The sequence below is a fragment of the Procambarus clarkii genome, chromosome 14 (assembly GCF_040958095.1).
Source record: "Procambarus clarkii isolate CNS0578487 chromosome 14, FALCON_Pclarkii_2.0, whole genome shotgun sequence".
Taxonomy (NCBI): domain Eukaryota; kingdom Metazoa; phylum Arthropoda; class Malacostraca; order Decapoda; family Cambaridae; genus Procambarus; species Procambarus clarkii.
The window spans coordinates 46,593,814-46,718,626 of record NC_091163.1 but is presented as its reverse complement, the minus strand read 5'-3'; the positions used below and the strand labels follow the sequence as shown (position 1 = coordinate 46,718,626).

The following is a 124,813-nucleotide window of genomic DNA, read 5'->3' as shown; positions in this document are numbered from 1 at the left end:
TGTTGTAGCAGGTGTCCTTGACCCACCACCTGACAGGTGTGTAGTGACACAAGGCCTCGACCCACTGTTGTAGCAGGTGTCCTTGACCCACCACCTGACAGGTGTGTAGTGACACAAGGCCTCGACCCACTGTTGTAGCAGGTGTCCTTGACCCACCACCTGACAGGTGTGTAGTGACACAAGGCCTCGACCCACTGTTGCAGCAGGTGTCCTTGACCCACCACCTGACAGGTGTGTAGTGACACTAGGCCTCGACCCACTGTTGTAGCAGGTGTCCTTGACCCACCACCTGACAGGTGTGTAGTGACACAAGGCCTCGACCCACTGTTGTAGCAGGTGTCCTTGACCCACCACCTGACAGGTGTGTAGTGACACAAGGCCTCGACCCACTGTTGTAGCAGGTGTCCTTGACCCACCACCTGACAGGTGTGTAGTGACACAAGGCCTCGACCCACTGTTGTAGCAGGTGTACCTTGACCCACCACCTGACAGGTGTGTAGTGACACAAGGCCTCGACCCACTGTTGTAGCAGGTGTCCTTGACCCACCACCTGACAGGTGTGTAGTGACACAAGGCCTCGACCCACTGTTTGTAGCAGGTGTCCTTGACCCACCACCTGACAGGTGTGTAGTGACACAAGGCTCCGACCCACTGTTGTAGCAGGTGTCCTTGACCCACCACCTGACAGGTGTGTAGTGACACAAGGCCTCGACCCACTGTTGTAGCAGGTGACCTTGACCCACCACCTGACAGGTGTGTAGTGACACAAGGCCTCGACCCACTGTTGTAGCAGGTGTCCTTGACCCACCACCTGACAGGTGTGTAGTGACACAAGGCCTCGACCCACTGTTGTAGCAGGTGTCCTTGACCCACCACCTGACAGGTGTGTAGTGACACAAGGCCTCGACCCACTGTTGTAGCAGGTGTCCTTGACCCACCACCTGACAGGTGTGTAGTGACACAAGGCCTCGACCCACTGTTGTAGCAGGTGACCTTGACCCACCACCTGACAGGTGTGTAGTGACACAAGGCCTCGACCCACTGTTGTAGCAGGTGACCTTGACCCACCACCTGACAGGTGTGTAGTGACACAAGGCCTCGACCCCACTGTTGTAGCAGGTGTCCTTGACCCACCACCTGACAGGTGTGTAGTGACACAAGGCCTCGAACCCATGTTTGTAGCAGGTGACCTTGACCCACCACCTGACAGGTGTGTAGTGACACAAGGCCTCGACCCACTGTTGTAGCAGGTGTCCTTGACCCACCACCTGACAGGTGTGTAGTGACACAAGGCCTCGACCCACTGTTGTAGCAGGTGTCCCTTGACCCACCACCTGACAGGTGTGTAGTGACACAAGGCCTCGTCCCACTGTTGTAGCAGGTGTCCTTGACCCACCACCTGACAGGTGTGTAGTGACACAAGGCCTCGACCCACTGTTGTAGCAGGTGACCTTGAACCCACCACCTGACAGGTGTGTAGTGACACAAGGCCTCGACCCACTGTTGTAGCAGGTGTCCTTGACCCACCACCTGACAGGTGTGTAGTGACACAAGGCCTCGACCCACTGTTGCAGCAGGTGTCCTTGACCCACCACCTGACAGGTGTGTAGTGACACTAGGCCTCGACCCACTGTTGTAGCAGGTGTCCTTGAGCACCACCTGACAGGTGTATACAGACACAAGGCCTCGACCCACTGTTGCAGCAGGTGTCCTTGACCCACCACCTGACAGGTGTGTAGTGACACAAGGCCTCGACCCACTGTTGCAGCAGGTGTCCTTGACCCACCACCTGACAGGTGTGTAGTGACACTAGGCCTCGACCCACTGTTGTAGCAGGTGTCCTTGACCCACCACCTGACAGGTGTATACAGACACAAGGCCTCGACCCACTGTTGTAGCAGGTGACCTTGACCCACCACCTGACAGGTGTGTAGTAGACACAAGGCCTCGACCCACTGTTGTAGCAGGTGTCCTTGACCCACCACCTGACAGGTGTATACAGACACAAGGCCTCGACCCACTGTTTGTAGCAGGTGTCCTTGACCCACCACCTGACAGGTGTGTAGTGACACAAGGCCTCGACCCACTGTTGTAGCAGGTGCCCTTGACCCACCACCTGACAGGTGTGTAGTGACACAAGGCCTCGACCCACTGTTGTAGCAGGTGTCCTTGACCCACCACCTGACAGGTGTGTAGTGACACAAGGCCTCGACCCACTGTTGTAGCAGGAGTCCTTGACCCACCACCTGACAGGTGTGTAGTGACACAAGGCCTCGACCCCACTGTTGTAGCAGGTGACCTTAACCCACCACCTGACAGGTGTGTAGTGACACAAGGCCTCGACCCACTGTTGTAGCAGGTGTCCTTGACCCACCACCTGACAGGTGTGTAGTGACACAAGGCCTCGACCCACTGTTGCAGCAGGTGTCCTTGACCCACCACCTGACAGGTGTGTAGTGACACTAGGCCTCGACCCACTGTTGTAGCAGGTTGTCCTTGAGCCACCACCTGACAGGTGTATACAGACACAAGGCCTCTACCCACTGTTGCAGCAGGTGTCCTTGACCCACCACCTGACAGGTGTGTAGTGACACAAGGCCTCGACCCACTGTTGCAGCAGGTGTCCTTGACCCACCACCTGACAGGTGTGTAGTGACACTAGGCCTCGACCCACTGTTGTAGCAGGTGTCCTTGACCCACCACCTGACAGGTGTATACAGACACAAGGCCTCGACCCACTGTTGTAGCAGGTGACCTTGACCCACCACCTGACAGGTGTGTAGTGACACAAGGCCTCGACCCACTGTTGTAGCAGGTGACCTTGACCCACCACCTGACAGATGTATACAGACACAAGGCCTCGACCCACTGTTGTAGCAGGTGTCCTTGACCCACCACCTGACAGGTGTATACAGACACAAGGCCTCGACCCACTGTTGTAGCAGGTGACCTTGACCCACCACCTGACAGGTGTGTAGTGACACAAGGCCTCGACCCACTGTTGTAGCAGGTGTCCTTGACCCACACCTGACAGATGTGTAGTGACACAAGGCCTCGACCCACTGTTGTAGCAGGTGTCCTTGACCCACCACCTGACAGATGTGTAGTGACACAAGGCCTCGACCCACTGTTGTAGCAGGTGATCTTGACCCACCACCTGACAGATATATACAGACACAAGGCCTCGACCCACTGTTGTAGCAGGTGACCTTGACCCACCACCTGACAGATGTATACAGACACAAGGCCTCGACCCACTGTTGTAGCAGGTGTCCTTGACCCACCACCTGACAGATGTATACAGACACAAGGCCTCGACCCACTGTTGTAGCAGGTGACCTTGACCCACCACCTGACAGGTGTGTAGTGACACAAGGCCTCGACCCACTGTTGTAGCAGGTGACCTTGACCCACCAACTGACAGATGTATACAGACACAAGGCCTCGACCCACTATTGTAGCAGGTGACCTTGACCCACCACCTGACAGATGTATACAGACACAAGGCCTCGACCCACTGTTGTAGCAGGTGTCCTTGACCCACCACCTGACAGGTGTGTAGTGACACAAGGCCTCGACCCACTGTTGTAGAAGGTGTCCTTGACTCACCACCTGACAGGTGTGTAGTGACACAAGGCCTCGACCCACTGTTGTAGCAGGTGTCCTTGACCCACCACCTGACAGGTGTGTAGTGACACAAGGCCTCGACCCACTGTTGTAGCAGGTGACCTTGACCCACCACCTGACAGGTGTGTAGTGACACAAGGCCTCGACCCACTGTTGTAGCAGGTGTCCTTGACCCACCACCTGACAGGTGTGTAGTGACACAAGGCCTCGACCCACTGTTGCAGCAGGTGTCCTTGACCCACCACCTGACAGGTGTGTAGTGACACTAGGCCTCGACCCACTGTTGTAGCAGGTGTCCTTGACCCACCACCTGACAGGTGTATACAGACACAAGGCCTCGACCCACTGTTGCAGCAGGTGTCCTTGACCCACCACCTGACAGGTGTGTAGTGACACAAGGCCTCGACCCACTGTTGCAGCAGGTGTCCTTGACCCACCACCTGACAGGTGTGTAGTGACACTAGGCCTCGACCCACTGTTGTAGCAGGTGTCCTTGACCCACCACCTGACAGGTGTATACAGACACAAGGCCTCGACCCACTGTTGTAGCAGGTGACCTTGACCCACCACCTGACAGGTGTGTAGTGACACAAGGCCTCGACCCACTGTTGTAGCAGGTGTCCTTGACCCACCACCTGACAGGTGTATACAGACACAAGGCCTCGACCCACTGTTGTAGCAGGTGTCCTTGACCCACCACCTGACAGGTGTGTAGTGACACAAGGCCTCGACCCACTGTTGTAGCAGGTGACCTTGACCCACCACCTGACAGGTGTGTAGTGACACAAGGCCTCGACCCACTGTTGTAGCAGGTGTCCTTGACCCACCACCTGACAGGTGTGTAGTGACACAAGGCCTCGACCCACTGTTGTAGCAGGAGTCCTTGACCCACCACCTGACAGGTGTGTAGTGACACAAGGCCTCGACCCACTGTTGTAGCAGGTGACCTTGACCCACCACCTGACAGGTGTGTAGTGACACAAGGCCTCGACCCACTGTTGTAGCAGGTGTCCTTGACCCACCACCTGACAGGTGTGTAGTGACACAAGGCCTCGACCCACTGTTGCAGCAGGTGTCCTTGACCCACCACCTGACAGGTGTGTAGTGACACTAGGCCTCGACCCACTGTTGTAGCAGGTGTCCTTGAGCCACCACCTGACAGGTGTATACAGACACAAGGCCTCGACCCACTGTTGCAGCAGGTGTCCTTGACCCACCAACTGACAGGTGTGTAGTGACACAAGGCCTCGACCCACTGTTGCAGCAGGTGTCCTTGACCCACCACCTGACAGGTGTGTAGTGACACTAGGCCTCGACCCACTGTTGTAGCAGGTGTCCTTGACCCACCACCTGACAGGTGTATACAGACACAAGGCCTCGACCCACTGTTGTAGCAGGTGACCTTGACCCACCACCTGACAGGTGTGTAGTGACACAAGGCCTCGACCCACTGTTGTAGCAGGTGACCTTGACCCACCACCTGACAGATGTATACAGACACAAGGCCTCGACCCACTGTTGTAGCAGGTGTCCTTGACCCACCACCTGACAGGTGTATACAGACACAAGGCCTCGACCCACTGTTGTAGCAGGTGACCTTGACCCACCACCTGACAGGTGTGTAGTGACACAAGGCCTCGACCCACTGTTGTAGCAGGTGTCCTTGACCCACCACCTGACAGATGTGTAGTGACACAAGGCCTCGACCCACTGTTGTAGCAGGTGTCCTTGACCCACCACCTGACAGATGTGTAGTGACACAAGGCCTCGACCCACTGTTGTAGCAGGTGATCTTGACCCACCACCTGACAGATATATACAGACACAAGGCCTCGACCCACTGTTGTAGCAGGTGACCTTGACCCACCACCTGACAGATGTATACAGACACAAGGCCTCGACCCACTGTTGTAGCAGGTGTCCTTGACCCACCACCTGACAGATGTATACAGACACAAGGCCTCGACCCACTGTTGTAGCAGGTGACCTTGACCCACCACCTGACAGGTGTGTAGTGACACAAGGCCTCGACCCACTGTTGTAGCAGGTGACCTTGACCCACCAACTGACAGATGTATACAGACACAAGGCCTCGACCCACTATTGTAGCAGGTGACCTTGACCCACCACCTGACAGATGTATACAGACACAAGGCCTCGACCCACTGTTGTAGCAGGTGTCCTTGACCCACCACCTGACAGGTGTATACAGACACAAGGCCTCGACCCACTGTTGTAGCAGGTGACCTTGACCCACCACCTGACAGGTGTGTAGTGACACAAGCCTCGACCCACTGTTGTAGCAGGTGACCTTGACCCACCACCTGACAGATGTATACAGACACAAGGCCTCGACCCACTGTTGTAGCAGGTGTCCTTGACCCACCACCTGACAGGTGTATACAGACACAAGGCCTCGACCCACTGTTGTAGCAGGTGACCTTGACCCACCACCTGACAGATGTATACAGACACAAGGCCTCGACCCACTGTTGTAGCAGGTGACCTTGACCCACCACCTGACAGATGTATACAGACACAAGGCCTCGACCCACTGTTGTAGCAGGTGACCTTGACCCACCACCTGACAGATGTATACAGACACAAGGCCTCGACCCACTGTTGTAGCAGGTGACCTTGACCCACCACCTGACAGATGTATACAGACACAAGGCCTCGACCCACTGGACAGGTCATCAACAACAATGAACTAACCTGAGACACTTGGTGTACACTCTGGTCAGGTCAAACACCAACACATGACAGGAACACGTGAAATAAAACAACATTAAGTGCTTAATTGCACACTAGTTTCTCTATCAGCTATCTCACCCTGTCAGAGTAAAAGAGACAAATGTATGTGCATGCATGTGTGTGTGTGTGTATATGTATGTATATATGTATATGTACATATACGTGTGTGTGTGTGTGTGTATGTATATGTATGTATATGAAGTATATATGGAAGCTGATCAGAATTACATTTCACCTTTGTAAATGCACATTAATGACACTATGTAAAAGACACATCGAACACTTTATGTAGGGCATACGTAAATCTGTATATCTATGTATTTACGTATGTAGGTTAGCTTAGCATTTTAAAGCACCAAATCACCTTCTGTGGTTGATTGTTCAATAAACCCTTGAACTATATGTTTAACACATCTCTAACCCTGTCCATAGAGGACAGTAGAAAATGTATATATGTTGGTTAGCATTGTAAATGTGTGGCCACGTCTGTGGTAGAAAATAATAATAATAATAAAAAAACACCAGTCCTGACCCCCTTGCTCTAAATGTCACAGTGAATACTGAGCTAAATAAAGTCCATCTTTGGCTAACTGCCAACAAACTCACCCTCAATATTGACAAAACTTTCTATATTTTGTTTGGCAATAAATTCTCAAATCAAATATATCTCAGGATTAACAATACCCAAATTTGTAACAAATTAGATGGCAAATTCCTTGGCGTTCTCATTGACCAGAACGCTGAATTTCCAGGGACATATTCTAAATATATCAAAAAAAGTTTCAAAAACTGTTGGCATTCTTTCTAAGACCAGATATTATGTACCCCGCCCTGCCCTGGTGACTCTCTATTACTCTCTCATCTATCCTTATCTCAACTATGGTATTTGTGCTTGGGGCTCTACTACCCAAAATCATTTACGTCCTCTAATTACTCAACACAAAGCTGCTATTAGAACAATATCTAACTCTGGCCCCAGACATCACTCGGTACCCTTACTCAAATCTCTGAATATGTTAGATATTAAGTCACTGCACATCCTCTCATGTGTATTTTATATATATAAAACGTTGAACTGTAATGTCAGTCCTGACCTTAAAAGCTTCCTAGAAGGTTGTAACAGATCCCATGAGCACCACACCAGAAACAAATACCTATTTGATATTCCAAGAGTACGACTTAGTCAAACTAGAAATGCTTTACAAATCAAGGGACCCAGAATGTGGAATGACCTTCCCAATTATGTTAAAGACTGTACCTCTCTCAACCAGTTTAAGATAAAAACTAAGTACTACCTAATTAACTCAGTGTAACTTACCTCACCCCCAAAATGTCAACCCATGTCTTCTATTTAAACAATGCTGTTTGTTGACCAAATTGTATTTTTGCTTTTTTTCTGCCATGTTTTCCCCCCTTTTTTCATTTTTTTCTTATTTTTTCTCAATACAATTTATACTTTAATCTCAATTAGTATGAAGTTTTAGTCTTAGTGTTTTTCTTGCCCGAAACTCGGGCAGGAAAGGAAATTAATACACTTTCAGCCTCCCGGCGAACAAGGAAAAATGTTAGCGCAAAGTTCTCTCAGCGTTTCGGGCCATCGAGCGGAAACACTGAAAAGTGTTAACTCTTTTCACTGTCCTGATCTTAATTTTCGATGTACACATTTCATTTTGTACCAATGTGTTCGCAATAGAATATTCTAGAAGAACATATGTATAAAATGTCCCCAAACTGTGATTTAAACCACTACCAATAAAGAAACTACCTGGATCACTAGCCGTGAGCTCCAAACACCGACGAGATGTTTCCATTCTTTTCAGGGTTGTCAACTCCACACTTGTCCTACAGCGTTAAATTTGGTATCTTTGAGATTGCAATAAAATTCCCTACACGAACATATGCATATAAATGAAGAATGATGATCACGGCCCACCCGCGAGAGTGTGGGAAGTGGGTGAAGTGTTATCTGTTACTGCACATCGGCGATCTACAATAGTCTTCCCACGAAGATACAAGACAATGCCGTTCTCCCAATTAGGCTATGTGGCTACTAAAGAAAACGTAAATTTTATGGCAAACATGTTCATACTATCCCCAAGTCGATCGGATAAGAATTGAATTTTATAGAAATATTTGTTCATCGGACATAAAAATATGTCCAACAGTAAAATATGGGCAACTTCAAGTGACCCCCGGCGGACACGCTCTTGTGTCCACGGGGGAGGAAAGTGGCAAACAACAGCCGTGTCCGGGATCCAGTATAACAACAACTCCATAGTGAACGTCCTTCACGCAGCAGCTGGGGACGAAGGATTGCACAGTTCTCTCCGTCGACAGGTGTCTGTTCAACCTGCGCCTGCCCGTCAGGTGCCAGGAACCTGCTGCCTCCCGGAGGTGTTGACACAACACTCGCCATACCCTTCACACCACCATGAAGAGCAGTTGCCAAATGCTGCCATCAGTCCCCACTCGCTGTTCAGAGCCATCTGGAGGTGATGTTCGCTCCAGCTGGCTGCCAAACTCACCACCTTTAAATTACGAAGTGCACAAGGGGACCGGTGCCAGACCGAAGACTCGTGCCATCATCCCAGCTCCCCCACAAGAACCAGGTGTTGCATCTTCTGCCAGTGGTGGGCCTTCCCCTGATGTAGAGTGGCCACTTCCTGGTTCTGGGATAATGTCACCTACTGTGAGACCACCATCCACAGCTGGACCCCACAGTCAACTGGAAGTGGGGGATAAGGAACTGGATCAAAATGAGACAGATCGCAACCTCAGCCTCCCTACCACCTCGCCCTTGGGTCGCTCCACTGTTCAAGCAGTGGTTGCCCTTCGTGACCGGTTGCAGGAACACCAGCAGCAGTCACAGCAGCAGACGGAGCGGCTGCAAGAGCAACTCCAACATGAGAAAAAATCCACCAGCGATATTTCGTTGATGCTCACGTGTATGAGGGAACTTGTAAGCAATGACTGCCAAACTCCCCCTTCCACCCCTGAACCCTCCAAACATGTGTTCGCTTGCCTATCAGGGGAAACTTCTAGTGATCTTGAAACCTTGTGTAGTGGAGCCCTTCCACGCAGGTTAACTGCCAAAGTTGTGCTAAAGTATGTTCAAAACGACTCTATAGCTGGAAATGACAGACAAATTGTACTAGACCATTGGAGGCAAATGTGTGACATTGGTAATAAACTAAGAAATGTTCCTGGACTTATACCGTAGTGCAATAGATAATATGTATATAGATAATAAATATTAAGTGAACTAATAATATCAATATATGATGCTGACTTTAAATGCACAATTAACTAAGTTATCCGTCCTAAGCTGGAACATTGCGTCCCTCAAAAAAAGGTTCTCAGATTTACATCACAAAGTAACAACTGAACACATCGATATTGTATGTCTCCAGGAGTGCAGAGTTCCCGCAAGATCCTCACCCCAGAAATTGCCCTCATTTGTTTCTTACAACCTCAGATCCAGTAACTCTTGCATTCTATACATCAAACAATCCCTACCCCATCAACTTCTGCCAGAAAAACAAACTGCCGGTCAACAGTATCATGGAGTGAGGATCTATGTGGACAACTCTGTTCTCAATGTATTTAATCTATATGCTCCAGCAGGAAAGTTAAATTATATTGATCTTCCGGACTGCGCTCAAGCAGAGCCAACCATCATTCTTGGTGACTACAATGCTAGACACAAGGACATTGGTGACTCTCGCTTCAGTAACGGTAACGGGAATCAACTGCTGTCGCTACTAAATAGTCACCAAGATGTGCAGATTGTGGGTGACCTTGAACCCACGCATATTTGTGGAGGCATTCTAGACCTCTGTGTTGGTTTCAACGTCTCTCACGTCTGGTGCACATCATCTATTGTAACAGATTTGTTGTCAGATCATCACCCTAGATTGACTACTCTATGTATAGGAAATACCATCCTGCCCGGTGGGACTTTCAAACGCAAACGGCTCAGTGTTCCTCCTGCTCGACGTGAAGACTTTGTTGCTCATGTGTCAGAGTGGTACAGCACTTATGATCCCTCCACAGTCCAGACATTTAACGACGGTCTAGTACAGAGCATTCAGATGTTTGCTGACCCTTTAGGTCGGCCCCCTGCACCATCCAATAGTCGCAACGATATGAAAGGTAATAAACGCCATGCCTACTACAATGACCCCCAAACTACGTACTTTGAAACGCACTGCCAGACGAGTTGGACTTGCATATAGGGAAACACGTACGCCAGCAATGCTCAAGCTCTTTCAGAAAGCCCTAGCCAAGGCGAGGGAGCGCATGACAGAGCTCAGGCAAGATAACTGGGAAACTTTTGTTAACAGTCTCAACTCTCACACCCCCCTCAGCCAGGCATGGAAGGATATTAAAAGAATTAAAGGCGATAAGATCGGCCAAGTAGCACACCCTCACCCTCTACACAGAGCAAACGAGTTAGTCGATGCTTGGGCAACCACCTCTAGCTTCAATAATCTTCCCCCAGACATACAGTTAGATTAAATGCTGGTTACGGAGATCGAGAAAGGCTCATTGACTTCATGCTCCACAAGGAAGATGAATGCAACGTGCCATATACTGAGTTTGAATTACTCGCGGCCCTAAACAAAGGCAAAGCCACACCCCCCGGTGAAGATGGTATCACTTATGACATATTGCGTCTGCTCCCTTTAGTACCAGGGAATCCCCTGCTTGAGCTGTATAATATGAGCTATGTTACTGGGGAGCTTCCTATCTCTTGGACCAACAGTATAATCATTCCAATTCCCAAGCCAAATCAAGAGAATGCTTTCCGCCCAATTTCCCTTACTAGCTGCATTTGCAAAACATTCGAGAGAATGGTCCTAAACCGTCTCCTCCATAGAATAAGAACCATGCTATCCCCCCAGATATATGGCTTCATGCATGGAAGGAGTGTGCATCATTGCATCACCACCTTTCTTACCCTGCACACTGAAAAGTCATATACCACCTTCCTAGATCTTAAGTCTGCTTTTGATATTGCAAATAGACATGTTATCTTGAGTAAGCTTGCAAGAATGAATATTGGTGGTCGGCTTCTTTGTTGGATCAGGGGTTACTTATCCAACAGGAAGTCATCTGTATTTTTCCAGGGGCACAGGAGTGTAACAAGAGACTTTGAACTAGGCACCCCGCAGGGTGGTGTCCTCAGTCCTACCTTATTTAATATCTTAATAAACACGCTGTTAAACTCTATACCGAGCAAACCCAACGTCCACACCATTAGCTATGCTGATGATATAATGATACACACCACTGGGTATGCTAACACGCAGAACACTCTTAACTCTGTATTAGACTCATGTCAGGACCTAGGTTTAATTATCTCAGCAGAGAAAACAAAGATACTAAATTCCATGGCCATGCACTGGACTATATCCAATCCTATCTTAGTGATAGACACCAATGTGTAGCCATCAATAATATAATCTCTCCCATTCTACCAATAACTGTTGGAGTGCCACAGGGCAGCATCTTGGGACCTCTTCTTTTTCTTATATACATTAATGGTCTGCCTAATGTCTCTAACATTCTGAAACCTATTTTGTTTGCTGATGATACTACCCTCATCTACTCCAACCCCAACCCACATACACTAAATGGTGTTGTTAATAATGAACTAAAAAAAGTCCACTTATGGATGTCAACCAACAAACTAACACTTAACATAGAAAAGACCTACTACATCCTATTCGGAAGCAAATCTACAAATGCAATTCAGCTTCAGATTGCCAACGTAAACATTAGCAATAAAAATGATGGAAAGTTTCTTGGCATATTCCTAGACAAGAGACTCAACTTCAGTACCCGCATACAACACATAACTAAGAAAGTCTCTAAAACAGTTGGTATACTCTCCAAAATCAGATATTATGTTCCTAACTCTGCTCTCATCTCTCTATATTATGCACTAATCTATCCCTATCTCAACTATGGTATCTGTGCATGGGGTTCAACCACTGCAAACCGCCTCAAGTCCATCATCACCCAGCAAAAATCTGCTATCAGAATAATATCAAATTCTGCTTTCAGACAACACACAGCCCCCATGTTTAACTCCCTAAACATGCTAAACATAATCTCACTCCACAAATTCTCTTGTGTCAACTACATTTACAAAACCCTGTTCTTAAATGCAAATCCTTGTCTAAAACTCTTCCTGGACAGATGTAATAGGACCCATTATCACCACACCAGAAATAAATATCTCTTTGATATCCCGAGAGTTAAACTTAATCTGTGTAAACACTCTATGCAAATAAAGGGACCCAGTTTATGGAACTCACTCCCTACTGAATTGAAAAGCTGTCCAACTTTTACATCATTCAAAATCAATACTAAAAAATACCTAATTTCATCTTCATAGTTTTTCACTTTTTGCCTTAAAATTGCACTGTATCATTTGCTACCCAATCTCCCAACCTTTATGTTCCCAATTTGAACATCTTTACCATTGTGATCATTGCTGTTTTCTTATATGTGCTGCCAATCTGTTGTATGGTGTTTATAAATCTTGTTTATCTGTATCTTTTGCTACCCAGTCTCCCAATCTTTATGTACCCAATCTGAACATCTTTACCATTGTGTTCATTGCTGTCTTATATGTGCTGTCAATCTGCTGTATGGTGTTTATTAACCTTGTTTAAATTACTAATCAAGCTGTCAATGTAATCAATCAGAGCTTTAATATAACAATGTGCTTTAATATACTTACTTATCTCTCTCATCTCATTTTTCTCTTGTAATGTATCTTTATCATTTATCAATTCTGATTGAAATTACCTACTTAAAATTATCTGTTAGATTAAGGACCTGCCCGAAACGCTGTGCGTACTAGTGGCTTTACAAGAATGTAAATACTGTACTATACAATGTATTCTCACAAACCCAATGTACCTTCTTGTATATATATAAATAAATAAATAAATAAAATAAATAAATCAGCGCCCACCCAGGCAGGGAGGAGGTGTTCGCAAGATGCAACTGTCTGATGGCTCCCAGCTTGACTATGTAAACAGATTCAAATACCTTGGCCTTGAGGTGCCACTGTATGGTCCTGTTGTATTCAGACTCTGTCGTCAGTATAAAGAGAGGCTCCGAGCCCTCAAGGCTGTTGCAGGTTATCACTCAGGCTATGGTGCCAATGTCAGCATTGTCAAAATGATGTACCTTGCATACATCAGATCTTTAGTGGATTATGCTGCACCTCTGCTTGTTTTGATGCCTGAAAGAAAACTTGGAGGGCTTGAAAAATTGCAGAACGAAGCCTTGAGGATAATCCTTGGGTGCCCTCGTACCACAAAGATACTTAATATGAGAAAGGAACTTAATATTCTGAGCGTTGTTGATCGTGTTACTGAAATTAACTGTCAAATTGGTATAAAAATGCTTAGGCTAACTCATCCTAATCCTTGCACAGAAGCCCTCCAGAATTTCTTTATTGAAGATCAGCATTGTTCCAAATGGATAACAAAAACTGGAACTCAACTCAGAATGTATGGGGTTCATGATTTGTACCAAGAGAAACAACAACGGCACTTTCCTGCACCGTGGGAGGTTACACCCTTTCCAGTTTTAATCCCTCCCTTTCCACCCAAGAAGCAAATTAGAGATCAGTCCAAGCTTCGTCTTGAGGCAAAGCTCAACGCCTTAAGCCATATTGATGCTCTGTCCACAGAGCATTCTCTCTCTCAAATCATATACACTGATGGTTCCCTACACCGCACCACGGGTGCAGCTGGAAGTGCAGTTGTCCTGACAATGGGCGATGGCCTATACTTTGAGTGGGGAGTCCGTATAAACAACTGGGCCTCTACCCTTCAGACTGAACTATTTGTCTTGCTGCTTGCACTGAAATGTGTACAAGTCTCCAAACTTGATACATTAATTGTAAGTGACTCCTTATCATCCTTAAATGCTCTCAACTCTTTAAGACATAACTGTAACATGCTCGTGTCCGAAGCTAGACACAAATACAACAAAATTATTAAGGATGGTAACAGAGTCCATTTCATGTGGTCTCCATCTCATGTTGGCCTCCGAATGCATGATAGAGCTGATAAGTTAGCCAAAGAATCTGCCTTTAAAGGAGCCGTTGAGTGTAACCTTGGATTGTCAATGAGCAATCTGAGAGCAGCAGTGCACCGAGAACTTCAACAAGATCTTGTAGATCTGAGGCAAAGTGAAATTGACACCAGTAATTCCATCTATCATCATACTATCATGCAAGAGGAGCCACACATCTATGGATCATCCAATAATATCAGCAGACTTCTAGATGTTACTACTGCTCGGCTTAGACTCGGTTGCAAGTATCTCTGGGAATTCTCATTATCTGCTGACGTAGACCTGACCAAATGTAAACTGTGTCAACAAAATTATTCGCACACCCTCCGTCACTATGTGATGGAGTGCGAAAATATACGTGAATTTAGAGACAATTCTATAACTAATGTTCCAGCGATGTGTCAATATTTCATTCAAAATGATCTGCTACCAGAAATTTTAGCCAAATATCCCCAGTTTGCTAATTGTAGGTAGTAATTAAGTGATTGTAACCTATCCACCGCTGCCCACTGGATGGGGGGGGGGGCGGTGTGCAGGACAAACATATAAATTTTGACACTAGCTCTCCACATATGTCAGTTGCTTAATTTAGAACCTGTACTTGAGGTCGATCTCGAACCCATTGTTGAAGTGACGACTTATATTGAATTTTATAACTAGCTCATCAAGATTGTAACTTGCTTAGCTAAATGAATTGTGGGGTTCAGTCCCTGAGCCCATTATGTGCCTCTGTAACCCTTTCCACTACCGCCCACAAGATGGGTATGGGGTGCATAATAAATGAACTAAACTAACTAACTCAGCCCTCCCTGTTCAAATCCCTAAACATGCTAAACAGAAACTCACTCCATACATTCTCGTGTGCCAATTACATTTACAAAACCCCTGTTCTTAAGTGCAAACCATGCTCTGAAACTCTTCCTGGACAGATGTAATAGAACACATAATCACCACACCAGAAATAAATATGTCTTTGATATCCCTAGAGACAAACTGAATCTGTGTAAACATTCTATGCAAATAAAGGAACCTGGTCTATGGAACTCACTCCCTAACGAATTGAAAAGCTGTCAAACTTTTGTCTTTTTCAAAAATAAAACCAAAAAGTACCTAATTTCCTCTTCATAGTTTCCTACCTAGTGCTTGAAACTCGCTCTGTATCTAGTGCAACCCAATCCCCCAATATATGTACCTATGCCATACAATCTTTACCTTTGTCATCATTGTTATCACCTTATATCATGTTTGTTATATTAAAAGTTTAGGAAACAAAGTCATTTAGGGAGTGTTAAGTCAGGGAGTAATTTTTATTAGTTGCTTTTTATAGATTTACATAAATAAACTAATCAGATTGTTCCTCTGCAACCCGTTCTCACACAAGACAGTACATATATGACTAGTGCTTAAAGTCAATATGTGGAATGTGATTTAGTACATATGTGATATATTCCCAGTTAACTTTTTTACCAAGGCTCAAACTCTTCCTCACGTACCAATTTACGTCTCACAGTACTCGTCCATCAACGTAGATAGCTGAATAGTCGTGATTGGTTCAATTATAACGAAAATTGTAGTTTTCAGGTCCCACATGGGTTGTGAAATTCACCTACTATTGTCCATGCTCTTATAATATTACAGATCAGCTACATCCTATTGAAGGCTCGTAGTTTTGTTTTGAGAAATATTAGTTGTTCTTAGTAAATTATAATAAGCACAATAAATTATTACATAGAATAAGTGCTTCACCAATCAATATTATATACTATAGTTTGTGCTTTAGAAATCTTTAAAGAATGTTTTGTAGGAACGCTAACAGAAAACGATGTTATGTTGGAATGTATATAGGGTAAACTACTGCAAACAGGATGGTATGGTGTGGATTATTGGAAACTATAGGATTAGGGTCCACTACCACCTGTTAGGTGGGTAAGGGGTCCAATAACACCCGCAGGATGAGTATGGGGGTCACATCCACCCACAGGAATGGTATGGGGATCACTTCCACCCACAGGAAGGGTATGGGATCCAATACCATCCACTGGATGTGTATTGCGTCCACTACCACCGACAGGATGGGTATGGGCTCACAACCACCCACAGGATAGGTATGGGGTCCAATACCACCCACAGGATGAGTATGGGGTCCACTATAACCCACAGGATGGGTATGGGGCTCCAACCACCCACAGAATAAGTATGGGGTACAATAACACCCACTGGATATGTATGGCATCCATTGCCCCCACAGGATGACTATAGGGTACAGTATCGCCCACAGGATTAGTATATAGGGTTCACTGCCGCCCACAGAGTCGGTATGGAGTCCACCGCCACCCACAGGGTCGGTATGGGGTTCACTACCGCCCACTGGGTCGCTATGAAGTCAACTACCGTCCACAGGGTCGGTAGGGGTCCACTACCGCCCACAGGGTCGGCAGGGGGTCCACTGCCACCCACTGGGTCGGTAGGGGGTCCACTGCCGCCCACAGGATCGATAGGGGGTCCACTGCCGCCCACAGGGTCGATATGGGGGGGGTCCACTACCGCCCACAGGATCGATAGGGGGTCCACTGCCGCCCACAGGGTCGGTAGGGGGTCCACTGCCGCCCACACGTTCGGTAGGGGTCCACTGCCGCCCACAGGGTCGGTAGGGGGTCCACTGCCGCCCACAGGACCGATAGGGGGTCCACTGCCGCCCACAGGGTCGATAGGGGGTCCCTTACCGCCCACAGGGTCTCTATGAAGTCAACTACCGCCCATAGTGTTTGTATAGTGTCCACTATCGCCCATAGTGTTATTATGGGGTCCACTACCCCTCATAGGGTCGGTATGGGGGTCCATTACTACCCACAGGGTGTGTCTGGGGTCTATTTTGGCAATACTGCTTTTCCAATCTTATTTGTTGTTCAATGTAAAATATTTGTTGCTCGACTTGCAACAATTTATATATATATATATATAGTATAGTGCCTTTGCAATAATGTACCAATGTGTGTATTTTCATAACTCGTTTTAAATTGTTGAAAAATAAATAACTACATTGTGAATGCAAGTCAAAAGTCAATGTTTACATGCTAAATCAGAGTTGCCAGATTCCGCTTAAAATAGCAAATTGTGCTTATTTTCAAAGCTTGAGAATTTAGCTTTAAAGTAGTTAAAAAACTACGAATTTCGCAATTTGCTATGTACTTTAGTGTACTATTTTAAAATAAGATTGGTTTTTAAGCTGCAAGTCATATGAATCTCAAAAAAAGTATATTATTAACAATCTTATCTCCATAGTTCACTAGTTTCTGTAAATCAGATCTGGTAACTGTAGGCCAAGTACTGGAAGACTCAAGACACAATGTGTTGAAGCTATTCTCTTTGAAGAAGTCATCTCGACAGGATCTTCCAGCTCCAGCTATAAAACTTCACCAAACATGGATCTACCTAGTACATCAAATGGTAAGGAATTACTAAACTGTACAAAGTTTTATGCTAGAACATTTGTTACAGAATTGTCCCTGTCAGGGACAATTCAGTCCCTATTCTATGTGTACTCCATCACATAGTGACGGAGTATGTGGGAATAATTTTGTTGACACTGTCCATTTTGTCAATTCTACAACAGCAGATAATATGAATTCCCAGAGATATTTGTAACTTGAGATACTTGGTTTGGTTTGGTTAAGTTAGGTTAGGTTAGCCTAACCCAGTAAATCCTCCCCGGCTAGAATATAAACCCCGGACAAAGTGCTCGTGAAATGCCAGGCATTTGCAAATATGAGGATGTGGTTGATTAGATTATATTCTTTTCTATATCATAGATGTTCAATATATGAAAAATATTTTAGACTTAAAAATGGACCCCTGAGGTACTCAACTTAACACATTTCTTCATATTCATTCCCATTTAGTATGACCTTTTGCTCTCTTTGTTTTAACTATTGTTTTGTGCACTTTACAATTTTTTTCATGAACCTGTAATTTCCTTGCTAGTCTTCCATGTGGTACCTTATTAAAGTCTTTAGCATAATCCATGTATACTACATCCACCGGAAACCCTTTATCTGAGTACCATGTTACCATGTCCCAAAAGTGAGGAGGTTTATAAGGTAGCATCTGTTTTTAAGAAGACCATGGTGTGTCGATTGAATAAGATTTTTCACTGAAAGATGGTAAATGATTCCCTCCCTTAGGATTTTCGCCATGAGCTTGCAGATGTGTTATACCTAGCTGATCGGACATTAGTTTTGTGCTTAACTCTTTCTGCTTTTTTTTTAAATACTGTAAGGGTGAAATTTTCATATTTCAAATCTCGGGGTACTATCCCTTGGTTCAGATATTTTGTGGAAAGTATTTTCAGCAGTATTCATAGTTCTTCTGTCAGTTTATTTTCCTTTATAATTAAGGTTTGTTTTCTTTTGTACCATAGAAAGTACCACAGAAAGGTGTTATAATGTTGTGTTAGCTTTTCTGTACAATTTTTCTTTTTTGTTTGTATAAAAGGCTATGCAATGAATTCAAATATTTACGCTACCAATCAATTTTTCAGATAGATCATCGGATTTTGACAGTATGCTGTACATACCAGATGTTCCAAAAATAACTACAGACAACAATAATGGTACTGTGTTTACTATTTTTATACTTTATATATAGGAAGACAAGTTCAATCAATGAGCATTTTAATATATCATCAAAATTTTCATACATTTCTTTCACTTTGTTACACTTGTAAAAACTTATTCTTAGCTATATTTATATAAATGTTAATACCACTGTTAAATGAACATATTGATTTGTGTCCTTATTAGTTATAGCTTATTTATGTTGACCCAGCACCTTACTAAAGGGATTACCTTAACTTGTGTCACTATCTCTCTAGGGGGCTCCAGGTAGGCAGTATAGGTAATGCCACTAACATGCATATCATTATGGGAAAGTCCATAATTTAACACATAATTATAAGTAGGTAATTTGTAGCAAATTTTAAGATTATTAATAGGTACATTGTAGCATAATTTTGCATAAGCATAATTTTCTTGTTTTGTTCTTGTACTTTTCCTTCGAACACTATTATTTTCTCTTCAGAATTTCACCGGAGAATAGCAGTGATGACTAGAGAACATCTTGAACGTGAGTACCAGAAAGCACGTGCTGCAATGATACAAAGAAATGAGTACTTGAAGAGACTCTTAAACGTGGAGGAACCAAACTCAATAAAGGTGACAAACAAGAAACAGAAAAAAGATAACATACAGGATGTATCACACATTAATTCAAAACAAAGACCAGCTGCACCCCAATCTGATGGTAATCTTCTATTATTTTTTTAACAATATTTCTACAGCTGTTATTTGTGTACTTTCCAATAATATTTGTTGCCTATTTTTAAGTGTATGCTAGACAATTATGGAGATTAAATTACTATAACACTGAACAACTTGGTAGCATAAAGTTAGTTATAGTAATATCTTGAGATTTGTCTGAAAATATTAATACTTGTATACAATTTGCAATTATGTACCATGCTTAAATCTTCAAATGTGCCACCCAGACATTCTGCCTGCTATACTTTCACCACCACACATTCAAAATGCGGGCTATTCTACTAGTGGCAGAACGTACACTCAAAGTTATTTGGCAGCTGGTGAAGAAACTTTGGAATCATTTGATGTTGGTATGTCCCAACATCATTTGTTGGTATTTAAATGAGGGTTTATTTAATGGACACACGTCATAAATATTATGTACCAAAATTGTGCTTAATGCCTATGAAATTTTGTTTAACATATTATACTAATCATTCCTTTCACTTACAAATTTTTCTTACTAATTTTTAATCCCATATTTCAAAGTACTTGCTGCAGAACTTGAACAAATTAAAGATTCTCAGCCAAGTGTTTCTGACTGGCAAAAAAGAAGAAAAAATGCAGAGATTAATTGGGGAGAAAGCAGGGCAATGCTGTTCGATTGGACATTGTCTGAGTTGGGTGTTCCAGATAAAGGTAAATTAAATATTGCTGTGTTCATTAAGGTTATACTGTATAATAAGCATCATATGCAAATTAATGACACTCTATTAATACATTTAGACTTCAGATTGTTTAAAATGTTAGGTATACAGTATTTAAAATTAGTATAAATAATTACCCCTTTTTTCATCAGGTAAAGTTTGTGTACAATGTACAAATTGTGAGGCAAGCATCAAATGTGAAGACTGTTTTGCATTTTTGTGTCACATTTGTGACCAAATGCAACATTTTCTCATGCCTTTCCACCACAGATTATATTGGAAAAATGGCTTTTATGAGCCATTAGACCCGACACAAACTGTGTGCCCTGAAGGAAATATCTTTCACTGGAGTAAGTATACGATACCTGTATAAAATCCGTACTTTGTTCCGAGATTACTTCTACTTCCCAATCCCAGTCTAGAGCTACGATTATCTTGGTATAACAAAATAAAATGAATAAATGTTTCATTTCAGTCATTACAACATTTGGAGAAGTCTTAAAGTTTAAACCTGACACTTGGTTTTATAGATTGATTTAATCGTCTGATTGTTTCTTTTCTGTGAATTTCTCGGTCATTATCTGGAGAATAATGTCAATATTTTGTACAATCAAGAAACAATGAAATATTCAGTCTGAAATTCTTTTCCATAAAACTCATTTTGTCAAACTGTCTTCCTTTTCTTTGTTACCAGAACCTGTTGTACCAGCCCAACCACCAAATTCTTGCCCCAACTGCACAGATTGCAAGTTTAAAATTTGAAGCTCCAGCAATCTCTGCATCTTCATCACTATAATGGGTAAATAAACTTTAAAATTTACCCTTTTATTTCCATTACCGGATATTCCTGAATCACAATACATTTTGAAATTTTTGTTGCTATAAATGTTAATTTTTACATCACTATTTTAGCAAGTCGCCACACCACTCAATGCACTGTATTTTAAACTACAGGAAGGTATGACCTCTATACTCCAATCTATACATGCCACTGTGGATATGAGCATCAACAACTAGGCAAGACCATGCACAAGTCTGGTTTCTATTCATCATTAGGAAAGAGCAGCACATTCTACAGCACCAGTCTGCTTGAATCATGGCACCATATCAAAAGAAATTGTCCCGGAACATCATTTCGGGCATTAGTCACTGCACTGGAATCCTTTGGTGCTTCTCGTGGGCGTGTATGTTTTGATACCGTTATTCTTAATATTTTCAGTTTTATATTTCAATACAAAAATTATCAAAATTTTGTAGTAATGTATATTCATTTATTAATAATTAGTTTTTAATTTTGTTCAAACACAAAATGGAATGTTTTTTTTGTTTATTTATCTTATGTCATAATATGCATTTTAAATGTCACCATCTAAAAAATTCTATTCCTAGATTGGACCCATTAATTATATAACTTCGAAGAGAGTGTTCTTCGAATGGCGATTCCAGCAATATGAGCTGAGAAAAATTAGAGGAGAAGCTGACAATGAGTGTCCTGCTTGTGATAAAACCCCTTTAGCAGTACATATTGATGGCAACAAGAAGCTGTATCGTTACAACAAAGTTGGGAGGTAATAAAATGTGCTTTACAGATACTTAATGTATAGTATTCTTTTGTTCTCTACACACACTATATTATAATGAATTATATTGTCTTCAAATTAATGTTCTTATAAATAAAGTATGCACATATAAATATACATTGTCATATGACATATTTTTTAACTGAGTATGTCTTTATAGTTTGCCTTTCAATTGCATCCATATCATCATTTTATTTATCTAACACCATGTAAATTTTTGTTTTATGTAAAATTTAGCAGTGCATCAGAATTCTTCATATAAAACATTTTTTGATACCCCATTACCCATTGTTTAATATTATAGTGGTTACAGACAATAAATAATTATTTCTGAATTATCATTGCAGAGGTATCAGAAACCCCTATTATTCTGATAGTATCTTCAGCAAAGATGAAGATGTTCAAGCTCATGTTGGCACTATTCAGAGCTTGAAAACTAAGGTGAGTTTTATTATATATTGAGAAACCTTCAATTTTACCTAATAACTGTTTGGCGACTATAACATATGGTGGCCATTTTTGTATTTTTTCATTATAGTTTATATATATTGAATAAGGAAATATAACCCATAGAAATTCTTATGTGCAACAACAATGCCTATCGCGCAAAATAATCTCTACCTTCTACCCGTCCTACATAATTATAATCATGCTCACCAACTGGGTATTTAGTTACTATAAATATTTTTGTTTAATAGAGTAAGCACACGTGTGGAGTGTCTACATGGAAAGCTGCTCAAAATAAGCCTCTTTCATTCCAAAGTTTGGATGAAACAGGAATCAGCATGGCCTCCTGTCGACATGGTATTATCCTCCACACCTTGAATATGTATCAAGGAGAGCTGTACAGTTATGCCCACTATTTGCAAATTATGTATTTCAAATACGTAAAGTTTATTTGTCAAGACATAATTTGCAAATATTGGCCATGGGCCTTAACTGTGGCTCAGAAACAATCACATTTTCACATTGGTCAAGCAAAGCCATTTTTAGGAGTCCTACATGCAAAAGGACATGCTTGGTATTGTCAGGTAAATAAAAATATAACATTACATTTATGTATACTAATTAAATTTAATGTAATGTATACATTACATTAAATATAATAAGTACAGTTTGTGTAAAAAAATTTAAGATTTCTGATTGTTTAAGATTAATGATATACGTATCATTTAATATAGTAGGAGGCTTTTAATTTTTGTACAATAATTTGAATTTTTTTTTACTGTATACTTTTATGTTAAAGGTATTGTATGGAGGGCGGTGGGAAGAAGGAAGTGGCATGACTTTAGGGGAAGAGGCAGAGCAAGTGTTTGCATACCTCTCACGATACAACTCTACAACTAAAAACATGCTGAAAGCTGGTATTTGTTTATATGGTTCATCTGATCAAGTTTTTTATTATTTTACCTGCCCTGTAATCAGTATAATGCGATTTGTATTCAGTATTCAATAAGTATCAACTCCCTCAAATAATCAATAAAAGAATGAAAACATATTGGTCAAACTTGAGTTGGTCGTGGTGAGTAAAGGTATGTTATGAAACTGTTATTAATCTATGCTCTTCAAGATGTTCATTGCTATAAATATTTTTCTCAGAAAGAACAGAAGAACTCACAGAGGGTGCAGTCTTTTGGAACCATCGAAAAATTGATGGACTGGCTCGTGCATTAGTTACTCGACTCAGAAAGGTACTAAAAATAATATATATTTATTTTATTTATTTGTATTTATTTTGAAACTTATTATAATGCATTTATATGTGAAAGGTATTATAATGCATTTATAGGTTAGTTATGTGTTCAGATCATGTACTACATATATTTTCCATTATAAATTAGCGACCATTTCCTTGAATTAACTGCTTGAACTTTTTCAATATATCAATAAGGTTAATTTGTATAAAGTATATAGTATTTAATTAACCTAAATGTATGATTCCGAGATATATCAAATGTGTTCACAGAGAAATCACAGTATCGTGATATATCACGGGAACTGTGATGAGGGTTTGAACCCCATGCACTGAGTGCTCTCAGATGCATGCTCTAGTTCACTACGCCACGACATGGTCAGATGAATTGCAACTTGGAGTACTACTGCACCCACAAGGATCCCAAGGCTTCCACTGAAGCCAAACCAGGTTTCACACAATTCCCCCATGAACTCGGTCTCTGTCATTCAGTAGTTCTGCCTTTGATGCCCCCATTTCAATGTCTTTCTCCATGTATTGATATATCACAATAATATGAATTCTATGTGTATTGAAAGGGCCATCAGAGGTAAAACTACTGGAGGACACAGACCAAGTACATGGGAAACTGCATGCACAACCGCCCATGGAATGGGTATGGGGGTGCATAATTAACAAAAATTGAATTGTGGGTTCATTAGTACCCTAGGTTGCAATTCTTTTGACCATGTTGTGGCGCATTCAACTACAGCAAGCATCTGGGAATGCCAAGCCCATAGGTTCGAACCACTCATCATGGTTAATGTGATTTGTTCATTAAATTTATTATATTTTCAAATAGGCCAGAGAGACGGAAATAACAGTTTCAAATGAGATCGACAAACTTGATGTTCAAAAGTCATTGATTCAAGAATGGCGATCTTTAAAACTTTAACTTTACTTTAAAACTTTCAGCCAAAAAACTTTATTTGCAGCATCCAGTAAAATGCGCTCTTCACTCCGGCACAGAAATGAGTGTGATAGGAAAAAGCTTCAAGGCTTCATAAAAATCTACAATAGTGAAAACTCTGAAATTCTCAGTGAAAAGGATGCAATAGAAGGTATCCTGCCATGGCACAATTTATTGCCTCATCATAGCCAAAATGGTATGTAACTACATCTCATTTTATCAGGGGTTACAATTCGGCCTTATCAAGATAACTAACATTTAGCATGCATAATGGATAAGCTTTACTTATTTTTGAAGTAAAATATCATCACTACTGTTTGTAAAATAGGTGCAGTATCATAATCCGTAGGTTTTTATCAGGTTGATACTGCACAATAAACTATGTATAGTATGTATAATGCAAGTACCTAAACTGTAATTACATTAAATTGAGTTGTAGTTTACTTGCAGTAAATATAATTTTCCTCTTTTATTAGTGTCCCTTGCTCAAAAAAAGAAGGCAGTAGAAGATGTGGAGCTTCAGAAGAGATCCAGAGAAGAGCAACAACACACTGTTCAAGAAATGCTGCATTATCTCGCATATTACAAGAATAAGAGAGAGATTTTAACCGAACATACTGAAGAGTTGTTATGTGGAATTTTTCCTTCATATCTAAGCAAGGTAAGCTAACAGCCTAAATGTGTGTTGCAATTCAGTTCTTCATAAACATTTATCCAGCAGAATTTTATACTTGAGTAAAGTCTTGCTATTTACAACTTTGACAGGTAGACAATTCCATGGTTTTCATATACTGTACTGGTGTGTTTTACATATATTTGAACTTTTACCGAAAACTTTATTTATTTATTCTAATTTCTTTAGTATTTTCAGGGAAATTTGTAAATGTCTTAAACCCCATTAAATAGTCTATATATTACAGGATCCTAACAAGTACACTATTGAAGAGAAGCACCTATCAACCAAAAATAAGAGTGGAATCTTGGCTCTTTTGAAGCAAGGGCAAAAGTTGTGTTCTGACAAGCTGAGTGATGCAAAGCGTTTATTTGGATACCAGGAAGAGGATGTTGATGTTTCCGAGCCCTACCTGGAGCTTTGTGACAGTGAAGATGATGATGATGAAGATGAAGAATTACTACTAAACTGATGATACAAAAGTTAAGTATAATAAATTTTACCTGATTTCTCTTGCTAATTTCTCTTACTTAATTTCTCTAATTTCTAATTATCCTAGCCCTAAGATTACTACTGGCCTCCATTGCCTTGCCTGCACTTTGTTTCCCCCTTAACTATATCACTCATTCTTACAGGTGTGAGACAGAGAGGTACAAGATCATCCAAGAGGAACAACACCTGAAGCACCCAACATTTGGGTGTTTTAATTAATAAAAACGCCCTTCATGGCTTCACTCATCCTGGCTGGTTTAATTAAAAAAACCTAACCTAAACCTAATATATATACCTCTAGAGTCAAGGGAGTTAAGTTTTAGGCTGCACAATGAAACTGCTATTGACAATTTTATAACTGCTGCTGATAATGTCTGTCCTGTGACTTTTTTGTAAGCATAACCAAAAGGCTTAACAATCCCTTGCTTACAAAGGGAATACTTAAACCCATTAATAAAAAACATGACCTTGAGAAGAAGTATAGGTTAGGAATTGTCTCCAAAGAATTCTCATGCTCTTCAACAGGTCACTTGAACTCCAAACCTTTCCAGTTATCCTAAAAAAAGCGAGTTACCCCTGTACACAAATGTGGTGATCTCACAGATGTTAACAATTACAGACCTATATCAATCCTGCCTAACTTGTCAACATTTTTTGAAAAGCTACTTGAACTTGAACTCCAAACCTTTCCAGTTATCCTAAAAAAGCGAGTTACCCCTGTACACAAATGTGGTGATCTCACAGATGTTAACAACTACAGACCTATATCAATCCTGCCTAACTTGTCAACATTTTTTGAAAAACTAATCTACAAGCAGTTTTACTCTTATCTAGCCAAACACCATATACTTAGTACTAGGCTGTACAAGAATATAACAACTCTTGTATATATCTCAAAAAAAAAAAAAAAAAAAAAAAAGCACAAGACGAAGCTTGAAAAAGTTTAGTGGTATGCCAATAGGCTAGTCCCAGGACTAAGAGGCATGAGTTACGAGGACAGGCTGCGAGAAATGCAATTGATAGGGTACATAAAGATAAACTGTTTAACACGGGTGGTAGGCGAACAAGGGGACACAGGTGGAAACTTAGTACCCAAATGAACCACTAGGATGTTAGAAAGAACTTTTTCAGTGTCAGAGTAGTTAATAGATGGAATGCATTAGGCAGTGATGTGGTGGAGGCTGACTCCATACACAGTTTCAAATGCAGATATGATAGAGCCCAGTAGGCTCAGGAATCTGTACATCAGTTGATTGCCAGTTGAGAGGTGGGACCAAAGAGCCAGAGCTCAACCCCCCGCAACCACAACTAGGCGAGTATACACACACACACACACACGTACACACACACACACACACACAGACACAAACATACACACACTAATGCCTCTATTCACCTTGCAGTAAATAGGAACCTGAAAGTCAGGAAGCTGCTAAAGGCTGCATCTTGGGGATGTGTGAGTGTGTTAGATAAAAATATATGTTGTTTAGATATGATGGAGGAAAAGAGGCCGAGAGTCGGTACATTAGACAACCGACGCTTAGAAAGGCGGGGTCCAAGAGCTAACAGCTAAATCTTGGAAATAATAAATTAAAATATTTAATACACCCACATACATGTTTCACATTATTTTGGCTGAGGGCACACTGAGGGCTGATGGCCCCGTCGACGGGGCAGGAAGTCGGTGGTTGATCAAAGGCCTCCCACATCCTCCACATACCTGAGGATTATTCCGGCTTAATTTTAAACGGAAGTAATGTCTTGGCATTTACGGCTTCAGCGGGTGGGTGGGTCCGTGGGTTTATTACACTGTGAGTGAAAACAATCGCCTATTCTCTATTTTATATTGCGGCTTGTAGAGCTAGAAGCTGTTGCCTCTTGTGTGCGTTGCACAAGGGGATTAATATCTGGATTAATAGCTTTCAATATTTCCAGTATTTTTAAGGTAACGCTTAAATACCGAAGATACTGCTATTGGACACCGCTTAATTGACAATGTCTCAACAACGCAGGCTAAAGATGTGCGTGGCTCCTGCTATTGCAATGATGCTCATTTGTTTTTCAATGATGGGCCTTAGTTGCCCCCTCTCTAACTTACCGTTCTAAATACCCCTTCTCCATCTTCCGCAAACATTTCCCCTCATACATCTCCCCCCTTTCCTCCTGTCCCCCTTGTCCATCTTTGTCCCCCTGTCCATCTTTGTCCCCTGTCCCTCACTTTGTCCCCTTGCCCACATTTTCTGTCCTCTGTCCCAGATCCCTTTCCCCCTCTCTGTCCCCCTGTCCCCCCTTTCCATCTCTCTGTCCCCCTGTCCCTCTCTATCCCATTGTCCCTGTCTCTGTCCCCCCTGTCTCTCTCTGTCCCCCTGTTCTTCTCTGTCCTCCTGTTCCTCTCTCTGTCCCCCTGTCACTCTCTGTCCCCCTGTTCCTCTATGTCCCCCTGTCCATCTCTCTGTCCCCTGTACCTCTCTGTCCCCCTGCCCACTCTTTCTGTCCGCTGTCCATCATCTGTCCCCCTCCCTTTCCTCCAGTCCCCCTATCCATCTCTGTCCCCTTGTCCCTGTCTCTCCTCTGTCCCCTCTCTCTTGGTCTCCTGCCCCCCTCTCCTCCCTCTGTCCCCCGGTCCCCCTCTCTGACCCTGTCCCTCTGTCTCTGTCTCTGTCCATGTCCCCCTCTCTGTCCCTGTCTGTTATCTGTTAGATTAAGGACCTGCCTGAAACGCTGCGCATACTAGTGGCTTTACAAGATTGTAAATACTGTACTATTCAATGTATTCTCACAACCCCAATGTACCTACTTGTATATATATAAATAAAATAAAATAAAATATTGTGATGGGTCAGTAGCTAGGGATGGGAAGGCAGGATGCAGTATGCCAAACTGAATTCGTGCGCCCCTTGAGGGACTTGAAGTAGAGGGATAGGGATCACAGGATAAGTATGGGTTGCACAAACTACTGGTAACAGGATGAGTATGGGTTGCACAATTAATTACTACAAAGTGGTTGAGTATGGGGTGCACGTAAATGAAGACTCCCAAGAAGCAAATCAGAGATCAGCCCAAGCTTCATCTTGAGGCAAAGCTCAATGCCTTAAGCCATATTGATGCTCTGTCCACAGAGCATTCTCTCTCTCAAATCATAATAGTACACTAATGGTTCCCTACACCACCCCTCAGGTGCAGCTGCAGCAGGCTTGGGTGACATGATGACTATGGGGTGCACAATAAACTAACACTCACAGAATGAGTATGGGCTGCACAATAAGCTACCTCTCACAAGATTAGTAATAAAGAAACATTAATTTTTTGGGTAGGGTGACTGAAACTCATCCTGGGGTAAAAATGTTTATTTAAATTTATTATAGTTAAATGAATTTAGTAAATTATTCCATATATTGTATTATAAGTGAATTGACACTAAACTATAAATGATACTAATAAGGTTTTAAAAATGAAAAACAGTAAAAATCCTTCATGTAAGATATGGAAGTTGAAAAGTAAATTAACTGTAAACTAAATTATAAACTGTAGACATAATATAAAGTATTATAAGTAAAATACCTATAAACTACCAAATAATGTGTAAGGAACCATTTCTATTGTTTGTCCTTTTTTACCTGTTTCCTCAGGTATTTTAAAATTCCCATTCCGTTGTTACTACACTGTTTTCCTGGTGTAGTTCCCTGTGGTTCAAATTTTACTACTTGTACTTCTTGCTGTTTCTGAAGGATTGCTAATGGTAGCCCTTGTTGCACCGGCGGAACTTTTTGTAAATGTTCCACCTGCGGAACTTTTTGTAATTGTTGAATTTCTTGCACCTGCGGTACTTTTTGGACTTTATGCACCTGCTGCACTTGTAGCTCGTCAGGATTTTTTTCCAGGGCATTATCGCTATCACCTTCTGATCCTAATGTAAGTTTATCTGCATCAAGCTTCCTTGTGCGTGCTGGAAAAAAATAAAAATAAAAAATAAAAAATTTTGAAATGGAAGATCCTGTGTAACAAATTTAATCAGTTACTATGATCGAGCCGCAGAAATTTTACAGGAAAGATATGGTTGGGTTGACTGCATCTATCTGGACCTAAAAGAGGCATTCAATAGAATTCCACATAAGAGTTTGTTCTGGAAACTGGAACATATTGGAGGGGTGACAGGTAAGCTTCTAACATGGATTAAAAAATTTCAAACTGATAGAAAAATGAGGGCAGTAATCAGAGGCAATGTATTGGACTGGAGAAATGTCACGAGTGGAGTACCACAGGGTTTAGTTCTGGCATTCATGGATAAATAATAAATAAATTGTTCATGATTTTTTTAGACAAAAGCTAGAATATGCAGCAGTTGTATGGTGCCCATATCTTAAGAAGTACATGTACAAACTTGAAATGATACAAAGACGTCATGGGTGTCATAGGGGCACCAGCACACTGGTTTGCTAAAGGGCCCTTAATGCTGTCGAGACCTTATGGGCCCTTGGACCCATTACGTTAAGACATAGTGCTGTATTGGGCCACACACTTTTTGCCATATACATCAACGACAGAGATGATTGAATTGAAATTATATATATATATATATATATATATATATATATATATATATATATATATATATATATATATATATATATATATATATACATATATATATATATACACATATATATATATATATATATATATATATATATATATATATATATATATATATATATATATATATATATATATATATATATACATATGTATATATATATATATACATATGTATATATATATATATATATGAGAGAAAATAATAGGTGGTGATATATTTATATATTATGTGAACTACTTACACAAAAAGAAGTTAGTGGTGAAGATCTTCTTGTCCTCTTCTTGTATTACGTTGTTTGGTAAAATACCATGTGTCACCCGTGCTGGTCCTTTCTTGTAATAGATAACGATTGATTCATACCCACAGCCACGCAGATATGTTAGCTGAAAAGCAAATAATATTTAAACAATAACACTATCTGGGAAAATGCAACAAAATAAATGTTTGAAGCATAGCTGGGCATGTGCAATAGAACCCATAATAGAATCACAATACCAGAAATAAATATCTTTGATATCCCCAGAGTCAAAGTTATTCTGTGTAAATACTCTATGCAAATAAAGGGACCTTGTCTATGGAACTAACTTGCTAACAAATTTAAAAACTGTCCAACTTCTGCCATTTTAAAAAATAAAACCAAAAAGTACCTAAATTTTTTCTTGATAGTTTCCTAACTAGTGTATTAAACTCGCACTGTATCTTATGAAATCCAATGCCAGAATATATGTGCCTAAACCATACAACTTTTCCATTGTAATCATTGCTATCACCTTATATCATGATTGTTATATTGAATGCATATCTTACTATATTATACCTTGAAATATTCCTCAAATTATGCTACAATTTATATGTTGATAACCCTCAAATTTTACTTTAATGTACATAGTAATCTTTGTGATACTTTCTTACAATGTACCAGCCAATAAACCTCCTCACTTTTGGGACATGGTAACATGGTACTCAGATAAAGGGTTTCCGGTGGATGTAGTATACATGGATTATGCTAAAGACTTTAATAAGGTACCACATGGAAGACTAGCAAGGAAATTACAGGTTCATGAAAAAAATTGTAAAGTGCACAAAACAATAGTTAAAACAAAGAGAGCAAAAGGTCATACTAAATGGGAATGAATATGAAGAAATGTGTTAAGTTGAGTACCTCAGGGGTCCATTTTTAAGTCTAAAATATTTTTCATATATTGAACATCTATGATATAGAAAAGAATATAATCTAATCAACCACATCCTCATATTTGCAAATGCCTGGCATTTCACGAGCACTTTGTCCGGGGTTTATATTCTAGCCGGGGAGGATTTACTGGGTTAGGCTAACCTAACCTAACTTAACCAAACCAAACCAAGTATCTCAAGTTACAAATATCTCTGGGAATTCATATTATCTGCTGTTGTAGAATTGACAAAATGGACAGTGTCAACAAAATTATTCCCACATACTCCGTCACTATGTGATGGAGTACACATAGAATAGGGACTGAATTGTCCCTGACAGGGACAATTCTGTAACAAATGTTCTAGCATAAAACTTTGTACAGTTTAGTAATTCCTTACCATTTGATGTACTAGGTAGATCCATGTTTGGTGAAGTTTTATAGCTGGAGCTGGAAGATCCTGTCGAGATGACTTCTTCAAAGAGAATAGCTTCAACACATTGTGTCTTGAGTCTTCCAGTACTTGGCCTACAGTTACCAGATCTGATTTACAGAAACTAGTGAACTATGGAGATAAGATTGTTAATAATATACTTTTTTTGAGATTCATATGACTTGCAGCTTAAAAACCAATCTTATTTTAAAATAGTACACTAAAGTACATAGCAAATTGCGAAATTCGTAGTTTTTTAACTACTTTAAAGCTAAATTCTCAAGCTTTGAAAATAAGCACAATTTGCTATTTTAAGCGGAATCTGGCAACTCTGATTTAGCATGTAAACATTGACTTTTGACTTGCATTCACAATGTAGTTATTTATTTTTCAACAATTTAAAACGAGTTATGAAAATACACACATTGGTACATTATTGCAAAGGCACTATACTATATATATATATATATAAATTGTTGCAAGTCGAGCAACAAATATTTTACATTGAACAACAAATAAGATTGGAAAAGCAGTATTGCCAAAATAGACCCCAGACACACCCTGTGGGTAGTAATGGACCCCCATACCGACCCTATGAGGGGTAGTGGACCCCATAATAACACTATGGGCGATAGTGGACACTATACAAACACTATGGGCGGTAGTTGACTTCATAGAGACCCTGTGGGCGGTAAGGGACCCCCTATCGACCCTGTGGGCGGCAGTGGACCCCCTATCGGTCCTGTGGGCGGCAGTGGACCCCCTACCGACCCTGTGGGCGGCAGTGGACCCCTACCGAACGTGTGGGCGGCAGTGGACCCCCTACCGACCCTGTGGGCGGCAGTGGACCCCCTATCGATCCTGTGGGCGGTAGTGGACCCCCCCCATATCGACCCTGTGGGCGGCAGTGGACCCCCTATCGATCCTGTGGGCGGCAGTGGACCCCCTACCGACCCAGTGGGTGGCAGTGGACCCCCTGCCGACCCTGTGGGCGGTAGTGGACCCCTACCGACCCTGTGGACGGTAGTTGACTTCATAGCGACCCAGTGGGCGGTAGTGAACCCCATACCGACCCTGTGGGTGGCGGTGGACTCCATACCGACTCTGTGGGCGGCAGTGAACCCTATATACTAATCCTGTGGGCGATACTGTACCCTATAGTCATCCTGTGGGGGCAATGGATGCCATACATATCCAGTGGGTGTTATTGTACCCCATACTTATTCTGTGGGTGGTTGGAGCCCCATACCCATCCTGTGGGTTATAGTGGACCCCATACTCATCCTGTGGGTGGTATTGGACCCCATACCTATCCTGTGGGTGGTTGTGAGCCCATACCCATCCTGTCGGTGGTAGTGGACGCAATACACATCCAGTGGATGGTATTGGATCCCATACCCTTCCTGTGGGTGGAAGTGATCCCCATACCATTCCTGTGGGTGGATGTGACCCCCATACTCATCCTGCGGGTGTTATTGGACCCCTTACCCACCTAACAGGTGGTAGTGGACCCTAATCCTATAGTTTCCAATAATCCACACCATACCATCCTGTTTGCAGTAGTTTACCCTATATACATTCCAACATAACATCGTTTTCTGTTAGCGTTCCTACAAAACATTCTTTAAAGATTTCTAAAGCACAAACTATAGTATATAATATTGATTGGTGAAGCACTTATTCTATGTAATAATTTATTGTGCTTATTATAATTTACTAAGAACAACTAATATTTCTCAAAACAAAACTACGAGCCTTCAATAGGATGTAGCTGATCTGTAATATTATAAGAGCATGGACAATAGTAGGTGAATTTCACAACCCATGTGGGACCTGAAAACTACAATTTTCGTTATAATTGAACCAATCACGACTATTCAGCTATCTACGTTGATGGACGAGTACTGTGAGACGTAAATTGGTACGTGAGGAAGAGTTTGAGCCTTGGTAAAAAAGTTAACTGGGAATATATCACATATGTACTAAATCACATTCCACATATTGACTTTAAGCACTAGTCATATATGTACTGTCTTGTGTGAGAACGGGTTGACCAGCTCAGTGGTTCTCTATGGTGAACACAAATGTATATACTTATACATTTATAAGAGAGTGTATATAGTGTAACAAAACTGCAAACAGTACTGTTGGGGGAGAAATTTTAGTGCACCTGACCTTGAATGAGTGAGGGAGGTAGCCGCCAGCTGACTTTGTGTAGCGACATCTCTTGGTGCCTGAACTAACTATATCAGCTTAGTTGCACAGTTGTGTTGAACAAAACATGTAGATCCTTACATATAACATCTGTATATAGTAAATTAAATAAATAACAGGACGGTGGGAGGAGAAAGTAGACGAGTGAGGCGTTGTTGAGGGAGTGGCTGGCTGGTGTGTGGCGGTCACTCCTCGTTGCTTTTCGACTCATAATACCAACTTAGTGGTTCATTATGGTGAATAAAACATGCAGATACTTATATATAACCTACGTATAGAGTGTAATAACAGTAAAACTATTTGTTTATTGTTTTATGAACATAATAATTGAATCACTAATATGCACACCATACTTTTGAGTATAGCGATGATTCACCCCATTTATTATATAAATCTATCACACACTATTGAATAATATTACTGCAAAAAAACTAAAAAAATCAATCAGGGACATTGAAATAATTAGGTAATAATATCTTTGTGGCAACTCCCACCTGTCAGCTCAGGTGACGCTGACGGTCTCTGACGACCGCTCTGTCAACGCCCACATTTTACCAGACTTCCTCGGCCTATTGCGGCCAAAATATGTGACCTACGATTTTTTTCCCCATGCTCAGGGAACACAAATTAACATTTTTAGAAGACAAAATAATTTTTCAGAATTTTTTTTTCTTGTGCACAGGGGTGTAAATCTCCTCAGGACCCCTTAGCAGCTTAAGGGTTAAGGGGGCCTTCCCTGCTGCCACTTTTGTAGATTGGAACTATGTTAGCCTTATTTCCACACATCAGCTACAACTCCTGTAAACAGGGATGCCTGAAAAATCAGTTGAAGTGGAATGCTGAGCTCAGGTGCACATTCTCTCAGAACCCATGGTGAAACTCCATCTGGACCAACTGCTTTGTTCTTACTTAGCTCCTTGAACATTTTTCCCACTTCGTCTCTAGACACCTCTATGTGCTCTATGTTGTTCTCTGGAATTCATATTGTGTCTGGTTCCCTGAAGATTTCATTTTGTACAAACACACTTTGGAAATTTTTGTTTAATGTTTCACACATTTCCTTTTCATTTTCCGTGAATTTTTTTCCCATTTTCAACCTCTGAATATTATCCTTTACCTGCAATTTGTTGTTTATGAATTTATAGAATAGACCTGGTTTTGTGTTTTACATTTGTCTGCAATCCCTTTTTCAAAAATTTCTTTCTGCCTCTCTCCTCACTGCCGTGTAGTTGTTTCTTGCATCTTTGTATCGCTGGTATGTTTGGGGGTTTGGCCTCTTCCTATATTGATTCCATTTTTGTGTCTTTTGGTCTCTGGCCCTCTCGCAATATCTGTTGAACCAGTCCTGTTTCCTAGGTCTGCATCTCTTTTTTGGTATAAATTTTTTTGTGCCTTTGTCATATATTTCACAAAACTTGACATACATCTCATTTACTTCCTTGCCTAGCAACAACAATCTAGTTCAATTATACTCACTAAAAAAAATTCTATGGTCGCCATAATGTCCTCTCCTGAAGTCAGGTTTTTCAACTGCTTCAACCTCCTTATTTTCTTCCAGATTATAACGCATTGCGTACTTTATTCCCAAGTTTACTTTATTTTATTTTATTATTTTATTTTACATACTTTATTTATTGTGTGGAGCATTCTATGTCTGCCATCAACCGGGCCGGGCACCCAGAAAGGTAGGCACCCCAACACAAACCCCTAATCTGGTTAAAACAACTACAGAAAACTAACAAGTAAACAGAACTCCCCAATTGAAAAACAAGCATGACGTCACACTTGCTGCGCCACTTTTCTGCGCAGCTTCCCCCCCCCCCTCCCAGAAGGAGGGGGAAGGGGGAGCCCCAGACCCATCGCGCCGGCTATCCACCTGTCAGTTCTCGGCTGATGTGATTGTGGCTCGGTCGTGTGGCTCCAGCTCCAGATTCTCTCATGTGTTGTGCTGTGCCTTGTGTCCAGTACTTCTCTTATGGTGGCATGCGAGCTGGGAGTAATATTCACAGGTACTCAAGCTGCATGTGCTTAGGGTTCCCTTCCCTGAGTGTCCTGTAAGTACTGCCCTTGGGGCTTGGGGTTATCTTCCACAAGTCACCTTGGGGTCTACCTCTATTAGTCTTTTGCTGTTCAGTGATTGACCGCCCTGAGTGTGTTGGGGGGTTTCTCCCCTGTTTACCCTGGGGGTAAGTGGTAGTTTTTGCACTGGTAGGGGCGCAGTTTTCACCTATTACAGTGGCCAGCTTTTTTTCTTCTGGGTACATTGTCCTCTTGAAGAGGTTTTCTTTTCATTTTTGTTTGTGCCTGGTGGGGGGGGTGTCTGCTTTTGTTCCCCTACCCCCAGTTATCTTAGTGTCTTAACCTCCTATGTTCAGTGGTACCCCCTTGCTTGGCCCCCGTGAGTGGACACGTCTTGGGGGTGGTTCAGTTTTAGAAGTTTGTTTGATAGATATGGACGCCGGTTAGCAGTACCCTGCCTGGGCTTACCCTTCGCGATAACAGTCTAAGGGCCCTGGGAAATCCCACGGAGGCACAAAGGGTTCAATGGATGTGACCCTTGGGTCCCCCTCTCTCCTTGTGCGAGTTTGAGGGTTAATCTGTTCCCTTGTCTCAGGGCGACACTCATTGTTTCTTCCTCCGTTATGCTACCTGTTGGGTTGGTGACACCTTCAACCCGGAGTCTTGCGAGCATTTTTGCTTGTTTGTGATTCACTTTACCCAATCCACTGATGACACTATCCGGGTGCAGGCGGCTCAGGCGTTACATGCTTTCTTGAGGTTATCTCGAGAGGATTTTGGGACTTAGTGTCCCCGTGGCCCGGTCCTCGACCAGGCCTCCACCCCCAGGAAGCAGCCCATAGCAGCTGTCTAACTCCCAGGTTACCTATTTACTGCTAGGTAACAGAGGCATCAGGGTGAAAGAAACATTTTGCCCATTTGTCTCCGCCTCTACTGGGAATTGAACCCGAAATCTCAGGACTACGAATCTGAAGTGCTGTCCACCCAGCTGTCAGGCGTCAGGTGCTAGGTTTAGGTTGCTGCAACATGCTAGGTTGATTGCTACCCTGGATGCCCTGAGCCTACCCTGCTTTGCTTGTAGAGACCCGGACTTGGGGGTGTTGGTCATTTCGACCTTGGTTCAGTCCGCACCCCCTCGTTCTTGCCCTGCTGTGGTTCATTCTGGTCCCCCCTCCCCCCCCCCCCCTCCTTGCTTCCGGCACCGGAGTGTCTGTGGGCTTCGTGGTCTGGAAGGTTGGGGGGAAGTTTAGAGGATTCTGAGACTCAGGAAGTTTCGGGGGTTGCCCCTTCCGGGGTGGCGACGGAGGCATTTGATTCAATTCCTCCAGTTGTTGCATATCAGTCTGACCAGTGCCCCCCCCCCCCCTCCTTAGTGTTTTCCGGCTACCCCGTCTTCTGATTTTGAGGCCGGGGCTTTGGAGGACAATTTTGCCCCGGGACCTGGTATAGAGGTTCCCGGGGTTTGGGGGGGAGGGCTGGCTTGGGGACCTGAGCCCCATTGGACTCCACCTGGGGTTTTCTTACCCTTTGAGTGGGGCTTACTTTTACAGGGAGTGGGGGTTTTCCTTCCCTTTCCTTCCCTCTCTACATACGAGTTGGTTTTGGTGATGGTCCTTCCCCGGTTCAGTTCCGTGTCCCTTCGGGTCCTTCGGTTCCGTTCTTCCTGTGGATAATTTTAACAACATTCTTATCTGGGACATGTATTCTTCTGCGTCATGTCACATTCATGTAAGAATCGTATCGGGATCCTGCATGACTCTTGGTCAAGTATACCAATGGGCCCATATGTGCCTCTGTGATTTAGTGCTTGATTATCTAGGGTCTCGAAGGTTTTAGAAGAACTTCGATAATTCACATATTATTGGTACGTCTGTCAGTTTCTTGTGAGGATTACCTCCAGTCCTTTCTTGGACTCGTTGGTTCACTTCCATACTACGTATCATCTTTCAATACTATATCTAATTATTTTCTAATCACATCTCATCTCTGTAATCTGTCTCGGCAATAAAAATAATTGTTAAATAAACATTGTCGGCTACCCTCTCCGAAAGAAGGGTGGAGCCAGCTTGGACCTCATGCATTCTGAGCGTGGCCCGAGGGAGATAGTTTTGTTTCTGGACAGTATAACATGTGTTGGTGTTCTGCGACCTTTCTCAAGGGTAATACACCACACTAGCTACTCTCTCTCTCCAGTCATAGCCCCCTTAATACTGGGGGAGTTCTGGATTTTCTATATAGGGAAACTTCCTAGTTTTTTCTCTGAATGCAGGAGAAGGGTGGCTCGGTGTGATGCCCTCTTCGCCTCTACTCTACGCCTAGTCTTATCCTAATGCATACGCAACGTAGGACATAATCCACAACCAATGCTCCCAGAATATTACATGACTGAGCTGTGTCATGCCACTATAGTGCCTACACTCTACATGCGAGATTATACGGTCTGGCTACACTGTCAGCCAGGCACTGGCTGTCGATTTTTGGATAAGTGTTGGGTATTGTTTGTGGTATGTTGATTGGGCACTTTGCGTGCATCTTAACACTATCACTCACCGGGCAGGCGCGCAGTCAACTTAGGGGTCATGCACCGAGCGTGCGGATAAGCGCGTGGTGACACCTAAATGTGTATACTCATTTCAGCTTTCTCACCTTAATTCTTGTGCTACGTCGCTCGTTTTGGTATCATTGTGTTTGCAATTAAATTCCCTACAGGTGTGTATAAATATAATGTCCAAAAGACTGGCGTGACCCCCAACAGCAAAGCCTAAAGTCGGCAAAAGTTACCCCGTGAGCGCACAAAATCAGTAACATGTGCATACTCGTTCCACTTTTCTCACCTTAATTCTCGTGCTACGTCGCTCGTTTTGGTATCATTGTGTTCGCAATTAAATTCCCTACAGATGTGTATGAATATAATGTACAAAAGCCTGGAGTGCTTCCCCGCAGAAAAGCCTAAAGTTACCCGTGAACGAGCACCATTTTGTACACTGCAACCTAATGTGTATACTCGTTCAATTTGATAACATCAAATTTCGTGTTACGTCTTTCATTTTGGTATCAAATTGTTCGCAATAAAAAGGCGAGTATTTTAAAACTAGTCCCATAATAATAGAGCAATAAATGGAATTTTAACAAATATTTTAATTCTGGAAGCTCATCATTACAAAATTATTTATATCTTTCCAGTGTTCTGACATAAATTTTTGTGTTACATCTTTCATTTTGGTATCAAATTGTTCGGGACGTAAAGGCACACATTTTAAATCTAGTCCCAACATAATAGCACAATAAATAGAATTTTAACAAATATTTTAATATTTTGACCAAAAGCCTATTTATAATCGTTCAAGTGTTTGGACATCAAGTTTCATGTTATATCTTTCATTTTGGTATCAAATTGTGCGCAATCTAAAGGCGCTTATTTTGATACTATCCCGAGGTCAGTTGGATAAAAAATGAATTTTATACAAATATTTTTTGTAGTGGACGCGAGTCCTGTCCAAAGTTACCGATAGTATTAATGTTGCCTTAATTAATATGTCCATATATATTGTTGTTCATTACACTGTGGGGCATAGCCCAAAATTTTAGTAACTTTTAATTTACTTTTTCAGCGACTGAATCTTTTTTTGACTCTGGGCACTCATTCATTGACTGTCATTCAATGCCTGGCTACATCCTTATATATATATTGGAATCTCTCTGTATATATAGTTGATCTTGTACATTACATTAGCAATTGCTAATTAAGTTGTGTTAGTTCATCATATTGATTATACTCTTTTGTCCCTAGCTACCGGTGTGTTGACCATATTTACGGTCATTTCATTGCATATTTATGTATTTCTTACCTTTATGCTACACATTCTTGTGTATATTAGTATGTGCATATTGGCTATACTAATGATAATGCTAGGCTGGACTATGTACATGTTCAGTTCCCTGATTTTGAACTGACCAGTGTTTAGTTATAGCGCAGAGTTCTTTCCTCTTCTTGTATCACACTACCGACTGCCGGGTAGGCAATGTCTGCAGATGGATGTCGATTTCCATTCAACCACTCCTGCCCCCTGCAGTTAATTTTCATTGGGACGGGGGGGAGCTTGGAATTACAGCCCTGGCTACGAACTTTTCTTTGAGTTAGTTTTCCATACGGGAATTTTTATTTTAGTGCAGTACATATCCTAAGTAGTTTTCCTCATACATTACTCAGCGTCATGTGCGTCGTTCTGCCCTGCTGGAGCTGGTTGCACCATTCCTGCAGGATGCGGTGTCACTGTTTTCGCTTCACGTCTCGCGTGTTGCCTCATGGTGCTCGCTTCCTTATTGGCCTCTGCCTGGGCCTCTGGCTCTTCGGTTTTCATCACCATTTTGTCCTTGCTGTTTGCGGGGTCTGCTGTTGGGCTGTTTCTGCAAGCGGTTTCTTCTCGTTGTCATCCGTTGTCGGTCTTGTTGGTCCTTCAAGGGTCCCAGGGGGTGGGGATCCTCAAGGACGGGGCGTGTCTGCTCGCCTGGGTTGGTTCTTTCCCGGCTCGCTGGGTTTGGTGCCTGGTGCCCTGATGGACATTCCATCTGGTTCCCTGACAACCTTGGTTTCAGGCACTGCTTGCTCAGTGTCGTTGCTTGCCCAGGGATTGTTATGGGGCTGGTTTGGTCTTCTCGAGTCTTTGCGTCTGGTACTTTACTTTTGACTCAAGTCTATAACCATCTGTTCATTTTCGTTGGGACGGGGGAAGCTCGGTGGAGATCAGATGGCTTCGTTGATGGTGTCCCACCTGCGTGCTTCGTCATGGTGGCTGTATGGGGCTTCCTGGCGATCCTTCCTTTTTCTTTTTTTGTCTCTTCGTAGGTATACTTCGCTTTTTGTTGAGGTGGTCTTGTCCTTTCTCTAGTGGCTGTTTCAGGACTGTTTTCGTATGCCGCATTTTGTCATCTCGTATCATGTGGTGCTGGCGGAGCTGCTACGGCTTGCTTTCAGTTTTGATGTTCCTTCTGCACCATTCCATAAGTTGTCTAGGGCATTGTTTCACCTCCGGCCTGCTCTTGCGCCGCCTGAGCTGTCCTGGTCTTTGGACATGATGCTCTCTTACCTCTTCCCCCTGGTTGGTTGTGGCCCCTTCGGTTCCCGATTGTTTCTCAGAGGTTTCTACTCCTTTGGGTTCTGGTGTTAGGTTTGTTTGTTGCAGCCGTTCTTCTTTTTCTGGTGAGGTTGGGTTGGCTGTTTTTCTGGAGGAGGTCCATGGGGTTGTTGTTGCTTGGTATTTTTGGCTGGGGGGTGCATCTTCTTGTGTCTGGTTGTGGCTCTCAGCAATTGCCTGCATGTCGTGGCCTCTGTGGCCCCTGGACATGCTTTAAGTTGCCCGGGGTTCCCTTGTCCCCTGTTCAGGGGTTTTGGTCTCCCGGGTTGTCTGCGGGGTCCTTTCGGTGTTGCCTGTTGTCTTGCTTTCGGGTTTTAGGCACATGGTTTCTGCCTCCCAGGTTTGTCTCTCTTTTGTCCTTGGCTTTGGGTAGATAGCTCTTGGGAGCCGAAGGGGCTCCCCCCAGAACTCCTCGCCATTTTCTGGGTGAGACCTGGAAGCTTCTTGGTAGCCCTCCCTTTCCCCAGTTGGCTATTTTTTTCGGGTGTTTTGACATCCACTCTTGAACTGACAAGTGGATAGCTGGTGCGATGGGTCGAGGGGCTCCCCCTTCCCCCTCTAAGGGAGGGGGAAGCTGCGCAGACAAGCAGCGCGGAAAGTGTGATGTCATGCTCGTTTTTCAATTGGGGAGTTCTGTTTACTTGTTAGTTTTCTGTACTACAGTAATTTTAACCAGATTATGGGTGTTTAGGCCACGAAATTGTTTTTGATTTCTGTGCGCTTCCCCGGCTGGCCAGCAAGGCGGCGCTGTGTCTAGTTTACATGTGACTGTGTGTGGCTCAAGTTTTGGAGGAGTTTTTGCCTCCATCTGGAGGTACTGTGGTACCTGAGCCTACGTATTTAATCCGTTCCCAAAGATGGTTCATAACCCCAAAATTTTTAAACCGAAGCGAATTTTCCCATAAGAAATAATGTAAATTGAATTACAGTATCCACTCAATTTAACGGCCTCTTTTATACCGATCTGCCGGTATTAACGACCGGTTTGGGAGCCCAGTATCTAGAGCCTGCTATACCGGTCTGCGGTCGATATTACCGACAGTCGGTATTGGGTTTGTTGTGGCATCAGCGTCCCCTCACATGGCGACCAGGCCGCCACCGACCTGGATCGTCCAGAGTCATATATTACATCTTAATTTTCTTTTAAAATGATTCACTTTAATGAAGAAAATTGTAAATTATTATTAATAAAATATTTTGAAACAGTTTTTATTAAGCAAAAGTCTTTGTTTTCTTATTAAATACCTTTTATAGTATGTATAGGCACTAGGTATTTTTTTTCCCACGGACCTAGTATGTACTCCGCCGGGCCATGTGTTCCCATTGTTTACTGTGAACTCGCGCGGCTAGCTTCAATTGTGAAGGATATTTCTGTACTATAATTGTGATCTTTTTAATTTACAAAATGCCAAAAGTTACCCAAAGGAAGCGCCTGACGGTTGCACAGAAGCTGGAGTTAATTAAGAAACTTGATAAAGGATATTCTCATGCACGAGCAGCAGCAGAGTTTAACATTCAACATAATTGTCAATAGTGAAGTAGAATTAGAACTCATGTGAATTAGTAGTAAGGCTAGCTGTTGTGTGAAGTGAGTGCCTGAAAATAAGTGTACTGTACATACAGTATGTACCCTGTATACAATATAAACAATATAAAACAAGCGCTGCAGAGGATGACGTAATCTTCACAGCTTCGTAATCTTCAGCTTCATTAAAAGTAAGTCAATTTACCAATTTTATTATAGTATTACAAGATATTAATTGTTTTTTTTCAACAAAAGCTACATATTAGTCTCTGCAAATGTATATTCTATCGTCAGCAGAGAAAAGGTGAGCTCAAAATATTTCGTCTTGGCTAGCTCTCAGTGACAAGGCCCGATCGCCATTGTTATGGCATGGCCGCCACAGTCTGTGTCGTACCATTAAAAATACATTACCTGCACTGTTCAGGGTAAATCAAAACACATCTCTAAAATTTTATTAAGACAATATTAACTCACTGATTGATACATGAAATATTTTTTCAATACAAAGGAATGAATCAATTTTTTCCCACCCATCTGGACTTGATCAGAGCGTGTTCACTCATCATCCATGCAGCAGCCAGCAACTGGCTTAATCGTCGGCCGTGCACTAAATTGGAATGCAATTACACAATGAACTTTATTTAATTTTAGTTATACAGTATAAAATATATCCTACCTGAATGTTACTTGAAAAATTACCCGACCCGACTTAACGTCGGAAATAACGGAGCTCCGTAAATAACGACTTGGGCTCAGCCCCATATAGGCTGTTAATTTGAGTGGATACTGTAATCCATTCCACACTCCCATAAATATTAACTTCAAAGTAAATTTTATACCTAATTCACCCTAATCTTTAGTACTAAAGTATGTACAGGTTATTGCTTAAATTTATTGATGACTCTTGTTGGTGTATGGAAGACGGTGAGGAGGGGAGAGAGGAGGAGAGGTGTTAGTGGTTGGAAGGGGAGTCCCCTTCCATTATAACATCAGGCGGTGATGACTTCTATGGGGTAATCCCTCTCCTATGTTTTGCAGGAGCACTACTAGGACCTGGTTGTGGCTCACTGCTTGCTTGTCTTACTGAGAATCTGTCTAAACACACTTGTTTTTCCCTATATTTTAACACTTGTCTGTAGTGAGATATCATATAACCATTTAAAAGGTCAATGCAATGGCCTGCTACAGCTTTATCTGGGGTGAGTTTTTTAAAGAAAACTTTGGAGTTCTTCCCATAATTCACACATTTTCTTAACCCCTAAGCTGCTCGGGACTATTAGGCCTTCAACACCCACAGGCGCAACAAAATAAAAAAATAAAAAAATAAAAAATATTTCGTCTTATAAGTGTTCATTTGTGTTCCCTGATCACAGGAAAAATAAAAAAATAAATCCTAACTGGCATATTTTGGCTGTAATATGGTGGGGGAAGTCTGGCAAAAAAGAAGCGTTGACAGAACAGGCGCCAAAGAAGGTCTGCTCCGCCCCAGCTGTCAGGCGTGAGTTGCCACAAAGATATTATTACCTAATTATTTCAATGTCTGATTGATTTCTTCTAATTTTTTTGCAGTAATATTATTCAATAGTGTGTAATATGATATATTTATATAATAAAATGTGTGAATCATTGCTGTACTCAAAATTATGTTGTGCATATTAGTGATTCAATTATTATGTTCATAAAACAATTAACAAATAGTTTTGCTGTTATTACACTATATACACAGTTTATATATAAGTATCTGCATGTTTTGTTCATCATAACGAACCACTAAGTTGGTATTGTGAGTCAAAAAGCAACAAGGAGTGACCGGCACACACCAGCCAGCCACTCACTACCACTCCCTCCTTCGCCAACATCCTCCTCCCACTATATTGTTTTTGTTTGTATTCACTATATACAGACGTTATATATATAAGTATCTACACATTTTGTTCACCATAGCAAACCACTAAGCTGGTATAGTAAGTGCAGACAGCAACAGGTGGCCGCACATTCGGCAGAAGACTCTACAGCCCTCCCACCCTCAACATTACTCCTCCCACAGCACAGTGCAAATTATCACAACAATCCTGCTATTATCAGAATCCTGGTCATTTATATCACAGTCAACGGTCTTCTGTAATACTATCATCGCTAAATAATAGCATGTACATATATATTTTGACATTTTTAGGCGATGCTGTGGTCACAAGCTGAACAGCAGTGCTGTGAGCTCATGTTGCGTGCACCAGCCTTGGTGGTTCACTCAGTACTGAGGCCCCTCACTCCTGGTAATGTTGCCCACGATTTTTATTTAAAATGGCATCTGTTTACAAGAGCCCTGAGGAAGGTGATGTGAACCCTGTGTATCCGCGAGCCGTTTAAATCTTGCATAGTACTCCAAAACTACATATGCAGTGATGCACACTTTTGCGTCAGTTACTCAAAAGTTCATAAGCAGTATTGGGCAGTTTAAGGGTTAATGAGGAAGGGACATCCTCTACTGCCTCTACTCATAACTATTTTCTTAGATTGAACCTTACCACTGACTTTCTTGGGACCATGGCAAGATATATAATAATTACCTTTATGTTCAAATACCCAAAAATCCCAAAACACTGAAATTCTTTACAAAGAATTCAGGCGCGATTGTCACTAGGCGGGAGGCACTGTTAAACTGAGGCGTGGTCGCCGTGCCACCACACGCTAGGTCAGTCATACGTGTATTAACAAACTACTTTACCCTAGGCAAAGTTCGTAACGCAATTTGGATTTTACGAAGAAATTGGGCTCGTAACCTGAAAATTCGTAAAGAGGGGCATTTGTGAGCCGAGGTATCACTTTACTTCTCCCGGAGCCGTGTGTATATGTAAATGTGTGTTTGATTATTTGTATATGAGTAATAGTATGTTTTATGGCCGCCTGTTGTTTCTTTTCCAGAAAACGTTTTCCGCCAAAAGTTGTGGTGCTTCGGGCTCCATTTTGGGTTCAGGTTCATTTCCAGTTTCCTTTGGGTTCTTCGGTTTTGTCTCCCGGAGATTTTCCTCTCAAATTTCTCTTGTACAGGTTTGGGTGGCCCTTGGTGGTTTCCTCCGGTGTGGCCCAGTCTTGGCCTCTAATCTGGCCCCGACCTCTATTGAGGGGCAGTCCCTGGGTCTTCCTGGCTTGCAGACGGCTGTCTTGCTTTGGCCTGGGCCCCAGCTCTGGGGTTTTCTCCACTCTTTTTGTCTGTTTTGTTTGCAGTCTAGGTTGTTCCTCAGTTCCTGGCAGCTTCTGCTGCTGCCATCCTCTTTCTGCTTTGTTGGTGATCCGGGTCGACGTTCTCGTGCTCCCGGCTGGATCGTGCCAGGGTTCGGGTCTCTGCAGGTCGAGGTAGGCCTTGTTGTTAGTTTTTGAACTGGCACCACCTTCTCGTACGGGATGTTGGCTCTTTCGTGGGTTGCCCCCACGGGAGCCGGGGACACTAAAGCCTCGAAATAATCTCAAGATAACCTCAAGATATTGCCCCGTTACCAGGATGCTGGTGGGGGGAGGGGGGGCAGAGACATGTGCTGTTTGCTCATGCCTGATCACATGATTTGTGGTTTTTTTGGGTTGTCATCCGGCCTGTGGTGGCATTGAGTGGCTCCTCTTTCTACCGGGGGATTCGGGGCTGACTTCCCATTCACTCTGTCAGGTCATCTTGGAGTGGGTGAGCTTGGGAGTGGTCGAAAAGACCTTGTCCCTCAGGTGGGTTTCCCGCCTGTTTCCAGTACCGAAGTGGGACTGTGCGGATATGTGGTTCATTCTGGACTTGTCCTGCTGAACCTCTGGATTCCTTGCCCCTCGTTTCGGATAACTACTCTGTCCCTGGTTTGGCTTCTGTTAGAGCCGGGTTGTTGGTTGGTGATTCTGGATCTCCGGGATGTATATTGGCACCTCCCTATTCATCTGGAGTTCAGGGACTGGTTAGGTTTTGTGGTGGAGGGGCAGGCTTACCGCTTTCGTTGCCTTCCTTTTGGGTTGAATCTGGTGCCTCGCATATTCACGTGTCTTCCCGGTTCGTGGTGGCCCTTCTGCATCTGCTAGTGGTTCAGGTGTAGGCCTATCTCGACAACTGGTTGGTGTGGGCTCCCAGCTGGTCTGCTTGTCTGCTGACCAGGGGGATAATTCTTTCCCAGTTCATCGGATTCTGGTTCCTGGTGAGCTGGAGGAAGTCTCATCTGGTTCTATCCAAAGGTTCGGACCCAGCTGGGCCTCGTGAGGGACTCTCGGAACACTTCCTTGTGTCTCCCTCCAGAGGCATTGGTGCTGCTGCAGTCCTGCCTTCTGCTGTTTGGGGGGGGGGGGGGGGTTCCCGGGTCATGTGGTGGTTGCTCGAGCAGTTGTGCAGGAGTCTGACCTTCCCCGTGTCGATTTATTCACTGGGTCGGGTCTGGCTTCAGCGTTTGGTAGCTCCAGGGAGCCAGAGGAACTCTACACAGAAAACCAGCGTTGAATGTAATGAAACGCCATTTTCTGGGTGAGTCCCAGAGGCTCCCCGGCACCCTCACTCCCTCCTGTCGGCGGTTTCCATTTTGTTTTTGATTCTCGGCCTCTGAATTGGGGTGTGAGTAACCGGCACAGGAGGTCCAGGGCTCCCCCTTCACCCTCCCAGGGAGGGAAGGGCTGCATGGACAAGTGGTGTGGCAGTGTGTATGATGTTTGTTTGTTTCTTTAGATGGGGGGGGGGTGGAATCTGCCTCTCTATTCGGTCTTTGGTTGCAATTTTTCTTACCATGTGGGGTCTGTTTTGTTATGTCTACCTTTCTGGGTGCTAACCCCAGTTGATGGCAGATATGGAATGTCCCCAAATACATGGGGTTTCCATAGGCCATTGCTCCCTTTGCCTTTTTGAGGCGGCCAGGTTCTGGCTTGTGGTCCTCGGTAGGCTGAACTCCAGATGACTGATGACCCCGGACTAATATGCGCATATCAATCCGATAGCTCCAGAGAACCGGAGGGACTCACACAGAAAATAATTTTTTTTCGTTGTAAATACATTAACTTAATCAAATGTTCTTTATCCACAGGATAACAACCCAGAGGAATGTTCAGTGTGTTTTAACAATTATGATGACACACTGCTACGGCCTCGCACTCTGCCTTGTGGCCACACATTCTGCTCCAAGTGTATTGACAATGCTATCAAGAATGGTCAGCTGAACTGCCCCAGCTGCCGTGCCCAGCACACTGCCACAGCTGCTACTCAGTTCCCAATCAGTTATGGTATGGAGGCCTTTATCAGAAAACTAAAAGGTATGGAGGTTGTCCCAGTGAAAACGGTACCCACAAAACCCAATAAAGCTCCGACCAGAGGCATCAGTAAGAAGTTACGTTCCATGGTGGAGGAGCAGAAGAACAGCATCAGCAGCCTCATTACCAGCTGTGAAGAGGTACTGTCCCAGCTGGGGGAGTACCAGGGGCAGCTGGGGGACTGGAAGACTCAACACCTCCAGCTCCAGGACAGACTCTATGCTCTGGTAGAGCAGAACAAGTCAGCAATGAAGCTCTTGGAACTGGAGGATACCAGTGTGGTGGATATGACAACACAAGGAGAGGAAGGGAAGACTCAGCTGCAGGCCATGTTGGGGAGCCTCGACACAGTCAACACAGCACAGGAAGTTGGCACAACCATAGACACAGCTGATGAGTGCAGCATGAAGGTAGAAGATTGGCTCCAGAAGTGCCAGGAACTCTTCCCAGATGTCAACACTGTCCACACCTCAGTGAAGGTATGCTGCTGAAGGTCACATTGTTCTCACCCAACTGAGTGTAGTATTGCCTCTATATAAACACTTTTGATATGGAGACACATCAAGATGAGAGTAAACTTTATATATATAGGATGATATGGAGACACATCAAGATGAGAGTAAACTTTATATATATAGGATGATATGGAGACACATGAAGATGAGAGTAAACTTTATATATATAGGATGATATGGAGACACATCAAGATGAGAGTAAACTTTATATAGGATGATATGGAGACACATCAAGATGAGAGTAAACTTTATATATATAGGATGATATGGAGACACATCAAGATGAGAGTAAACTTTATATATATAGGATGATATGGAGACACATCAAGATGAGAGTAAACTTTATATATATAGGATGATATGGAGACACATCAAGATGAGAGTAAACTTTATATATATAGGATGATATGGAGACACATCAAGATGAGAGTAAACTTTATATAGGATGATATGGAGACACATCAAGATGAGAGTAAACTTTATATATATAGGATGATATGGAGACACATCAAGATGAGAGTAAACTTTATATATATAAGAAACTTTTTGTTTTAAAGCCTGAAACATTTTTATTAATAAAGTCAACTGTCATCTTGGTGTTTCTCTACACTGTGGTCAGCACTCAGTGTACACTACACTGTGGTCAGCACTCAGTGTACACTACACTGTGGTCAGCACTCAGTGTTCACTACACTGTGGTCAGCACTCAGTGTACACTACGCTGTGGTCAGCACTCAGTGTACACTACGCTGTGGTCAGCACTCAGTGTACACTACGCTGTGGTCAGCACTCGGTGTACACTACGCTGTGGTCAGCACTCAGTGTACACTACACTGTGGTCAGCACTCAGTGTACACTACACTGTGGTCAGCACTCTGTGTACACTACACTGTGGTCAGCACTCAGTGTTCACTACACTGTGGTCAGCACTCAGTGTACACTACACTGTGGTCAGCACTCAGTGTACACTACACTGTGGTCAGCACTCAGTGTACACTACACTGTGGTCAGCACTCAGTGTACACTACACTGTGGTCAGCACTCAGTGTACACTACACTGTGGTCAGCACTCAGTGTACACTACACTGTGGTCAGCACTCAGTGTACACTACACTGTGGTCAGCACTCAGTGTACACTACACTGTGGTCAGCACTCAGTGTACACTACACTGTGGTCAGCACTCAGTGTACACTACACTGTGGTCAGCACTCAGTGTACACTACACTGTGGTCAGCACTCAGTGTACACTACACTGTGGTCAGCACTCAGTGTACACTACACTGTGGTCAGCACTCAGTGTACACTACACTGGTCAGCACTCAGTGTACACTACACTGTGGTCAGCACTCAGTGTACACTACACTGTGGTCAGCACTCAGTGTACACTACACTGTGGTCAGCACTCAGTGTACACTACACTGTGGTCAGCACTCAGTGTACACTACACTGTGGTCAGCACTCAGTGTACACTACGCTGTATTCACCTAGTTTTGCTTGCGGGGGTTGAGCTCTGCTCTTTCGGTCCGCCTCTCAACTGTCAATCACTCAACTGTTACTAACTACTAATTTTTTTCTTGGGGAGCCCCTATGGCCCCGGAGCTATCCAGGCTGACATGAATATCCTTAACTTTGGCATCAGTTGATGTGGGTGGAGTTCTAGGCCTACCGGTGACCACGAGCCAGAACCTGGCCCCCTCAGAGAGGCACGAAGAGCAATGGTCTATAGAAATGCACATGTGGTTTTGGAGCATTCTATATCTGCCATCAACCGGGACAGGCACCCAGAAAGGTAAGCACCCCAAAACAAACCCGTGTTCTGGTTAAAACGGCAAAAATAGACAAACGAGGGGACAGAACTCCCCAAATGAAAACTAGCAAATGAGCATGACGGCACACAAGCTGCTCCTCATGTCTGCGCAGCTCCCCCCCTCCCCGGGAGGGGGAAGGGGAAGCCCCAGACCCTCGTGCCAGCGATCCACACCACAGTTCTTCGGCTGGTGTGATGCATCGCAGTCGTGTGGCTCCAGGTCCTGACTCTTGTGTTGTGTTGTGCTATGCTTTGGTTCAGTGCTGCTCTTACGGTGGCGTGGGAGCTGGAAGTATTATTCCAAGGTACTCGTGCTGCATGCGCTTAGGGTTCCCTTCCCTAAGTGCCCTGTAAGTACCGCCCTTGGAGCTTGGGGTTATCATCCACAAGTCACCTTCGGACTACCTCTGTTGGTCTTTTGCTGCTCAGCGATTGACCGCCCCGAGTGTTTGGGGGGTAGGTTTCCCTCCCTTGTTTACCTTGGGGTAAGTGGTAGCATTTGCAGTTGTTGGGGTGCGGGGTACTGCTCAGCTAGTTTTTGCCTATAACAACAGCCGGCTCTGTTCCTTTTGGGTACGTTGCCATCTTGCGAGGATTTTTTTTTTTTTTTGATTGGTGGGGGGAGGGGGTCTGCCTCAGTGTTACTTTCCCTTGTTTTACTATGGGTTGCTTTTGTTTGGTGGTACCCCCTGCTTTGCCCTCGTGAGTGGACATGTCCCGAGGGCTCAGCTTTAGCAGTGTTGTTTGGTAGCTTTGGCGCCGGTTAGCAGTACACTGCCCGGGATTACCCTTAGCAGACCCAGTCTAGTGGCCCTGGGAAACTCCGCGGGGGCACTCGGGTCCGATGGATGTGACCCCTGAGTCTCCTCTCACTTTGTGTGAGTTTGAGGGTTGCTCTGTCCCTTTGTCTCAGGGCGACACTTATTGTTTTTGCCTCCGTCATGCTGCCTGTTGGGTCGGTGACACATTCGACCCAGAGTCCTGCGAGATTTGTTGCTTGTTTGTGACTCAGTTCACCCAATCTACAGATGACATTGTTCTGGTGCAGGCGGCTCGCACGTTGCAGGATAGGTTTAGGTTGTTGCAACGTGTTCGGTTGGTTGCTTCCCCGGATGCCCTGAGGCTACCCCGATTTGCTTAACCCTTAAATGGCGCATAGCTATATACCATTTGACACCCACAGGCGCATACCAAAAAAAAAAAAAAAATTATTTTTTCTTCCTAACCTGTTAATTTGTGTTCACTGATCATGGGAAAAATAATGAAAAAATCGTAAGTGGCATATATTGCCCGCTATAGGGCGGGGAATTCTGGCAAAAATCAGGCGCTGACTGAGCGTGCGTCCCAGGCGGTCTGTTGATCGCCAGCTGTCAGGCCGGAGTTTCCACAAAGAGATAATTACCTAATTATTTCAATGTCTCTGATTGATTTTTCGTAGTTTTTTTGCTGTAATATTATTCAATAGTGTGTAGTTTGATATATTTATATAATAAAATGAGTGAATCATCGCTGTACTCAAAAATATGGTGTGCATATTGTTGATTCAATTATGTTCATCAAACAGTGAACAAATACTTTGTCGGTTATTACACTATATACACAGGTTATATATAAGTAACTGCATGTTTTGTTCACCATGACGAACCACTGAGTTGGTATGCTGAGTGGCAGTGGCAGTGGCAGGCAGTGACTGGCTGCCACTCCCTCCCTCACCTCACCTCACCTGATTTGCCACCATTCTCCACCCACCATACTGTTTTTGCTTTTATATACAGACGTTATATATAAGTATTTACATGTTTTGTTCACCATAACTGTACATCTAAGCTTTTATGGTGAGTAAAGGCTCAAAGACGTACCTACTCACACAGTCAGCTGGTGGCGGCCGCCCTCAAGGCCAGACGCACTAATATTTCTCCTACAACAATACTGTTTGTGGTGTTATTACGCTATTTACACACATTATATATAAATATCTACCTGTTTTATTCACCATACTTGTACAAGTAAACTGGTATGGTGCCCAAAGACCATCGTGGTCATCAGTAAACAACATGGTAAGTCCTGCAGACGACGCTCCTCCCTCACCAAAATGGCAGCTCCCAACCTCCTACTCTCGCTGTTATCTCACACTATACACACGTTATATATAAGTATCTACATTTGTGTTCACCATAGCGAACCACTAAGCTGGTATGGTGAGTGCAGTCAATAAAAGGTGGCCACACACACTCAAAAGACACCGCCACCATCCTCTCTCCCACAGCATTACTCCCTCCATGGCGCACAGTGCCAAATATCACCACAATCCTGCTATTATCAGAGCCCTGGTCAGTTTTATCACAGTCAGGGGTCTTCTGTAATAATATCATCGCTACATAATAGCATGAACAAGTATATTATGGCATTTTTAGGCGATGCTGTGGTCACAAGCTGAACAGCAGTGCTGTGAGTTCATGCTGTGTGCGTCAGGCTTGGTAGCTGTCTCAATACTGAGGCCCCTAACACCCGGGAGTTTGGCCCACGATTTTTTTTAAAAATGGCGTCTGTTTACAAGAGCCCTGATGAAGGTGTGGTAAACCCCGTGTATCCGCGGGCCGTTTAAATCTTGCGTAGTACTCCAAAGCATCACATGATGCGATGCGCAATTTACTGCAAGTCGGTCAAAGCATCATATGATGTGATGCGCAATTGAAGGGTTAAAGAGACCCAGACTTTGGGGTGTTGGTCACTTCGGCCTTGGTTCAGTCCGCGCCCCCCTTGTTCTTTCCCTGCTGTGGTTCATTCAGTTCCTTCCCCCCCCCCCTACTACACATAAGGGGCATAACTGGCCGACCCCTCACAGTGTTCAAGAGAGAACTGGATAAGCACCTCCAAAGGGTACCTGATCAACCAGGCTGTGACTCATACGTCAGGCTGCGAGCAGCTGCGTCCAACAGCCTGGTTGATCAGTCCGGCAACCAGGAGGCCTGGTCGACGACCGGGCCGCGGGGACGCTAAGCCCCGGAAGCACCTCAAGGTAACCTCAAGGTAACCCACCCCCCCCTTCCGGCTCACAAGTGTCTGAGGGCTTCGGGGTTGGGGCAGGGTTTAGAGGTTTCTGAGACTCGGGCGGTTTCGGGGGTTGCCTCTTCTGGGGTGGCGATGGAGGTATTCGAGTCTGTTCCTCCAGCCATAGCTCCAGGGTCTGACCATTGGGCCCGTTCTCTTTATGCCATTCTGGCCGCCCCGGCTTTTTCTTGTGAGACCGGGGCTATGGAGGACGACTCGCTCCCGGGGCCTGACGTGGAGGCTCCCGGGGTTGGGGAGGAGCTGGCTTGGGGGCCTTGGGCCCCATTGGACCCTTGGAGGGTTGGAACACCCTCTGAGCAAGGCTTACGGTTACAAGGAGTGGGGTTTTCCTTTCCCCCCCCTCTGTGTACGAGTTGGATTTGGGTTCGGCTCCTCCCCGTGTTGGGTTCCATGTCCCTGCGGGTCCTTCGGTTCCATCCTACCAGAGGTTTTCGGCTTCCTGCATCTCACCTGCTGATGTGCGGGCGGCCATTGCAGCTTACCTCCTGCACGACCCGGAGTATGCCTCCATAATGGATGAGACGAAGCCCATTATGCCTCCATAATGGGCTTCGTCTCTGTACCGGGTTTGTTATGAGGTTCAGGGTTCGTCCTGGCTTGCGGACTGGCCTTTGTTCTCGCTGGATGCTTGGGAAGCCTTCTGTCGTACCCACACACTTCAGTGGCACGAGGCGTTGACTGTGGTCCAGGTCCAAAGTCCAAAGTGTCCTGGGGGGACACTTTGAGCACCTTAATGAGTGCCTTTTTGCTCCAGCCCTTCTGCTGGATGTTGGCACGGTTCAGCTTCACGTGCAGGTTCCTTCCCTGTCGGCTGCACTTGTGGCAGAGGACTTTCGTGCACGTGGCCTGTTGACTGCGCTTGTGGCTGAGGACTTGTGCACACGTGGCCTGTTGACTTCGGTCCTGCATTTCTTTTCCCTCCTGGAGCTGTCATCGGATTGGCTTGAGGAGGATATGGAGGCGCTTGGGGCCGTTCCTTGGGTCTGGTGCCTTGGTCTCGGCTGCTCGTGCGTTGTCTGCACTTTTCAAGCTGTTTGCGACAATCCTGCGGGATGCACTGTCGCGGTTTTTCACTGCACGTCTCTCGTGTCGACAGGTGGTTCTCACTTCCTCCTTGGAATCCGCTTGGGCCCTGACTTTTAGACTGTCTTTGCCCTTTTGGTGTTTGCGGCCTATGCGGTCGAATAGTATATGCGGGCAGCTTCTTCCAGCTGCCGCCCAATGTCTGACTTGTTGGTTTTCCAGGGTTCCCGGGTGGGTTCTTCCCGGATGGGTCGTGCCAGGGCTCGTGGTTCTGCTCGTCGGGTAGGGCACAGGTGCCAGTTTCAGAGCCGGTTCCACCTTCGGTCCCGGCTGCACCTGGTTGTCGCGGTGATCGCTCTGTGTGCAGGTCGGATTCTCATAAGGGGCCTCGACCATTTTGCAGTTCTTCTCACAGCCTACAGTGGCGTTGGGTGGCTCCTCCTCCTCAGGGAGGGTTCGGAGCTGGCAGGGCAGGTCTCTTCTGTGCTTTTTCAGGTCATCTTGGAGTGGGTGAGCTTGGGCGTGGTCGAAATGACGACATCTCTCAGGTGGGTTTCCCGCTGTTTCTGGTTCCGAAATGGGATTGTGCGGACCTGCGGTTCATTCTGGACTTGCTAAGTCTGAACCCCTGGGTTTCCTGCTCCCTTTTGGATGCCCACTCTGTCCCAGGTCCGGCTGCTGTTGGAGCCGGGTGCTTGGATGGTGTTCCTGGACCTCAAGGATGCGTATTGGCATGTTCCGAGTCATCCGGGGTTCAGGGACTGGCTCAGTTTTGTTGTGGGGCGTCGGAGTTATTGCTTTCGTTGTCTCCCGTTCGAGTTGAACCTGGGGTCTCACATGTTCACGCGCTTTACCCGGGTCGTGGTGGCCTGTCTGCGTCCGTTAGGTATTCGGGTGTTGACTTACCTTGATGACTGGCTGGTTTGGGCTCCCAGTTGGTCCGTGTGTCTGCTCGCCAGGGGTTTAGTGCTTTTCCAGCTAGCCGGGTTCGGGTTCCTGGTGAACTGGCGGAAGTCCAATCTGGTTCCCAATCTGGAGTCTCCTACCACTGCAGTCCCGCGTGTGTTTGTTTCTGGGGGTTCACGGGTCACCCGGAGGTTGCTTGAGGGTTTGTGTGGGAGTCTGAACTTTGCAATGATGGTCTACTCACTGGTCGGGTTTGGCTTCGTCGGCTGTTCTGGTTCCTTCGGGGACGTCCCTTTCGCCTCTTATGGGATCGTTGGGTTCGACTCCCAGAGGGCCTTATGTCAGCTGCTGCGTTGCCAGCTTCCTCTTCAGGTTTTTCCGGGTTCAGTGCCTTGGCGCCTACCCGAGCCCTCGCTCAATGTGTTCATGGAAGCGTTATCTCTTGGCTGGGGCTTTATGACCAGTGCTCACCAGCCCAGCCAGGGGCGGTGGGGTTCATCCTTCCATCGGGCCCACAGCACTGTGTGGGTGTTCGCTGCGATGTGGTTCGTGCTTCGGAGGGTTCGGGTCGCCTGCGGATCAACGATCCGGCTCCATTCGGACTGCTCTCCGGTGGTTCATTGCCTGAACTGAGGGGGTTCGATGCAGTCCTTGGCTCTTTGGGGCTGGTCGCTTCGGGTGACTCGTCTGCTGAGTTCTCGGAGTTTGGCTCTCCTGGGGGGTTCACTTCTGGGGGGTGTCCAATGTCCTGGTGAATGGGCTGTCCTGGTTCGTTCCCCTTTCCATGGAATAGACGGTCGATGCCGACTCATTTAGTTGGCGCTGCCAGAAGTTCAAGCGCCCGTTCAGGTGGACCTCATCGGGTCGGCGTGGTCGAGGCATCTTCCGGTATATATGGCGCCCTTCCTCAACCATGAGGCTGTCGGGACCGACGCCTTCCACCAGGACTGGTCGAAGTGGTGGTTCCTGTACCTCTTTGCCCCGGTTCAGCTGTTGCTCAAGGTTCTGGCTCGCTTGGAGCCTTGCCAGGGGTGAGTAGTCCTCTTGGCCCAGTGGTGGCCGGCCCAGCCATAGTTTCAGGCACTGCTTGCCCGGTGTCCGAACCTGGAGGTTTTCCGCGGCTCCGCCTCATTCAATAGATCGGTCTGGTCCATTATGAGACTGGTTCACTCTTCTCCTCGATGTCTTTGCATTTGGTGTTTTTGACTTGGGGTTTATCACCCTATGTATGGTGATCAAGTGGCTTGTTTGATGGTTTCTCACCTGCGGGCTTCATCTCGGCGGCAGTATGAAGTTTCCTGGCGATCCTTCCGGTTCTTTTTGACTCTTCGTCTCTGTACTTTCCTTTCAGTTTGGGTGGTGTTGTTCTTTCTCTCGTGGTTGTTCCAGGACCGTCCTCTTATGCCGAATACTGTCGCCTCGTATCGTGCGTCGTTGGCGGAGCCGCTGCAGCTTGCTTTCAGTATAGATGTAACTTCTGTACAGTTCCGCAAGCTGTCTCGCGCGTTGTTTCACCTCCGACCTGCTCATGTGCAGCCTGAGCAGTCCTGGTCCTTGGACAGAGTGCTCTCCTATCTCTCTTCTCATCGGTTTTTTGTGGGCCCCTTCAGTTCAGGATTGTTTTTTTAAGGCTCTTTTCCTGTTGGCATTGGCCTCTGGGGGTCAGGTTGGAGAGCTTCATGCTCTCCTACGGCGCAGGGGTTTCTGCTCTTTTGGTTGTGGTGATAGGTTTGTTCGTTTGCAGCTGTCTCCTTCTTCTCTGGCGAACAATGAGACTGCAGGTTTCTGGAGGAGTCCTTGGGTTGTTGATGCTTGGTTGGTCAGGCCGGGGGTGCATCATGTTTTGTGTCCGGTTGTGGCCATTATTTGCGTGCCATGTCTTCTGTGTCCGGGGATGCGCTTTGGGTTGATCCGGTTTCCCTTCTAACCTGTTTGGTGGTACAGGTCTCTCAGGTCGTCCGCATTGTTATTAAGTCTAGCCAGCCTGTGGTCTATCCCCGTGCCCGTGATGTTCGTAAGTTTGCTGCTCTCATTGCCATCTCTAGGAACATGTCCTGGGCTGACATTTGGGTACGGGATTTTTGGTGGTTGAACAGGGTCCTGGCTGCATGCTATCTCGTTAACGTTCCTGGGCCTTGTCGGGCCTGTGCCACTTTGGATCGGCGGCTGCAGCCTGTCTTGACTTTGAGTTGAGATGTGAGCACCGACCGCCTCCTAGGTAAGTCTATTTTCTTTTTCGTCTTTTGTGAAGTAGCTCCGGGGAGCCGTAGGGGCTACCCCCAGAAAACCAGCGTTGAATGTAATGAAAAGCTATTTTCTGGGTGAGTCCCATAGGCTCCCCGGCAACCCTCCCTCCCTCTGGTCAGAGGTTTTTGTGTATTTTGATATCTAGCTTCAGAACTGGGGTGTGGATCACCGGCGCGGAGGGTCTGGGGCTCCCGCTTTTCCTTCCTGAGGAGGTAGGGGGAGGAACTGCGCAGACAAGCGGCACGGCTCATGTTGACTCATGCTCATTTGCTCGTTATCATTTGGGGAGTTCTGTCCACTCGTTTGTTTATTTTTGTCGTTTTAACCAGAATACGGGGCTAGTTTTGGGGCGCTTACCTTTCTGGGTGCCTATCCCGGTCGATGGCAGATATAGAATGCTCCAAAATCACATTTGCATTTCTACAGGCCATTTCTCCTCGTGCCTCTCTGAGGGGGGCCAGGTTTTGGCTCGTGGTCCCCAGTAGGCCTAGAACTCCACCCACATTGACTGATGCCAAAGTTAGGGATATTCATATCAGCCTGGATAGCTCTGGAGAGCCTCCGGGACTCACCCAGAAAATGGCGTTTCATTACATTCAAAGCTGTTTTTCACACACACACACACACACACACACACACACACACACACACACACACACACACACACACACACACACACACACACACACACACACACCCAGGAAGCAGCCCGTAACTGTGGTCAGCACTCAGTGTTTACTACAACTAAATAAAGACTTTGGGTCCAGAATATAGACAATGCTTCATCAGTTAGAACTAATGACTTGACTCATAACTAATATTATAACCCAAGTCTCAAGGCAGCATGTTATACTTGAGTCCTTCACATGTTGACCCATTTGTGTATGTCAGCATGTCTATTATCTCTTAACTCAGAGCCAGATGCTTCATTATAGTCCAGTTACTTTACTCAGAGCCAGATGCTTCATTATAGTCCAGTTACTTTACTCAGAGCCAGATGCTTCATTATAGTCCAGTTACTTTACTCAGAGCCAGATGCTTCATTATAGTCCAGTTACTTTACTCAGAGCCAGATGCTTCATTATAGTCCAGTTACTTTACTCAGAGCCAGATGCTTCATTATAGTCCAGTTACTTTACTCAGAGCCAGATGCTTCATTATAGTCCAGTTACTTTACTCAGAGCCAGATGCTTCATTATAGTCCAGTTACTTTACTCAGAGCCAGATGCTTCATTATAGTCCAGTTACTTTACTCAGAGCCTGATGCTTCATTATAGTCCAGTTACTTTACTCAGAGCCAGATGCTTCATTATAGTCCAGTTACTTTACTCAGAGCCAGATGCTTCATTATAGTCCAGTTACTTTACTCAGAGCCAGATGCTTCATTATAGTCCAGTTACTCAGAGCCAGATGCTTCATTATAGTCCAGTTACTTTACTCAGAGCCTGATGCTTCATTATAGTCCAGTTACTTTACTCAGAGCCAGATGCTTCATTATAGTCCAGTTACTTTACTCAGAGCCAGATGCTTCATTATAGTCCAGTTACTTTACTCAGAGCCAGATGCTTCATTATAGTCCAGTTACTTTACTCAGAGCCTGATGCTTCATTATAGTCCAGTTACTTTACTCAGAGCCTGATGCTTCATTATAGTCCAGTTACTTTACTCAGAGCCAGATGCTTCATTATAGTCCAGTTACTTTACTCAGAGCCTGATGCTTCATTATAGTCCAGCCTCCATCATTAATGTTTGTGTTGGTAATGACAGGTGCAGGAGACCATCAGGGAGGCCCTGGAGATGACGACCACAGAGACAGGTGCCACAGCTGACCCCGTACACCTGGGAGACTCAGCCTCCACCATTAATGTTTGTGTTGGTAATGACAGGTGCAGGAGACCATCAGGGAGGCCCTGGAGATGACGACCACAGAGACAGGTGCCACAGCTGACCCCGTACACCTGGGAGACTCAGACTCCAGCATTAATGTTTGTGTTGGTAATGACAGGTGCAGGAGACCATCAGGGAGGCCCTGGAGATGACGACCACAGAGACAGGTGCCACAGCTGACCCCGTACACCTGGGAGACTCAGCCTCCACCATTAATGTTTGTGTTGGTAATGACAGGTGCAGGAGACCATCAGGGAGGCCCTGGAGATGACGACCACAGAGACAGGTGCCACAGCTGACCCCGTACACCTGGGAGACTCGGACTCCAGCATCATGACTAAAGTTAAGGAAATCACTGGAGAAATCTCCCAAAAGGAAATAACAGTAAGTTTTTTATTTTCTCTCATTGGTCATGTTAAAATATATTGAGTTACATTTTGAAGACAGGAAGACTGTTCTTAGGTTAATTGAGGTTTCCCTAAGTCAACTACTGACTTTCCTCAACATGCAATCCGCAATCCAGCCTAACTCCTGCATAAATATTTACTGGTAGGTGAACAGAGGCATCAGATAAATGGAAACATGTGAACCATTTCAGCTACAGTTCCAACATCAACCCCCTGCCAGTAGAGGGGGGCTGGAGCTACAAGTGCAGCACCAACTCCCTGCCAGTAGAGGAAGGCTGGAACTACTGGTCCAGCACCAACCCCCTGCCAGTAGAGGGGGGGGGGGCTGGAGCTACAGGTCCAGCACCAACCCCCTGCCAGTAGAGGGGGGCTGGAGCTACTGGTCCAGCACCAACCCCCTGCCAGTAGAGGAAGGCTGGAACTACTGGTCCAGCACCAACCCCCTGCCAGTAGAGTGGGGCTGGAGTTACAGGACCAGCACCAACCCCCTGCCAGTAGAGGGGGGCTGGAGCTACAGGACCAGCACCAACCCCCTGCCAGTAGAGGGGGGCTGGAGCTACAGGACCAGCACCAACCCCCTGCCAGTAGAGGGGGGCTGTAGCTACAGGACCAGCACCATCCCCCTGCCAGTAGAGGGGGGGCTGGAGCTACAGGTCCAGCACCAACTCTCTGCCAGTAGAGGGGAGCTGGAGCTACAGGTCCAGCACCAACCCCCTGCCAGTAGAGGGGGGCTGGAGCTTAAGGACCAGCACCAACCCTCTGCCAGTAGAGGGGGGCTGGAGCTACAGGTCCAGCACCAACCCCCTGCCAGTAGAGGGGGGGCTGGAGCTACTGGTCCAGCACCAACCCCCTGCCAGTAGAGGGAGCTGGAGCTACAGGTCCAGCACCAACCCCCTGCCAGTAGAGGGGGGGGCTGGAGCTACAGGACCAGCACCAACCCCCTGCCAGTAGAGGGGGGCTGGAGCTACTGGTCCAGCACCAACCCCCTGCCAGTTGAGTGAGCTGGAGCTACTGGTCCAGCACCAACCCCCTGCCAGTAGAGGGAGCTGGAGCTACTGGTCCAGCACCAACCCCCTGCCAGTAGAAGGGGGCTGGAGCTACAGGTCCAGCACCAACCCCTCTGCCAGTAGAGGGGGGCTGGAGCTACAGGTCCAACACCAACCCACTGCCAGTAGAGGGGGGCTGGAGCTACAGGTCCAGCACCAACCCCCTGCCAGTAGAGGGGGGCTGGAGCTACAGGTCCAGCACCAACCCCCTGCCAGTAGAGGGAGCTGGAGCTACTGGTCCAGCACCAACCCCCTGCCAGTAGAAGGGGGGCTGGAGCTACAGGTCCAGCACCAACCCCCCTGCCAGTAGAGGGGGGTTGGAGCTACAGGTCCAACACCAACCCCCTGCCAGTAGAGGGGGGGCTGCAGCTACAGGTCCAGCACCAACCCCCTGCCAGTAGAGGGGGGCTGGAGCTACAGGTCCAGCACCAACCCCCTGCCAGTAGAGGGGGGCTGGAGCTACAGGTCCAGCACCAACCCCCTGCCAGTAGAGGGAGCTGGAGCTACAGGTCCAGCACCTACCCCCTGCCAGTAGAGGGGGGCTGGAGCACCAACCCCCTTCCAGTAGAGGGAGCTGGAGCTACAGGTCCAACACCAACCCCCTGCCAGTAGAGGGGGGCTGGAGCTACAGGTCCAGCACCAACCCCCTGCCAGTAGAGGGAGCTGGAGCTACAGGTCCAGCACCTACCCCCTGCCAGTAGAGGGGGGCTGGAGCACCAACCCCCTGCCAGTAGAGGGAGCTGGAGCTACAGGTCCAACACCAACCCCCTGCCAGTAGAGGGGGGCTGGAGCTACAGGTCCAGCACCAACCCCCTGCCAGTAGAGGGAGCTGGAGCTACAGGTCCAACACCTACCCCCTGCCAGTAGAGGGGGGCTGGAGCACCAACCCCCTGCCAGTAGAGGGGGGCTGGAGCTACAGGTCCAGCACCAACCCCCTGCCAGTAGAGGGAGCTGGAGCTGCAGGTCCAGCACTAACCCCCTGCCAGTAGAGGGGGGCTGGAGCACCAACCCCCTGCCAGTAGAGGGGGGCTGGAGCACCAACCCCCTGCCAGTAGAGAGGGGCTGGAGCTACAGGTCCAGCATCAACCCCCTGCCAGTAGAGGGGGCTGGAGCTACAGGTCCAGCACCAACCCCCCTGCCAGTAGAGGGGGGCTGGAGCTATAGGTCCAGCACCAACCCCCTGCCAGTAGAGGGGGGCCGGAGCTACAGGTCCAGCACCAACCCCCTGCCAGTAGAGGGGGGCTGGAGCTACAGGTCCTGCACCAACCCCCTGCCAGTAGAGGGGGGCTGGAGCTACAGGTCCTGCACCAACCCCCTGCCAGTAGAGGGGGGGCTGGAGCTACAGGTTCAGCACCAACCCCCTGCCAGTAGAGGGGGGCTGGAGCTACAGGTCCAGCACCAACCCCCCTGCCAGTAGAGGGGGGCTGGAGCTACAGGTCCAGCAACAACCCCCTGCCAGTAGAGGGAGCTGGAGCTACAGGTCCAGCACCAACCCCCTGCCAGTAGAGGGGGGCTGGAGCTACAGGTCCAGCACCAACCCCCTGCCAGTAGAGGGAGCTGGAGCTACAGGTCCAGCACCAACCCCCTGCCAGTAGAGGGTGGCTGGAGCACCAACCCCCTGCCAGTAGAGGGGGGCTAGAGCACCAACCCCCTGCCAGTAGAGGGGGGCTGGAGCACCAACCCCCTGCCAGTAGAGGGGGGCTGGAGCTACAGGTCCAGCATCAACCCCCTGCCAGTAGAGGGGGCTGGAGCTACAGGACCAGCACCAACCACCTGCCAGTAGAGGGGAGCTGGAGCTACAGGTCCAGCATCAACCCCCTGCCAGTAGAGGGGGCTGGAGCTACAGGTCCAGCACCAACCCCCCTGCCAGTAGAGGGGGGCTGGAGCTATAGGTCCAGCACCAACCCCCTGCCAGTAGAGGGGGCCGGAGCTACAGGTCCAGCACCAACCCCCTGCCAGTAGAGGGGGGCTGGAGCTACAGGTCCTGCACCAACCCCCTGCCAGTAGAGGGGGGCTGGAGCTACAGGTCCTGCACCAACCCCCTGCCAGTAGAGGGGGGCTGGAGCTACAGGTTCAGCACCAACCCCCTGCCAGTAGAGGGGGGCTGGAGCTACAGGTCCAGCACCAACCCCCCTGCCAGTAGAGGGGGGCTGGAGCTACAGGTCCAGCAACAACCCCCTGCCAGTAGAGGGAGCTGGAGCTACAGGTCCAGCACCAACCCCCTGCCAGTAGAGGGGGGCTGGAGCTACAGGTCCAGCATCAACCCCCTGCCAGTAGAGGGGGCTGGAGCTACAGGACCAGCACCAACCACCTGCCAGTAGAGGGGAGCTGGAGCTACAGGTCCAGCACCAACCCCCTGCCAGTAGAGCGGGGCTGGAGCTACAGGTCCAGCACCAACCCCCTGCCAGTAGAGGGGGGGCTGGAGCTACAGGTCCAGCACCAACCCCCTGCCAGTAGAGGGAGCTGGAGCTACTGGTCCAACACCAACCCCCTGCCAGTAGAGGGGGGCTAGAGCACCAACCCCCTGCCAGTAGAGGGGGGCTGGAGCACCAACCCCCTGCCAGTAGAGGGGGGCTGGAGCTACAGGTCCAGCATCAACCCCCTGCCAGTAGAGGGGGCTGGAGCTACAGGACCAGCACCAACGCCCTGCCAGTAGAGGGGAGCTGGAGCTACAGGTCCAGCACCAACCCCCTGCCAGTAGAGGGGGGCTGGAGCTACAGGTCCAACACCAACCCACTGCCAGTAGAGGGGGGCTGGAGCTACAGGTCCAGCACCAACCCCCTGCCAGTAGAGGGGGGCTGGAGCTACAGGACCAGCACCAACCCCTGCCAGTAGAGGGGGGCTGGAGCTACAGGTCCAGCACCAACCCCCTGCCAGTAGAGGGGGGCTGGAGCTACAGGTCCAACACCAACCCACTGCCAGTAGAGGGGGGCTGGAGCTACAGGTCCAGCACCAACCCCCTGCCAGTAGAGGGGGGCTGGAGCTACAGGTCCAGCACCAACCCCCTGCCAGTAGAGGGGGGCTGGAGCTACAGGTCCAGCACCAACCCCCTGCCAGTAGAGGGGGGCTGGAGCTACAGGTCCAGCACCAACCCCTTGCCAGTAGAGGGGGGCTGGAGCTACAGGTCCAACACCAACCCCCTGCCAGTAGAGGGGGGCTGGAGCTACTGGTCCAGCACCAACCCCCTGCCAGTAGAGGGGGGCTGGAGCTACTGGTCCAGCACCAACCCCCTGCCAGTAGAGGGGGGCTGGAGCTACTGGTCCAGCACCAACCCCCTGGCAGTAGAGGGGGGCTGGAGCTACAGGTCCCCCACCAACCCCCTGCCAGTAGAGGGGGGGCTGGAGCTACTGGTCCAGCACCAACCCCCTGCCAGTAGAGGGGGGCTGGAGCTACTGGTCCAGCACCAACTCCCTGCCAGTAGAGGGGGGGCTGGAGCTACAGGACCAGCACCAACCCCCTGCCAGTAGAGGGGGGCTGGAGCTACAGGTCCAGCACCAACCCCCTGCCAGCAGAGGGGGGCTGGAGCTACTGGTCCAGCACCAACCCCCTGCCAGTAGAGGGGGGCTGGAGCTACAGGTCCAGCACCAACCCCCTGCCAGTAGAGGGGGCTGGAGCTACAGGTCCAGCACCAACCCTCTGCCAGTAGAGGGGGGGGGCTGGAGCTACAGGTCCAGCACCAACCCCCTGCCAGTAGAGGGGGCTGGAGCTACAGGTCCAGCACCAACCCCCTGCCAGTAGAGGGGGGGGGCTGGAGCTACAGGTCCAGCACCAACCCCCTGCCAGTAGAGGGGGGGGGCTGGAGCTACAGGTCCAGCACCAACCCCCTGCCAGTAGAGGGGGCTGGAGCTACAGGTCCAGCACCAACCCCCTGCCAGTAGAGGGGGGCTGGAGCTACAGGTCCAGCACCAACCCCCTGCCAGTAGAGGGGGGCTGGAGCTACAGGACCAGCACCAACCCCCTGCCAGTAGAGGGGGGGGGGCTGGAGCTACAGGTCCAGCACCAACCCCCTGCCAGTAGAGGGGGTGGGAGCTACTGGTCCAGCACCAACCCCCTGCCAGTAGAGGGTGGCTGGAGCTACAGGACCAGCACCAACCCCCTGCCAGTAGAGGGGGGCTGGAGCTACAGGTCCAGCACCAACCCCCTGCCAGTAGAGTGGGGCTGGAGCTACAGGACCAGCCCCAACCCCCTGCCAGTAGAGGGGGGGAGGCTGGAGCTACAGGTCCAGCACGAAACCCCTGCCAGTAGAGGGGGGCTGGAGCTACAGGACCAGCACCAACCCCCTGCCAGTAGAGGGGGGCTGGAGCTACAGGACCAGCACCAACCCCCTGCCAGTAGAAGGGGGGAGGCTGGAGCTACAGGTCCAGCACCAACCCCCTGCCAGTAGAGGGGGGCTGGAGCTACTGGTCCAGCACCAACCCCCTGCCAGTAGAGGGGGGCTGGAGCTACAGGTCCAGCACCAACCCCCTGCCAGTAGAGGTGGCTGGAACTACAGGTCCAGCACCAACCCTCTGCCAGTAGAGGGGGGGGGGCTGGAGCTACAGGTCCAGCACCAACCCCCTGCCAGTAGAGGGGGGCTGGAGCTACAGGTCCAGCACCAACCCCCTGCCAGTAGAGGGGGGGCTGGAGCTACAGGTCCAGCACCAACCCCCTGCCAGTAGAGGGGGGCTGGAGCTACAGGTCCAGCACCAACCCCCTGCCAGTAGAGGGGGGCTGGAGCTACAGGTCCAGCACCAACCCCTGCCAGTAGAGGGGGGCTGGAGCTACAGGACCAGCACCAACCCCCTGGCAGTAGAGGGGGGCTGGAGCTACAGGTTCAGCACCAACCCCCTGCCAGTAGAGGGGGGCTGGAGCTACAGGTCCAGCACCAACCCCCTGCCAGTAGAGGGGGGCTGGAGCTACAGGTCCAGCACCAACCCCCTGCCAGTAGAGGGGTGCTGGAGCTACAGGACCAGCACCAACCCCCTGCCAGTAGAGGGGGGCAGGAGCTACAGGACCAGCACCAACCCCCTGACAGTAGAGGGGGGCTGGAGCTTCAGGACCAGCACCAACCCCCTGCTAGTAGAGGGGGGGGGGCTGGAGCTACAGGTCCAGCACCAACCCCCTGCCAGTAGAGGGAGGCTGGAGCTACAGGTCCAGCACCAACCCCCTGCCAGTAGAGGGGGGCTGGAGCTACAGGACCAGCACCAAGCCCCTGCCAGTAGAGGGGGGCTGGAGCTACAGGTCCAGCACCAACCCCCTGACAGTAGAGGGGGGCTGGAGCTACAAGTGCAGCACCAACCCCCTGCCAGTAGAGGGGGGGCTGGAGCTACAGGTCCAGCACCAACCCCCTGCCAGTAGAGGGGGGCTGGAGCTACAGGTCCAGCACCAACCCCCTGCCAGTAGAGGGAGGCTGGAGCTACAAGTGCAGCACCAACCCCCTGCCAGTAGAGGGGGGCTGGAGCTACAGGTCCAGCACCAACCCCCTGCCAGTAGAGGGGGGGCTGGAGCTACAGTTCCAGCACCAACCCCCTGCCAGTAGAGGGAGGCTGGAGCTACAGGACCAGCACCAACCCCCTGCCAGTAGAGGGAGGCTGGAGCTACAGGTCCAGCACCAACCCCCCTGTCAGGGGGTTGGTTGTGGTAGGTGTGTTGTGGTGGTTGTTAATGTGCTGGTTGTAGTAGGTGTGTTGTTGTGGTTGTTAATGTGCTGGTTGTAATGGTTGTTAATGTGCTGGTTGTGGTAGGAGTGTTGTGGTGGTTGTTAATGTGCTGGTTGTAGTAGGTGTGTTGTTGTGGTTGTTAATGTGCTGGTTGTGATAGGTGTGTTGTGGTAGTTGTTAATGTGCTGGTTGTAATGGTTGTTAATGTGCTGGTTGTGGTAGGTGTGTTGTGGTGGTGGTTAATGTGCTGGTTGTGTAGGTGTGTTGTGGTTGTTAATGTGCTGGTTGTGGTAGGTGTGTTGTGGTGGTTGTTAATGTGCTGGTTGTGGTAGGTGTGTTGTGGTGGTTGTTAATGGGCTGGTTGTGGTAGGTGTGTTGTGGTGGTTGTTAATGTGGTAGTTGTGGTAGGTGTGTTGTGGTGGTTGTTAATGTTCTGGTTGTGGTAAGTGTTGTGGTGGTTGTTAATGTGCTGGTTGTGGTAGGTGTGTTGTGGTGGTTGTTAATGTGCAGGTTCCTGTTTGATACCCGTGTGATGGGGTTCTGGGAGTTCTTCTACTCCCCAAGCCAGGCCCGAGGTCAGGCTCGACTTGTGAGAATTAGGTCCACCAGGCTGTTGCTTGGAGCGGCCCGCAGGGCCACTTACCACCACAGCTCGGCTGATCCGGAACTTCTCTTAGAAAACCGTCCAGTTTTCTCTTGAAGATGTCCACGGTTGTTCCGGCAATATTTCTTAGTCGCTGGGAGGATGTTGAACAACCGCGGACTTCTGATGTTAATACAGTGCTCTCTGATTGTGCCTATGGCACCTCTGCTCTTCACTGGTTCAATCTTGCATTTTCATCCATATCGTTCACTGTAGTACGTTGTTATTTTACTGTGTAGATTTGGGACCTGGGCCTCCAGTATTTTCCATGTGTATATTGTTTGGTATCTCTCTCTTCTCCTTTCTAGAATACATTTGGAGAGCTTTGAGACGATCCCAATAATTTAGGTGTTTTATCTCGTCTATGCTTGCCATATATGTTTTCTGTATTCTCTCTATTTCAGCAATCTCTCCTGCTCTGAAGGGGGAAGTGAGTACTGAGCAGTACTCGAGATGGGACAACACAAGTGACTTGGAAGAGTACAACCCATTGTGATGGGATCCCTGGATTTGAAAGTTCTCGTAATCCATCCGATCATTTTTCTGGCTGACACGATATTTGCTTGGTTATGCTCCCTAAACGTTAGATCGTTGGACATCATTATTCCCAAATCCTTGACATGCTGTTTTTCTACTATGGGAAGATTCGATTGTGTTTTGTACCCTGTATTATGTTTCAGATCCTCATTTTTGCCGTTTCTGAGTACCTGAAATTTATCACTGTTAAACATCATGTTATTTTCTGCTGCCAATCGAAAACTTTGTTGACATCTGCTTGTAGTTTTTCAATGTCTTCAGCAGAGTTAATTTTCATGCTGATTTTTGTGTCATCTGCAAAGGACGACACAAAGCTGTGACGTGTATTTTTGTCTATATCAGATATGAGAATAAGGAACAGTAGCGGTGCAAGGACTGTACCTTGAGGTACAGAGCTTTTAACATCGCTTGGACACGATTTTATCTGATTGACTGTTACTCTTTGTGTTCTGTTCAACAGGAAATTGAGTATCCAGCGTCCTATTTTTCCAGTTATTCCCATTGACCTCATTTTGTGAGCTATCACCCCATGGTCACATTTGTCGAACGCCTTTGCAAAGTCTGTGTATACAACATCTGCATTTTGCTTTTCTTCTAGGGCTTCTGTGATTTTGTCATAGTGGTTGAGTAACTGTGACAGACAGGATCTTCCCGCTCTAAATCCATGTTGTCCTGGATTGTGCAATTCATTGTTTTCCATAAAACTAGAAATTTGATTCCTAATCACTCTTTCAAACACTTTTATTATGTGTGATGTTAGTGCAACTGGCCTATAATTTTTTGCCAAGGCTTTACTCCCCCCTCGTGCAACGGAGCTATATCTGCAGATTTAAGTGCTGCTGGTATCTCCCCTGTATCTAGGCTCTTTCTCCATATTACGCTGAGTGCTCTCGCTACTGGTACTTTACATTTCTTTATGAATATTGAATTCCATGAGTCAGGCCCAGGAGCTGAGTGCATAGGCATATTGTCAATTTCTCTTTCAAAGTCTTCCGAGTTTGTGGTAATATCCGTTATATTATCTGCAGCTTGAATGTCATTCATAAAGAAGCTGTCTGGGTCATCAACTTTCATGTTGTTTATTGGTGTGCTAAACATAGCCTCATACTGGCTTATTAGAATGTCACTAATCTCTTTGTTGTTCTCTGTGTACGTACCTTCAGTTGTAATTAACGGTCCAATACTGGTCGAGGTTTTGTGTAGGTGTGTTGTGGTGGTTGTTAATGTGCTGGTTGTAGTAGGTGTGTTGAGGTGGTTGTTAATGTACTGGTTGTAGGTGTGTTGTGGTGGTTGTTAATGTGCTGGTTGTGGTAGATGTGTTGTGGTGGTTGTAATGTGCTGGTTGTGGTATTTGTTAAGGGGGTCTAATCACGGAAAATAAAAAATGTTCCGATGTTTTTGAAAATTTAATCATGGAATGGTTATAGAAGGGGCTGCAACTGGTCCAAGTTTCAGCATCACACTCTAAATAGAAATGGAGAAAAAAAATACAGAACGTATTATGCAACGAATTTTCAACATTTTCAACAAATTTCAGGGAACACATGTGTCAACTAAAATCATTTCTATAACACTCAGATATCACATTAGCATGTAATAAAGGATTTCAAATATGGGTTTTAGCCAAAAAGCGTTTAGTGCAATAATACAATTATTCAAAGTTCTCCTTCCAAAAATATGCAATATATGATGGTAAATAATATTTATAAAATCAATAAATAGACTTTGGACTACAATGTTATTTGACATTGTAGAAGCAGAAACTCTACATATAAAGTGTGATTTGCATGTAAATTGATTAATAAATGAAACCTGTGAAACACCTTGAAGTTGTAAATTACTTACCTGAGTAAAATAAGATCAAAGTTTGGCCACCTGTAGCCGAGCTTGACGTCGACCAATTTCGTTCATAATTGGCACCCTTGCAGATAGGCATCCGTTCAGCATGGTGTGTAAGTTCCATGCATATCCCCTGATAACAAGCGGAAAAAAAAATTGGGAAAAAAAAAATGCAAATATATATTATATATATATAATATATATATATATATATATATATATATATATATATATATTATATATATATATATATGCCTGCACATATATATTACAATTATTTATTACAAAATATCCAATTATAACACTAAAACATACTAACCCATTGTAATTGGTCCGAATTGTGGGTCCTCAAGGTGGCACTACAATGGGCACTAGTAGGCACTTGCACTAAACGCTTTTTGGCTAAAACCCCTATTTGAAATCCTTTATTACATGCTAATGTGATATCTGAGTGTTATAGAAATGATTTTAGTTGACACATGTGTTCCCTGAAATTTGTTGAAAATGTTGAAAATTCGTTGCATAATACGTTCTGTATTTTTTTTCTCCATTTCTATTTAGAGTGTGATGCTGAAACTTGGACCAGTTGCAGCCCCTTCTATAACCATTCCATGATTAAATTTTCAAAAAAATCGGAAATTTTTTTTATTTCCCGTGATTAGACCCCCTTAATGTGCTGGTTGTGGTAGGTTTGTTATGGTTGTTAATGTGCTGGTTGTTGTAGGTGTGTTGTGGTGGTTGTTAATGTGCTGGTTGTGGTAGGTGTGTTGTGGTGGTTGTTAATGTGCTGGTTGTGGTAGGTGTGTTGTGGTGGTTGTTAATGTGCTGGTTGTGTAGGTGTGTTGTGGTGGTTGTTAATGTGCTTGTTGTGTAGGTGTGTTGTGGTGGTTGTTAATGTGCTGGTTGTGTAGGTGTGTTGTGGTGGTTATTAATGTGCTTGTTGTGTAGGTGTGTTGTGATTGTTAATGTGCTGGTTGTGGTAGATGTGTTGTGGTGGTTGTTAATGTGCAGGTTGTGGTAGGAGTGTTGTGGTGGTTGTTAATGTGCTGGTTGTGGAAGGTGTGTTGTGGTGGTTGTTAATGTGCTGGTTGAGGTAGTTGTGTTGTGGTGGTTGTTAATGTGCTGGTTGTGGTAGATGTGTTGTGGTGGTTGTTAATGTGCAGGTTGTGGTAGGAGTGTTGTGGTGGTTGTTAATGTGCTGGTTGTGGTAGGTGTGTTGTGGTGGTTGTTAATGTGCAGGTTGTGGTAGATGTGTTAATGTGCTGGTTATAGTAGGTGTGTTGTTTTGGTTGTTAATATACTGGTTGTGGTAGGTGTGTTGTGGTGGTTGTTAATGTGCTGGTTGTGGTAGGTGTTGTGGTGGTGGTTGTTAATGTGCTGGTTGTGGTAGGTGTGTTGTGGTGGTTGTTAATGTGCAGGTTGTGGTAGATGTGTTAATGTGCTGGTTATAGTAGGTGTGTTGTTTTGGTTGTTAATATACTGGTTGTGGTAGGTGTGTTGTGGTGGTTGTTAATGTGCTGGTTGTGGTAGGTGTTGTGGTGGTGGTTGTTAATGTGCTGGGTGTGGTAGGTGTTGTGGTGGTGGTTGTTAATGTGCTGGTTGTGGTAGGTGTTGTGGTGGTGGTTGTTAATGTGCTGGTTGTGGTAGGTGTGTTGTGGTGGTTGTTAATGTGCTGGTTGTAGTAGGTGTGTTGTGGTGGTTGTTAATGTGCTGGTTGTAGTAGGTGTGTTGTGGTGGTTGTTAATGTGCTGGTTGTAGTAGGTGTGTTGTGGTGGTTGTTAATGTGCTGGTTGTGGTAGGTGTGTTGTGGTGGTTGTTAATGTGCTGGTTGTGGTAGGTGTGTTGTGGTGGTTGTTAATGTGCTGGTTGTGGTAGGTGTTGTGGTGGTGGTTGTTAATGTGCTGGTTGTGGTAGGTGTGTTGTGGTGGTTGTTAATGTGCTGGTTGTGGTAGGTGTGTTGTGGTGGTTGTTAATGTGCTGGTTTTGATAGGTGTGTTGTGGTGGTTGTTAATGTGCTAGTTGTAGTAGGTGTGTTGTGGTGGTTGTTAATGTGCTGGTTGTAGTAGGTGTGTTGTGGTGGTTGTTAATGTGCTGGTTGTGGTAGGTGTGTTGTGGTGGTTGTTAATGTGCTGGTTGTGGTAGGTGTGTTAAGGTGATTGTTAATGTGCTGGTTGTGGTAGGTGTGTTGTGGTGGTTGTTAATGTGCTGGTAGTGGAAGATGTGTTCTGGTGGTTATTAATGTGCTGGTTGTGGTAGGTGTGTTGTGGTGGTTGTTAATGTGCTAGTTGTGGTAGTTCTGTTGTGGTTGTTGTTATTGTGCTGGTAGTATGTGTGGTGGTTGTGTGTGTGTGTGGTGGTTGTGTGTGTGTGTGGTGGTTATGTGTGTGTGTGTGTGGTGGTTATGTGTGTGTGTGTGTGGTGGTTATGTGTGTGTGTGTGTGTGTGGTGGTTGTGAGTGTGGTGGTTCTGTGTGTGGTGGTTGTGTGTGTGGTGGTTGTGCGGTGGTGGTTGTGTGTGTGTGTGTGGTGGTTGTGTGTGTGAGTGTGGTGGTTTGTGTGTGTGTGTGGTGGTTGTGTGTGTGTGGTGGTTGTGTGTGTGTGGTGGTTGTGTGTGTGATGGTTGTGTGTGTGGTGGTTGTGAGTGTGGTGGTTGTGTGTGTGATGGTTGTGTGTGTGGTGGTTGTGTGTGTGGTGGTTGTGTGTGTGTGTGTGTGTGGTGGTTGTGTGTGTGATGGTTGTGTGTGTGTGTGTGTGTGATGGTTGTGTGTGTGATGGTTGTGTGTGTGGTGGTTGTGTGTGTGTGTGTGTGGTGGTTGTGTGTGTGGTGGTTCTGTGTGAGTGTGTGTGGTGGTTGTGTGTGTGTGTGTGTGGTGGTTGTGTGTGTGGTGGTTGTGTGTGGTGGTTGTGTGTGTGGTGGTTGTGTGTGTGTGTGTGGTGGTTGTGTGTGTGTGTGTGTGTGTGTGTGGTGGTTGTGTGTGTGGTGGTTGTGTGTGTGTGTGGTGGTTGTGTGTGTGTGTGTGTGTGGTGGTTGTGTGTGTGGTGGTTGTGTGGTGATGGTTGTGAGTGTGGTGGTTGTGTGGTGGTGGTTGTGTGTGTGTGTGTGTGTGTGTGTGTGTGTGTGTGTGTGTGTGTGTGTGTGTGTGTGTGTGTGTGTGTGGTGGTTGTGTGTGTGGTGGTTGTGAGTGTGGTGGTTGTGAGTGTGGTGGTTGTGAGTGTGGTGGTTGTGTGGTGGTGGTTGTGTGTGTGGTGGTTGTGTGTGGTGGTTGTGTGTGTGGTGGTTGTGTGGTGGTGGTTGTGTGTGTGATGGTTGTGAGTGTGGTGGTTGTGTCTGTGGTGCTTGTGTGTGTGGTGGTTGTGAGTGTGGTGGGTGTGTGTGTGTGTGGTGGTTGTGTGTGGTGGTTGTGTGAGTGGTGGTTGTGTGTGTGGTGGTTGTGTGTGTGTGTGTGTGTGTGTGTGGTGGTTGTGAGTGTGGTGGTTGTGTGTGTGGTGGTTGTGTGTGTGGTGGTTGTGAGTGTGGTGGTTGTGAGTGTGGTGGTTGTGTGTGTGTGGTGGTTGTGTGTGTGTGGTGGTTGTGAGTGTGGTGGTTGTGTGTGTGGTGGTTGTGTGTGTGTGGTGGTTGTGAGTGTGGTGGTTGTGAGTGTGGTGGTTGTGAGTGTGGTGGTTGTGTGTGTGGTGGTTGTGTGTGTGGTGGTTGTGAGTGTGGTGGTTGTGAGTGTGGTGGTTGTGTGTGTGGTGGTTGTGAGTGTGGTGGTTGTGTGGTGGTTATGAGTGTGGTGGTTGTGAGTGTGGTGGTTGTGAGTGTGGTGGTTGTGAGTGTGGTGGTTGTGAGTGTGGTGGTTGTGAGTGTGGTGGTTGTGAGTGTGGTGGTTGTGTGTGTGGTGGTTGTGTGTGTGGTGGTTGTGAGTGTGGTGGTTGTGAGTGTGGTGGTTGTGTGTGTGGTGGTTGTGAGTGTGGTGGTTGTGAGTGTGGTGGTTGTGAGTGTGGTGGTTGTGAGTGTGGTGGTTGTGAGTGTGGTGGTTGTGAGTGTGGTGGTTGTGAGTGTGGTGGTTGTGTGTGTGGTGGTTGTGAGTGTGATGGTTGTGAGTGTGGTGGTTGTGTGTGTGGTGGTTGTGAGTGTGGTGGTTGTGAGGGTGGTGGTTGTGAGTGTGGTGGTTGTGAGTGTGGTGGTTGTGAGTGTGGTGGTTGTGAGTGTGGTGGTTGTGAGTGTGGTGGTTGTGAGTGTGGTGGTTGTGAGTGTGGTGGTTGTGTGTGTGGTGGTTGTGTGTGTGTTGTGGTTGTGTGTTGTGGTTGTGTGTGTGGTGGTTGTGAGTGTGGTGGTTGTGTGTGTGGTGGTTGTGAGTGTGGTGGTTGTGAGTGTGGTGGTTGTGTGTGTGGTGGTTGTGAGTGAGATGGTTGTGTGTGGTGGTTGTGAGTGTGGTGGTTGTGAGTGTGGTTGTTGTGGGTGTGGCTGTTGGGTGTGTGGTGGTTGTGAGTGTGGTGGTTGTGAGTGTTGTGGTTGTGTGTGTGGTGGTTGTGTGTGTGGTGGTTGTGAGTGAGATGGTTGTGTATGGTGGTTGTGAGTGTGGTTGTTGTGGGTGTGGTGGTTGTGTGTGTGGTTGTTGTGGGTGTGGTGGTTGTGTGTGTGGTGGTTGTGTATGTGGTGGTTGTGTATGTGGTGGTTGTGTGTGTGGTGGTTGTGAGTGTGGTGGTTGTGTGTGTGGTGGTTGTGAGTGTGGTGGTTGTGTGTGTGGTGGTTGTGAGTGTGGTGGTTGTGTGTGTGGTGGTTGTGTATGTGGTGGTTGTGTATGTGGTGGTTGTGTGTGTGGTGGTTGTGTGTGTGTGGTGGTTGTGTGTGTGGTGGTTGTGTGTGTGTGTGTTGTGGTTGTGTGTTGTGGTTGTGTGTGTGGTGGTTGTGAGTGTGGTGGTTGTGTGTGTGGTGGTTGTGAGTGTGGTGGTTGTGAGTGTGGTGGTTGTGTGTGTGGTGGTTGTGAGTGAGATGGTTGTGTGTGGTGGTTGTGAGTGTGTGTGTGTGTGTGTGGTGGTTGTGTATGTGGTGGTTGTGTGTGTGGTGGTTGTGTGTGTGTGTGTGTGTGTGTGTGTGTGGTGGTTGTGTGTGTGGTGGTTGTGTATGTGGTGGTTGTGTGTGTGGTGGTTGTGAGTGTGGTGGTTGTGTGTGTGGTGGTTGTGTGTGTGTGTGTGGTGGTTGTGTGTGTGTGTGTGGTGGTTGTGTGTGTGGTGGTTGTGAGTGTGGTGGTTGTGTGTGTGTGTGTGTGTGTGGTGGTTGTGTGTGTGGTGGTTGTGTGTGTGGTGGTTGTGTGTGTGGTGGTTGTGGGTGTGGTGGTTGTGGGTGTGGTGGTTGTGGGTGTGGTGGTTGTGAGTGTAGTGGTTGTGTGTGTGGTGGTTGTGTGTGTGGTGGTTGTGTGTGTGGTGGTTGTGGGTGTGGTGGTTGTGTGTGTGGTGGTTGTGTGTGTGTAGGTTGTGAGTGTGGTGGTTGTGAGTGTGGTGGTTGTGAGTGTGGTGGTTGTGAGTGTGGTGGTTGTGTGTGTGGTGGTTGTGTGTGTGGTGGTTGTGTGTGTGGTGGTTGTGAGTGTGGTGGTTGTGTCTGTGGTGCTTGTGTGTGTGGTGGTTGTGAGTGTGGTGGGTGTGTGTGTGTGTGTGTGTGTGGTGGTTGTGTGTGTGGTGGTTGTGAGTGTGGTGGTTGTGAGTGTGGTGGTTGTGTGGTGGTGGTTGTGTGTGTGGTGGTTGTGTGTGGTGGTTGTGTGTGTGGTGGTTGTGTGGTGGTGGTTGTGTGTGTGATGGTTGTGAGTGTGGTGGTTGTGTCTGTGGTGCTTGTGTGTGTGGTGGTTGTGAGTGTGGTGGGTGTGTGTGTGTGTGGTGGTTGTGTGTGGTGGTTGTGTGAGTGGTGGTTGTGTGTGTGGTGGTTGTGTGTGTGTGTGTGTGTGTGTGGTGGTTGTGAGTGTGGTGGTTGTGTGTGTGGTGGTTGTGTGTGTGTGTGGTGGTTGTGTGTGTGTGTGGTGGTTGTGTGTTTGGTGGTTGTGAGTGTGGTGGTTGTGAGTGTGGTGGTTGTGTGTGTGGTGGTTGTGAGTGTGGTGGTTGTGTGTGTGGTGGTTGTGAGTGTGGTGGTTGTGTGTGTGGTGGGTGTGTGTGTGGTCGTTGTGTGTGTGGTGGTTGTGTGTGTGGTGGTTGTGAGTGTGGTGTGTGTGTGTGTGTGTGTGTGTGTGTGGTGGTTGTGTGTGTGGTGGTTGTGAGTGTGGTGGGTGTGTGTGTGTGTGTGGTGGTTGTGTGTGTGGTGGTTGTGTGTGGTGGTTGTGTGTGTGGTGGTTGTGTGTGTGGTGGGTGTGTGTGTGTGTGTGTGTGTGGTGGTTGTGTGTGTGTGGTGGTTGTGTGTGTGGTGGTTGTGAGTGTGGTGGGTGTGTGTGTGTGTGTGGTGGTTGTGTGTGTGTGTGGTTGTGTGTGTGGTGGTGGTGTGAGTGTGATGGTTGTGTGTGTGGTGGTTGTGTGTGTGGTGGTTGTGTTTGTGGTGGTTGTGTGTGTGGTGGTTGTGTGTGGTGGTTGTGTGTGTGTGTGGTGGTTGTGAGTGTGGTGGTTGTGTGTGTGGTGGTGGTGTGAGTGTGATGGTTGTGTGTGTGTGTGTGTGGTGGTTGTGTGTGTGGTGGTTGTGTTTGTGGTGGTTGTGTGTGTGGTGGTTGTGTGTGTAGTGGTTGTGTGTGTGGTGGTTGTGTGTGTGTGGTGGTTGTGAGTGTGGTGATTGTGTGTGTGGTGGTTGTAAGTGTGGTGGTTGTGAGTGTGGTGGTTGTGTGTGGTGGTGGTGGTGTGAGTGATGGTTGTGTGTGTGTGGTGGTTGTGTGTAGTGGTTGTGTGTGTGGTGGTTGTGTGTGTGTGGTGGTTGTGAGTGTGGTGGTTGTGTGTGGTGGTGGTGTGTGGTGGTGGTGGTTGTGAGTGTGGTGGTTGTGTGTGTGTGTGGTGGTTGTGAGTGTGGTGGTTGTGAGTGTGGTGGTTGTGAGTGTGGTGGTTGTGAGTGTGGTGGTTGTGAGTGTGGTGGTTGTGAGTGTGGTGGTTGTGTGTGTGTGGTGGTTGTGTGTGTGTGGTGGTTGTGTGTGTGTGGTGGTTGTGTGTGGTGGTGGTTGTGTGTGTGGTGGTTGTGAGTGTGGTGGTTGTGTGTGGTGGTTGTGTTTGTGGTGGTTGTGTGTGGTGGTGGTTGTGAGTGTGGTGGTTGTGTGTGTGGTGGTTGTGTGTAGTGGTTGTGTGTGGTGGTTGTGTGTAGTGGTTGTGTGTGGTGGTGGTTAGGTGTGGTGGTTGTGTTTGTGGTGGTTGTGTGTGTGGTGGTTGTGTGTGGTGGTGGTTGTGAGTGTGGTGGTTGTGTGGTGGTTGTGTGTGGTGGTTGTGTGTAGTGGTTGTGTGTGGTGGTGGTTGTGTGTGGTGGTTGTGTTTGTGGTGGTTGTGTGTGTGGTGGTTGTGTGTGGTGGTGGTTGTGAGTGTGGTGGTTGTGTGTGGTGGTTGTGTGTGTGGTGGTTGTGTGTAGTGGTTGTGTGTGGTGGTTGTGTGTAGTGGTTGTGTGTGTGGTGGTTGGGTGTGTGTGGTGGTTGTGAGTGTGGTGGTTGTGTGTGTGGTGGTTGTGAGTGTGGTGGTTGTGTGTGTGGTGGTTGTGTGTGTGTGGTGGTTGTGAGTGTGGTGGTTGTGAGTGTGGTGGTTGTGTGTGTGGTGGTTGTGTGTGTGGTGGTTGTGTGTGTGGTGGTTGTGAGTGTGGTGGTTGTGTGGTGGTTATGAGTGTGGTGGTTGTGAGTGTGGTGGTTGTGAGTGTGGTGGTTGTGAGTGTGGTGGTTGTGAGTGTGGTGGTTGCGAGTGTGGTGGTTGTGTGTGTGGTGGTTGTGTGTGTGGTGGTTGTGTGTGGTGGTGGTTGTGTGTGTGGTGGTTGTGTGTGGTGGTTGTGTGTGGTGGTTGTGTGTGTGATGGTTGTGTGTGTGGTGGTTGTGAGTGTGGTGGTTGTGAGTGTGGTGGTTGTGAGTGTGGTGGTTGTGAGTGTGGTAGTTGTGAGTGTGGTGGTTGTGAGTGTGGTGGTTGTGAGTGTGGTGGTTGTGAGTGTGGTGGTTGTGAGTGTGGTGGTTGTGAGTGTGGTGGTTGTGTGTGTGGTGGTTGTGAGTGTGATGGTTGTGAGTGTGGTGGTTGTGTGTGTGGTGGTTGTGTGTGTGGTGGTTGTGAGTGTGGTGGTTGTGAGTGTGGTGGTTGTGAGTGTGGTGGTTGTGAGTGTGGTGGTTGTGAGTGTGGTGGTTGTGAGTGTGGTGGTTGTGTGTGTGGTGGTTGTGTGGTGGTTATGAGTGTGGTGGTTGTGAGTGTGGTGGTTGTGAGTGTGGTGGTTGTGAGTGTGGTGGTTGTGAGTGTGGTGGTTGTGAGTGTGGTGGTTGTGTGTGTGGTGGTTGTGTGTGTGTGTGTTGTGGTTGTGTGTTGTGGTTGTGTGTGTGGTGGTTGTGAGTGTGGTGGTTGTGTGTGTGGTGGTTGTGAGTGTGGTGGTTGTGAGTGTGGTGGTTGTGTGTGTGGTGGTTGTGAGTGAGATGGTTGTGTGTGGTGGTTGTGAGTGTGGTGGTTGTGAGTGTGGTTGTTGTGGGTGTGGTTGTTGGGTGTGTGGTGGTTGTGAGTGTGGTGGTTGTGAGTGTTGTGGTTGTGTGTGTGGTGGTTGTGTGTGTGGTGGTTGTGAGTGAGATGGTTGTGTGTGGTGGTTGTGAGTGTGGTTGTTGTGGGTGTGGTGGTTGTGTGTGTGGTTGTTGTGGGTGTGGTGGTTGTGTGTGTGGTGGTTGTGTATGTGGTGGTTGTGTATGTGGTGGTTGTGTGTGTGGTGGTTGTGAGTGTGGTGGTTGTGTGTGTGGTGGTTGTGAGTGTAGTGGTTGTGTGTGGTGGTTGTGAGTGTGGTGGTTGTGTGTGTGGTGGTTGTGTATGTGGTGGTTGTGTATGTGGTGGTTGTGTGTGTGGTGGTTGTGAGTGTGTGTGTGGTGGTTGTGTGTGTGGTGGTTGTGTGTGTGGTGGTTGTGTGTGGTGGTTGTGAGTGTGTGTGTGTGTGTGTGGTGGTTGTGTATGTGGTGGTTGTGTGTGTGGTGGTTGTGTGTGTGTGTGTGTGTGTGGTGGTTGTGTGTGTGGTGGTTGTGTATGTGGTGGTTGTGTGTGTGGTGGTTGTGAGTGTGGTGGTTGTGTGTGTGGTGGTTGTGTGTGTGTGTGTGGTGGTTGTGTGTGTGGTGGTTGTGAGTGTGGTGGTTGTGTGTGTGTGTGTGTGTGTGGTGGTTGTGTGTGTGGTGGTTGTGTGTGTGGTGGTTGTGGGTGTGGTGGTTGTGGGTGTGGTGGTTGTGGGTGTGGTGGTTGTGAGTGTAGTGGTTGTGTGTGTGGTGGTTGTGTGTGTGGTGGTTGTGTGTGTGGTGGTTGTGGGTGTGGTGGTTGTGTGTGTGGTGGTTGTGTGTGTGTAGGTTGTGAGTGTGGTGGTTGTGAGTGTGGTGGTTGTGAGTGTGGTGGTTGTGAGTGTGGTGGTTGTGTGTGTGGTGGTTGTGTGTGTGGTGGTTGTGTGTGTGTGTGTGTGTGTGGTGGTTGTGTGTGGTGGTTGTGTGTGGTGGTTGTGTGTGTGGTGGTTGTGTGTGTGGTGGTTGTGAGTGTGGTGGTTGTGAGTGTGGTGGTTGTGTGTGTGTGTGGTGGTTGTGTGTGTGGTGGTTGTGAGTGTGGTGGTTGTGAGTGTGGTGGTTGTGAGTGTGGTGGTTGTGAGTGTGGTGGTTGTGAGTGTGGTGGTTGTGTGTGTGGTGGTTGTGTGTGTGGTGGTTGTGTGTGTGTGTGGTGGTTGTGTGTGTGTGGTGGTTGTGTGTGTGTGGTGGTTGTGTGTGTGTGTGTGGTGGTTGTGTGTGTGTGTGGTGGTTGTGTGTGTGTGTGGTGGTTGTGTGTGTGTGTGGTGGTTGTGTGTGTGTGGTGGTTGTGTGTGTGGTGGTTGTGTGTGTGTGGTGGTTGTGTGTGTGGTGGTTGTGGGTGTGGTGGTTGTGGGTGTGGTGGTTGTGTGTGTGTGGTGGTTGTGAGTGTAGTGGTTGTGAGTGTGGTGGTTGTGTGTGTAGTGGTTGTGAGTGTGGTGGCTGTGAGTGTGGTGGTTGTGAGTGTGGTGGTGTGTGTGGTGGTTGTGAGTGTGTGGTGGTTGTGAGTGTGGTGGTGTGTGTGGTGGTTTTGAGTATGGTGGTTGTGTGTTGTGGTTGTGCGTGTGGTGGTTGTGCATGTGGTGGTTGTGCGTGTGTTGGTTGTGTGGTGGTGGTGGTTGTGAGTGTGGTGGTTGTGTGTGTGTGGTGGTTGTGTGTGGTGGTTGTGAGTGTGGTGGTTGTGTGTGTGTGTGTGGTGGTGGTTGTGTGAGTGTGGTGGTTGTGTGTGTGTGGTGGTTGTGTGTGTGTGGTGGTTGTGTGTGTGTGGTGGTTGTGTGTGTGTGGTGGTTGTGTGTGTGTGGTGGTTGTGTGTGTGGTGGTTGTGTGTGTGGTGGTGTGTGTGGTAGTGGTGTGTGTGGTGGTTGTGTGGTGGTGGTGGTTGTGAGTGGTGGTTGTTAGTGTGGTGGTTGTTAGTGTGGTGGTTGTGAGTGTGGTGGTGGTGTGTGTGGTGGTTGTGTGTGGTGGTTGTGTGGTGGTGGTGGTGGTGAGTGTGGTGGTTGTGAGTGGTGGTTGTTAGTGTGGTGGTTGTGAGTGTGGTGGTTGTGAGTGTGGTGGTGGTGTGTGTGGTGGTTGTGTGTGTGGTGGTTGTGTGTGGTGGTTGTGTGTGTGGTGGTTGTGTGTGTGATGGAGTGTGTGGTGGTTGTGAGTGTGGTGGTTGTGAGTGTGGTGGTTGTGAGTGTGGTGGTTGTGAGTGTGGTGGTTGTGAGTGTGGTGGTTGTGAGTGTGGTGGTTGTGAGTGTGGTGGTGGTGTGTGTGGTGGTTGTGTGTGTGGTGGTTGATTCCGCGAAGCTTTTGGGGTTATTCCTTGACGCTCGTTTGTCTTGGTCTCCCCATATCTTACCTCCGTGTTGAGTGCTCTAAGGCCCTTACCCTCCTTCGGGTCTTGCCCCATACTTCTTGGGGGGGGCAGATAGGCGCACTCTCCTTGCTTTACATTCCTCTCTCGTCCTGTCTAAGCTCGATTATGGTTGCCCTGCTTACTCGTCTGCTTCTCCTTCTACTCTTCGCCGTTTTGATGCTTTGCACCATACTGGGTCGCGCCTCAGTTCTGGTGCCTTTCATTCGACTCCCGTCCTTAGCTTGTATGTTGACACTGGCTTCCTGTCTCTCCAGGACCGCCGTGATCGCTACTGTCTTCGCTATCTTGCGCGGTCCTTGCAACATCCTTCCTCTCGCCTCTGTCGTGCTTTAACTTTTACCCCTCCTGCGGTTCCTGTTCCTCTTCACCACCTCCCTCTTTCTGTCCGGTTATCTCGCCTACAGGATTCTCTTTCCGTTCGTATTTCTAACGTTTCTCCTCGTGTTGTTCCTTCTTTGCCCCCATGGAGAGTCCCTCTTCCGCGGTTTTATACTTCCTTGACCCGTATCACTAAAGCTTTTACCCCTCCTATGGTTCTAAAACGCCTTTTCCTTGAGCACTTTTCTTCTCACTCCCGCTCCGTTTCTGTCTTCACCGATGGGTCTAAGTCAGCGGACGGTGTAGGCTACTCTGTTGTTTTTCCTGATCGCACTTATATATGTCGCTTACCTCCGGAGACTAGCTTCTTTACAGCGGAACTTTATGCTATTCTCTATGCTCTTCGTCTCCTGCTTTCTCGTTGTCAGTCTTCCTTTGTAGTTGTTGTTGACTCTCGTAGTGCCCTCATGGCTCTCGGGTCCTTTAATCCGGTTCATCCAGTAGTTGTCGAGATCCAGCATTGGCTGTTTCTTGTTCACAGTAAATTTAAGTCGGTTGAGTTTTGTTGGGTTCCCAGCCATATTGGTGTGTCTTTAAATGAGCGTGCGGATGCTGCCGCCAAGGAAGCTGTCCGCTCTTGTTCCATCTCCCGTAAAGGCATTCCGTATTCCGACTTTTACCCGGTTATCCATTCCTCAGTCCTTACCCGTTGGCAGGCTTCTTGGTTGTCTGTTACTGGTAACAAGCTACGTACTCTTAAATGTTGTTTCCTCGTGGCCGTCCTCCTTCCACCGTAACCGGCGTGTGGGAAACTGCTCTGGCGAGGTTGCGTATTTGCCATACTCGCTTAACCCATGGTCACTTGATGGAGCGCCGCCCTGCTCCTTATTGTCCTAGTTGCATTGTCCCTCTTACGGTCGTGCATGTCCTTCTTGAATGTCCTGACTTCCAGGACGAGCGTGTGTCTTGCTTTCCAACCGCCCCTCGCGGTCACCTGTCCCTCAATAGAATTTTTGGTGACTCGGATACTTTTGATGTTCGCCTTATGCGTTTTTGTTCTCGTATTGGCATCCTTGGTGATATTTAGCGCCCTCTGATTATTTTGCGCATTTGATGGTGCTACATAGCCTTCCCGGTTTGGCGCCTTCTTTTGATAATTACTTACTTACTGTCCACAGGTGATAATGGTGCTGACACTGTCCACAGGTGTAAGGGGACTGACACTGTCTACAGGTGATAATGGGGCTGACACTGACCATAGGTGATAATGGTGCTGACACTGTCCACAGGTGATAATGGGGCTGTCACTGACCACAGGTGATAATGGGGCTGACACTGTCCACAGTTGATAATGGTGCTGACACTAACCACAGGAGATAATGGGACTGACACTGTCCACAGGTGATAATGATGCTGACACTGTCCACAGGTGATAATGGGTCTGACACTGTCCACAGGTGATAATTAAGCTGACACTGTCCACAGGTGATAATGGGTCTGACACTCACCACAGGTGATAATGGCGCTGACACTCACCACAGGTGATAATGGGTCTGACACTCACCACAGGTGGTAATGGGTCTGACACTGTCCACAGGTGATAATGATGCTGACACTGTCCACAGGTGATAATGGTGCTGACACTGTCCACAGGTGATAATGGGTCTGACACTGTCCACAGGTGATAATTAAGCTGACACTGTCCACAGGTGATAATGGGTCTGACACTCACCACAGGTGATAATGGCGCTGACACTCACCACAGGTGGTAATGGGTCTGACACTCACCACAGGTGGTAATGGTGCTGACACTGTCCACATGTGATAATGGTGCTGACATTGTCCACAAGTGATAATGGGGCTGACACTGTCTACAGGTGATAATGGGGTTGACACTGTCCACAGGTGATAATGGGACTGACACTCCACAGGTGATAATGAGCTTAACACTGTCCACAGGTGAAAATGGTGGTGACACTGTCCACAGGTGATAATGGTGCTGACACTGTCCACAGGTGATAATGGAGCTGACACTGTCCACAGGTGATAATGGTGCTGACACTGTCTACAGGTGATAATGGGGCTGACACTGACCATAGGTGATAATGGGCCTGACACTGTCCACAGGTGATAATGGAGCTGACACTGTCCACAGGTCATAATGGTGCTGACACTGTCCACAGGTGATAATGGTGCTGACACTGTCCACAGGTGATAATGGTGCTGACACTGTCCACAGGTGATAATTAAGCTGACACTGTCCACAGGTGATAATGGGTCTGACACTGTCCACAGGTGATAATGGTGCTGACACTGTCCACAGGTGATAATGGTGCTGACACTGTCCACAGGTGATAATTAAGCTGACACTGTCCACAGGTGATAATGGTGCTGACACTGTCCACAGGTGATAATGGTGCTGACACTGTCGACAGGTGATAATGGGGCTGACACTGTCCACAGGTGATAATGGTGCTGACACTGTCCACACGTGATAATGGTGCTGACACTGTCCACAGGTGATAATGGGGCTGACACTGTCCACAGGTGATAATGGTGCTGACACTGTCGACAGGTGATAATGGGGCTGACACTGTCCACAGGTGATAATGGTGCTGACACTGTCCACAGGTGATAATGGGGCTGACACTGTCCACAGGTGATAATGGTGCTGACACTGTCCACAGGTGATAATGGTGCTGACACTGTCCACATGTGATAATGGGGCTGATACTGACCACAGGTGATAATGGGGCTGACACTGACCACAGGTGATAATGGGGCTGACACTGACCACAGGTGATAATGGGGCTGACACTGACCACAGGTGATAATGGGGCTGACACTTTCCACATCTATATGGTAAATTGACTTTGGGAGAGATTAAAGCCCTTGCGGGTCCTTGTTGGTGTCAATCATGGACTTAACGTGAGACTTGCTAGAATGTTTTATGTATCATTTATACGCTCGGTGATTGACTACAATGCTCTACATCTCACACTGTATACTGAGAAAGAGCTGAAATCTCTTGAAACCTTGCAAAATGAAGCTATGCGTCTCATCCTTGGGGCTCCAAAGTCCATGAGAATAGTTAATATGAGAGCAGAGTTAAAATTACCTACCATAAGTGAGAGAATTTTGTCTATTAGCACAGTTTTCGGCGTGAAGGCATTGAGTAGATCTAGACAACACATGAAGTTTGAAGCTAAACTTTCTAATATGCTGCACTCACCTGAGGTCTATAGAAGAAGAACGAAACCTGATTATGTATATTGGTTCTACAAGGTAGCCAACTCCATCAAAATATTAAATATGTACCCAACTCAACTAATGATTAATCAGCCAATTACTCCATGGGATAACTGGGATCTATCAGTTGATTTTGTAAATGCGCCCAAGAAAGATAGTGTGCACACTACATTATTAAAACAGTTAACACTGAAAGCATCACTGAAAGTACTCAGAGTATGGGTAACGATGTGTATCAGTGCTATACCGACGGCTCTGTAGAAGGTGGACGATGTACCGGATGTGCATGTAACATATTTGAACAATCTTCTCTCGTACATACAGCAATGAAGCGCGCCAATGACTGGGCAAGTACAACTCAAACCGAACTTGCAGGCATATACCTTGCCACTGAATTTTTAAAACACAAAGGCGGTGGACTTATATACTGTGACTCGCAGAGTGCACTCCTGGCATTGAACGCACATAGTAGGGACACCCAGAAAATAGTCAGTGATATTCGAATGAATGTTTTAACTGCCAAAGAAAACAGATTTGAGATTAAATTCCTATGGATACCATCACATGTTGGCATCTCAAGGACACTGTTGATATGCTTGCTAAGACAGCCTGCAGAAAACCAGTGGTAGAAATTGATATGGGTGTTTCATTAGCAGTGACGAAGAGAATACTTAAACAAATATCTAATGAAGATCTCACCGACCTAAGAAATTCACAAAGACCTGAAAGTTGTAGCATTAAATATTATGATAGATATCGTGAGGAGACATTCACATATGGGACTAATAGAACAAGAACCCGGCAATGTGATGTTATAGTGGCCAGAATACGCCTGGGATATAGACGTATCTGGCAGCTTTCTCAAAACCCAAATGTCGAGTACACAATTTGTCAACTTTGTGAAAGAGAAAATATGCACTCTCTTGAACATTATATTGTAGAATGTCCCATACTGACTGACTTTCACCCTCCTGGGCTAAGGTATGCTGAACTGTGTAATTACTATATGAGTACTGGAACACTTGATGATATATTGGACTTGTATCCAAGATTGACCATGTAATATATCAATCATACAATGTATATATATGATGTAACTATATAACCTGAGCTTGTAAAAGCACCTTCATCACCTTCAGTGATTCAGTGCTTAGTTGCACACTAGTTTCTTTATCAGCTATCTCACCCTGTCAGTGTAAATGAGACAAATGTATGTGAATGCGTGTGTGTGTATATATATGTATGTATATGTGTGTGTGTGTATGTATATGTATGGGTATAAAGTATATATGGAAGCTGATCAGAATTACATTTCACTTTTCTGACTGTACATTAATGACACTGTAAAAGACACATCAAACACTTTATGTAGGGCATACGTTAATCTGTGTATCTATGTATTTACGTATGTAGGTTAGCTTAGCATTTTAAAAGCACCGAATTACCTTGTGTGGTTGAGTGTTCAATAAACCCTTGAACTATATGGTTAACACTTCAATAACCCTGTCCATGGAGGACAGAAGAAAATGTATATATGCTGGTTAGCATTGTAAATGTATGGCCACGTCTGTGGTAGAAAATAATAAAAAAAAACTTTCCACAGTGATAATGGGGCTGACACTGTCCACAGGTGATAATGGGGCTGAAACTGTCCACAGGTGATAATGGGGCTGACACTGACCATAGGTGATAATGGGGCTGACACTGTCCATAGGTGATAATGGGGTTGACACTGACCATAGGTGATCTTGAGTTATCTTGAGATGATTTCGGGGCTTTTTAGTGTCCCCGCGGCCCGGTCCTCGACCAGGCCTCCACCCCCAGGAAGCAGCCCGTGACAGCTGACTAACTCCCAGGTACCTATTTACTGCTAGGTAACAGGGGCATTCAGGGTGAAAGAAACTTTGCCCATTTGTTTCTGCCTCGTGCGGGAATCGAACCCGCGCCACAGAATTACGAGTCCTGCGCGCTATCCACCAGGCTACGAGGCTCCGAGGCTACGAGGCTGATAATGGGGCTGACACTGTCCACAGGTGATAATGGGGCTGACACTGACCATAGGTGATAATGGGGCTGACACTGTCCATAGGTGATAATGGGGCTGACACTGACCATACGTGATAATGGGACTGACACTGTCCACAGGTAATAATGGGGCTGACACTGACCATAGGTGATAATGGGGCTGACACTGTCCTCAGGTGATAATGGAGCTGACACTGACCACAGGTGATAATGGGGCTGACACTGACCATAGGTGATAATGGTGCTGACACTGTCCACAGGTGATAATGGTGCTGACACTTTCCACAAGTGATAATGGGCCTGACACTGACCACAGGTGAAAATGGTGCTGACACTGTCCACAGGTGATAATGGGGCTGACACTGACCACAGGTGTAAGGGGCTGACACTGTCTACAGGTGATAATGGGGGCTCACACTGACCATAGGTGATAATGGTGCTGACACTGTCTACAGGTGATAATGGTACTGACACTGTCTACAGGTGATAATGGTACTGACACTGTCCACATGTGATAATGGTGCTCACACTGACCACAGGTGATAATGGGTCTGACACTGACCACAGGTGGTAATGGGGCTGACACTGTCCACATGTGATAATGGTGCTGACACTGTCCACATGTGATAATGGGGCTGACACTCACCACAGGTGATAATGGTGCTGACACTGACAACAGGTGATAATGGGCCTGACACTGTCCACTTGTGACAATGGGCCTGACACTGACCACAAGTGATAATGGGGCTGACACTGACCACAGGTGATAATGGGGCTGACACTGACTACAGGTGATAATGGGGCTGACACTGTCCACAGATGATAATGGGGCTGTCACTGACTACAGGTGATAATGGGGCTGACACTGACTACAGGTGATAATGGGGCTGACACTGTCCACAGGTGATAATGGGGCTGACACTGACCACAGGTGATAATGGGGCTGACACTGACTACAGGTGATAATGGGGCTGACACTAACCACAGGTGATAATGGGGCTGTCACTGACCACAGGTGATAATGGGGCTGACACTGTCCACAGGTGATAATGGGCCTGACAATGTCCACAAGTGATAATGGGGCTGACACTGACCACAGGTGATAATGGGGCTGTCACTGACCACAAGTGATAATGGGGCTGACACTGTCCACAGGTGATAATGGGCCTGACACTGACCACAGGTGATAATGGGGCTGTCACTGACCACAGGTGATAATAAGGCTGACACTGTCCACAGTTGATAATGGTGCTGACACTAACCACAGGAGATAATGGGACTGACACTGTCCACAGGTGATAATGGTGCTGACACTGTCCACAGGTGATAATTAAGCTGACACTGTCCACAGGTGATAATGGGTCTGACACTGACTACAGGTGGTAATGGGACTGACACTGTCAGCAGGTGATAATGGGGCTGGGACTGACCACTGGTGATAATGGGGCTAACACTGTCCACAGTTGATAATGGGCCTGACACTGACTACAGGAGATAATGGGACTGACACTGTCCACAGGTGATTATTAAGCTGACACTGTCAACAGGTGATAATGGGGCTGACACTGACCACATGTGATAATGGGGCTGACACTGACTACAGGTGATATTGGGGATGACACTGTCCACAAGTGATAATGGGGCTGACACTATCCACATGTGATAATGGGGCTGACACTGTCCACAGGTGATAATGGGCCTCACACTGTCCACAGGATAATGGGACTGACACTGTCTACAGGTGATAATGGTGCTGACACTCTACGGGTGATAATAGGGCTGACACTGTCTACAGGTGATAATGGTGCTGACACTGTCCACAGGTGATAATGGGGCTGACACTGTCCACAGGTGATAATGGGGCTGACACTGTCTACAGGTGATAATGGTGCTGACACTGTCCACAGGTGATAATGGGGCTGACACTGTCCACAGGTGATATTGGTGCTGACACTGTCCACAGGTGATAATGGGGCTGACACTGTCCACAGGTGATAATGGGGCTGACACTGTCCACAGGTGATAATGGGGCTGACACTGTCCACAGGAGATAATGGGTCTGACACTGTCCACAGGTGATAGGTGATAATGGGGCTGACACTGTCCACAGGTGATAATGGTGCTTACACTGTCCACATGTGATAATGGTGCTGACACTCTCCACAAGTGATAATGGACCTGACACTTACCACAGGTGAAAATGGTGCTGACACTGTCCACAGGTGATAATGGGGCTGACACTGACCACAGGTGTAAGGGGCTGACACTGTCTACAGGTGATAATGAAGCTGTCACTGACCATAAGTGATAATGGTGCTGACACTGTCTACAGGTGATAATGGTGCTGACACTGTCCACATGTGATAATAGGGCTGTCACTGACCATAAGTGATAATGGTGCTGACACTGTCTACAGGTGATAATGGGTCTGACACTGACCACAGGTGGTAATGGGGCTGGCACTGTCCACATGTGATAATGGTGCTGGCACTGTCCACATGTGGTAATGAGGCTGACACTCACCACAGGTGATAATGGGGCTGACATTGACAGTAGTAGGGTGTACGACTCACAGAACATTTTTTTTTTTCAGACCAGAGAACCCCTGTGAGTCGTACGACTCACAGAACATTTTTTTTTTCAGGCCAGAGAACCCCTGTGAGTCGTACGACTCACAGAACATTTTTTTTTTCTGGGAAATATCCCGCGTGTAAGCCAGGGTTTTCAGGTAAATTTTTTTTTCAGTCACAAATTTTAGAAGTATGGATTTCTTATGATGAAAATAATTTCCGAGACTTAGAAGTTTGTTAAGGGCTTATGGGAGAAATTCAAGTAACGTATGTAGCGCTTTAGGGTTTCCAGGAGAACTCTACGGACATATTTTACATGTTTTCAACTTACAAATATCGTCTATGTAAACCATAGTTTTCATATAAATTTAGAAAATCACCTGTGTAAGTCAGGGTTTTCAGGTATCATACCTCACACCCCCTCCCTCCCCCCCTTACCTCGCAATCTCTCGCGTCACCTTTATTTACCTTACGCCCGGCCAGCCAGACGCTTCGTGTAGGTCTCCTCTTATCATATCTTATCTTTTCTTCTCCATAATATCTGGACCGTCCCTCCTCTCTCTCTCCTTTCATTCAGTTCAGCTATTTTCCAACATCGTATGTTTGCTCCTTTTCATTAAGCAAGTCAGTTTTACACAAATAAATTGTGTTAGTAAGCATGTTCTAGCTCACGTTCCCCCGCCTTAGTCCCCTGTCGTATAATGAATACTATCATTCCAATCCCTCTAAAATTTAAAAATAATCATATTTCAAACGTAGTTCAATACAGTAATTTAGTTACCGAGCTCCAGCGCTTGTCCTCCGCCTTAGCTCTCTCTCGTATCTTCGTTAATACCTATTCAAATTCCCCGAAATTTCTACCCGCTGTATTTCAGACATAGTTTAGTAAATGCAAACAATTATCAAACTCTAGCTCTTGTCCCCAGCTTAGTTCATTTGCACAAGATCGTTAGTAACAGTCCAAATTCCCTGAGATTTTTACCCTCTGTATTTCAGACACCGTAAATAAGATCAAAACAATTATCAAACTCTGGCTCTTGTCCCCAGCTTAGTTCATTTGTACAATACCATTAGTAACAGTCCAATTTCCCTGAAATTTTTACCCTCTGTATTTCAGGCACCGTAAATAAGATCAAAACAGTTATCGAGCTCCAGCTCTCGTCCCCCACCTTAGTTCGTTTATACAAGATCGTTAGTAACAGTCCAATTTCCCTGAAATTTTTACCCTCTGTATTTCAGGCACCGTAAATAAGATCAAAACAGTTATCGAGCTCCAGCTCTCGTCCCCCACCTTAGTTCATTTGTACAAGATCGTTAGTAACAGATCAATTCCCCTGAAATTTTTTACCCTCTGTATTTCAGACACCGTAAATAAAATCAAGTCAGTTATCGAGCTCCAGCTCTCGTCCTCCACCTTAGTTCATTGTACTAAGATCGTTAGTAACAGACCAATTTTCCCGAAATTTAAAGCAGACATACTTCAAAGTTAGTAAATAAAATAAAACCAGTTATCGAGCTCCAGCTCTCATCCCCCGCCTTAGTTCTCTCTCGTATATTTGTAAATAACCCATCAATTTCCCGAAATTTAAAAGCAGACATACTTCAAAGTTAGTAAATAAGATCAAGTCAGTTACTGAGCTCCAGCTCTCGTCCCCACCTTAGTTCTCTTTCGTATCTTTGTAAAATAACCCATCAATTTCCCTGAAATTTTTACCCTCTGTATTTCAGACATAGTAAATATGAAGTAAACAATTATAAAACTCTAGCTCTTGTCCTCTGTCCAAGCTCACTTTTGTAAATTCATTACTCTCAGTCCAAATCACCCAACTACATTTTCAGACATAGTAAATAAAAACCAGTTCAGTTATCAAGTTTCAACTCTTGTGCCCCAGCTTAGTTCATTTGTGCAAGTTCTTTATTTTCCAACTAAATCACCTGAGATTTAAGATCACCTTATTTCTAACGTAGTAAAATTAATCTGGACATTAGCCTTAGATCATCAGACATAAATATATTCGATCAAGTCCGTCTCCAGCCTAACTCTTATCCGAGTACACACATAACCCCAACCTGTATAATTATCTTTCACCCCCTCCCACCTTCCTCCATCTCATCTCACCTTACCCTTTACCTCCCTTACCTTCTCATCCCCAACGTATCCAAACCTTCAATAATCGTACTGTATTTGCATATTTTCTCTATATTCACTGTGTTCTTCGTATTCTCATCCGTGTTCACTCCATGCTCTTCAAATGTTCACAGTCCCATTCAGTTCATATTTTCACAAGTATCTCCATTTTTTCTGTAATCTTTCTCTTAGTCTCATTATGTTCTCTACAAATTCTAGTCATATTTTCTATGTTTTCATGTACATCATATGTTCTCTGTACAACTTTTATACTCAATATTCATGCTAACTTCCATATTTTGTGTTCTTTGTCAATAATCATGTTCCTCTACAAGTTCATGTTCCTCACAAGATCACTTCGTTTTTCACCTTCACTTACATGTTTTCTACATTCTTTGTCATATTCTCCATGTTCTTCACAAGTCCATTGTTCATTCTTTGTATTCCCTATTCTCCTTATCATGTTTTCATGTTCTCTGTAAGTTCATCAACTTTTCTTACATGTGTTCTTTGCCATGTTCCCCATATGTTCTCTGGGTTTTTCCCCTTACATGTTATTTAACGTTCCTTAACTAAAAAAATCTTTCGCCAATCAACTAAAAACATAGTCACTTTCGTCATTTCTCAACTAAACTTATTATCCAGTCAACTAAAAATAGTCAGAAATAGCCTCGTTCAACACTGTTCTTAACTAAAACAACCTTTCTCTTAGCTGAAAATTGTCAAAGGAAACTTCTTTCAGCACTTTCTTAACAGCCGCTATGTTTCATCAAGAAAAAATTGCCAAAGGAAACTTTCCAAAACTGTTCATAACTAGCTTTTTTATCCATCGTCAATCAACTAAATAATAACTTTCATCATTTCTTAACTAAACTTATTCCCCAGTCATCAGAAAATAGCCGTGTTCTTCATGTTTCATTGTCATTTCATAACTAAAATTATCCATCAATCAACAGAAAAAGCCATGTTCATCATGTTTTGTCTTTTTGCTTAACTAAAATTATGTTTTGTCAAGTAAGAAAAAATAACCAAAGATATCTTTCATCGCTGTTCTTAACTGACATTATACTTTGGGGAGCACAAAAATAGTCTCCCTCGTCATGTTTTGTCTTTTTCCTTAACTAAAGTATTCATCAGTCAACTAAAAATAGTTGCTTCATCATGTTTCCTTGTCATTTCTTAACTGAAATATCACTTCTCTCATTTAAAATAGTCATGTGTAGCCTCTTTCCAACACTGTTCCTAACTAAAGTTGCCTTTCACTTCGCTAAAATAGTCATATTCATCATTGTTCCTAACTAAATTATATGTCGTTAAGTAAGAAATATAGTCAAAGACACTCTTCGAGGCATCAAGGACTTACTCAAAGAAATCAAAGTTGCACTCAAAGACATCCTTCGAGACATCAAAGACATCCTTTAAGACTTCAATGGGACTCTTCGAGATATCAAAAGGCACTCTCAAACACTCAAAAATTTACTTGCATCCTCAAAGTTATTCTCAGAGGCATAAAAGTCATTCTCAGAGCTATCAAAATTATTCTCGATGTCATCAAAAAGTATTTTCTCGTTCATCAAAGTTAATCTCAGAGTTAACAAAGGTAATCTCTAACTCACTCTCGTACATCAAAGTTGATCTCAGAGTTAACAAAGGTAATCTCAGAGTTATCCAAAGATATTCTTATATCCACAAAAGTTATTCTGAGCTATCAAAGTTAATCTCAAACATCTCCGTTCATAAAAGTTATTCTCTAAGAGCTATCAAAAGTTATTCTCAGAGACATCTAAAGTTATTCTTTAAGACAACAAAGTCTTTCTCAGAGTCATCAAAGTTATTCTCAGAGTCACCTTTGTTATTCAAAGAAGCCTTCTGAGACATCCTCCTTCAACAAAAACTGTCCTCAGAGCCATCAAAAAGTTAAATACAGTCGTCAAAGTTATTCTCTAAGTATCTTTTCGTTCATCAGAGAAGCTTTCTAAGACATCTTTGTTCATCCAAGTTGTTCTCTAAGACATCAATCTTGTTCTCTAAGACATCAAAGATGTTCTCTAAATCATAAAAGTTAATCTCTAAGTTACCTTCGTTCGTCAGAGAAACTTTCCAAAACATCTTTGTTCATCAAACTTGTTTTCAAAGTCATCAAAAGTTAATCTAAGACATCTTTTTTCATCAAAGTTATTTTCAGAGACATCTAAAGTTATTATGTAAGACATAAAAGTTATTCTCAGAGTCATCAAATGTTATTCTCGAAGTCATCAAAGATATTTTCAGAGACATCTAAAGTTAATTTCTATGTTATAAAAGTTATTCTCAGAGACATCTAAAGTTAATTTCTATGTTATAAAAGTTATTCTCAGAGACATCTAAAGTTAATCTTGCTCATCAAAGTTGTTCTCTAAGACATAAAAGTTATTCTCAGAGTCATCAAAGTGATCTCTAATTCACCTTCGTTCTCCCAAAGTTGTTCTCTAAGACACCTTCGTGCATCAAAGAAACTCTCCTTCTTCCATCATGTTATTCTTTAAAACATCTTCAGTCATAAAATTTCTCTCCAAAATACCTATCTTACCTAACCTAACCTAACTTTATCTATGTTACCTTACCTTACCTACCTTACCTAACTTAACCTGCTTAACCTATCTTACCTAACTTTCCTAACTTTACCTGCTTAACCTATCTTACCTAACTTTACCTATCTTACCTAACTTAACTTTCATAACCTAACTTTACCTATCCTAACATAACTTACCTTACCTTCCCTATCTTACCTAACTTTACCTATCCTAACATAACTTACCTTACCTTCCCTATCTTACCTAACTTTACCAATCCTAACATAACTTACCTTACCTATCATACCTAACTTAACCTAACTTTACCTATCCTAACTTAACTTACCTAACTTATTCTGCTTAACCTAACTTACCTACATTACCTAACTTAACCTGCTTAACCTAACTTACCTTACCTTACCTAACTTAACCTGCTTAATCTAACTTATTTAACTTATCTTACCTATCCTAACCTAACTTGCTTTACCTAACTTAATCTTACATTTCCAAACTGATGTATCCTAACTTATCTAGTCAAACCAGACATGATCTAACTTACATAAGTATTCCTTCTTGTCTTTTGTGTTTCGTCAATCATTGTCTCATATTCATTTACTCATTTCTTTAGTTAATTTCTCAAATGGTCACTTATGGATTTCAAGTGCTATTTGTTAGAGATTGGATATTTAAGCATTTCAAAGAATTATAATTTCTCAAATGGTCACTTATGCATTTCAAGTGCTATTTGTTAGAGATTGGATATTTAAGCATTTCAAAGAATTTTTGTTATATATGGGCATTTACTCATTTCAAAGGATAATTTCTCAAATGGACGTTTTTGCATTTCAAGTGTTATTTGTTTAAGATTGGGTGTTTAACCATTTCAAAGGTTTTTGTTATATATGGGAACTTACTCGTTTCAAGGGCCAATTTCTCAAATGGTCATTTTTGCAGATCAAGGGTTATTTGTTAAAGTTCATCAAGTTGCTCATAAGTTGTATTTATTATGTTTGTTATCATTTATTCTTATTCCCCAACCCCTTAACCTAACCTCTTGTAATCTTAGAGTATTTAGTAGGTTCTATCATATGTTCTTATTCCCCAATCCTTTAACCTAACCTTTCAGATGTAGTTTATTGTGTTTTTGACGTATTTGTTGAATATATTATCCTTTTCCTAACCTTTCAGATGTAGTTTTGTTTCTCCTTTTTGTATATTTTTACCCAAACCTTCTTTTACTTTGATTCTCCTACTCCTTCTAACCCTCCTTTTCTATCTCTCTCCCTTATTCTCTCTCTTCCTCCCCCTCTCTCTCCCTTATTTGCTCAAATGCTCTCTTGTTTCTCAAATTCAAGTCTTAATGCTCCCATTCTCACACCCTCACTCTCATTCACTTAGTTTTCTTTTTTCTCAAATTCAAGTCTTAGTTCCCCCATGCCCACACTCTCTCTCTCATTCTCTCTTCTTTGGTCCCATTTTCTTCCGCCCCCTCTCTCTTACTCCTTGCTCTTCTTTCATGCTCTCACTCCCTTGAGCTCTTGTTTCTCAATTTCAAGTCTTAGTAGATCTGATTCTTTACTATTGTAATTTTTATTATTACTATGATAAAGAATGAACTTATATGTGAAATCAAAGTAAAAGAAGGAAAGAAGGTTAAGTGGGATGGTGGGTTTGGGTAAAAATATACAAAAAGGAGAAACAAAACTACATCTGAAAGGTTAGGAAAAGGATAATATATTCAACCAATACGTCAAAAAACACAATAAACTACATCTGAAAGGTTAGGTTAAAGGGTTGGGGAATAAGAACATATGATAGAACCTACTAAATACTCTAAGATTACAAGAGGTTAGGTTAAGGGGTTGGGGAATAAGAATAAATGATAACAAACATAATAAATACAACTTATGAGCAACTTGATGAACTTTAACAAATAACCCTTGATCTGCAAAAATGACCATTTGAGAAATTGGCCCTTGAAACGAGTAAGTTCCCATATATAACAAAAACCTTTGAAATGGTTAAACACCCAATCTTAAACAAATAACACTTGAAATGCAAAAACGTCCATTTGAGAAATTATCCCTTGAAATGAGTAAATGCCCATATATAACAAAAATTCTTTGAAATGCTTAAATATCCAATCTCTAACAAATAGCACTTGAAATGCATAAGTGACCATTTGAGAAATTAACTAAAGAAATGAGTAAATGAATATGAGACAATGATTGACGAAACACAAAAGACAAGAAGGAATACTTATGTAAGTTAGATCATGTCTGGTTTGACTAGATAAGTTAGGATACATCAGTTTGGGAATGTAAGATTAAGTTAGGTAAAGCAAGTTAGGTTAGGATAGGTAAGATAAGTTAAATAAGTTAGGTTAAGCAGGTTAAGTTAGGTAAGGTAAGGTAAGTTAGGTTAAGCAGGTTAAGTTAGGTAATGTAGGTAAGTTAGGTTAAGCAGAATAAGTTAGGTAAGTTAAGTTAGGATAGGTAAAGTTAGGTTAAGTTAGGTATGATAGGTAAGGTAAGTTATGTTAGGATAGGTAAAGTTAGGTAAGATAGGGAAGGTAAGGTAAGTTATGTTAGGATAGGTAAAGTTAGGTAAGATAGGGAAGGTAAGGTAAGTTATGTTAGGATAGGTAAAGTTAGGTTATGAAAGTTAAGTTAGGTAAGATAGGTAAAGTTAGGTAAGATAGGTTAAGTTAGGAAAGGTAGGTAAGGTAAGGTAACATAGGTAAAGTTAGGTAAGATAGGTAAGATAGGTTAAGCAGGTTAAGTTAGGTAAAGTAGGTAAGGTAAGGTAACATAGGTAAAGTTAGGTTAGGTTAGGTAAGATAGGTATTTTGGAGAGAAATTTTATGACTGAAGATGTCTTAAAGAATAACATGATGGAAGAAGGAGAGTTTCTTTGATGCACGAAGGTGTCTTAGAGAACAACTTTGGGAGAACGAAGGTGAATTAGAGATCACTTTGATGACTCTGAGAATAACTTTTATGTCTTAGAGAACAACTTTGATGAGCAAGATTAACTTTAGATGTCTCTGAGAATAACTTTTATAACATAGAAATTAACTTTAGATGTCTCTGAGAATAACTTTTATAACATAGAAATTAACTTTAGATGTCTCTGAAAATATCTTTGATGACTTCGAGAATAACATTTGATGACTCTGAGAATAACTTTTATGTCTTACATAATAACTTTAGATGTCTCTGAAAATAACTTTGATGAAAAAAGATGTCTTAGATTAACTTTTGATGACTTTGAAAACAAGTTTGATGAACAAAGATGTTTTGGAAAGTTTCTCTGACGAACGAAGGTAACTTAGAGATTAACTTTTATGATTTAGAGAACATCTTTGATGTCTTAGAGAACAAGATTGATGTCTTAGAGAACAACTTGGATGAACAAAGATGTCTTAGAAAGCTTCTCTGATGAACGAAAAGATACTTAGAGAATAACTTTGACGACTGTATTTAACTTTTTGATGGCTCTGAGGACAGTTTTTGTTGAACGAGGATGTCTCAGAAGGCTTCTTTGAATAACAAAGGTGACTCTGAGAATAACTTTGATGACTCTGAGAAAGACTTTGTTGTCTTAAAGAATAACTTTAGATGTCTCTGAGAATAACTTTTGATAGCTCTTAGAGAATAACTTTTATGAACGGAGATGTTTGAGATTAACTTTGATAGCTCAGAATAACTTTTGTGGATATAAGAATATCTTTGGATAACTCTGAGATTACCTTTGTTAACTCTGAGATCAACTTTGATGTACGAGAGTGAGTTAGAGATTACCTTTGTTAACTCTGAGATTAACTTTGATGAACGAGAAAATACTTTTTGATGACATCGAGAATAATTTTGATAGCTCTGAGAATGACTTTTATGCCTCTGAGAATAACTTTGAGGATGCAAGTAAATTTTTGAGTGTTTGAGAGTGCCTTTTGATATCTCGAAGAGTCCCATTGAAGTCTAAAAGGATGTCTTTGATGTCTCGAAGGATGTCTTTGAGTGCAACTTTGATTTCTTTGAGTAAGTCCTTGATGCCTCGAAGAGTGTCTTTGACTATATTTCTTACTTAACGACATATAATTTAGTTAGGAACAATGATGAATATGACTATTTTAGCGAAGTGAAAGGCTACTTTAGTTAGGAACAGTGTTGGAAAGAGGCTACACATGACTATTTTAAATGAGAGAAGTGATATTTCAGTTAAGAAATGACAAGGAAACATAATGAAGCAACTATTTTTAGTTGACTGATGAATACTTTAGTTAAGGAAAAAGACAAAACATGACGAGGGAGACTATTTTTGTGCTCCCCAAAGTATAATGTCAGTTAAGAACAGCGATGAAAGATATCTTTGGTTATTTTTTCTTACTTGACAAAACATAATTTTAGTTAAGCAAAAAGACAAAACATGATGAACATGGCTTTTTCTGTTGATTGATGGATAATTTTAGTTATGAAATGACAATGAAACATGAAGAACACGGCTATTTTCTGATGACTGGGGAATAAGTTTAGTTAAGAAATGATGAAAGTTATTATTTAGTTGATTGACGATGGATAAAAAAGCTAGTTATGAACAGTTTTGGAAAGTTTCCTTTGGCAATTTTTTCTTGATGAAACATAGCGGCTGTTAAGAAAGTGCTGAAAGAAGTTTCCTTTGACAATTTTCAGCTAAGAGAAAGGTTGTTTTAGTTAAGAACAGTGTTGAACGAGGCTATTTCTGACTATTTTTAGTTGACTGGATAATAAGTTTAGTTGAGAAATGACGAAAGTGACTATGTTTTTAGTTGATTGGCGAAAGATTTTTTTAGTTAAGGAACGTTAAATAACATGTAAGGGGAAAAACCCAGAGAACATATGGGGAACATGGCAAAGAACACATGTAAGAAAAGTTGATGAACTTACAGAGAACATGAAAACATGATAAGGAGAATAGGGAATACAAAGAATGAACAATGGACTTGTGAAGAACATGGAGAATATGACAAAGAATGTAGAAAATATGTAAGTGAAGGTGAAAAACGAAGTGATCTTGTGAGGAACATGAACTTGTAGAGGAACATGATTATTGACAAAGAACACAAAATATGGAAGTTAGCATGAATATTGAGTATAAAAGTTGTACAGAGAACATATGATGTACATGAAAACATAGAAAATATGACTAGAATTTGTAGAGAACATAATGAGACTAAGAGAAAGATTACAGAAAAAATGGAGATACTTGTGAAAATATGAACTGAATGGGACTGTGAACATTTGAAGAGCATGGAGTGAACACGGATGAGAATACGAAGAACACAGTGAATATAGAGAAAATATGCAAATACAGTACGATTATTGAAGGTTTGGATACGTTGGGGATGAGAAGGTAAGGGAGGTAAAGGGTAAGGTGAGATGAGATGGAGGAAGGTGGGAGGGGGTGAAAGATAATTATACAGGTTGGGGTTATGTGTGTACTCGGATAAGAGTTAGGCTGGAGACGGACTTGATCGAATATATTTATGTCTGATGATCTAAGGCTAATGTCCAGATTAATTTTACTACGTTAGAAATAAGGTGATCTTAAATCTCAGGTGATTTAGTTGGAAAATAAAGAACTTGCACAAATGAACTAAGCTGGGGCACAAGAGTTGAAACTTGATAACTGAACTGGTTTTTATTTACTATGTCTGAAAATGTAGTTGGGTGATTTGGACTGAGAGTAATGAATTTACAAAAGTGAGCTTGGACAGAGGACAAGAGCTAGAGTTTTATAATTGTTTACTTCATATTTACTATGTCTGAAATACAGAGGGTAAAAATTTCAGGGAAATTGATGGGTTATTTTACAAAGATACGAAAGAGAACTAAGGTGGGGACGAGAGCTGGAGCTCAGTAACTGACTTGATCTTATTTACTAACTTTGAAGTATGTCTGCTTTTAAATTTCGGGAAATTGATGGGTTATTTACAAATATACGAGAGAGAACTAAGGCGGGGGATGAGAGCTGGAGCTCGATAACTGATTTTATTTTATTTACTAACTTTGAAGTATGTCTGCTTTAAATTTCGGGAAAATTGGTCTGTTACTAACGATCTTAGTACAATGAACTAAGGTGGAGGACGAGAGCTGGAGCTCGATAACTGACTTGATTTTATTTACGGTGTCTGAAATACAGAGGGTAAAAAATTTCAGGGGAATTGATCTGTTACTAACGATCTTGTACAAATGAACTAAGGTGGGGGACGAGAGCTGGAGCTCGATAACTGTTTTGATCTTATTTACGGTGCCTGAAATACAGAGGGTAAAAATTTCAGGGAAATTGGACTGTTACTAACGATCTTGTATAAACGAACTAAGGTGGGGGACGAGAGCTGGAGCTCGATAACTGTTTTGATCTTATTTACGGTGCCTGAAATACAGAGGGTAAAAATTTCAGGGAAATTGGACTGTTACTAATGGTATTGTACAAATGAACTAAGCTGGGGACAAGAGCCAGAGTTTGATAATTGTTTTGATCTTATTTACGGTGTCTGAAATACAGAGGGTAAAAATCTCAGGGAATTTGGACTGTTACTAACGATCTTGTGCAAATGAACTAAGCTGGGGACAAGAGCTAGAGTTTGATAATTGTTTGCATTTACTAAACTATGTCTGAAATACAGCGGGTAGAAATTTCGGGGAATTTGAATAGGTATTAACGAAGATACGAGAGAGAGCTAAGGCGGAGGACAAGCGCTGGAGCTCGGTAACTAAATTACTGTATTGAACTACGTTTGAAATATGATTATTTTTAAATTTTAGAGGGATTGGAATGATAGTATTCATTATACGACAGGGGACTAAGGCGGGGGAACGTGAGCTAGAACATGCTTACTAACACAATTTATTTGTGTAAAACTGACTTGCTTAATGAAAAGGAGCAAACATACGATGTTGGAAAATAGCTGAACTGAATTAAAGGAGAGAGAGAGGAGGGACGGTCCAGATATTATGGAGAAGAAAAGATAAGATATGATAAGAGGAGACCTACACGAAGCGTCTGGCTGGCCGGGCGTAAGGTAAATAAAGGTGACGCGAGAGATTGCGAGGTAAGGGGGGGAGGGAGGGGGTGTGAGGTATGATACCTGAAAACCCTGACTTACACAGGTGATTTTCTAAATTTATATGAAAACTATGGTTTACATAGACGATATTTGTAAGTTGAAAACATGTAAAATATGTCCGTAGAGTTCTCCTGGAAACCCTAAAGCGCTACATACGTTACTTGAATTTCTCCCATAAGCCCTTAACAAACTTCTAAGTCTCGGAAATTATTTTCATCATAAGAAATCCATACTTCTAAAATTTGTGACTGAAAAAAAAATTTACCTGAAAACCCTGGCTTACACGCGGGATATTTCCCAGAAAAAAAAAATGTTCTGTGAGTCGTACGACTCACAGGGGTTCTCTGGCCTGAAAAAAAAAATGTTCTGTGAGTCGTACGACTCACAGGGGTTCCCTGGTCTGAAAAAAAAATGTTCTGTGAGTCGTACACCCTACTACTATTGACAACAGGTGATAATGGGCCTGACACTGTCCACATGTGATAATGGGCCTGACACTGACCACACGTGATAATGGGGCTGACACTGACCACACGTGATAATGGGGCTGACACTGACTACAGGTGATAATGGGGCTGACACTGTCCACAGATGATAATGGGGCTGTCACTGACCACGGGTGATAATGGGGCTGACACTGACTACAGGTGATAATGGGGCTGACACTGTCCACAGGTGATAATGGGGCTGACACTGACCACAGGTGATAATGGAGCTGACACTGACTACAGGTGATAATGGGGCTGACACTGTCCACAGGTGATAATAGGGCTGACACTGACCACAGGTGATAATGAGGCTGACACTAACCACAGGTGATAATGGGGCTGTCTCTGACCACAGGTGATAATGGGGCTGACACTGACCACAGGTGATAATGGTGCTGACACTGTCCACAGGTGATAATGGTGCTGACACTGTCCACAGGTGATAATGGGGCTGACACTGTCCACAGGTGATAATGGTGCTGACACTGACCACAGGTGGTAATGGGGCTGACACTGTCCACATGTGATAATGGTGCTGACACTGTCCACATGTGATAATGGGGCTGACACTCACCACAGGTGATAATGGGGCTGACACTGTCCACATGTGATAATGGGCCTGACACTGACCACAAGTGATAATGGGGCTGACACTGACCACAGGTGATAATGGGGCTGACACTGACTACAGGTGATAATGGGGCTGACACTGTCCACAGATGATAATGGGGCTGTCACTGACCACAGGTGATAATGGGGCTGACACTGACTACAGGTGATAATGGGGCTGACACTGTCCACAGGTGATAATGGGGCTGACACTGACCACAGGTGATAATGGGGCTGACACTGACTACAGGTGATAATGGGGCTGACACTAACCACAGGTGATAATGGGGCTGTCACTGACCACAGGTGATAATGTGGCTGACACTGTCCACAGGTGATAATGGGCCTGACACTGTCCACAAGTGATAATGGGGCTGACACTGACCACAGGTGATAATGGGGCTGTCACTGATCACAGGTGATAATGGGGCTGACACTATCCACAGGTGATAATGGGCCTGACACTGACCACAGGTGATAATAGGGCTGACACTGTCCACAGTTGATAATGGTGCTGACACTAACCACAGGAGATAATGGGACTGACACTGTCCACAGGTGATAATGGTGCTGACACTGTCCACAGGTGATAATTAAGCTGACACTGTCCACAGGTGATAATGTGGCTGACACTGACCACAGGTGGTAATGGGGCTGACACAGTCAGCAGGTGATAATGGGGCTGGGACTGACCACTGGTGATAATGGGGCTGACACTGTCCACAGTTGATAATGGGCCTGACACTGACTACAGGAGATAATGGGACTGACACTGTCCACAGGTGATAATTAAGCTGACACTGTCCACAGGTGATAATGGGGCTGACACTGACCACATGTGATCATGGGGCTGACACTGACTACAGGTGATAATGGGGCCGACACTGTCCACAAGTGATAATGGGGCTGACACTATCCACATGTGATAATGGGGTTGACACTGTCCACAGGTGATAATGGGCCTCACACTATCCACGTGATAATGGGACTGACACTGTTTACAGGTGATAATGGTGCTGACACTCTACGGGTGATAATAGGGCTGACTGTCAACAGGTGATAATGGTGCTGACACTGTCCACAGGTGATAATGGGGCTGACACTGTCCACAGGTGATAATGGGGCTGACACTGTCCACAGGTGATAATGAGGCTGACACTGTCTACAGGTGATAATGGTGCTGACACTGTCCACAGGTGATAATGGTGCTGACACTGTCCACAGGTGATTATGGTGCTGACACTGTCGACAGGAGACAATAGTGCTGACACTGTCGACAGGTGATAATGGGGCTGACACTGTCCACAGGTGATATGGGGCTGACACTGTCCACAGGTGATAATGGGGCTGACACTGTCCACAGGTGATAATGGTGCTGACACTGTCCACAGGTGATAATGGTGCTGACGCTGTCTACAGGTGATAATGGGGCTGACACTGTCCACAGGTGATATGGGGCTGACACTGTCCACAGGTGATATGGGACTGACACTGTCCACAGGTGATATGGGGCTGACACTGTCCACAGGTGATAATGGGGCTGACACTGTCCACAGGTGATAATGGGGCTGACACTGCCCACAGGTGATATGGGGCTGACACTGTCCACATGTGATAATGGGGCTGACACTGTCCACAAGTGATAATGGTGCTGACACTGTCCACAGGTGATAATGGGGCTGACACTGTCCACAGGTGATAATGGGGCTGACACTGTCCACAGGTGATAATGGGGCTGACACTGTCCACAGGTGATATGGGGCTGACACTGTCCACAGGTGATAATGGGGCTGACACTGTCCACAGGTGATAATGGGGCTGACACTGTCCACAGGTGATATGGGGCTGACACTGTCTACAGGTGATAATGGGCCTCACACTGTCCACGGGATAATGGGACTGACACTGTCTACAGGTGATAATGGTGCTGACACTCTACGCGTGATAATAGGGCTGACACTGTCTACAGGTGATAATGGTGCTGACACTGTCCACAGGTGATAATGGGGCTGACACTGTCCACAGGTGATAATGGGGCTGACACTGTCTACAGGTGATAATGGTGCTGACTCTGTCCACTGGTGATAATGGTGCTGACACTGTCCACAGGTGATAATGGGGCTGACACTGTCCACAGGTGATAATGGGGCTGACACTGTCCACAGGTGATAATGGGGCTGACACTGTCCACAGGTGATAATGGTGCTGACTCTGTCCACAGGTGATAATGGTGCTGACTGTCCACAGGTGATAATGGGGCTGACACTGTCCACAGGTGATAATGGGGCTGACACTGTCCACAGGTGATAATGGGGCTGACACTGTCCACAGGTGATAATGGGGCTGACACTGTCCACAGGTGATAATGGGGCTGACACTGTCCACAGGTGATAATGGGGCTGACACTGTCCACAGGTGATAATGGGGCTGACACTGTCCACAGGTGATAATGGGGCTGACACTTTCCACAGCTGATAATGGGGCTGACACTGTCCACAGCTGATAATGGGGCTGACACTGTCCACAGGTTGAGGACCTCCGCAGGATGATGGAGCCCGTCAAGAGCCTGGTGGAGGCTGGCCGGGTGGTGGCCGTCAAGAGCCTGGTGGAGGCTAGCCGGGTGGTGGCCGTCAAGAGCCTGGTGGAGGCTGGCCGGGTGGTGGCCGTCAAGAGGCTGGTGGAGGCTGGCCGGGTGGTGGCCGTCCAGGAAGACCAAGATGGCCGCCGCTCCGCCAGGATAACTCTACAAGACGGACAGCTGTACCTCCACCCACTCCTGCGTCAGCCCACGCCCGCCCACGCCCACACCCTCCAGGTTACTTTATTACCCCCACTAGTCTTACTGACATTACTGACTTACTGAGTTGTGATAACTAATATGATAACATTTTGTTATACAGTTACCAGCATGATTTATATCATCTTGTGCAGGAGAGTGATGTTGTGGGCGTGCTGGACCCCTCCTGCACCCTGGCGTTCCTTGACCTCGGGTGGGCGGGGTCAACAAGAGGGCGGGTCACCATCCGGCTGACCCCTGACACTCCGCTGGCCAGACAGTTTGTGTTGTTGTGTACGGGCCAGCGGGGCCACACCTACCGCAACACTAAACTGTTGATGGTGGTGGACAAGGGTTACCCGGGTGAGCGTGTGGTGGGCGGAGACTACGAGAGTAATGATGGTAAGGGAGGAGCCCCACTGTTGCCTGACCTCCGGGGGCAGTACCAGCAGTCAGGCCAGGCAGGAGCTGTGGGGTCCAGGTGGTGGCCGCCGGGGGGTCCCAAGAGTGCCCAGTTCATCATCATCACCAGGGACCGCCAGGCTGGTCGCCAGAGGCCATATGTCTTCGGTGATGTGGTGAGCGGCCTGGATGTGGTGAGGGCAGCAGTCAACCACAGTGACATTACGGAGGTGACTGTGGTGGACTGTGGTGTTGTGCTGCCACTCTAGTTCACTGTACCATCACTACTGTGGTGTTGTGCTGCCACTCTAGTTCACTGTACCACCACCATCACTACTGTGGTGTTGTGCTGCCACTCTAGTTCACTGTACCACCACCACCACTACTGTGGTGTTGTGCAGCCACTCCAGTTCACTGTACCATCACTACTGTGGTGTTGTGCTGCCACTCCAGTTCACTGTACCATCACTACTGTGGTGTTGTGCTGCCACTCTAGTTCACTGTACCATCACTACTGTGGTGTTGTGCTGCCACTCTAGTTCACTGTACCACCACCATCACTACTGTGGTGTTGTGCTGCCACTCCAGTTCACTGTACCATCACTACTGTGGTGTTGTGCTGCCACTCTAGTTCACTGTACCAGCACCATCACTACTGTGGTGTTGTGCTGCCACTCTAGTTCACTGTACCATCACTACTGTGGTGTTGTGCTGCCACTCTAGTTCACTGTACCATCACTACTGTGGTGTTGTGCTGCCACTCTAGTTCACTGTACCACCACCACCACTACTGTGGTGTTGTGCTGCCACTCTAGTTCACTGTACCATTACCATCACTATTGTGGTGTTGTGCTGCCAATCTAGTTCACTGTACCTCCACTACTGTGGTGTTGTGCTGTCATTCTAGATCACTGTACCATCACCATCACTACTGTGGTGTTGTGCTGCAACTCTAGTTCACTGTACCATCACTACTATGGTGTTGTGCTGCAACTCTAGTTCACTGTACCATCACCATCACTACTGTGGTGTTATGCTGCCACTCTAGTTCACTGCACCTCCACCATCACTACTGTGGTGCTGTGCTGCCACTCTAGTTCACTGTACCACCATCATCACTACTGTGGTGTTGTGCTGCCACTCTAGTTCACTGTACCATCACCATCACTACTGTGGTGTTGTGCTGCCACTCTAGTTCACTGTACCACCACCATCACTACTGTGGTGTTGTGCTGCCACTCTAGTTCACTGTACCATCACCATCACTACTGTGGTGTTGTGCTGCCACTCTAGTTCACTGTACCTCCACTACTGTGGTGTTGTGCTGCCACTCCAGTTCACTGTACCATCACTACTGTGGTGTTGTGCTGCCACTCTAGTTCACTGTACCACCACCATCACTACTGTGGTGTTGTGATGCCACTCTAGTTCACTGTACCATCACTACTGTGGTGTTGTGCTGCCACTCTAGTTCACTGTACCACCACTACTGTGGTGTTGTGCTGCCACTCTAGTTCACTGTACCATCACCATCACTATTGTGGTGTTGTGCTGCCACTCTAGTTCACTGTACCATCACCATCACTATTGTGGTGTTGTGCTGCCACTCTAGTTCACTGTACCATCACCATCACTATTGTGGTGTTGTGCTGCCACTCTAGTTCACTGTACCTCCAAAACTGTGGTGTTGTGCTGCCACTCTAGTTCACTGTACCATCACTATTATGGCGTTGTGCTGCCACTCTAGTTCACTGTACCATCACTACTGTGGTGTTGTGCTGCCACTCTAGTTCACTGTACCACCACCATCACTACTGTGGTGTTGTGCTGCCACTCTAGTTCACTGTACCACCACCATCACTACTGTGGTGCTGTGGTGCCACTCTAGTTCACTGTACCATCACTACTGTGGTGTTGTGCTGCCACTCTAGTTCACTGTACCATCACCATCACTACTGTGGTGTTGTGCTGCCACTCTAGTTCACTGTACCATCACTACTGTGGTGTTGTGCTGCCACTCTAGTTCACTGTACCATCACCATCACTACTGTGGTGTTGTGCTGCCACTCTAGTTCACTGTACCATCACTACCGTGGTGTTGTGCTGCTACTCTAGTTCACTGTACCATCACTACTGTGGCGTTGTGCTGCCACTCTAGTTCACTGTACCACCACCATCACTACTGTGGTGTTGTGCTGCTACTCTAGTTCACTATACCATCACCATCACTACTGTGGTGTTGTGCTGCCACTCCAGTTCACTGTACCACCACCATCACTACTGTGGTGCTGTGCTGCCACTCTAGTTCACTGTACCACCATCATCACTACTGTGGTGTTGTGCTGCCACTCTAGTTCACTGTACCATCACCATCACTACTGTGGTGTTGTGCTGCCACTCTAGTTCACTGTACCATCACTACTGTGGTGTTGTGCTGCCACTCTTGTTCACTGTACCATCACTACTGTGGTGTTGTGCTGCCACTCTAGTTCACTGTACGATCACTACTGTGGTGTTGTGCTGCCACTCTAGTTCACTGTACCACCACCACCACTACTGTGGTGTTGTGGTGCCACTCTAGTTCACTGTACCATCACCATCACTATTGTGGTGTTGTGCTGCCACTCTAGTTCACTGTACCTCCACTACTGTGGTGTTGTGCTGTCATTCTAGTTCACTGTACCATCACTATCACTACTGTGGTGTTGTGCTGCCACTCTAGTTCACTGTACCATCACCATCACTACTGTCGTGTTGTGCTGCCACTCTAGTTCACTGTACCATCCCTACTGTGGTGTTGTGCTGCCACTCTAGTTCACTGTACCACCACCATCACTACTGTGGTGTTGTGCTGCCACTCTAGTTCACTGTACCATCACCATCACTACTGTGGTGTTGTGCTGCCACTCTAGTTCACTGTACCTCCACTACTGTGGTGTTGTGCTGCCACTCCAGTTCACTGTACCATCACTCTTGTGGTGTTGTGCTGCCACTCTAGTTCACTGTACCACCACCATCACTACTGTGGTGTTGTGCTGCCACTCTAGTTCACTGTACCATCACTACTGTGGTGTTGTGCTACCACTCTAGTTCACTGTACCACCACTACTGTGGTGTTGTGCTGCCACTGTAGTACCCTGTACCATCACCATCACTATTGTGGTGTAGTGCTGCCACTCTAGTTCACTGTAACATCACTATCACTATTGTGGTGTTGTGCTGCCACTCTAGTTCACTGTACCTCAACTACTGTGGTGTTGTGCTGTCATTCTAGTTCACTGTACCATCACCATCACTACTGTGGTGTTGTGCTGCCACTCTAGTTCACTGTACCATCACTACTATGGTTTTGTGCTGCCACTCTAGTTCACTGTACCATCACCATCACTACTGTGGTGTTGTACTGCCACTCTAGTTCACTGTACCACCACCATCACTACTGTGGTGTTGTGCTGCCACTCTAGTTCACTGTACCACCACCATCACTACTGTGGTGCTGTGGTGCCACGCTAGTTCACTGTACCATCACTACTGTGGTGTTGTGCTGCCACTCTAGTTCACTGTACCATCACCATCACTACTGTGGTGTTGTGCTGCCACTCTAGTTCACTGTACCATCACTACTGTGGTGTTGTGCTGCCACTCTAGTTCACTGTACCATCACCATCACTACTGTGGTGTTGTGCTGCCACTCTAGTTCACTGTACCATCACTACCGTGGTGTTGTGCTGCTACTCTAGTTCACTGTACCATCACTACTGTGGCGTTGTGCTGCCACTCTAGTTCACTGTACCACCACCATCACTACTGTGGTGTTGTGCTGCCACTCTAGTTCACTGTACCATCACTACTGTGGTGTTGTGCTGCTACTCTAGTTCACTATACCATCACCATCACTACTGTGGTGTTGTGCTGCCACTCTAGTTCACTGTACCACCACCATCACTACTGTGGTGCTGTGCTGCCACTCTAGTTCACTGTACCACCATCATCACTACTGTGGTGTTGTGCTGCCACTCTAGTTTACTGTACCATCACCATCACTACTGTGGTGTTGTGCTGCCACTCTAGTTCACTGTACCATCACTACTGTGGTCTTGTGCTGCCACTCTTGTTCACTGTACCATCACTACTGTGGTGTTGTGCTGCCACTCTAGTTCACTGTACGATCACTACTGTGGTGTTGTGCTGCCACTCTAGTTCACTGTACCACCACCACCACTACTGTGGTGTTGTGGTGCCACTCTAGTTCACTGTACCATCACCATCACTATTGTGGTGTTGTGCTGCCACTCTAGTTCACTGTACCTCCACTACTGTGGTGTTGTGCTGTCATTCTAGTTCACTGTACCATCACTATCACTACTGTGGTGTTGTGCTGCCACTCTAGTTCACTGTACCATCACCATCACTACTGTCGTGTTGTGCTGCCACTCTAGTTCACTGTACCATCCCTACTGTGGTGTTGTGCTGCCACTCTAGTTCAATGTACCACCACCATCACTACTGTGGTGTTGTGCTGCCACTCTAGTTCACTGTACCATCACCATCACTACTGTGGTGTTGTGCTGCCACTCTAGTTCACTGTACCTCCACTACTGTGGTGTTGTGCTGCCACTCCAGTTCACTGTACCATCACTACTGTGGTGTTGTGCTGCCACTCTAGTTCACTGTACCACCACCATCACTACTGTGGTGTTGTGCTGCCACTCTAGTTCACTGTACCATCACTACTGTGGTGTTGTGCTACCACTCTAGTTCACTGTACCACCACTACTGTGGTGTTGTGCTGCCACTGTAGTACCCTGTACCATCACCATCACTATTGTGGTGTAGTGCTGCCACTCTAGTTCACTGTACCTCCACTACTGTGGTGTTGTGCTGTCATTCTAGTTCACTGTACCATCACCATCACTACTGTGGTGTTGTGCTGCCACTCTAGTTCACTGTACCATCACTACTATGGTGTTGTGCTGCCACTCTTGTTCACTGTACCATCACCATCACTATTGTGGTGTAGTGCTGCCACTCTAGTTCACTGTACCTCCACTACTGTGGTGTTGTGCTGTCATTCTAGTTCACTGTACCACCACCATCACTACTGTGGTGTTGTGCTGCCACTCTAGTTCACTGTACCATCACCATCACTACTGTGGTGTTGTGCTGCCACTCTAGTTCACTGTACAACCACCATCACTACTGTGGTGTTATGCTGCCACTCTAGTTCACTGTACCATCACTACTGTGGTGTTGTGCTGCTACTCTAGTTCACTGCACCACCACCATCACTACTGTGGTGTTGTGCTGCCACTCTAGTTCACTGTACCATCACCATAACTACTGTGGTGTTGTGCTGCCACTCCAGTTCACTGTACCTCCACTACTGTGGTGTTGTGCTGCCACTCTAGTTCACTGTACCTCTACTACTGTGGTGTTGTGCTGCCACTCTAGTTCACTGTACCACCACCATCACTACTGTGGTGTTATGCTGCCACTCTAGTTCACTGTACCATCACTACTGTGGTGTTGTGCTGCTACTCTAGTTCACTGCACCACCACCATCACTACTGTGGTGTTGTGCTGCCACTCTAGTTCACTGTACCATCACCATCACTACTGTGGTGTTGTGCTGCCACTCCAGTTCACTGTACCTCCACTACTGTGGTGTTGTGCTGCCACTCTAGTTCACTGTACCTCTACTACTGTGGTGTTGTGCTGCCACTCTAGTTCACTGTACCACCACCATCACTACTGTGGTGTTGTGCTGCCACTCTAGTTCACTATACCATCACCATCACTACTGTGGTGTTATGCTGCCACTCTAGTTCACTGTACCATCACCATCACTACTGTGGTGTTGTGCTGCCACTCTAGTTCACTCTACCATCACAATCACTACTGTGGTGTTGTGCTGCCATTCTAGTTCACTATACCATCACCATCACTACTGTGGTGTTGTGCTGCCACTCTGGTTCACTGTACCACCACCATCACTACTGTGGTGTTGTGCTGCCACTCCAGTTCACTGTACCATCACTACTGTGGTGTTGTGCTGCCACTCTAGTTCACTATACCACCACCATCACTACTGTGGTGTTGTGCTGCCACTCTAGTTCACTGTACCATCACTACTGTGGTGTTGTGCTGCCACTCTAGTTCACTGTACCATCACTACTGTGGTGTTGTGCTGCCACTCTAGTTCACTGTACCACCACCACCTCTACTGTGGTGTTGTGCTGCCACTCTAGTTCACTGTACCATTACCATCACTATTGTGGTGTTGTGCTGCCACTCTAGTTCACTATACCACCACCATCACTACTGTGGTGTTGTGCTGCCACTCTAGTTCACTGTACCATCACTACTGTGGTGTTGTGCTGCCACTCTAGTTCACTGTACCTCCACTACTGTGGTGTTGTGCTGTCTTTCTAGATCACTGTACCATCACCATCTCTACTGTGGTGTTGTGCTGCCACTCTAGTTCACTGTACCTCCACTACTGTGGTGTTGTGCTGTCTTTCTAGATCACTGTACCATCACCATCTCTACTGTGGTGTTGTGCTGCCACTATAGTTCACTGTACCAACACTACTGTGGTGTTGTGCTGCCACTCTAGTTCACTATACCACCACAATCACTACTGTGGTGTTGTGCTGCCACTCTAGTTCACTATACCACCACCATCACTACTGTGGTGTTGTGCTGCCACTCTAGTTCACTGTACCATCACCATCACTGCTGTGGTGTTGTGCTGCCACTCTAGTTCACTGTACCATCACCATCACTACTGTGGTGTTGTGCTGCCACTCTAGTTCACTGAACCATAACCCATCACTACTGTGGTGTTGTGCTGCCACTCTAGTTCACTGTACCATCACCATCACTACTGTGGTGTTGTGCTGCCACTCTAGTTCACTGTACCTCCACCATCACTACCGTGGTGTTGTGCTGCCACTCTAGTTCACTGTACCATCACCATCACTACTGTGGTGTTGTGCTACCACTCTAGTTCACTGAACCATAACCCATCACTACTGTGGTGTTGTGCTGCCACTCTAGTTCACTGTACCATCACCATCACTACTGTGGTGTTGTGCTACCACTCTAGTTCACTGAACCATAACCCATCACTACTGTGGTGTTGTGCTGCCACTCTAGTTCACTGTACCATCACCATCACTACTGTGGTGTTGTGTTCCCACTATAGTTCACTGTACCATCACTACTGTGGTGTTGTGCTGCCACTCTAGTTCACTGTGCCATCACTACTGTGGTGTTGTGCTGCCACTCTAGTTCACTGTACCATCACCATAACTACTGTGGTGTTCTGCTGCCACTCTAGTTCACTGTACCACCACCATCACTGCTGTGGTGTTGTGCTGCCACTATAGTTCACTGTACCACCACTACTGTGGTGTTGTGCTGCCACTCTAGTTCACTGTACCATCACTACTGTGGTGTTGTGCTGCCACTACAGTTCACTGTACCATCACTACTGTGGTGTTGTGCTGCCACTCTAGTTCACTGTACCACCATTATCACTACTGTGGTGTTGTGCTGCCACTCTAGTTCACTGTACCATCACCATCACTACTGTGGTGTTGTGCTGCCACTCTAGTTCACTGTACCACCACCATCACTACTGTGGTGTTGTGCTGCCACTCTAGTTCACTGTACCACCACCATCACTACTGTGGTGTTGTGCTGCCACTCTAGTTCACTGTACCATCACCATCACTACTGTGGTGTTGTGCTGCCACTCTAGTTCACTGTACCACCACTACTGTGGTGTTGTGCTGCCACTCTAGTTCACTGTACCATCACTACTGTGGTGTTGTCCTGCCACTCTAGTTCACTGTACCAGCACCATCACTACTGTGGTGTTGTGCTGCCACTCTAGAGTTCATTGTACCATCACTACTGTGGTGTTGTGCTGCCACTCTAGTTCACTGTACCATCACTACTGAGGTGTTGTGCCGCAACTCTAGTTCACAGTAGTGATGGTGGTGGTACAGTGAACTAGAGTTGCGGCACAACACCTCAGTAGTGATGGTACAGTGAACTAGAGTGGCAGCACAACACCACAGTAGTGATGGTACAATGAACTCTAGAGTGGCAGCACAACACCACAGTAGTGATGGTGCTGGTACAGTGAACTAGAGTGGCAGGACAACACCACAGTAGTGATGGTGGTGGTACAGTGGTGTTGTGCTGCCACTCTACTTCACTGTACCATCACTACTGAGGTCTTGTGCTGCTACTCTAGTTCACTGTACCACCATCATCACTACTGTGGTGTTGTGCTGCCACTCTAGTTCACTGTACCATCACCATCACTACTGTGGTGTTGTGCTGCCACTCTATTTCACTGTACCATCATTATTGTGGTGTGGTGCTGCCACTCTAGTTCACTGCACCACCACCATCACTACTGTGGTGTTGGGCTGCCACTCTAGTTCACTGTACCATCACCATCACTACTGTGGTGTTGTGCTGCCACTCCAGTTCACTGTACCCCCACTACTGTGGTGTTGTGCTGCCACTCTAGTTCACTGTACCACCACCATCACTACTGTGGTGTTGTGCTGCCACTCTAGTTCACTATACCATCACCATCACTACTGTGGTGTTATGCTGCCACTCTAGTTCACTGTACCATCACCATCACTACTGTGGTGTTGTGCTGCCACTCCAGTTCACTGTACCCCCACTTCTGTGGTGTTGTGCTGCCACTCTAGTTCACTGTACCACCACCATCACTACTGTGGTGTTGTGCTGCCACTCTAGTTCACTATACCATCACCATCACTACTGTGGTGTTATGCTGCCACTCTAGTTCACTGTACCATCACCATCACTACTGTGGTGTTGTGCTGCCACTCCAGTTCACTGTACCCCCACTACTGTGGTGTTGTGCTGCCACTCTAGTTCACTGTACCACCACCATCACTACTGTGGTGTTGTGCTGCCACTCTAGTTCACTATACCATCACCATCACTACTGTGGTGTTATGCTGCCACTCTAGTTCACTGTACCATCACCATCACTACTGTGGTGTTGTGTTGCCACTCTTGTTCACTGTACCATCTTAATCACTACTGTGGTGTTGTGCTGCCATTCTAGTTCACTGTACCATCACCATCAGTACTATGGTGTTGTGCTGCCACTCTGGTTCACTGTACCATCACCATCACTACTGTGGTGTTGTGCTGCCACTCTAGTTCACTGTACCACCACTACTGTGGTGTTGTGCTGCCACTCTAGTTCACTGTACCACCACCATCACTACTGTGGTATTGTGCTGCCACTCTAGTTCACTGTACCATCACTACTGTGGTGTTGTGCTGCCACTCTAGTTCACTGTACCATCACCATCACTACTGTGGTGTTGTGCTGCCACTATAGTTCACTGTACCAACACTACTGTGGTGTTGTGCAGCCACTCTAGTTCACTATACCACCACCATCACTACTGTGGTGCTGTGCTGCCACTCTAGTTCACTATACCACCACCATCACTACTGTGGTGTTGTGCTGCCACTCTAGTTCACTGTACCATCACTGCTGTGGTGTTGTGCGGCCACTCTAGTTCACTGTACCATCACCATCACTACTGTGGTGTTGTGCTGCCACTCTAGTTCACTGTACCATCACCATCACTACTGTGGTGTTGTGCTGCCACTCTAGTTCACTGAACCATAACCCATCACTACTGTGGTGTTGTGCTGCCACTCTAGTTCACTGTACCATCACCATCACTACCGTGGTGCTGTGCTGCCACTCTAGTTCACTGTACCTCCACCATCACTACCGTGGAGTTGTGCTGCCACTCTAGTTCACTGTACCATCACCATCACTGCTGTGGTGTTGTGCTGCCACTATAGTTCACTGTACCACCACTACTGTGGTGTTGTGCTGCCACTCTAGTTCACTGTACCATCACTACTGTGGTGTTGTGCTGCCACTACAGTTCACTGTACCATCACTACTGTGGTGTTGTGCTGCCACTCTAGTTCACTGTACCACCACCATCACTACTGTGGTGTTGTGCTGCCACTCTAGTTCACTGTACCATCACCATCACTACTGTGGTGTTGTGCTGCCACTCTAGTTCACTGTACCACCACCATCACTACTGTGGTGTTGTGCTGCCACTCTAGTTCACTGTACCACCACCATCACTACTGTGGTGTTGTGCTGCCACTCTAGTTCACTGTACCATCACCATCACTACTGTGGTGTTGTGCTGCCACTCTAGTTCACTGTCCCACCACTACTGTGGTGTGCTGCCACTCTAGTTCACTGTACCACCACTACTGTGGTGTTGTGCTGCCACTCTAGTTCACTGTACCATCACCATCACTACTGTGGTGTTGTGCTGCCACTCTAGTTCACTGTACCATCACCATCACTACTGTGGTGTTGTGCTGCCACTCTAGTTCACTGAACCATAACCCATCACTACTGTGGTGTTGTGCTGCCACTCTAGTTCACTGTACCATCACCATCACTACCGTGGTGCTGTGTTGCCAATCTAGTTCACTGTACCTCCACCATCACTACCGTGGTGTTGTGCTGCCACTCTAGTTCACTGTACCATCACCATCACTACTGTGGTGTTGTGCTGCCACTCTAGTTCACTGTACCACCACCATCACTACCTTGGTGTTGTGCTGCCACTCTAGTTCACTGTACCATCACCATCACTACTGTGGTGTTGTGCTGCCACTATAGTTCACTGTACCAACACTACTGTGGTGTTGTGCAGCCACTCTAGTTCACTGTACCACCACGATCACTACTGTGGTGTTGTGCTGCCACTCTAGTTCACTGTACCATAACCCATCACCATCACTACTGTGGTGTTGTGCTGCCACTCTAGTTCACTGTACCATCACCATCACTTCTGTGGTGTTGTGCTGCCACTCTAGTTCACTGTAACTTCACCATCACTACTGCGGTGTTGTGCTGCCACTCTAGTTCACTGTACCATCACTACTGTGGTGTTGTGCTGCCACTCTAATTCACTGCACCATCACCATCACTACTGTGGTGTTGTGCTGCCACTCTAGTTCACTGTACCATCACTATTGTGGTGTTGTGCTGCCACTCTAGTTCACTGTACCATCACCATCACTACTGTGGTGTTGTGCTGCCACTCTAGTTCACTGTACCACCACCATCACTACTGTGGTGTTGTGCTGCCACTCTAGTTCACTGTACCACCACCATCACTACTGTGGTGTTGTGCTGCCACTCTAGTTCACTGTACCATCACCATCACTACTGTGGTGTTGTGCTGCCACTCTAGTTCACTGTCCCACCACTACTGTGGTGTGCTGCCACTCTAGTTCACTGTACCACCACTACTGTGGTGTTGTGCTGCCACTCTAGTTCACTGTACCATCACCATCACTACTGTGGTGTTGTGCTGCCACTCTAGTTCACTGTACCATCACCATCACTACTGTGGTGTTGTGCTGCCACTCTAGTTCACTGAACCATAACCCATCACTACTGTGGTGTTGTGCTGCCACTCTAGTTCACTGTACCATCACCATCACTACCGTGGTGCTGTGTTGCCAATCTAGTTCACTGTACCTCCACCATCACTACCGTGGTGTTGTGCTGCCACTCTAGTTCACTGTACCATCACCATCACTACTGTGGTGTTGTGCTGCCACTCTAGTTCACTGTACCACCACCATCACTACCTTGGTGTTGTGCTGCCACTCTAGTTCACTGTACCATCACCATCACTACTGTGGTGTTGTGCTGCCACTATAGTTCACTGTACCAACACTACTGTGGTGTTGTGCAGCCACTCTAGTTCACTGTACCACCACGATCACTACTGTGGTGTTGTGCTGCCACTCTAGTTCACTGTACCATAACCCATCACCATCACTACTGTGGTGTTGTGCTGCCACTCTAGTTCACTGTACCATCACCATCACTTCTGTGGTGTTGTGCTGCCACTCTAGTTCACTGTAACTTCACCATCACTACTGCGGTGTTGTGCTGCCACTCTAGTTCACTGTACCATCACTACTGTGGTGTTGTGCTGCCACTCTAATTCACTGCACCATCACCATCACTACTGTGGTGTTGTGCTGCCACTCTAGTTCACTGTACCATCACTATTGTGGTGTTGTGCTGCCACTCTAGTTCACTGTACCACCACTACTGTGGTGTTGTGCTGCCACTCTAGTTCACTGTACCATCACCATCACTACTGTGGTGTTGTGCTGCCACTCTAGTTCACTGTACCATCACTATTGTGGTGTTGTGCTGCCACTCTAGTTCACTGTACCATCACTACTGTGGTGCTGTGCTGCCACTCTAGTTCACTGTACCACCACCATCACTACTGTGGTGTTGTGCTGCCACTCTAGTTCACTGTACCATCACTACTGTGGTGTTGTGCTGCCAGTCTAGTTCACTGTACCATAACCCATCACCATCACTCCTGCATCACTATAGACTGTGGGTTTTGATGCCAATGTAATTCAAGTACAACCTTTATCACTATATTACCATAACTTCACTATCTTTGGTGTTTAACTATCATACGTGACTATCACTGCTGTATCACCATCAATTGCTCTTTCGCAGTACTGACACCTATCATTGCTATATCACTATCACCTCACTATAACATCTATATCACCATCACCTCAGGTCCCACACCTGGGATAATGTACTGACCATGTTGAGTAACTGATTGTTGGTGTCACTATATGACAGCTGTTGTCACTGTTATATCACCAACAGCTCACTATCACTTTCACTGCTTCGCCAACATCATCTCACTTTCACTGCTTTATCACCTCACACTGATATATTTCCTCCTTACTTTCACTAATATATCACTATCATTGCTACATCACCACTACTGCACCATCACTGCTATATTTCCTTCACCTCACTACCACTGCTTTATCTCCATCACCTCACTATCACTGCTATATCACCACATCACACTATCACTGCTATATCACTATCACTGATATATCACATCACCTCACTATCACTGTTATATCACTATCACTTCTATATCACCATCACCTCACTATCACTATATCACCACCTCACTATCACTATATCACCACCTCACTATTACTTGCTATATCACCATCACCTCACTATCACTTGCTATATCACTATCACCTGCTATATCACCATCACCTCACTATCACTGCTATATCACCATCACCTCACTATCACTAATATATTACCTTACTATCACCATCACCTCACTATCACTGCTATATCACCATCACTGCACTATCACTAATATATCAACCTCACCTCACTATCACTAATATATCACCATCACCATTGGGGAGCCGGTCGGCCGAGCGGACAGCATGCTGGACTTGTGATCCTGTGGTCCTGGGTTCGATCTCAGGCACCGGCAAGAAACAATGGGCAGAGTTTCTTTCACCCTATGCCCCTGTTACCTAGCAGTAAAATAGGTACCTGGGTGTTAGTCAGCTGTCACGGGCTGCTTCCTGGGGGTGGAGGCCTGGTCGAGGACCGGGCCTCGGGGACACTAAAGCCCTGAAATCATCTCAAGATAACCTCAAGAAGAAGATCACCTCACTATCACTAATATATCACCTCACTATCACTAATATATCACCATCACCTCACTATCACTTGCTATATCACCATCACCTCACTCCTCACTATCACTGCTATATCACCATCACCTCACTATCACTAATATATCACCATCACTTGCTATATCACCATCACCTCACTATCACTTGCTATATCACCATCACCTCACTATCACTTGCTATATCACCATCACCTCACTATCACTTGCTATATCACCATCACCTCACTATCACTTGCTATATCACCATCACCTCACTATCACTGCTAGATCACCATCACCTCACTATCACTTGCTATATCACTATCACTGCTATATCACCATCACTGCACTATCACTAATATATCACCATCACCTCATCACTAATATATCACCATCACCTCACTATCACTAATATATCACCATCACCTCACTATCACTAATATATCACCATCACCTCACTATCACTAATATATCACCATCACCTCACTATCACTGCTATATCACCATCACCTGCTATATCACCATCACCTGCTATATCACCATCACCTCACTATCACTAATATATCACCGTCACCTCACTATCACTAATATATCACCATCACCTCACTATCACTGCTATATCACCATCACCTCACTATCACTGCTATATCACTATCACTGCTATATCACCATCACTGCTATATCACCATCACCTCACTATCACTGCTATATCACCATCACCTCACTATCACTAATATATCACCAACACCTCACTATCACTGCTATATCATCACCACCTCACTATCACTAATATATCACCATCACCTCACTATCACTAATATATCACCATCACCTCACTATCACTAATATATCACCATCACCTCACTATCACTAATATATCAACATCACCTCACTATCACTAATATATATCACCATCACCTCACTATCACTAATATATCACCATCACCTCTCTATCACTGCTATATCACCATCACCTCACTATCACTGCTATATCACCATCACCTCACTATCACTAATATATCACCATCATTTGCTATATCACCATCACCTCACTATCACTTGCTATATCACCATCACCTCACTATCACTTGCTATATCACCATCACCTCACTATCACTTGCTATATCACCATCACCTCACTATCACTTGCTATATCACCATCACATCACTATCACTTGCCATATCACCATCATCTGCTATATCAAGATCACTGGTATATCACCTTCACCTCACTATCACTGCTATATCACCATCACTGGTATATCACCTTCACCTATCACTGCTATATCACCATCACTGGTATATCACCTTCACCTCACTATCACTGCTATATCACAATTACTGGTATATCACCATCACCTCACCATCACTGCTATATCACCTTCACCTCACTATCACTGCTATATCACCATCACTGGTATATCACCTTCACCTCACCATCACTGCTATATCACCTTCACCTCACTATCACTGCTATATCACCATCACTTGTACATCACTATCACTGCTATATCACCATCACTTGTACATCACCATCACCTCACTATCACTTGCTATATCACCATCACTGGTACATCATCACTGGTACATCACCATCACTGGTACATCATCACTGGTACATCACCATCACTGGTATATCACCTTCACCTCACTATCACTGCTATATCACCATCACTGGTATATCTCCATCACCTCACTATCACTTGCTATATCACCATCACCTCACTATCACTTGCTATATCACCATCACCTCACTATCACTGGTATATCACCTTCACCTCACTATCACTTGCTATATCACCATCACTGGTATATCACCTTCACCTCACCATCACTGCTATATCACCTTCACCTCACTATCACTGCTATATCACCATCACTTGTACATCACTATCACTGCTATATCACCATCACTTGTACATCACCATCACCTCACTATCACTTGCTATATCACCATCACTGGTACATCATCACTGGTACATCACCATCACTGGTACATCATCACTGGTACATCACCATCACTGGTATATCACCTTCACCTCACTATCACTGCTATATCACCATCACTGGTATATCTCCATCACCTCACTATCACTGGTATATCACCATCACCTCACTATCACTTGCTATATCACCATCACCTCACTATCACTGGTATATCACCTTCACCTCACTATCACTTGCTATATCACCATCACTGGTATATCACCTTCACCTCACTATCACTGCTATATCACCATCACTGGTATATCACCTTCACCTCACTATCACTGCTATATGACCATCACTGGTATATCACCTTCACCTCACCATCACTGCTATATCACCATCACTGGTATATCACCTTCACCTCACTATCACTGCTATATCACCATCACTGGTATATCACCTTCACCTCACTATCACTGCTATATCACCATCACTGGTATATCACCTTCACCTCACTATCACTGCTATATGACCATCACTGGTATATCACCTTCACCTCACTATCACTGCTATATCACCTTCACCTCACCATCACTGCTATATCACCATCACTTGTACATCACCATCACCTCACTATCACTCAGGTCCCACACATGGGGTCAAACACTAAGCTAAGTAACAAAACTTAGCTGTGGATAAGCTGCCATGTATATATTTTACACCAGAATATAACAATGTAATATAATATATATTATTTCATTATCCATAGTGTTACTCTACAGTTGTAAATTGGTCGGTGCTTGTTAGTCTGTAAATAATATTACTGCTAAACACTACTAATAATTATGTGTTTAAATCACGAAAATTTACTCATGATGAAAAATTTGTTTCAATAATTACCCCTGGAATCATTCCATGGTTTAGATATGTTGATGATATTTTGTGTATATGGCCTACAGATGTAAACACAGACGAATTTGTAGCTAAACTTAATGATCAAGTCACCTCTAGAAAATTTACTATGGAGACTGAAATTGGTAAATGTTTGCCATTCTTAGATATACTTATTCATAGGGAAGATTGTTCACTAAAGTTTAGTTTTTACAGGAAGTCTACGAATAATTTATCTTATTCATTATTTCTCAGGACAGATACAATGTGAAAAAATCTATTTTTTCCTCTATGTATCTCAAGAGCTCTTCGGGTTGTTAGTCCAGAATTCTTTGATGAAGAGTTTAAGAATATTGATTCTATTGGTCTCAAGCTTTGTTATCCACTGAGTTTTTTGGAAGTTTGCCGTAGCAAAGCACGTCGTACATATTATAATAATATATGCAGTGAGAAAATTCCCCCAAAGAATGTGTTGTGTTTACCATATTTTTCTGGTTTGAAAATATTGTCAAGGCCTTGAAACTTTTTGATATACATGTATTGTTTAATTACAAAAATACTGTTAGAAAACTATTAGCTAGAAACAGTCCTCGTAGTGATAATTGTATCATATATAAAATACCTTGTAAAGATTATAATAGGTTCTATGTTGGGCAAACATCTTAAGATTTGAAATGAAGAATGTCGCAACATAAATACTCTGTAAGACATGGCCAATTGTCTAATGCGTAATCTATGTACATGTAACTCACCCTTCTGAAGATGTATTATTAAATACGAAAGTTCTTAAGGAAATTCCTGTTTCAATTCTTCCTTCGTGGTCTGACACTGTCACTACTAATAATTATGTTAATTGTAATAGTTATGGCAATTATGTTTTGTAACTGTTTGTTAACAGTTTCCACTGACTGTTACCATACTGGACCATGGTGTTGTGATATTACCATACTGGTCCATGGTGTGTTGTGATATTACCATACTGGACCATGGTGTGTTGTGATATTACCATACTAGACCATGGTGTGTTGTTATATTACCATACTAGACCATGGTGTGTTGTGATATTACCATACTGGTCCATGGTGTGTTGTGATATTACCATACTGGTCCATGGTGTGTTGTGATATTACCATACTGGTCCATAGTGTGTTGTGATATTACCATACTGGTTCATAGTGTGTTGATATTACCATACTGGTCATACAAATACAAGTTTGGATAACCTTCTGGTTATCCAAACTTGTATTTGTATGTTCTCTCCATGTTCCTAAAATATCCTTCCAAATGTCCATTCCATATTTTTCACCTGTTTCTCCATATTCTCCATTATCTACCAATGTTCACAGCATGTTCTCCGTATTCTCCATTATCTACCAATGTTCACAGCATGTTCTCTGTATTCTCCATTATCTACCAATGTTCACAGCATGTTCTCTGTATTCTCCATTATCTACCATTGTTCACAGCATGTTCTCTGCCAGTTCAAATCATATTTTTGCATTCATGTTTTCTATGTTCTTTGTCATATTCTCAATGTTCTCAGCAAGTTCTTCTCTGGGTTCATGTCATTCTCATTCATGTTCTCTGTGTACTTTCTCATGTTCCCCGTATGTTCACTGTGTCCACCGCATTCTCTTACATGATCTTTAAAATCAAATGTACAATTATTTCTTCCATTCAGTAACTAGTTCTTTGTCAAATACTATCAACAGCAACATTACTAATTCTTAACAAGTTACTACAAAGTAACTTTGTAGTAACTCATCACCTTTATTTTTAAAAACCATGTCCATGTATTTTTGCTTAACAATTTATTATTTGTTACCAGCACTGTTTGTAAACAAATCTTCACTTTATACAGTAACAAATTTACCAAGATAAAATTGTTCTTTTTAACTAAAAGTTTTTGTCAACAAAAAAAAATCACATTCATCATCTTTTCTTGTCGTTTCTTAACTAAACTTATTCGTCACTCAACTAAAAATAGTCAATATTAGCTTCGTTCAACACTGTTCTTAACTAAAATAAACCTTTCTCTTAGCTAAAAATAGTCAAAAGAAACTTTCCAACACTGATCATAACCTACTTTATCCATAGTCATTCAACTAACAATAGCCACGTTCATCATTTCTTAACTAAAATTATTCGTCAATCAACTAAAAATAGACAAATACGTCATCTTTACATCCTTAACTAAAATAATTCTTCCCCTTAGCTAAAAATATTCAAATGTAACTTCTTTAAACACTTTTGTAACTAACAATATACTTCATGGAGTAAGAAAAATAGTCAATGTAACTTCTTTAAACACTTTTGTAACTAACAATATACTTCATGGAGTAAGAAAAATAGTCAAAGACACTCTTCGAGACATCAGTAACAAGCTCAAAGACTCAAGTGCCTCAAAGGCATTCTCTAGACATCTTTGTTAATCACAGTTATTCTCTAACACACCTTCGTTCATCAAAGTTGTTCTCTAATACATCTCAAAGTCATCAAAGTTATTCTCTAAGTCACCTTAATTCATTAAAGAAATTAAGCAGACTATGATACATTAGTGGACTGTATGACTCAAAAGTTGTCCTGCTAGTGGCCTGACGGCTGAGTAAACAGCGCTCGGGATTTGTAGTCCTAAGGTTCCATGTTCGATCCCGGTGTAGGCGGACACAAATGGGCAGAGTTGCTTTCACCCTGATGCTCCTGTTCACGTAGCAGTAAATAGGTACCTTGGAGTTGGACAGCTGCTTCTTGGGGGTGTGTAACAAAAAGGAGGCCTGGTCGAGGACCGGGCCGTGGGACGCTAAGTCCCAAAATCATGTCAAGATAACATCAAGAAGATAAGCTAGGAGCTTCCCTCACCACCTGGGAGTTTATTTAATAACCAGCTGTACCCGGCCACGCATTGCTGTGGCCCAGCAACACATGTGCGTCGCTGAGCCACAGCAACCTCCCCCTGTCTCCTAGTCCTCCCCACCATTACCCACTCCCGTCCCTTCGTCCTCCCCACCATTCCTCACATTCCTGTCCCCTCATCAACCCAACCATTCCCCACTCCCCCATCCGCTCGTCCTCCCCTCCATTCCCCCTTCCCAAGTCTCATTGTCTTCCCCACCATCCCCCACTCCAGCGTCCCCTCGTCCTCCTAACCATTCCCCACTGTACTGTCTCCTCGTCCTCCCCACCAGCTCCCACTCTCCCCGTTCCCTAGTCCACCCTACCCCTTTCCCTGTCCCCCTCGTCTTCCCCACCATTACCCCCTCTGCCCTGTCCCCTCGTCCTCCCCACCATTCCCCATTCCCTTGTCCGATGCATTCCCAAATGATCTGATGTTCCCAATCAGAAAATTTGGAGCATAAATGATCTGATGTTCCCATCACTGAA

General features: G+C 45.5%; 2 protein-coding genes and 1 long non-coding RNA gene across 3 annotated transcripts; 2 read left to right on the top strand and 1 right to left on the bottom strand.

Annotated features, from left to right (window-relative positions):
• Window positions 1-20,641: 20,641 nt before the first annotated feature.
• Window positions 20,642-21,663, top strand: LOC138364730 (uncharacterized). The gene is made up of 3 exons (XR_011228516.1): window positions 20,642-20,835; window positions 21,180-21,284; window positions 21,440-21,663. It is a non-coding gene; the product is annotated as an uncharacterized lncRNA (long non-coding RNA).
• Window positions 21,664-29,204: 7,541 nt separating this feature from the next.
• Window positions 29,205-32,201, bottom strand: LOC138364729 (uncharacterized). The gene is made up of 3 exons (XM_069324697.1): window positions 32,042-32,201; window positions 30,711-30,852; window positions 29,205-29,818 (listed from the first exon to the last, which is right to left on the bottom strand). Exons 1-3 carry the CDS (start codon window positions 32,042-32,044, stop codon window positions 29,469-29,471), a joined length of 495 nt encoding a protein of 164 aa, XP_069180798.1. The 5' UTR covers window positions 32,045-32,201; the 3' UTR covers window positions 29,205-29,468.
• Window positions 32,202-47,991: 15,790 nt separating this feature from the next.
• On the top strand, window positions 47,992-112,956 carry LOC138364817 (uncharacterized; the record flags this gene model as incomplete). Its single annotated transcript, XM_069324800.1, has 4 exons — window positions 47,992-48,705; window positions 59,925-60,065; window positions 104,355-104,642; window positions 104,759-112,956. Coding segments are annotated over 4 exons (1,659 nt in total), but the record flags the coding sequence as incomplete, so codon positions are not given.
• Between the last annotated feature and the right edge of the window lie 11,857 nt (window positions 112,957-124,813).

Bases quoted from the DNA above. Each gene is read 5' to 3' on its own strand.
- LOC138364729 (XM_069324697.1), bottom strand. The intron at 29,819-30,710 runs GTAAGTAGTTCA...ATTTTTTTCCAG, and splicing joins CACCACTAACTTCTTTTTGT to CACGCACAAGGAAGCTTGAT.